The sequence below is a fragment of the Camelus bactrianus genome, chromosome 31, assembly GCF_048773025.1.
Source record: "Camelus bactrianus isolate YW-2024 breed Bactrian camel chromosome 31, ASM4877302v1, whole genome shotgun sequence".
Classification (NCBI taxonomy): Eukaryota; Metazoa; Chordata; class Mammalia; order Artiodactyla; family Camelidae; genus Camelus; species Camelus bactrianus.
The window spans coordinates 6,313,929-6,458,107 of NC_133569.1; positions in this window are offsets into that span (position 1 = coordinate 6,313,929).

Here is a 144,179-nt window from a genome sequence, read left to right on the forward strand (position 1 = left end):
CTGAGAAACCAGAGTAAAAGTTTCTCCTGCAACCCGTTCCCTTTGTGCTAGATGAACGAACGTCTCTCCACATGCTCAGTTCTGAGAGATAATTGTGTGTGAAAGCCGTCCTTCACCTAGCTTGTTGGGAACACAAAGTTTCTCTTCAGTTGCAAACTCCAATCCATACATATATATGGGGAGGAACAAGCTCCAACTCGGTTTTACAGTGAAAACTGCAGGAACTTCAAACCGGCACTAGGAAACAGACTGAGAAACCAGAGTAAAAGTTTCTCCTGCAACCCGTTCCCTTTGTGCTAGATGAACGAAGGTCTCTCCACATGCTCAGTTCTGAGAGATAAGTGTGTGTGAAAGCCGTCCTTCACCTAGCTTGTTGGGAACACAAAGTTTCTCTTCAGTTGCAAACTCCACTCCATACATATATATGGGGAGGTACTACCTCCAACTCGGATTTACAGTGAAAACTGCAGGAACTTCAAACCGGCACTAGGAAACAGACTGAGAATCCAGAGTAAAAGTTTCCCCTGCAACCCATTCCCTTTTTGCTAGATGAACGAACGTCTCTCCACATGCTCAGTTCTGAGAGATAAGTGTGTGTTAAAGCCGACCTTCACCTAGCTTGTTAGGAATACAAAGTTTCTCTTCAGTTGCAAACTCCACTCCATACCTATATATGCGGAGGTACTAGCTCCAACTCGGTTTTATAGTGAAAACTACAGGAACTTCAAACCGGCACTAGGAAACAGTCTGAGAAACCAGAGTAAAAGTTTCTCCTGCAACCTGTTCCCTTTGTGCTAGATGAACGAACGTCTCTCCACATGCTCATTTCTGAGAGATAAGTGTGAGTGAAAGCCGTCCTTCACCTAGCTTGTTGGGAATACAAAGTTTCTCTTCAGTTGCAAACTCCACTCCATACATATATATGCGGAGGTACCACCTCCAACTCGGATTTACAGTGAAAACTGCAGGAATTTCAAAACGGCACTAGGAAACAGACTGAGAAACCAGAGTAATAGTTTCTCCTGCAACCCGTTCCCTTTGTGCTAGATGAACGAACGTCTCTCCACATGCTCAGTTCTGAGGGATAAGTGTGTGTGAAAGCCGACCTTCACCTAGCTTGTTAGGAATACAAAGTTTCTCTTCAGTTGCAAACTCCACTCCATACATATATATGCGGAGGTACTAGCTCCAACTCGGTTTTATAGTGAAAACTACAGGAACTTCAAACCGGCACTAGGAAACAGACTGAGAAACCAGAGTAAAAGTTTCTCCTGCAACCCGTTCCCTTTGTGCTAGATGAACGAACGTCTCTCCACATGCTCAGTTCTGAGAGATAATTGTGTGTGAAAGCCGTCCTTCACCTAGCTTGTTGGGAACACAAAGTTTCTCTTCAGTTGCAAACTCCAATCCATACATATATATGGGGAGGAACAAGCTCCAACTCGGTTTTACAGTGAAAACTGCAGGAACTTCAAACCGGCACTAGGAAACAGACTGAGAAACCAGAGTAAAAGTTTCTCCTGCAACCCGTTCCCTTTGTGCTAGATGAACGAAGGTCTCTCCACATGCTCAGTTCTGAGAGATAAGTGTGTGTGAAAGCCGTCCTTCACCTAGCTTGTTGGGAACACAAAGTTTCTCTTCAGTTGCAAACCCCACTCCATACATATATATGGGGAGGTACTACCTCCAACTCGGATTTACAGTGAAAACTGCAGGAACTTCAAACCGGCACTAGGAAACAGACTGAGAATCCAGAGTAAAAGTTTCCCCTGCAACCCATTCCCTTTTTGCTAGATGAACGAACGTCTCTCCACATGCTCAGTTCTGAGAGATAAGTGTGTGTTAAAGCCGACCTTCACCTAGCTTGTTAGGAATACAAAGTTTCTCTTCAGTTGCAAACTCCACTCCATACCTATATATGCGGAGGTACTAGCTCCAACTCGGTTTTATAGTGAAAACTACAGGAACTTCAAACCGGCACTAGGAAACAGTCTGAGAAACCAGAGTAAAAGTTTCACCTGCAACACGTTCCCTTTGTGCTAGATGAACGAACGTCTCTCCACATGCTCAGTTCTGAGAGATAATTGTGTGTGAAAGCCGTCCTTCACCTAGCTTGTTGGGAACACAAAGTTTCTCTTCAGTTGCAAACTCCACTCCATACATATATAAGGGGAGTTGTTAGCTCCAACTCTGTTTTACACTGAAAACTGCAGGAACTTCAAACCGGCACTAGGAAACAGACTGAGAAATCAGAGTAAAGTTTCTCCTGCAACCCGTTCACTTTGTGCTAGATGAACGAACGTCTCTCCACATGCTCAGTTCTGAGAGATAAGTGTGTGTGAAAGCCGTCCTTCACCTAGCTTGTTGGGAACACAAAGTTTCTTTTCAGTTGCAAACCCCACTCCATACATATATATGGGGAGGTAGTACCTCCAACTCGGTTTAACTGTGAAAACTGCAGGAACTTCAAACCGTCACTAGGAAACAGACTGAGAATCCAGAGTAAAAGTTTCCCCTGCAATACTTTCCCTTTGTGCTAGATGAACGAACGTCTCTCCACATGCTCAGTTCTGAGAGATAAGTGTGTGTGAAAGCCGTCCTTCACCTAGCTTGTTGGGAACACAAAGTTTCTCTTCAGTTGCAAACTCCACTCCATACATATATAAGGGGAGTTGTTAGCTCCAACTCTGTTTTACACTGAAAACTGCAGGAACTTCAAACCGGCACTAGGAAACAGACTGAGAAACCAGAGTAAAAGGTTCTCCTGCAACCCGTTCCCTTTGTGCTAGATGAACGAACGTCTCTCCACATGCTCAGTTCTGAGAGATAAGTGTGTGTGAAAGCCGTCCTTCACCTAGCTTGTTGGGAACACAAAGTTTCTCTTCAGTTGCAAACTCCACTCCATACATATATATGGGGAGGAACTAGCTCCAACTCGGTTCTACAGTGAAAACTGCAGGAACTTCAAACCGGCACTAGGAAACAGACTGAGAAATCAGAGTAAAGTTTCTCCTGCAACCCGTTCACTTTGTGCTAGATGAACGAACGTCTCTCCACATGCTCAGTTCTGAGAGATAAGTGTGTGTGAAAGCCGTCCTTCACCTAGCTTGTTGGGAACACAAAGTTTCTCTTCAGTTGCAAACCCCACTCCATACATATATATGGGGAGGTAGTAACTCCAACTCGGTTTTACAGTGAAAACTGCAGGAACTTCAAACCGGCACTAGGAAACAGACTGAGAATCCAGAGTAAAAGTTTCCCCTGCAATCCTTTCCCTTTGTGCTAGATGAACGAACGTCTCTCCACATGCTCAATTCTGAGAGATAAGTGTGTGTGAAAGCCGACCTTCACCTAGCTTGTTAGGAATACAAAGTTTCTCTTCAGTTGCAAACTCCACTCCATACCTATATATGCGGAGGTACTAGCTCCAACTCGGTTTTATAGTGAAAACTACAGGAACTTCAAACCGGCACTAGGAAACAGTCTGAGAAACCAGAGTAAAAGTTTCTCCTGCAACCCGTTCCCTTTGTGCTAGATGAACGAACGTCTCTCCACATGCTCAGTTCTGAGAGATATGTGTGTGTGAAAGCCGACCTTCACCTAGCTTGTTAGGAATACAAAGTTTCTCTTCAGTTGCAAACTCCACTCCATACATATATATGCGGAGGTATTAGCTCCAACTCGGTTTTATAGTGAAAACTGCAGGAACTTCAAACCGGCACTAGGAAACAGACTGAGAATCCAGAGTAAAAGTTTGCCCTGCAACCCTTTCCTTTTGTGCTAGATGAACGAACGTCTCTCCACATGCTCAGTTCTGAGAGATAAGTGTGAGTTAAAGCCGACCTTCACCTAGCTTGTTAGGAATACAAAGTTTCTCTTCAGTTGCAAACTCCACTCCATACCTATATATGCGGAGGTACTAGCTCCAACTCGGTTTTATAGTGAAAACTACAGGAACTTCAAACCGGCACTAGGAAACAGTCTGAGAAACCAGAGTAAAAGTTTCTCCTGCAACCCGTTCCCTTTGTGCTAGATGAACGAACGTCTCTCCACATGCTCATTTCTGAGAGATAAGTGTGAGTGAAAGCCGTCCTTCACCTAGCTTGTTGGGAATACAAAGTTTCTCTTCAGTTGCAAACTCCACTCCATACATATATATGCGGAGGTACCACCTCCAACTCGGTTTTACAGTGAAAACTGCAGGAACTTCAAAACGGCACTAGGAAACAGACTGAGAAACCAGAGTAAAAGTTTCTCCTGCAACCCGTTCCCTTTGTGCTAGATGAACGAACTTCTCTCCACATGCTCAGTTCTGAGGGATAAATGTGTGTGAAAGCCGACCTTCACCTAGCTTGTTAGGAATACAAAGTTTCTCTTCAGTTGCAAACTCCACTCCATACATATATATGCGGAGGTACTAGCTCCAACTCGGTTTTATATTGAAAACTACAGGAACTTCAAACCGGCACTAGGAAACAGACTGAGAAACCAGAGTAAAAGTTTCTCCTGCAACCCGTTCCCTTTGTGCTAGATGAACGAACGTCTCTCCACATGCTCAGTTCTGAGAGATAATTTTGTGTGAAAGCCGTCCTTCACATAGCTTGTTGGGAACACAAAGTTTCTCTTCAGTTGCAAACTCCAATCCATATATATATATGGGGAGGAACAAGCTCCAACTCGGTTTTACAGTGAAAACTGCAGGAACTTCAAACCGGCACTAGGAAACAGACTGAGAAACCAGAGTAAAAGTTTCTCCTGCAACCCGTTCCCTTTGTGCTAGATGAACGAAGGTCTCTCCACATGCTCAGTTCTGAGAGATAAGTGTGTGTGAAAGCCGTCCTTCACCTAGCTTGTTGGGAACACAAAGTTTCTCTTCAGTTGCAAACCCCAATCCATACATATATATGGGGAGGTACTACCTCCAACTCGGATTTACAGTGAAAAATGCAGGAACTTCAAACCGGCACTAGGAAACAGACTGAGAATCCAGAGTAAAAGTTTCCCCTGCAACCCATTCCCTTTGTGCTAGATGAACGAACGTCTCTCCACATGCTCAGTTCTGAGAGATAAGTGTGTGTGAAAGCCGACCTTCACCTAGCTTGTTAGGAATACAAAGTTTCTCTTCAGTTGCAAACTCCACTCCATACCTATATATGCGGAGGTACTAGCTCCAACTCGGTTTTATAGTGAAAACTACAGGAACTTCAAACCGGCACTAGGAAACAGTCTGAGAAACCAGAGTAAAAGTTTCTCCTGCAACACGTTCCCTTTGTGCTAGATGAACGAACGTCTCTCCACATGCTCAGTTCTGAGAGATAATTGTGTGTGAAAGCCGTCCTTCACCTAGCTTGTTGGGAACACAAAGTTTCTCTTCAGTTGCAAACTCCACTCCATACATATATAAGGGGAGTTGTTAGCTCCAACTCTGTTTTACACTGAAAACTGCAGGAACTTCAAACCGGCACTAGGAAACAGACTGAGAAACCAGATTAAAAGGTTCTCCTGCAACCCGTTCCCTTTGTGCTAGATGAACGAACGTCTCTCCACATGCTCAGTTCTGAGAGATAAGTGTGTGTGAAAGCCGTCCTTCACCTAGCTTGTTGGGAACACAAAGTTTCTCTTCAGTTGCAAACTCCACTCCATACATATATATGGGGAGGAACTAGCTCCAAATCGGTTCTACAGTGAAAACTGCAGGAACTTCAAACCGGCACTAGGAAACAGACTGAGAAATCAGAGTAAAGTTTCCCCTGCAACCCGTTCCCTTTGTGCTAGATGAACGAACGTCTCTCCACATGCTCAGTTCTGAGAGATAAGTGTGTGTGAAAGCCGTCCTTCACCTAGCTTGTTGGGAAAACAAAGTTTCTCTTCAGTTGCAAACCCCACTCCATACATATATATGGGGAGGTAGTACCTCCAACTCGGTTTAACTGTGAAAACTGCAGGAACTTCTAACCGTCACTAGGAAACAGACTGAGAATCCAGAGTAAAAGTTTCCCCTGCAATCCTTTCCCTTTGTGCTAGATGAACGAACGTCTCTCCACATGCTCAGTTCTGAGAGATAAGTGTGTGTGAAAGCCGTCCTTCACCTAGCTTGTTGGGAACACAAAGTTTCTCTTCAGTTGCAAACTCCACTCCATACATATATAAGGGGAGTTGTTAGCTCCAACTCTGTTTTACACTGAAAACTGCAGGAACTTCAAACCGGCACTAGGAAACAGACTGAGAAACCAGAGTAAAAGTTTCTCCTGCAACCCGTTCCCTTTGTGCTAGATGAACGAACGTCTCTCCACATGCTCAGTTCTGAGAGATAAGTGTGTGTGAAAGCCGTCCTTCACCTAGCTTGTTGGGAACACAAAGTTTCTCTTCAGTTGCAAACTCCACTCCATACATATATATGGGGAGGAACTAGCTCCAACTCGGTTCTACAGTGAAAACTGCAGGAACTTCAAACCGGCACTAGGAAACAGACTGAGAAATCAGAGTAAAGTTTCCCCTGCAACCCGTTCCCTTTGTGCTAGATGAACGAACGTCTCTCCACATGCTCAGTTCTGAGAGATAAGTGTGTGTGAAAGCCGTCCTTCACCTAGCTTGTTGGGAAAACAAAGTTTCTCTTCAGTTGCAAACCCCACTCCATACATATATATGGGGAGGTAGTACCTCCAACTCGGTTTAACTGTGAAAACTGCAGGAACTTCTAACCGTCACTAGGAAACAGACTGAGAATCCAGAGTAAAAGTTTCCCCTGCAATCCTTTCCCTTTGTGCTAGATGAACGAACGACTCTCCACATGCTCAGTTCTGAGAGATAAGTGTGTGTGAAAGCCGTCCTTCACCTAGCTTGTTAGGAATACAAAGTTTCTCTTCAGTTGCAAACTCCACTCCATACCTATATATGCGGAGGTACTAGCTCCAACTCGGTTTTATAGTGAAAACTACAGGAACTTCAAACCGGCACTAGGAAACAGTCTGAGAACGCAGAGTAAAAGTTTCTCCTGCAACCCGTTCCCTTTGTGCTAGATGAACGAACGTCTCTCCACATGCTCAGTTCTGAGAGATAGTGTGTGTGAAAGCCGACCTTCACCTAGCTTGTTAGGAATACAAAGTTTCTCTTCAGTTGCAAACTCCACTCCATACATATATATGCGGAGGTACTAGCTCCAACTCGGTTTTATAGTGAAAACTACAGGAACTTCAAACCGGCACTAGGAAACAGACTGAGAAACCAGAGTAAAAGTTTCTCCTGCAACCCGTTCCCTTTGTGCTAGATGAACGAACGTCTCTCCACATGCTCAGTTCTGAGAGATAAGTGTGTGTGAAAGCCGTCCTTCACCTAGCTTGTTGGGAACACAAAGTTTCTCTTCAGTTGCAAACCCCACTCCATACATATATATGGGGAGGTACTACCTCCAACTCGGTTTTACAGTGAAAACTGCAGGAACTTCAAACCGGCACTAGGAAACAGACTGAGAAACCAGAGTAAAAGTTTCCCCTGCAACCCGTTCCCTTGGTGCTAGATAAACGAACGTCTCTCCACATGCTCAGTTCTGAGAGATAAGATTGTGTGAAAGCCGTCCTTCACCTAGCTTGTTAGGAATACAAAGTTTCTCTTCAGTTGCAAACTCCACTCCATACATATATATGCGGAGGTACTAGCTCCAACTCGGTTTTATAGTGAGAACTACAGGAACTTAAAACCGGCACTAGGAAACAGACTGAGAAACCAGAGTAAAAGTTTCTCCTGCAACCCGTTCCCTTTGTGCTAGATGAACGAACGTCTCTCCACATGCTCAGTTCTGAGAGATAAGTGTGTGTGAAAGCCGTCCTTCACCTAGCTTGTTGGGAACACAAAGTTTCTCTTCAGTTGCAAACTCCACTCCATACATATATATGGGGAGGAACTAGCTCCAACTCGGTTTTACAGTGAAAACTGCAGGAACTTCAAACCGGCACTAGGAAACAGACTGAGAAACCAGAGTAAAAGTTTCTCCTGCAACCCGTTCCCTTTGTGCTAGATGAACGAACGTCTCTCCACATGCTCAGTTCTGAGAGATAAGTGTGTGTGAAAGCCGTCCTTCACCTAGCTTGTTGGGAACACAAAGTTTCTCTTCAGTTGCAAACTCCACTCCATACATATTTATGGGGAGTTACTAGCTCCAACTCGGTTTTACAGTGAAAACTGCAGGAACTTCAAACCGGCACTAGGAAACAGACTGAGAAACCAGAGTAAAAGTTTCTCCTGCAACCCGTTCCCTTTGTGCTAGATGAACGAACGTCTCTCCACATGCTCAGTTCTGAGAGATAAGTGTGTGTGAAAGCCGTTCTTCACCTATCTTGTTAGAAATACAAAGTTTCTCTTCAGTTGCAAACTCCATTCCATACATATATATACGGAGGTACTAGCTCCAACTCGGTTTTATAGTGAAAACTGCAGGAACTTCAAACCGGCACTAGGAAACAGACTGAGAAACCAGAGTAAAAGTTTCTCCTGCAACCCGTTCCCTTTTTGCCAGATGAACGAACGTCTCTCCACATGCTCATTTCTGAGAGATAAGTGTGTGTGAAAGCCGTCCTTCACCTAGATTGTTGGGAACACGAAGTTTCTTTTCAGTTTCAAACAACACTCCATACAGATATATGGGGAGGTACTATCTCCAATTCGGTTTCACAGTGAAAACTGCAGGAACTTCAAACCGGCACTAGGAAACAGACTGAGAAACCAGAGTAAAAGTTTCCCCTGCAAACCTTTCCCTTTGTGCTAGATGAACGAACGTCTCTCCACATGCTCAGTTCTGAGAGATAAATGTGTGTGAAAGCCGACCTTCACCTAGCTTGTTAGGAATACAAAGTTTCTCTTCAGTTGCTAACTCCACTCCATACCTATATATGCGGAGGTACTAGCTCCAACTCGGTTTTATAGTGAAAACTGCAGGAACTTCAAACCGACACTAGGAAACAGACTGAGAATTCAGAGTAAAAGTTTCTCCTGCAACCCGTTCCCTTTGTGCTAGATGAACGAACGTCTCTCCACATGCTCAGTTCTGAGAGATAACTGTGTGTGAAAGCCGTCCTTCACCTAGCTTGTTGGGAACACAAAGTTTCTCTTCAGTTGCAAACTCCACTCTATACATCTATATGGGGAGGTACTAGCTCCAACTCGGTTTTACAGTGAAAACTGCAGGAACTTCAAACAGGCACTAGGAAACAGACTGAGAAACCAGAGTAAAAGTTTCTCCTGCAACCCGTTCCCTTTGTGCTAGTTGAACGAACGTCTCTCCACATGCTCAGTTCTGAGAGATAAGTGTGTGTGAAAGCCGTCCTTCACCTAGCTTGTTGGGAACACAAAGTTTCTCTTCAGTTGCAAACTCCACTCCATACATATATATGGGGAGGAACTAGCTCCAACTCGGTTCTACAGTGAAAACTGCAGGAACTTCAAACCGGCACTAGGAAACAGACTGAGAAACCAGAGTAAAAGTTTCTCCTGCAACCCGTTCCCTTTGTGCTAGATGAACGAACGTCTCTCCACATGCTAAGTTCTGAGAGACATGTGTGTGTGAAAGCCGTCCTTCAACTAGCTTGTTGGGAACACAAAGTTTCTCTTCAGTTGCAAACTCCACTCCATACATATTTATGGGGAGTTACTAGCTCCAACTCGGTTTTACAGTGAAAACTGCAGGAACTTCAAACCGGCACTAGGAAACAGACTGAGAAACCAGAGTAAAAGTTTCTCCTGCAACCCGTTCCCTTTGTGCTAGATGAACGAACGTCTCTCCACATGCTCAGTTCTGAGAGATAAGTGTGTGTGAAAGCCTTTCTTCACCTAGCTTGTTAGGAATACATAGTTTCTCTTCAGTTGCAAACTGTACTCCATACATATATATACGGAGGTACTAGCTCCAACTCGGTTGTATAGTGAAAACTGCAGGAACTTCAAACCGGCACTAGGAAACAGACTGAGAAACCAGAGTAAAAGTTTCTCCTGCAACCCGTTCCCTTTTTGCTAGATGAACGAACGTCTCTCCACATGCTCAGTTCTGAGAGATAAGTGTGTGTGAAAGCCGTCCTTCACCTAGCTTGTTGGGAACACAAAGTATCTCTTCAGTTGCAAACTCCACTCCATAAATATATATGGGGAGGAACTAGCTCCAACTCGGTTTTACAGTGAAAACTGCAGGAACTTCAAACCGGCACTAGGAAACAGACTGAGAAACCAGAGTAAAAGGTTCTCCTGCAACCCGTTCCTTTTGTGCTAGATGAACGAACGTCTCTCCACATGCTCAGTTCTGAGAGATAAGTGTGTGTGAAAGCCGTCCTTCACCTAGCTTGTTGGGAACACAAAGTTTCTCTTCAGTTGCAAACTCCACTCCATACATATATATGCGGAGGTACTAGCTCCAACTCGGTTTTACAGTGAAAACTGCAGGAACTTCAAACCGGCACTAGGAAACAGACTGAGAAACCAGAGTAACAGTTTCTCCTGCAACCCGTTCCCTTTGTGCTAGATGAACGAACGTCTCTCCACATGCTCAGTTCTGAGAGATAAGTGAGTGTGAAAGCCGTCCTTCACATAGCTTGTTAGGAATACAAAGTTTCTCTTCAGTTGCAAACTCCACTCCATACATATATATGCGGAGGTACTAGCTCCAACTCGGTTTTATAGTGAAAACTGCAGGAACTTCAAACCGGCACTAGGAAACAGACTGAGAAACCAGAGTAAAAGTTTCTCCTGCAACACGTTCCCTTTGTGCTAGATGAACGAAAGTCTCTCCACATGCTCAGTTCTGAGAGATAAGTGTGTGTGAAAGCCGTCCTTCACCTAGCTTGTAGGGAACACAAAGTTTCTCTTCAGTTGCAAACTCCACTCCATACACATATATGGGGAGGAACAAGCTCCAACTCGGTTTTACAGTGAAAACTGCAGGAACTTCAAACCGGCACTAGGAAACAGTCTGAGATACCAGAGTAAAAGTTTCTCCTGCAACCCGTTCCCTTTGTGCTAGATGAACGAACGTCTCTCCACATGCTCTGTTCTGAGAGATAAGTGTGTGTGAAAGCCGTCCTTCACCTAGCTTGTTGGGAACACAAAGTTTCTCTTCAGTTGCAAACTCCACTCGATATATATATATGGGGAGGTACTAGCTCCAAATCGGTTTTACAGTGAAAACTGCAGGAATTTCAAACCGGCACTAGGAAACAGACTGAGAAACCAGAGTAAAAGTTTCTCCTGCAAACCGTTCCGTTTGTTTTAGATGAACGAACGTCTCTCCATATGCTCAGTTCTGAGAGATAATTGTGTGTGAAAGCCGTCCTTCACATAGCTTGTTGGGAACACAAACTTTCTCTTCAGTGGCAAACTCCAATCCATACATATATATGGGGAGGTACTACCTCCAACTCGGTTTTACAGTGAAAACTGCAGGAACTTCAAACCGGCACTAGGAAACAGACTGAGAAACCAGAGAAAAAGTTTCCCCTGCAACCCGTTCCCTTTGTGCTAGATGAACGAACGTCTCTCCACATGCTCAGTTCTGAGAGATAAGTGTGTGTGAAAGCCTTCCTTCACCTAGCTTGTTGGGAACACAAAGTATCTCTTCAGTTGGAATCTCCACTCCATACATATATATGGGGAGGAACTAGCTCCAACTCGGTTTTACAGTGAAAACTGCAGGAACTTCAAACCGGCACTAGGAAACAGACTGAGAAACCAGAGTAAAAGTTTCTCCTGCAACCCGTTCCCTTTGTGCTAGATGAACGAACGTCTCTCCACAAGCTCAGTTCTGAGAGATAAGTGTGTGTGAATGCCGTTCTTCACCTAGCTTGTTAGGAATACAAAGTTTCTCTTCAGTTGCAAACTCAACTCCATACATATATATACGGAGGTAGTAGCTCCAACTCGGTTTTATAGTGAAAACTGCAGGAACTTCAAACCGGCACTAGGAAACAGACTGAGAAACCAGAGTAAAAGTTTCTCCTGCAACCCGTTCCCTTTGTGCTAGATGAACGAACGTCTCTCCACATGCTCAGTTCTGAGAGATAAGTGTGTGTGAAAGCCGTTCTTCATCTAGCTTGTTAGGAATACAAAGTTTCTCTTCAGTTGCAAACTCCACTCCATAAATATATATACGGATGTACAAGCTCCAACTCGGTTTTATAGTGAAAACTGCAGGAACTTCAAACCGGCACTAGGAAACAGACTGAGAAACCAGAGTAAAAGTTTCTCCTGCAACCCGTTCCCTTTGTGCTAGATGAACGAACGTCTCTCCACATGCTCATTTCTGAGAGATAAGTGTGTGTGAAAGCCGTCCTTCACCTAGCTTGTTGGGAACACAAAGTTTCTCTTTAGTTGCAAACTCCACTCCATACATATATATGGGGAGGAACTAGCTCCAACTCGGTTTTACAGTGAAAACTGCAGGAACTTCAAACCGGCACTAGGAAACAGACTGAGAAACCAGAGTAAAAGTTTCTCCTGCAACCCGTTCCCTTTGTGCTAGATGAACGAACGTCTCTCCACATGCTCAGTTCTGAGAGATAAGTGTGTGTGAAAGCCGTCCTTCAACAAGCTTGTTGGGAACACAAAGTTTCTCTTCAGTTGCAAACTCCACTCCATACATATATATGGGGAGGTACTAGCTCCAACTCGGTTTTACAGTGAAAACTGCAGGAACTTCAAACCGGCACTAGGAAACAGACTGAGAAACCAGAGTAAAAGTTTCTCCTGCAAACCGTTCCCTTTGTGCTAGATGAACGAACGTCTCTCCACATGCTCAGTTCTGAGAGATAAGTGTGTGTGAAAGCCGTCCTTCACCTAGCTTGTTAGGAATACAAAGTTTCTCTTCAGTTGCAAACTCCACTCCATACATATATATGCGGAGGTACTAGCTCCAACTCGGTTTTATAGTGAAAACTGCAGGAACTTCAAACCGGCACTAGGAAACAGACTGAGAAACCAGAGTAAAAGTTCCTCCTGCAACCCGTTCCCTTTGTGCTAGATGAACGAACGTCTCTCCACATGCTCAGTTCTGAGAGATAAGTGTGTGTGAAAGCCGTCCTTCACCTAGCTTGTTGGGAACACAAAGTTTCTCTTCAGTTGCAAACTCCACTTCATACACATATATGGGGAGGAACAAGCTCCAACTCGGTTTTACAGTGAAAACTGCAGGAACTTCAAACCGGCACTAGGAAACAGACTGAGAAACCAGAGTAAAAGTTTCTCCTGCAACCCGTTCCCTTTGTGCTAGATGAACGAACGTCTCTCCACATGCTCAATTCTGAGAGATAAGTGTGTGTGAAAGCCGTCCTTCAACTAGCTTGTTGGGAACACAAAGTTTCTCTTCAGTTGCAAACTCCACTCCATACATATATATGGGGAGGTACTAGCTCCAACTCGGTTTTACAGTGAAAACTGCAGGAACTTCAAACCGGCACTAGGAAACAGACTGAGAAACCAGAGTAAAAGTTTCTCCTGCAACCCGTTCCCTTTGTGCTAGATGAACGAACGTCTCTCCACATGCTCAATTCTGAGAGATATGTGGGTTTGAAAGCCGCCCTTCACCTAGCTTGTTGGGAACACAAAGTTTCTCTTCAGTTGCAAACTCCACTCGATACATATATATGGGGAGTTACTAGCTCCAACTCGGTTTTACACTGAAAACTGCAGGAACTTCAAACCGGCACTAGGAAACAGACTGAGAAACCAGAGTAAAAGTTTCTCCTGCAAACCGTTCCGTTTGTTTTAGATGAACGAACGTCTCTCCACATGCTCAGTTCTGAGAGATAATTGTGTGTGAAAGCCGTCCTTCACCTAGCTTGTTGGGAACACAAACTTTCTCTTCAGTTGCAAACTCCACTCCATACATATATATGGGGAGGTACTAGCTCCAACTCGGTTTTACAGTGAAAACTGCAGGAAAATCAAACCGACACTAGGAAACAGACTGAGAAACCAGAGTAAAAGTTTCTCCTGCAACCCGTTCCCTTTGTGCTAGATGAACGAACGTCACTCCACATGCTCAGTTCTGAGAGATAAGTGTGTGTGAAAGCCGTCCTTCACCTAGCTTGTTGGGAACACAAAGTTTCTCTTCAGTTGCAAACCCCAATCCATACATATATATGGGGAGGTACTACCTCCAACTCGGTTTTACAGTGAAAACTGCAGGAACTTCAAACCGGCACTAGGAAACAGACTGAGAAACCAGAGTAAAAGTTTCTCCTGCAACCCGTTCCCTTTGTGCTAGATGAACGAACGTCTCTCCACATGCTCAGTTCTGAGAGATAAGTGTGTGTGAAAGCCGACCTTCACCTAGCTTGTTTGGAATACAAACTTTCTCTTCAGTTGCAAACTCCACTCCATACATATATATGCGGAGGTACTAGCTCCAACTCGGTTTTATAGTGAAAACTACAGGAACTTCAAACCGGCACTAGGAAACAGACTGAGAAACCAGAGTAAAAGGTTCTCCTGCAACCCGTTCCCTTTGTGCTAGATGAACGAAGGTCTCTCCACATGCTCAGTTCTGAGAGATAAGTGTATTTGAAAGCCGTCCTTCAACTAGCTTGTTGGGAACACAAAGTTTCTCTTCAGTTGCAAACTCCACTCCATACATATATATGGGGAGGAACTAGCTCCAACTCTGTTCTACAGTGAAAACTGCAGGAACTTCAAACCGGCACTAGGAAACAGACTGAGAAACCAGAGTAAAAGTTTCTCCTGCAACCCGTTCCCTTTGTGCTAGATGAACGAACGACCCTCCACATGTTCAGTTCTGAGAGATAAATGTGTGTGAAAGCCGTTCTTCACCTAGCTTGTTAGGAATACATAGTTTCTCTTCAGTTGCAAACCCCACTCCATACATATTTATACGCAGGTACTAGCTCCAACTCGGTTGTATAGTGAAAACTGCAGGAACTTCAAACCGGCACTAGGAAACAGACTGAGAAACCAGAGTAAAAGTTTCTCCTGCAACCCGTTCCCATTGTGCTAGATGAACGAACGTCTCCCCACATGCTCAGTTCTGAGAGATAAGTGTGTGTGAAAGACGTCCTTCACATAGATTTTTAGGAATACAAAGTTTCTCTTCAGTTGCAAACTCCACTCCATACATATATATGCAGATGTACTAGCTCAAACTCGGTTTTATAGTGAAAACTGCAGGAACTTCAAACCGGCACTAGGAAACAGACTGAGAATCCAGAGTAAAAGTTTCTCCTGCAACCCGTTCCCTTTGTGCTAGATGAACGAACGTCTCTCCACATGCTCAGTTCTGAGAGATAAGTGTGTGTGAAAGCCGTCCTTCACCTAGCTTGTTGGGAACACAAAGTTTCTCTTCAGTTGCAAAATCCACTCGATACAAATATATGGGGAGTTACTAGCTCCAACTCGGTTTTACAGTGAAAACTGCAGGAACTTCAAACCGGCACTAGGAAACAGACTGAGAAACCAGAGTAAAAGTTTCTCCTGCAAACCGTTCCGTTTGTTTTAGATGAACGAACGTCTCTCCACATGCTCAGTTCTGAGAGATAATTGTGTGTGAAAGCCGTCCTTCACCTAGCTTGTTGGGAACACAAACTTTCTCTTCAGTTGCAAACTCCACTCCATACATATATATGGGGAGGTACTAGCTCCAACTCGGTTTTACAGTGAAAACTGCAGGAAAATCAAACCGACACTAGGAAACAGACTGAGAAACCAGAGTAAAAGTTTCTCCTGCAACCCGTTCCCTTTGTGCTAGATGAACGAACGTCACTCCACATGCTCAGTTCTGAGAGATAAGTGTGTGTGAAAGCCGTCCTTCACCTAGCTTGTTGGGAACACAAAGTTTCTCTTCAGTTGCAAACCCCAATCCATACATATATATGGGGAGGTACTACCTCCAACTCGGTTTTACAGTGAAAACTGCAGGAACTTCAAACCGGCACTAGGAAACAGACTGAGAAACCAGAGTAAAAGTTTCTCCTGCAACCCGTTCCCTTTGTGCTAGATGAACGAACGTCTCTCCACATGCTCAGTACTGAGAGATAAGTGTGTGTGAAAGCCGATCTTCACCTAGCTTGTTTGGAACACAAACTTTCTCTTCAGTTGCAAACTCCACTCCATACATATATATGCGGAGGTACTAGCTCCAACTCGGTTTTATAGTGAAAACTACAGGAACTTCAAACCGGCACTAGGAAACAGACTGAGAAACCAGAGTAAAAGGTTCTCCTGCAACCCGTTCCCTTTGTGCTAGATGAACGAACTTCTCTCCACATGCTCAGTTCTGAGAGATAAGTGTATTTGAAAGCCGTCCTTCAACTAGCTTGTTGGGAACACAAAGTTTCTCTTCAGTTGCAAACTCCACTCCATACATATATATGGGGAGGAACTAGCTCCAACTCGGTTCTACAGTGAAAACTGCAGGAACTTCAAACCGGCACTAGGAAACAGACTGAGAAACCAGAGTAAAAGTTTCTCCTGCAACCCGTTCCCTTTGTGCTAGATGAACGAACGACCCTCCACATGTTCAGTTCTGAGAGATAAATGTGTGTGAAAGCCGTTCTTCACCTAGCTTGTTAGGAATACATAGTTTCTCTTCAGTTGCAAACTCCACTCCATACATATTTATACGCAGGTACTAGCTCCAACTCGGTTGTATAGTGAAAACTGCAGGAACTTCAAACCGGCACTAGGAAACAGACTGAGAAACCAGAGTAAAAGTTTCTCCTGCAACCCGTTCCCATTGTGCTAGATGAACGAACGTCTCCCCACATGCTCAGTTCTGAGAGATAAGTGTGTGTGAAAGACGTCCTTCACATAGCTTTTTAGGAATACAAAGTTTCTCTTCAGTTGCAAACTCCACTCCATACATATATATGCAGATGTACTAGCTCAAACTCGGTTTTATAGTGAAAACTGCAGGAACTTCAAACCGGCACTAGGAAACAGACTGAGAAACCAGAGTAAAAGTTTCTCCTGCAACCCGTTCCCTTTGTGCTAGATGAACGAACGTCTCTCCACATGCTCAATTCTGAGAGATATGTGGGTTTGAAAGCCGCCCTTCACCTAGCTTGTTGGGAACACAAAGTTTCTCTTCAGTTGCAAACTGCACTCGATACATATATATGGGGAGTTACTAGCTCCAACTCGGTTTTACACTGAAAACTGCAGGAACTTCAAACCGGCACTAGGAAACAGACTGAGAAACCAGAGTAAAAGTTTCTCCTGCAAACCGTTCGGTTTGTTTTAGATGAACGAACGTCTCTCCACATGCTCAGTTCTGAGAGATAATTGTGTGTGAAAGCCGTCCTTCACCTAGCTTGTTGGGAACACAAACTTTCTCTTCAGTTGCAAACTCCACTCCATACATATATATGGGGAGGTACTAGCTCCAACTCGGTTTTACAGTGAAAACTGCAGGAAAATCAAACCGACACTAGGAAACAGACTGAGAAACCAGAGTAAAAGTTTCTCCTGCAACCCGTTCCCTTTGTGCTAGATGAACGAACGTCACTCCACATGCTCAGTTCTGAGAGATAAGTGTGTGTGAAAGCCGTCCTTCACCTAGCTTGTTGGGAACACAAAGTTTCTCTTCAGTTGCAAACCCCAATCCATACATATATATGGGGAGGTACTACCTCCAACTCGGTTTTACAGTGAAAACTGCAGGAACTTCAAACCGGCACTAGGAAACAGACTGAGAAACCAGAGTAAAAGTTTCTCCTGCAACCCGTTCCTTTGTGCTAGATGAACGAACGTCTCTCCACATGCTCAGTTCTGAGAGATAAGTGTGTGTGAAAGCCGACCTTCACCTAGCTTGTTTGGAATACAAACTTTCTCTTCAGTTGCAAACTCCACTCCATACATATATATGCGGAGGTACTAGCTCCAACTCGGTTTTATAGTGAAAACTACAGGAACTTCAAACCGGCACTAGGAAACAGACTGAGAAACCAGAGTAAAAGGTTCTCCTGCAACCCGTTCCCTTTGTGCTAGATGAACGAACTTCTCTCCACATGCTCAGTTCTGAGAGATAAGTGTATTTGAAAGCCGTCCTTCAACTAGCTTGTTGGGAACACAAACTTTCTCTTCAGTTGCAAACTCCACTCCATAAATATATATGGGGAGGAACTAGCTCCAACTCTGTTCTACAGTGAAAACTGCAGGAACTTCAAACCGGCACTAGGAAACAGACTGAGAAACCAGAGTAAAAGTTTCTCCTGCAACCCGTTCCCTTTGTGCTAGATGAACGAACGACCCTCCACATGTTCAGTTCTGAGAGATAAATGTGTGTGAAAGCCGTTCTTCACCTAGCTTGTTAGGAATACATAGTTTCTCTTCAGTTGCAAACCCCACTCCATACATATTTATACGCAGGTACTAGCTCCAACTCGGTTGTATAGTGAAAACTGCAGGAACTTCAAACCGGCACTAGGAAACAGACTGAGAAACCAGAGTAAAAGTTTCTCCTGCAACCCGTTCCCATTGTGCTAGATGAACGAACGTCTCCCCACATGCTCAGTTCTGAGAGATAAGTGTGTGTGAAAGACGTCCTTCACATAGCTTTTTAGGAATACAAAGTTTCTCTTCAGTTGCAAACTCCACTCCATACATATATATGCAGATGTACTAGCTCAAACTCGGTTTTATAGTGAAAACTGCAGGAACTTCAAACCGGCACTAGGAAACAGACTGAGAATCCAGAGTAAAAGTTTCTCCTGCAACCCGTTCCCTTTGTGCTAGATGAACGAACGTCTCTCCACATGCTCAGTTCTGAGAGATAAGTGTGTGTGAAAGCCGTCCTTCACCTAGCTTGTTGGGAACACAAAGTTTCTCTTCAGTTGCAAACTCCACTCGATACAAATATATGGGAAGTTACTAGCTCCAACTCGGTTTTACAGTGAAAACTGCAGGAACTTCAAACCGGCACTAGGAAACAGACTGAGAAACCAGAGTAAAAGTTTCTCCTGCAAACCGTTCCGTTTGTTTTAGATGAACGAACGTCTCTCCACATGCTCAGTTCTGAGAGATAATTGTGTGTGAAAGCCGTCCTTCACCTAGCTTGTTGGGAACACAAACTTTCTCTTCAGTTGCAAACTCCACTCCATACATATATATGGGGAGGTACTAGCTCCAACTCGGTTTTACAGTGAAAACTGCAGGAAAATCAAACCGACACTAGGAAACAGACTGAGAAACCAGAGTAAAAGTTTCTCCTGCAACCCGTTCCCTTTGTGCTAGATGAACGAACGTCACTCCACATGCTCAGTTCTGAGAGATAAGTGTGTGTGAAAGCCGTCCTTCACCTAGCTTGTTGGGAACACAAAGTTTCTCTTCAGTTGCAAACCCCAATCCATACATATATATGGGGAGGTACTACCTCCAACTCGGTTTTACAGTGAAAACTGCAGGAACTTCAAACCGGCACTAGGAAACAGACTGAGAAACCAGAGTAAAAGTTTCTCCTGCAACCCGTTCCCTTTGTGCTAGATGAACGAACGTCTCTCCACATGCTCAGTTCTGAGAGATAAGTGTGTGTGAAAGCCGACCTTCACCTAGCTTGTTTGGAACACAAACTTTCTCTTCAGTTGCAAACTCCACTCCATACATATATATGCGGAGGTACTAGCTCCAACTCGGTTTTATAGTGAAAACTACAGGAACTTCAAACCGGCACTAGGAAACAGACTGAGAAACCAGAGTAAAAGGTTCTCCTGCAACCCGTTCCCTTTGTGCTAGATGAACGAACTTCTCTCCACATGCTCAGTTCTGAGAGATAAGTGTATTTGAAAGCCGTCCTTCAACTAGCTTGTTGGGAACACAAAGTTTCTCTTCAGTTGCAAACTCCACTCCATACATATATATGGGGAGGAACTAGCTCCAACTCGGTTCTACAGTGAAAACTGCAGGAACTTCAAACCGGCACTAGGAAACAGACTGAGAAACCAGAGTAAAAGTTTCTCCTGCAACCCGTTCCCTTTGTGCTAGATGAACGAACGACCCTCCACATGTTCAGTTCTGAGAGATAAATGTGTGTGAAAGCCGTTCTTCACCTAGCTTGTTAGGAATACATAGTTTCTCTTCAGTTGCAAACTCCACTCCATACATATTTATACGCAGGTACTAGCTCCAACTCGGTTGTATAGTGAAAACTGCAGGAACTTCAAACCGGCACTAGGAAACAGACTGAGAAACCAGAGTAAAAGTTTCTCCTGCAACCCGTTCCCATTGTGCTAGATGAACGAACGTCTCCCCACATGCTCAGTTCTGAGAGATAAGTGTGTGTGAAAGACGTCCTTCACATAGCTTTTTAGGAATACAAAGTTTCTCTTCAGTTGCAAACTCCACTCCATACATATATATGCAGATGTACTAGCTCAAACTCGGTTTTATAGTGAAAACTGCAGGAACTTCAAACCGGCACTAGGAAACAGACTGAGAATCCAGAGTAAAAGTTTCTCCTGCAACCCGTTCCCTTTGTGCTAGATGAACGAACGTCTCTCCACATGCTCAGTTCTGAGAGATAAGTGTGTGTGAAAGCCGTCCTTCACCAGCTTGTTGGGAACACAAAGTTTCTCTTCAGTTGCAAACTCCACTCGATACATATATATGGGGAGTTACTAGCTCCAACTCGGTTTTACAGTGAAAACTGCAGGAACTTCAAACCGGCACTAGGAAACAGACTGAGAAACCAGAGTAAAAGTTTCTCCTGCAAACCGTTCCGTTTGTTTTAGATGAACGAACGTCTCTCCACATGCTCAGTTCTGAGAGATAATTGTGTGTGAAAGCCGTCCTTCACCTAGCTTGTTGGGAACACAAACTTTCTCTTCAGTTGCAAACACCACTCCATACATATATATGGGGAGGTACTAGCTCCAACTCGGTTTTACAGTGAAAACTGCAGGAAAATCAAACCGACACTAGGAAACAGACTGAGAAACCAGAGTAAAAGTTTCTCCTGCAACCCGTTCCCTTTGTGCTAGATGAACGAACGTCACTCCACATGCTCAGTTCTGAGAGATAAGTGTGTGTGAAAGCCGTCCTTCACCTAGCTTGTTGGGAACACAAAGTTTCTCTTCAGTTGCAAACCCCAATCCATACATATATATGGGGAGGTACTACCTCCAACTCGGTTTTACAGTGAAAACTGCAGGAACTTCAAACCGGCACTAGGAAACAGACTGAGAAACCAGAGTAAAAGTTTCTCCTGCAACCCGTTCCCTTTGTGCTAGATGAACGAACGTCTCTCCACATGCTCAGTTCTGAGAGATATGTGTGTGTGAAAGCCGACCTTCACCTAGCTTGTTTGGAACACAAACTTTCTCTTCAGTTGCAAACTCCACTCCATACATATATATGCGGAGGTACTAGCTCCAACTCGGTTTTATAGTGAAAACTACAGGAACTTCAAACCGGCACTAGGAAACAGACTGAGAAACCAGAGTAAAAGTTTCTCCTGCAACCCGTTCCCTTTGTGCTAGATGAACGAACGTCTCTCCACATGCTCAGTTCTGAGAGATAATTGTATTTGAAAGCCGTCCTTCAACTAGCTTTTTGGGAACACAAAGTTTCTCTTCAGTTGCAAACTCCACTCCATACATATATATGGGGAGGAACTAGCTCCAACTCGGTTCTACAGTGAAAACTGCAGGAACTTCAAACCGGCACTAGGAAACAGACTGAGAAACCAGAGTAAAAGTTTCTCCTGCAACCCGTTCACTTTGTGCTAGATGAACGAACGACCCTCCACATGTTCAGTTCTGAGAGATAAATGTGTGTGAAAGCCGTTCTTCACCTAGCTTGTTAGGAATACATAGTTTCTCTTCAGTTGCAAACTCCACTCCATACATATTTATACGCAGGTACTAGCTCCAACTCGGTTTTATAGTGAAAACTGCAGGAACTTCAAACCGGCACTAGGAAACAGACTGAGAAACCAGAGTAAAAGTTTTTCCTGCAACCAGTTCCCTTTGTGCTAGATGAACGAACGTCTCTCCACATGCTCAGTTCTGAGAGATAAGTGTGTGTGAAAGCCGTCCTTCAACTAGCTTGTTGGGAACACAAAGTTTCTCTACAGTTGCAAACTCCACTCCATAAATATATATGGGGAGGTACTAGCTCCAACTCGGTTTTACAGTGAAAACTGCAGGAACTTCAAACCGGCACTAGGAAACAGACTGAGAAACCAGAGTAAAAGTTTCTCCTGCAACCCGTTCCATTTGTGCTAGATGAACGAACGTCTCTCCACATGCTCAGTTCTGAGAGATAATTGTGTGTGAAAGCCGTCCTTCACCTAGCTTGTTGGGAACACAAACTTTCTCTTCAGTTGCAAACTCCACTCCATACATATATATGGGGAAGTACTAGCTCCAACTCGGTTTTACAGTGAAAACTGCAGGAACTTCAAACCGACACTAGGAAACAGACTGAGAAATCAGAGTAAAAGTTTCTCCTGCAACCCGTTCCCTTTGTGCTAGATGAACGAACGTCTCTCCAAATGCTCAGTTCTGAGAGATAAGTGTGTGTGAAAGCCGTCCTTCACCTAGCTTGTTGGGAACACAAAGTATCTCTTCAGTTGCAAACCCCACTCCATACATATATATGGGGAGGAACTAGCTCCAACTCGGTTTTACAGTGAAAACTGCAGGAACTTCAAACCGGCACTAGGAAACAGACTGAGAAACCAGAGTAAAAGGTTCTCCTGCAACCCGTTCCTTTTGTGCTAGATGAACGAACGTCTCTCCACATGCTCAGTTCTGAGAGATAAGTGTGTGTGAAAGCCGTCCTTCACCTAGCTTGTTGGGAACACAAAGTTTCTCTTCAGTTGCAAACTCCACTCCATACATATATATGGGGAGGTACTAGCTCCAAATCGGTTTTACAGTGTAAACTGCAGGAACTTCAAACCGGCACTAGGAAACAGACTGAGAAACCAGAGTAAAAGTTTCTCCTGCAACCCGTTCCTTTTGTGCTAGATGAACGAACGTCTTTCCACATGCTCAGAACTGAGGGATAAGTGTGTGTGAAAGCCGTCCTTCACCTAGCTTGTTAGGAATACAAAGTTTCTCTTCAGTTGCAAACTCCACTACATACATATGTATGCGGAGGTACTAGCTCCAACTCGGTTTTATAGTGAAAACTGCAGGAACTTCAAACCGGCACTAGGAAACAGACTGAGAAACCAGAGTAAAAGTTTCTCCTGCAACCCGTTCCCTTTGTGCTAGATGAACGAACGTCTCTCCACATGCTCAATTCTGAGAGATAAGTGTGTGTGAAAGCCGTCCTTCACCAACTTGTTGGGAACACAAAGTTTCTCTTCAGTTGCAAACTCCACTCCATACACATATATGGGGAGGAACAAGCTCCAACTCGGTTTTACAGTGAAAACTGCAGTAACTTCAAACCGGCACTAGGAAACAGACTGAGAAACCAGAGTAAAAGTTTCTCCTGCAACCCGTTCCCTTTGTGCTAGATGAAAGAACGTCTCTCCACATGCTCAGTTCTGAGAGATAAGTGTGTGTGAAAGCCGTCCTTTAACTAGCTTGTTGGGAACACATAGTTTCTCTTCAGTTGCAAACTCCAATCCATAAATATATATGGGGAGGTACTAGCTCGAACTCGGTTTTACAGTGAAAACTGCAGGAATTTCAAACCGGCACTAGGAAACAGACTGAGAAACAAGAGTAAAAGTTTCTCCTGCAACCCGTTCCCTTTGTGCTAGATGAACGAACGTCTCTCCACATGCTCAGTTCTGAGAGATAAGTGTGTGTGAAAGCCGTCCTTCACCTAGCTTGTTGGGAACACAAAGTTTCTCTTCAGTTGCAAACTCCACTCCATACATATATATGGGGAGGTACTAGCTCCAAATCGGTTTTACAGTGAAAACTGCAGGAACTTCTAACCGACACTAGGAAACAGACTGAGAAACCAGAGTTAAAGTTTCTCCTGCAACCCGTTCCCTTTGTGCTAGATGAACGAACGTCTCTCCACATGCTCAGTTCTGAGAGATAAATGTGTGTGAAAGCCGTCCTTCACCTAGCTTGTTGGGAACACAAAGTTCTCTTCAGTTGCAAACTCCAATCCATACATATATATGGGGAGGAACTAGCTCCAACTCGGTTTTACAGTGAAAACTGCAGGAACTTCAAACCGGCACTAGGAAACAGTCTGAGAAACCAGAGTAAAAGTTTCTCCTGCAACCCTTTCCCTTTGTGCTAGATGAACGAACGTCTCTCCACATGCTCTGTTCTGAGAGATAAGTGTGTGTGAAAGCCGTCATTCACCTAGCTTGTTGGGAACACAAACTTTCTCTTCAGTTGCAAACTCCACTCGATACATATATAGGGGGAGGTACTAGCTCCAACTCGGTTTTACAGTGAAAACTGCAGGAACTTCAAACCGGCACTAGGAAACAGACTGAGAAACCAGAGTAAAAGTTTCTCCTGCAAACCGTTCTGTTTGTTTTAGATGAACGAACGTCTCTCCATATGCTCAGTTCTGAGAGATAATTGTGTGTGAAAGCCGTCCTTCACCTAGCTTGTTGGGAACACAAACTTTCTCTTCAGTTGCAAATTCCACTCCATACATATATATGGGGAGGTACTAGCTCCAACACGGTTTTACAGTGAAAACTGCAGGAACTTCATACCGACACTAGGAAACAGACTGAGAAAACAGATTTATAGTTTCTCCTGCAACCCGTTCCCTTTGTGCTAGATGAACGAACGTCTCTCCACAGGCTCAGTTCTGAGAGATAAGTGTGTGTGAAAGCCGTCCTTCACCTAGCTTGTTGGGAACACAAAGTTTCTTTTCAGTTTCAAACAACAGTCCATACAGATATATGGGGAGCTACTAGCTCCAACTCGGTTTTACAGTGAAAACTGCAGGAACTTCAAACCGGCACTAGGAAACAGACTGCGAAACCAGAGTAAAAGTTTCTCCTGCAAACCGTTCCGTTTGTGCTAGATGAACGAACGTCTCTCCACATGCTCAGTTCTGATATATAAGTGTGTGTGAAAGCCGTCCTTCACCTAGCTTGTTGGGAACACAAACTTTCTCTTCAGTTGCAAATTCCACTCCATAAATATATATGGGGAGGTACTAGCTCCAACACGGTTTTACAGTGAAAACTGCAGGAACTTCATACCGACACTAGGAAACAGACTGAGAAAACAGATTTTTAGTTTCTCCTGCAACCCGTTCCCTTTGTGCTAGATGAACGAACGTCTCTCCACAGGCTCAGTTCTGAGAGATAAGTGTGTGTGAAAGCCGTCCTTCACCTAGCTTGTTGGGAACACAAAGTTTCTTTTCAGTTTCAAACAACAGTCCATAAGATATATGGGGAGGTACTAGCTCCAACTCGGTTTTACAGTGAAAACTGCAGGAACTTCAAACCGGCACTAGGAAACAGACTGCGAAACCAGAGTAAAAGTTTCTCCTGCAAACCGTTCCGTTTGTGCTAGATGAACGAACGTCTCTCCACATGCTCAGTTCTGATATATAAGTGTGTGTGAAAGCCGACCTTCACCTAGCTTGTTAGGAATACAAAGTTTCTCTTCAGTTGCAAACTCCAATCCATACCTATATATGCGGAGGTACTAGCTCCAACTCGGTTTTATAGTGAAAACTACAGGAACTTCAAACCGGCACTAGGAAACAGACTGAGAAACCAGAGTAAAAGTTTCTCCTGCAACCCGTTCCCTTTGTGCTAGATGAACGAACGTCTCTCCACATGCTCAGTTCTGAGAGATAAGTGTGTGTGAAAGCCGTCCTTCACCTAGCTTGTTGGGAACACAAAGTTTCTCTTCAGTTGCAAACTCCACTCCATACATATATATGGGGAGGAACTAGCACCAACTTGGTTCTACAGTGAAAACTGCAGGAACTTCAAACCGGCACTAGCAAACAGACTGAGAAACCAGAGTAAAAGTTTCTCCTGCAAACCGTTCCCGTTGTGCTAGATGAACGAACGTCTCTCCACATGCTCAGTTCTGAGAGATAAGTGTGTGTGAAAGCCGTCCTTCACCTAGCTTGTTGGGAACACAAAGTTTCTCTTCAGTTGCAAACCCCACTCCATACATATATATGGGGAGGTACTACCTCCAACTCGGTTTTACAGTGAAAACTGCAGGAACTTCAAACCGGCACTAGGAAACAGACTGAGAAACCATAGTAAAAGTTTCTCCTGCAACCCGTTCCCTTTGTGCTAGATGAACGAACGTCTCTCCACATGCTCAGTTCTGAGAGATAAGTGTGTGTGAAAGCCGTTCTTCACCTAGCTTGTTAGGAATACAAAGTTTCTCTTCAGTTGCAAACTCCACTCCATACATATATATACGGAGGTACTAGCTCCGACTCGGTTTTATAGTGAAAACTGCAGGAACTTCAAACCGGCACTAGGAAACAGACTGAGAAACCAGAGTAAAAGTTTCTCCTGCAACCCGTTCCCTTTGTGCTAGATGAATGAACTACATTCCACATGCTCAGTTCTGAGAGATAAGTGTGTGTGAAAGCCGTTCTTCACCTAGCTTTTTAGGAATACAAAGTTTCTCTTCAGTTGCAAACTCCACTCCATACATATATATACGGAGGTACTAGCTCCAACTCGGTTTTATAGTGAAAACTGCAGGAACTTCAAACCGGCACTAGGAAACAGACTGAGAAACCAGAGTAAAAGTTTCTCCTGCAACCCGTTCCCTTTGTGCTAGATGAACGAACGTCTCTCCACATGCTCAGTTCTGAGAGATAAGTGTGTGTGAAAGCCGTCCTTCACCTAGCTTGTTGGGAACACAAAGTTTCTCTTCAGTTGCAAACTCCACTCCATACATATATATGGGGAGGAAAAAGCTCTAACTCGGATTTACAGTGAAAACTGCAGGAACTTCAAACTGGCACTAGGAAACAGACTGCGAAACCAGAGTAAAAGTTTCTCCTGCAACCCGTTCCCTTTGTGCTAGATGAACGAACGTCTCTCCACATGCTCAGTTCTGAGAGATAACTGTGTGTGAAAGCGGTCCTTCACCTAGCTTGTTGGGAACACAAAGTTTCTCTTCAGTTGCAAACTCCACTCCATACATATATATGGGGAGGAACTAGCTCCAACTCGGTTTTACAGTGAAAACTGCAGGAACTTCAAACAGGCACTAGGAAACAGACTGAGAAACCAGAGTAAAAGTTTCTCCTGCAACCCTTTCCCTTTGTGATACATGAACGAACGTCTCTCCACATGCTCAGTTCTGAGAGATAATTGTGTGTGAAAGCCGTTCTTCACCTAGCTTGTTAGGAATACAAAGTTTCTCTTCAGTTGCAAACTCCACTCCATACATATATATGCGGAGGTACTAACTCCAACTCGGTTTTATAGTGAAAACTGCAGGAACTTCAAACCGGCACTAGGAAACAGACTGAGAAACCAGAGTAAAAGTTTCTCCTGCAAACCGTTCCTTTGTGCTAGATGAACAAACGTCTCTCCACATGCTCAGTTCTGAGAGATAAGTGTGTGTGAAAGCCGTCCTTCACCTAGCTTGTTTTGAACACAAAGTTTCTCTTCAGTTGCAAACTCCACTCCATACACATATATGGGGGGGAACAAGCTCCAACTCGGTTTTACAGTGAAAACTGCAGGAACTTCAAACCGGCACTAGGAAACAGACTGAGAAACCAGAGTAAAAGTTTCTCCTGCAACCCGTTCCCTTTGTGCTAGATGAACGAACGTCTCTCCACATGCTCAGTTCTGAGAGATAAGTGTGTGTGAAAGCCGTCCTTCACCTAGCTTGTTGGGAACACAAAGTTTCTCTTAAGTTGCAAACTCCACACCATACATATATATGCGGAGGTACTAGCTCCTACTCGGTTTTATAGTGAAAACTGCAGGAACTTCAAACCGGCACTAGGAAAGAGACTGAGAAACCAGAGTAAAAGTTTCTCCTGCAAACCGTTCCCTTTGTGCTAGATGAACGAACGTCTCTCCACATGCTCAGTTCTGAGAGATAAGTGTGTGTGAAAGCCGTCCTTCACCTAGCTTGTTGGGAACACAAAGTTTCTCTTCAGTTGCAAACTCCACTCCATACACATATATGGGGGGGAACAAGCTCCAACTCGGTTTTACAGTGAAAACTGCAGGAACTTCAAAACGGCACTAGGAAACAGACTGAGAAACCAGAGTAAAAGTTTCTCCTGCAACCCGTTCCCTTTGTGCTAGATGAACGAACGTCTCTCCACATGCTCAGTTCTGAGAGATAAGTGTGTGTGAAAGCCGTCCTTCAACTAGCTTGTTGGGAACACCAAGTTTCTCTTCAGTTGCAAACTCCACTCCATACATATATATGGGGAGGGACTAGCTCCAACTCGGTTTTACAGTGAAAACTGCAGGAACTTCAAACCGGCACTAGGAAACAGACTGAGAAACCAAAGTAAAAGTTTCTCCTGCAACCCGTTCCCTTTGTGCTAGATGAACGAACGTCTCTCCACATGCTCAGTTCTGAGAGATAAGTGTGTGTGAAAGCCGTCCTTCACCTAGCTTGTTGGGAACACAAAGTTTCTCTTCAGTTGCAATCTCCACTCCATACATATATATGGGGAGGTACTAGCTCCAACTCTGTTTTACAGTGAAAACTGCAGGAACTTCAAACCGGCACTAGGAAACAGACTGAGAAACCAGAGTAAAAGTTTCTCCTGCAAACCGTTCCGTTTGTTTTAGATGAACGAACGTCTCTCCACATGCTCAGTTCTGAGAGATAATTGTGTGTGAAAGCCGTCCTTCACCTAGCTTGTTGGGAACACAAACTTTCTCTTCAGTTGCAAACTCCACTCCATACATATATATGGGGAGGTACTAGCTCCAACTCGGTTTTACAGTGAAAACTGCAGGAAAATAAAACCGACACTAGGAAACAGACTGAGAAACCAGAGTTAAAGTTTCTCCTGCAACCCGTTCCCTTTGTGCTAGATGAACGAACGTCTCTCCACATGCTCAGTTCTGAGAGATAAGTGTGTGTGAAAGCCGTCCTTCACCTAGCTTGTTGGGAACACAAAGTTTCTCTTCAGTTGCAAACCCCACTCCATAAATATATATGGGGAGGTACTACTTCCAACTCGGTTTTACAGTGAAAACTGCAGGAACTTCAAACCGGCACTAGGAAACAGACTGAGAAACCAGAGTAAAGTTTCTCCTGCAACCCGTTCCCTTTGTGCTAGATGAACGAACGTCTCTCCACATGCTCAGTTCTGAGAGATAAGTGTGTGTGAAAGCCGACCTTCACCTAGCTTGTTTGGAACACAAAATTTCTCTTCAGTTGCAAACTCCACTCCATACATATATATGCGGAGGTACTAGCTCCAAATCGGTTTTATAGTGAAAACTACAGGAACTTCAACCCGGCACTAGGAAACAGACTGAGAAACCAGAGTAAAAGGTTCTCCTGCAACCCGTTCCCTTTGTGCTAGATGAACGAACGTCTCTCCACATGCTCAGTTCTGAGAGATAATTGTGTGTGAAAGCCGTCCTTCAACTAGCTTGTTGGGAACACAAAGTTTCTCTTCAGTTGCAATCTCCACTCCATACATATATATGGGGAGGAACTAGCTCCAACTCGTTTCTACAGTGAAAACTGCAGGAACTTCAAACCGGCACTAGGAAACAGACTGAGAAACCAGAGTAAAAGTTTCTCCTGCAACCCGTTCCCTTTGTGCTAGATGAACGAACGTCTCTCCACATCCTCAGTTCTGAGAGATATGTGTGTGTGAAAGCCGTCCTTCACCTAGCTTGTTGGGAACACAAAGTTTCTCTTCAGTTGCAAACTCCACTCCATACATATATATGGGGAGGTACTAGCTCCAACTCGGTTTTACAGTGAAAACTGCAGGAACTTCAAACCGGCACTAGGAAACAGACTGAGAAACCAGAGTAAAAGTTTCTCCTGCAACCCGTTCCCTTTGTGCTAGATGGACGAACGTCTCTCCTCATGCTCAGTTCTGAGAGATAAGTGTGTGTGAAAGCCGTCCTTCAACTAGCTTGTTGGGAACACAAAGTTTCTCTTCAGTTGCAATCTCCACTCCATACATATATATGGGGAGGAACTAGCTCCAACTCGTTTCTACAGTGAAAACTGCAGGAACTTCAAACCGGCACTAGGAAACAGACTGAGAAACCAGAGTAAAAGTTTCTCCTGCAACCCGTTCCCTTTGTGCTAGATGAACGAACGTCTCTCCACATCCTCAGTTCTGAGAGATATGTGTGTGTGAAAGCCGTCCTTCACCTAGCTTGTTGGGAACACAAAGTTTCTCTTCAGTTGCAAACTCCAATCCATACATATATATGGGGAGGTACTAGCTCCAACTCGGTTTTACAGTGAAAACTGCAGGAACTTCAAACCGGCACTAGGAAACAGACTGAGAAACCAAAGTAAAAGTTTCTCCTGCAACCCGTTCCCTTTGTGCTAGATGGACGAACGTCTCTCCTCATGCTCAGTTCTGAGAGATAAGTGTGTGTGAAAGCCGTCCTTCAACTAGCTTGTTGGGAACACAAAGTTTCTCTTCAGTTGCAATCTCCACTCCATACATATATATGGGGAGGAACTAGCTCCAACTCGTTTCTACAGTGAAAACTGCAGGAACTTCAAACCGGCACTAGGAAACAGACTGAGAAACCAGAGTAAAAGTTTCTCCTGCAACCCGTTCCCTTTGTGCTAGATGAACGAACGTCTCTCCACATCCTCAGTTCTGAGAGATATGTGTGTGTGAAAGCCGTCCTTCACCTAGCTTGTTGGGAACACAAAGTTTCTCTTCAGTTGCAAACTCCACTCCATACATATATATGGGGAGGTACTAGCTCCAACTCGGTTTTACAGTGAAAACTGCAGGAACTTCAAACCGGCACTAGGAAACAGACTGAGAAACCAGAGTAAAAGTTTCTCCTGCAACCCGTTCCCTTTGTGCTAGATGGACGAACGTCTCTCCTCATGCTCAGTTCTGAGAGATAAGTGTGTGTGAAAGCCGTCCTTCAACTAGCTTGTTGGGAACACAAAGTTTCTCTTCAGTTGCAATCTCCACTCCATACATTTATATGGGGAGGAACTAGCTCCAACTCGGTTCTACAGTGAAAACTGCAGGAACTTCAAACGGGCACTAGGAAACAGACTGAGAAACCAGAGTAAAAGTTTCTCCTGCAACCCGTTCCCTTTGTGCTAGATGAACGAACGTCTCTCCTCATGCTCAGTTCTGAGAGATAAGTGTGTGTGAAAGCCGTCCTTCACCTAGCTTGTTGGGAACACAAAGTTTCTCTTCAGTTGCAAACCCCACTCCATAAATATATATGGGGAGGTACTACCTCCAACTCGGTTTTACAGTGAAAACTGCAGGAACTTCAAACCGGCACTAGGAAACAGACTGAGAAACCAGAGTAAAGTTTCTCCTGCAACCCGTTCCCTTTGTGCTAGATGAACGAACGTCTCTCCACATGCTCAGTTCTGAGAGATAAGTGTGTGTGAAAGCCGACCTTCACCTAGCTTGTTTGGAACACAAAATTTCTCTTCAGTTGCAAACTCCACTCCATACATATATATGCGGAGGTACTAGCTCCAAATCGGTTTTATAGTGAAAATTACAGGAACTTCAAACCGGCACTAGGAAACAGACTGAGAAACCAGAGTAAAAGGTTCTCCTGCAACCCGTTCCCTTTGTGCTAGATGAACGAACGTCTCTCCACATGCTCAGTTCTGAGAGATAATTGTGTGTGAAAGCCGTCCTTCAACTAGCTTGTTGGGAACACAAAGTTTCTCTTCAGTTGCAATCTCCACTCCATACATATATATGGGGAGGAACTAGCTCCAACTCGTTTCTACAGTGAAAACTGCAGGAACTTCAAACCGGCACTAGGAAACAGACTGAGAAACCAGAGTAAAAGTTTCTCCTGCAACCCGTTCCCTTTGTGCTAGATGAACGAACGTCTCTCCACATCCTCAGTTCTGAGAGATATGTGTGTGTGAAAGCCGTCCTTCACCTAGCTTGTTGGGAACACAAAGTTTCTCTTCAGTTGCAAACTCCACTCCATACATATATATGGGGAGGTACTAGCTCCAACTCGGTTTTACAGTGAAAACTGCAGGAACTTCAAACCGGCACTAGGAAACAGACTGAGAAACCAGAGTAAAAGTTTCTCCTGCAACCCGTTCCCTTTGTGCTAGATGGACGAACGTCTCTCCTCATGCTCAGTTCTGAGAGATAAGTGTGTGTGAAAGCCGTCCTTCAACTAGCTTGTTGGGAACACAAAGTTTCTCTTCAGTTGCAATCTCCACTCCATACATTTATATGGGGAGGAACTAGCTCCAACTCGGTTCTACAGTGAAAACTGCAGGAACTTCAAACGGGCACTAGGAAACAGACTGAGAAACCAGAGTAATAGTTTCTCCTGCAACCCGTTCCCTTTGTGCTAGTTGAACGAACGTCTCTCCTCATGCTCAGTTCTGAGAGATAAGTGTGTGTGAAAGCCGTCCTTCACCTAGCTTGTTAGGAATACAAAGTTTCTCTTCAGTTGCAAACTCCACTCGATACATATATATGGGGAGGTACTAGCTCCAACTCGGTTTTACAGTGAAAACTGCAGGAACTTCAAACCGGCACTAGGAAACAGACTGAGAAACCAGAGTAAAAGTTTCTCCTGCAACCCGTTCCCTTTGTGCTAGATGAACGAACATCTCTCCACATGCTCAGTTCTGAGAGATAAGTGTGTGTGAAAGCCGTCCTTCACCTAGCTTGTTAGGAATACAAAGTTTCTCTTCAGTTGCAAACTCCACTCCATACATATATATGCGGGGGTACTAGCTCCAACTCGGTTTTATAGTGAAAACTGCAGGAAATTCAAACCGGCACTAGGAAACAGACTAAGAAACCAGAGTAAAAGTTTCTCCTGCAACCCGTTCCCTTTGTGCTAGATGAACGAACGTCTCTCCACATGCTCAGTTCTGAGAGATAAGTGTGTGTGAAAGCCGTCCTTCACCTAGCTTGTTGGGAACACAAAGATTGTCTGCAGTTGCAAACTTCACTCCATACACATATATGGGGAGGAACAAGCTACAACTCGGTTTTACAGTGAAAACTGCAGGAACTTCAAACCGGCACTAGGAAACAGACTGAGAAACCAGAGTAAAAGTTTCCCCTGCAACCCGTTCCCTTTGTGCTAGATGAACGAACGTCTCTCCACTTGCTCATTTCTGAGAGATAAGTGTGTGTGAAAGCCGTCCTTCACCTTGCTTGTTGGGAACACAAAGTTTCTCTTCAGTTGCAAACTCCACTCCATAAATATATATGGGGAGGTACTAGCTCCAACTCGGTTTTACAGTGAAAACTGCAGGAACTTCAAACCGGCACTAGGAAACAGACTGAGAAACCAGAGTAAAAGTTTCTCCTGCAACCCGTTCCCCTTGTGCTAGATGAACGAACGTCTCTCCACATGCTCAGTTCTGAGAGATAATTGTGTGTGAAAGCCGTCCTTCACCTAGCTTGTTGGGAACACAAACTTTCTCTTCTGTTGCAAACACCACTCCATACATATATATGGGGAGGTACTAGCTCCAACTCGGTTTTACAGTGAAAACTGCAGGAACTTCAAACCGGCACTAGGAAACAGACTGAGAACCCGGAGTAAAAGTTTCTCCTGCAACCCGTTCCCTTTGTGCTAGATAAACGAACGTCTCTCCACATGCTCAGTTCTGAGAGATAAGTGTGTGTGAAAGCCGACCTTCACCTAGCTTGTTAGGAATACAAAGATTCTCTTCAGTAGCAAACTCCACTCCATTCATATACATGCGGAGGTACTAGCTCCAACTCGGTTTTATAGTGAAAACTACAGGAACTTCAAATCGGCACTAGGAAACAGACTGAGAAACCAGAGTAAAAGGTTCTCCTGCAACCCGTTCCCTTTGTGCTAGATGAACGAACGTCTCTCCACATGCTCAGTTCTGAGAGATAAGTGTTTGTGAAAGCCGTCCTTCACATAGCTTGTTGGGAACACAAAGTTTCTCTTCAGTTGCAAACTCCACTCCATACATATATATGGGGAGGAACTAGCTCCAACTCGGTTCTACAGTGAAAACAGCAGGAACTTCAAACCGGCACTAGTAAACAGACTGAGAAACCAGAGTAAAAGTTTCTCCTGCAACCCGTTCCCTTTGTGCTAGATGAACGAACGTCTCTCCACATGCTCAGTTCTGAGAGATAAGTGTGTGTGAAAGCCGTCCTTCACCTAGCTTGTAGGGAACACAAAGTTTCTCTTCAGTTGCAAACTCCACTCCTTACATATTTATGGGGAGGTACTAGCACCAACTCGGTTTTACAGTGAAAACTGCAGGAACTTCAAACCGACACATGGAAACAGACTGAGAGACCAGAGTAAAAGGTTCTACTGCAACCCGTTCCCTTTGTGCTAGATGAACGAACGACCCTCCACATGCTCAGTTCTGAGAGATAAGTGTGTTTGAAAGCCGTTCTTCACTTATCTTGTTAGGAATACAAAGTTTCTCTTCAGTTGCAAACTCCACTCCATACATATATATACGGAGGTACTAGCTCCAACTCGGTTTTATAGTGAAAACTGCAGGAACTTCAAACCGGCACTAGGAAACAGACTGAGAAACCAGAGTAATAGTTTCTCCTGCAACCCGTTCCCTTTGTGCTAGATGAACGAACGTCTCTCCACATGCTCAGTTCTGAGAGATAAGTGTTTGTGAAAGCCGTACTTCACCTAGCTTGTTGGGAACACAAAGTTTCTCTTCAGTTGCAATCTCCACTCCATACATTTATATGGGGAGGAACTAGCTCCAACTCGGTTCTACAGTGAAAACTGCAGGAACTTCAAACGGGCACTAGGAAACAGACTGAGAAACCAGAGTAATATTTTCTCCTGCAACCCGTTCCCTTTGTGCTAGTTGAACGAACGTCTCTCCTCATGCTCAGTTCTGAGAGATAAGTGTGTGTGAAAGCCGTCCTTCACCTAGCTTGTTAGGAATACAAAGTTTCTCTTCAGTTGCAAACTCCACTCGATACATATATATGGGGAGGTACTAGCTCCAACTCGGTTTTACAGTGAAAACTGCAGGAACTTCAAACCGGCACTAGGAAACAGACTGAGAAACCAGAGTAAAAGTTTCTCCTGCAACCCGTTCCCTTTGTGCTAGATGAACGAACATCTCTCCACATGCTCAGTTCTGAGAGATAAGTGTGTGTGAAAGCCGTCCTTCACCTAGCTTGTTAGGAATACAAAGTTTCTCTTCAGTTGCAAACTCCACTCCATACATATATATGCGGGGGTACTAGCTCCAACTCGGTTTTATAGTGAAAACTGCAGGAAATTCAAACCGGCACTAGGAAACAGACTAAGAAACCAGAGTAAAAGTTTCTCCTGCAACCCGTTCCCTTTGTGCTAGATGAACGAACGTCTCTCCACATGCTCAGTTCTGAGAGATAAGTGTGTGTGAAAGCCGTCCTTCACCTAGCTTGTTGGGAACACAAAGATTGTCTGCAGTTGCAAACTTCACTCCATACACATATATGGGGAGGAACAAGCTACAACTCGGTTTTACAGTGAAAACTGCAGGAACTTCAAACCGGCACTAGGAAACAGACTGAGAAACCAGAGTAAAAGTTTCCCCTGCAACCCGTTCCCTTTGTGCTAGATGAACGAACGTCTCTCCACTTGCTCATTTCTGAGAGATAAGTGTGTGTGAAAGCCGTCCTTCACCTAGCTTGTTGGGAACACAAAGTTTCTCTTCAGTTGCAAACTCCACTCCATAAATATATATGGGGAGGTACTAGCTCCAACTCGGTTTTACAGTGAAAACTGCAGGAACTTCAAACCGGCACTAGGAAACAGACTGAGAAACCAGAGTAAAAGTTTCTCCTGCAACCCGTTCCCCTTGTGCTAGATGAACGAACGTCTCTCCACATGCTCAGTTCTGAGAGATAATTGTGTGTGAAAGCCGTCCTTCACCTAGCTTGTTGGGAACACAAACTTTCTCTTCTGTTGCAAACACCACTCCATACATATATATGGGGAGGTACTAGCTCCAACTCGGTTTTACAGTGAAAACTGCAGGAACTTCAAACCGGCACTAGGAAACAGACTGAGAACCCGGAGTAAAAGTTTCTCCTGCAACCCGTTCCCTTTGTGCTAGATAAACGAACGTCTCTCCACATGCTCAGTTCTGAGAGATAAGTGTGTGTGAAAGCCGACCTTCACCTAGCTTGTTAGGAATACAAAGATTCTCTTCAGTAGCAAACTCCACTCCATTCATATACATGCGGAGGTACTAGCTCCAACTCGGTTTTATAGTGAAAACTACAGGAACTTCAAATCGGCACTAGGAAACAGACTGAGAAACCAGAGTAAAAGGTTCTCCTGCAACCCGTTCCCTTTGTGCTAGATGAACGAACGTCTCTCCACATGCTCAGTTCTGAGAGATAAGTGTGTGTGAAAGCCGTCCTTCACATAGCTTGTTGGGAACACAAAGTTTCTCTTCAGTTGCAAACTCCACTCCATACATATATATGGGGAGGAACTAGCTCCAACTCGGTTCTACAGTGAAAACAGCAGGAACTTCAAACCGGCACTAGTAAACAGACTGAGAAACCAGAGTAAAAGTTTCTCCTGCAACCCGTTCCCTTTGTGCTAGATGAACGAACGTCTCTCCACATGCTCAGTTCTGAGAGATAAGTGTGTGTGAAAGCCGTCCTTCACCTAGCTTGTAGGGAACACAAAGTTTCTCTTCAGTTGCAAACTCCACTCCTTACATATTTATGGGGAGGTACTAGCACCAACTCGGTTTTACAGTGAAAACTGCAGGAACTTCAAACCGACACATGGAAACAGACTGAGAGACCAGAGTAAAAGGTTCTACTGCAACCCGTTCCCTTTGTGCTAGATGAACGAACGACCCTCCACATGCTCAGTTCTGAGAGATAAGTGTGTTTGAAAGCCGTTCTTCACTTATCTTGTTAGGAATACAAAGTTTCTCTTCTGTTGCAAACTCCACTCCATACATATATATACGGAGGTACTAGCTCCAACTCGGTTTTATAGTGAAAACTGCAGGAACTTCAAACCGGCACTAGGAAACAGACTGAGAAACCAGAGTAATAGTTTCTCCTGCAACCCGTTCCCTTTGTGCTAGATGAACGAACGTCTCTCCACATGCTCAGTTCTGAGAGATAAGTGTTTGTGAAAGCCGTACTTCACCTAGCTTGTTGGGAACACTAAGTATCTCTTCAGTTGCAAACTCCACTCCATACATATATATGGGGAGGAACTAGCTCCAAATCGGTTTTACAGTGAAAACTGCAGGAACATCAAACCGGCACTAGGAAACAGACTGAGAAACCAGAGTAAAAGTTTCTCCTGCAACCCGTTCCTTTTGTGCTAGATGAACGAACGTCTCTCCACATGCTCAGTTCTGAGAGATAAGTGTGTGTGAAAGCAGTCCTTCACCTAGCTTGTTGGGAACACAAAGTTTCTCTTCAGTTGCAAACTCCACTCCATACACATATATGGGGAGGAACAAGCTCCAACTCGGTTTTACAGTGAAAACTGAAGGAACTTCAAACCGGCACTAGGAAAAAGACTGAGAAACCAGAGTAAAAGTTTCTCCTGCAACCCTATCCCTTTGTGCTAGATGAACGAACGTCTCTCCACATGTTCAGTTCTGAGAGATAATTGTGTGTGAAAGCCGTCCTTCAACTAGCTTGTTGGGAACACAAAGTTTCTCTTCAGTTGCAAACTCCACTCCATACATATATATGGGGAGGTAGAAGCACCAACTCGGTTTTACAGTGAAAAGTGCAGGAACTTCAAACCGACACTAGGAAACAGACATAGAAACCAGAGTTAAAGTTTCTCCTGCTACCCGTTCCCTTTGTGCTAGATGAACGAACGTCTCTCTACATGCTCAGTTCTGAGAGATAAATGTGTGTGAAAGCCGTCCTTCACCTTGCTTGTTGGGAACACAAAGTTTCTGTTCATTTCCAAACTCCACTCGATACATACATATGGGGAGGTACTAGCTCCAACTCGGTTTTACAGTGAAAACTGCAGGAAATTCAAACCGGCACTAGGAAACAGACTGAGAAACCAGAGTAAAAGTTTCTCCTGCAAACCGTTCCGTTTGTGCTAGATGAACAAACGTCTCTCCACATGCTCAGTTCTGAGGGATAATTGTGTGTGAAAGCCGTCCTTCACCTAGCTTGTTGGGAAAACAAACTTTCTCTTCAGTTGCAAACTCCAATCCATACATATACATGGGGAGGTACTAGCTCCAACTCGGTTTTACAGTGAAAACTGCAGGAACTTCAAACCGGCACTAGGAAACAGACTGAGAAACCAGAGTAAAAGTTTCTCCTGCAACCCGTTCCCTTTGTGCTAGATGAACGAACGTCTCTCCACATGCTCAGTTCTGAGAGATAAGTGTGTGTGAAAGCCGTCCTTCACCTAGCTTGTTAGGAATACAAAGTTTCTCTTCTGTTTCAAACTCCACTCCATACATATATATGCGGAGGTACTAGCTCCAACTCGGTTTTATAGTGAAAACTACAGGATCTTCATACAGCAACTAGGAAACAGACTGAGAAACCAGAGTAAAAGTTTCTCCTGCAACCCTTTCCCTTTGTGCTAGATGAACGAACGTCTCTCCACATGCTCAGTTCTGAGAGATAAGTGTGTGTGAAAGCCGTCCTTCACCTAGCTTGTTGGGAACACAAAGTTTCTCTTCAGATGCAAACTCCACTCCATACATATTTATGGGGAGGAACTAGCTCCAACTCGGTTCTACAGTGAAAACTGCAGGAACTTCAAACCGGCACTAGGAAACAGACTGAGAAACCAGAGTAAAAGTTTCTCCTGCAACCCGTTCCCTTTGTGCTAGATGAACGAACGTCTCTCCACATGCTCAGTTCTGAGAGATAAGTGTGTATGAAAGCCGTCCTTCACCTAGCTTGTTGGGAACACAAAGATTCTATTCAGTTGCAAACTCCACTCCATACATATTTATGGGGAGGTATTAGCTCCAACTCGGTTTTACAGTGAAAACTGCAGGAACTTCAAACCGGCACTAGGAAACAGACTGAGAAACCAGAGTAAAAGTTTCTCCTACAACCCGTTCCCTTTGTGCTAGATGAACGAAAGACTCTCCATATGCTCAGTTCTGAGAGATAAGTGTGTGTTAAAGCCGTTCTTCACCTAGCTTGTTAGGAATACAAAGTTTCTCTTCAGTTGCAAACTCCACTCCATACATATATATACGGAGGTACTAGGTCCAACTCGGTTTTATAGTGAAAACTGCAGGAACTTCAAACCGGCACTAGGAAACAGACTGAGAAACCAGAGTAAAAGTTTCTCCTGCAACCCGTTCCCTTTGTGCTAGATGAACGAACGTCTCTCCACATGCTCAGTTCTGAGAGATAAGTGTGTGTGAAAGCCGTCTTTCACCTAGCTTGTTGGGAACACAAAGTATCTCTTCAGTTGCAAACTCCACTCCATACATATATATGGGGAGGAACTAGCTCCAACTCGGTTCTACAGTGAAAACTGCAGGAACTTCAAACCGGCACTAGGAAACAGACTGAGAAACCAGAGTAAAAGTTTGTCCTGCAACCCGTTCCTTTTGTGCTAGATGAACGAACGTCTCTCCACATGCTCAGTTCTGAGGTACAAGTGTGTGTGAAAGCCGTCCTTCACCTAGCTTGTTGGGAACACAAAGTTTCTCTTCAGTTGCAAACTTCACTTCATACATATATATGGGGTGGAACTACCTCCAACAAGGTTTTACAGTGAAAACTGCAGGAACTTCAAACCGGCACTAGGAAACAGTCTGAGAAACCAGAGTAAAAGTTTCTCCTGCAACCCGTTCCCTTTGTGCTAGATGAACGAACGTCTCTCCACATGCTCAGTTCTGAGAGATAAGTGTGTGTGAAAGCCGTCCTTCACCTAGCTTGTTGGGAACACAAAGTTTCTCTTCAGTTGCAAACTCCACTCCATACATATTTATGGGGAGTTACTAGCTCCAACTCGGTTTTACAGTGAAAACTGCAGGAACTTCAAACAGGCACAGGGAAACTGACTGAGAATCCAGAGTAAAAGTTTCACCTGCAACACGTTCACTTTGTGCTAGATGAACGAACGTCTCTCCACATGCTCAGTTCTGAGAGATAATTGTGTGTGAAAGCCGTCCTTCACCTAGCTTGTTGGGAACACAAACTTTCTCTTCAGTTGCAAACTCCACTCCATACATATATATCGGGAGGTACTAGCTCCAACTCGAATTTACAGTGAAAACTGCAGGAACTTCAAACCGACACTAGGAAACAGACTGAGAATCCAGAGTTAAAGTTTCTCCTGCAAACCGTTCCCTTTTTGCTAGATGAACGAACGTCTCTCCACATGCTCAGTTCTGAGAGATAATTGTGTGTGAAAGCCGTCCTTCACCTAGCTTGTTGGGAACACAAAGTTCTCTTCAGTTGCAAACTCCACTCCATACATATATATGGGGAGGAACTAGCTCCAACTCGGTTTTACAGTGAAAACTGCAGGAACTTCAAACCGGCACTAGGAAACAGACTGAGAAACCAGAGTAAAAGTTTCTCCTGCAACCCGATCCCTTTGTGCTAGATGAACGAACGTCTCTCCACATGCTCAGTTCTGAGACATATGTGTGTGTGAAAGCCGTCCTTCCCCTATCTTTTTGGGAACACAAACTTTCTCTTCAATTGCAAACTCCACTCCATACATATATATGGGGAGGTACTAGCTCCAACTCGGTTTTACAGTGAAAACTGCAGGAACTTCAAACCGACACTAGGAAACAGACTGAGAAACCAGAGTTAAAGTTTCTCCTGCAACCCGTTCCCTTTGTGCTAGATGAACGAACATCTATCCACATGCTCAGTTCTGAGAGATAAGTGTGTGTGAAAGCCGTCCTTCACCTAGCTTTTTGGGAACACAAAGTTTCTCCTCAGTTGCAATCTCCAATCGATACATATATATGGGGAGGTACTAGCTCCAACTCGGTTTTACAGTGAAAACTGAAGGAACTTCAAACCGGCACTAGGAAACAGACTGAGAAACCAGAGTAAAAGTTTCTCCTGCAAACCGTTCGGTTTGTGCTAGATGAACGAACGTCTCTCCACATGCTCAGTTCTGAGAGATAATTGTGTGTGAAAGCCGTCCTTCAACTAGCTTGTTGGGAACACAAACTTTCTCTTCAGTTGCAAACTCCACTCCATACATATATATGGGGAGGTACTAGCTCCAACTCGGTTTTACAGTGAAAACTGCAGGAACTTCAAACCGGCACTAGGAAACAGACTGAGAAACCAGAGTAAAAGTTTCTCCTGCATCCCGTTCCCTTTGTGCTAGATGAACGAACGTCTCTCCACATGCTCAGTTCTGAGAGATAAGTGTGTGTTAAAGCCGAACTTCTCCTAGCTTGTTAGGAATACAAAGATTCTCTTCAGTTGCAAACTCCAATCCATACATATATATGCGGAGGTTCTAGCTCCAACTCGGTTTTATAGTGAAAACTACAGGAACTTCAAACCGGCACTAGGAAACAGACTAAGAAACCAGAGTAAAAGGTTCTCCTGCAACCCGTTCCCTTTGTGCTAGATGAATGAACGTCTCTCCACATGCTCAGTTCTGAGAGAAAAGTGTGTGTGAAAGCCGTCCTTCACCTAGCTTGTTGGGAACACAAAGTTTCTCTTCAGTTGCAAACTCCACTCCATACATATATATGGGGAGGAACAAGCTCCAACTCGGTTCTACAGTGAAAACTGCAGGAACTTCAAACCGGCACTAGGAAACAGACTGAGAAACCAGAGTAAAGTTTCTCATGCAACCCGTACCCTTTGTGATAGATGAACGAACTTCTCTCCACATGCTCATTTCTGAGAGATAAGTGTGTGTGAAAGCCGACCTTCACCTAGCTTGTTGGGAACACACAGTTTCTCCACAGTTGCAAACTCCACTCCATACATATATATGCGGAGGTACAAGCTCCAACTCGGTTTTACAGTGAAAATTGCAGGAACTTCAAACCGGCACTAGGAAAAAGACTGAGAAACCAGAGTAAAAGTTTCTCCTGCAACCCGTTCCCTTTGTGCTAGATGAACGAACGTCTCTCCACATGCTCAGTTCTGAGAGATAAGTGTGTGTGAAAGCCGTCCTTCACCTAGCTTGTTGGGAACACAAACTTTCTCTTCAGTTGCAAACTCCACTCCATACATATATATCGGGAGGTACTAGCTCCAACTCGAATTTACAGTGAAAACTGCAGGAACTTCAAACCGACACTAGGAAACAGACTGAGAATCCAGAGTTAAAGTTTCTCCTGCAAACCGTTCCCTTTTTGCTAGATGAACGAACGTCTCTCCACATGCTCAGTTCTGAGAGATAATTGTGTGTGAAAGCCGTCCTTCACCTAGCTTGTTGGGAACACAAAGTTCTCTTCAGTTGCAAACTCCACTCCATACATATATATGGGGAGGTACTAGCTCCAACTCGGTTTTACAGTGAAAACTGCAGGAACTTCAAACCGACACTAGGAAACAGACTGAGAAACCAGAGTTAAAGTTTCTCCTGCAACCCGTTCCCTTTGTGCTAGATGAACGAACATCTATCCACATGCTCAGTTCTGAGAGATAAGTGTGTGTGAAAGCCGTCCTTCACCTAGCTTTTTGGGAACACAAAGTTTCTCCTCAGTTGCAATCTCCAATCGATACATATATATGGGGAGGTACTAGCTCCAACTCGGTTTTACAGTGAAAACTGAAGGAACTTCAAACCGGCACTAGGAAACAGACTGAGAAACCAGAGTAAAAGTTTCTCCTGCAAACCGTTCGGTTTGTGCTAGATGAACGAACGTCTCTCCACATGCTCAGTTCTGAGAGATAATTGTGTGTGAAAGCCGTCCTTCAACTAGCTTGTTGGGAACACAAACTTTCTCTTCAGTTGCAAACTCCAGTCCATACATATATATGGGGAGGTACTAGCTCCAACTCGGTTTTACAGTGAAAACTGCAGGAACTTCAAACCGGCACTAGGAAACAGACTGAGAAACCAGAGTAAAAGTTTCTCCTGCATCCCGTTCCCTTTGTGCTAGATGAACGAACGTCTCCCCACATGCTCAGTTCTGAGAGATAAGTGTGTGTGAAAGCCGAACTTCTCCTAGCTTGTTAGGAATACAAAGATTCTCTTCAGTTGCAAACTCCAATCCATACATATATATGCGGAGGTTCTAGCTCCAACTCGGTTTTATAGTGAAAACTACAGGAACTTCAAACCGGCACTAGGAAACAGACTAAGAAACCAGAGTAAAAGTTTCTCCTGCAACCCGTTCCCTTTGTGCTAGATGAATGAACGTCTCTCCACATGCTCAGTTCTGAGAGAAAAGTGTGTGTGAAAGCCGTCCTTCACCTAGCTTGTTGGGAACACAAAGTTTCTCTTCAGTTGCAAACTCCACTCCATACATATATATGGGGAGGAACAAGCTCCAACTCGGTTCTACAGTGAAAACGGCAGGAACTTCAAACCGGCACTAGGAAACAGACTGAGAAACCAGAGTAAAGTTTCTCATGCAACCCGTACCCTTTGTGATAGATGAACGAACTTCTCTCCACATGCTCATTTCTGAGAGATAAGTGTGTGTGAAAGCCGACCTTCACCTAGCTTGTTGGGAACACACAGTTTCTCCACAGTTGCAAACTCCACTCCATACATATATATGCGGAGGTACAAGCTCCAACTCGGTTTTACAGTGAAAATTGCAGGAACTTCAAACCGGCACTAGGAAAAAGACTGAGAAACCAGAGTAAAAATTTCTCCTGCAACCCGTTCCCTTTGTGCTAGATGAACGAACGTCTCTCCACATGCTCAGTTCTGAGAGATAAGTGTGTGTGAAAGCCGTCCTTCACCTAGCTTGTTGGGAACACAAACTTTCTCTTCAGTTGCAAACTCCACTCCATACATATATATCGGGAGGTACTAGCTCCAACTCGAATTTACAGTGAAAACTGCAGGAACTTCAAACCGACACTAGGAAACAGACTGAGAATCCAGAGTTAAAGTTTCTCCTGCAAACCGTTCCCTTTTTGCTAGATGAACGAACGTCTCTCCACATGCTCAGTTCTGAGAGATAATTGTGTGTGAAAGCCGTCCTTCACCTAGCTTGTTGGGAACACAAAGTTCTCTTCAGTTGCAAACTCCACTCCATACATATATATGGGGAGGAACTAGCTCCAACTCGGTTTTACAGTGAAAACTGCAGGAACTTCAAACCGGCACTAGGAAACAGACTGAGAAACCAGAGTAAAAGTTTCTCCTGCAACCCGATCCCTTTGTGCTAGATGAACGAACGTCTCTCCACATGCTCAGTTCTGAGAGATATGTGTGTGTGAAAGCCGTCTTTCCCCTATCTTTTTGGGAACACAAACTTTCTCTTCAATTGCAAACTCCACTCCATACATATATATGGGGAGGTACTAGCTCCAACTCGGTTTTACAGTGAAAACTGCAGGAACTTCAAACCGACACTAGGAAACAGACTGAGAAACCAGAGTTAAAGTTTCTCCTGCAACCCGTTCCCTTTGTGCTAGATGAACGAACATCTATCCACATGCTCAGTTCTGAGAGATAAGTGTGTGTGAAAGCCGTCCTTCACCTAGCTTTTTGGGAACACAAAGTTTCTCCTCAGTTGCAATCTCCAATCGATACATATATATGGGGAGGTACTAGCTCCAACTCGGTTTTACAGTGAAAACTGAAGGAACTTCAAACCGACACTAGGAAACAGACTGAGAAACCAGAGTAAATGTTTCTCCTGCAAACCGTTCGGTTTGTGCTAGATGAACGAACGTCTCTCCACATGCTCAGTTCTGAGAGATAATTGTGTGTGAAAGCCGTCCTTCAACTAGCTTGTTGGGAACACAAACTTTCTCTTCAGTTGCAAACTCCACTCCATACATATATATGGGGAGGTACTAGCTCCAACTCGGTTTTACAGTGAAAACTGCAGGAACTTCAAACCGACCCTAGGAAACAGACATAGAAACCAGAGTTAAAGTTTTTCCTGCAACCCGTTCCCTTGTGCTAGATGAACGAACGTCTCTCAACATGCTCAGTTCTAAGAGATAAGTGTGTGTGAAAGCCGTACTTCACCTAGCTTGTTGGGAACACAAAGTTTCTCTTCAGTTGCAAACTCCACTCCATACATATATATGGGGAGGTACTACCTCCAACTCGTTTTTACTGTGAAAACTGCAGGAACTTCAAACCGGCACTAGGAAACAGACTGAGAAACCAGAGTAAAAGTTTCTCCTGCATCCCGTTCCCTTTGTGCTAGATGAACGAACGTCTCTCCACATGCTCAGTTCTGAGAGATAAGTGTGTGTGAAAGCCGAACTTCTCCTAGCTTGTTAGGAATACAAAGATTCTCTACAGTTGCAAACTCCAATCCATACATATATATGCGGAGGTACTAGCTCCAACTCGGTTTTATAGGGAAAACTACAGGAACTTCAAACCGGCACTAGGAAACAGACTAAGAAACCAGAGTAAAAGGTTCTCCTGCAACCCGTTCCCTTTGTGCTAGATGAATGAACGTCTCTCCACATGCTCAGTTCTGAGAGAAAAGTGTGTGTGAAAGCCGTCCTTCACCTAGCTTGTTGGGAACACAAAGTTTCTCTTCAGTTGCAAACTCCACTCCATACATATATATGGGGAGGAACAAGCTCCAACTCGGTTCTACAGTGAAAACTGCAGGAACTTCAAACCGGCACTAGGAAACAGACTGAGAAACCAGAGTAAAGTTTCTCATGCAACCCGTACACTTTGTGATAGATGAACGAACTTCTCTCCACATGCTCATTTCTGAGAGATAAGTGTGTGTGAAAGCCGACCTTCACCTAGCTTGTTGGGAACACACAGTTTCTCCACAGTTGCAAACTCCACTCGTTACATATATATGGGGAGGTATTAGCTCCAACTCGGTTTTACAGTGAAAACTGCAGGAACTTCAAACCGGCACTAGGAAACAGACTGAGAAACCAGAGTAAAAGTTTCTCCTGCAACCCGTTCCTTTGTGCTAGATGAACGAACGACTCTCCACATGCTCAGTTCTGAGAGATAAGTGTGTGTGAAAGCCGTCCTTCACCTAGCTTGTTAGGAATACAAAGTTTCTCTTCAGTTGCAAACTCCACTCCATACATATATATGCGGAGGTACAAGCTCCAACTCGGTTTTACAGTGAAAATTGCAGGAACTTCAAACCGGCACTAGGAAAAAGACTGAGAAACCAGAGTAAAAGTTTCTCCTGCAACCCGTTCCCTTTGTGCTAGATGAACGAACGTCTCTCCACATGCTCAGTTCTGAGAGATAAGTGTGTGTGAAAGCCATCCTTCACCTAGCTTGTTGGGAACACAAAGTTTCTCTTCAGTTGCAAACTCCACTCGATACATATATATGGGGTGGTACTAGCTCCAACTCGGTTTTACAGTGAAAACTGCAGGAACTTCAAACCGGCACTAGGAAACAGACTGAGAAACCAGAGTAAAAGTTCTCCTGCAAACCGTTCCGTTTGTGCTAGATGAACGAACGTCTCTCCACATGCTCAGTTCTGAGAGATAATTGTGTGTGAAAGCCGTCCTTCACCTAGCTTGTTGGGAACACAAAGTTTCTCTTCAGTTGCAAACTCCACTCCATACATATATATGGGGAGGTACTAGCTCCAACTCGGTTTTACAGTGAAAACTGCAGGAACTTCAAACCGACACTAGGAAACAGAATGAGAAACCAGAGTAAAAGTTTCACCTGCAAACCGTTCCCTTTGTGCTAGATGAAAGAACGTCTCTCCACATGCTCAGTTCTGAGAGATAAGTGTGTGTGAAAGCCGTCCTTCACCTAGCTTGTTGGGAACACAAAGTTTCTCTTCCGTTGCAAACTCCAATCCATACATATATATGCGGAGGTACTAGCTCCAACTCGGTTCTACAGTGAAAACTGCAGGAACTTCAAACCGGCACTAGGAAACAGACTGAGAAACCAGAGTAAAAGTTTCTCCTGCAACCCATTCCCTTTGTGCTAGATGAACGAACGTCTCTCCACATGCTCAGTTCTGAGAGATATGTGTGTGTGAAAGCCGTCCTTCACCTTGCTTGTTGGGAACACAAAGTTTCTCTTCAGTTGCAAACTCCACTCCATACATATTTATGGGGAGTTACTAGCTCCAACTCTGTTTTACAGTGAAAACTGCAGGAACTTCAAACCGGCAGTAGGAAACAGACCGAGAAACCAGAGTAAAAATTTCTCCTGCAACCCATTCCCTTTGTGCTAGATGAACGAACGACTCTCCACATGCTCAGTTCTGAGAGATAAGTGTGTGTGAAAGCCGTCCTTCACCTAGCTTGTTAGGAATACAAAGTTTCTCTTCAGTTGCAAACCCCACTCCATACATATATATACGGAGGTACTAGCTCCAACTCGGTTTTATAGAGAAAACTGCAGGAACTTCAAACCGGCACTAGGAAACAGACTGAGAAACCAGAGTAAAAGTTTCTCCTGCAAACCGTTCCCTTTGTGCTACATGAACGAACGTCTCTCCACATGCTCAGTTCTGAGTGATAAGTGTGTGTGAAAGCCGTCCTTCACCTAGCTTGTTGGGAACACAAAGTATCTCCTCAGTTGCAAACTCCACTCCATACATATATAAGGGGAGGAACTAGCTCCAACTCGGTTTTACAGTGAAAACTGCAGGAACTTCAAACCGGCACTAGGAAACAGACTGAGAAACCAGAGTAAAAGGTTCTCCTGCAACCGTTCCTTTTGTGCTAGATGAACGAACGTCTCTCCACATGCTCAGTTCTGAGAGATAAGTGTGTGTGAAAGCCGTCCTTCACCTAGCTTGTTGGGAACACAAAGTTTCTCTTCAGTTGCAAAATCCACTCGATACATATATATGGGGAGGTACTAGCTCCAACTCGGTTTTACAGTGAAAACTGCAGGAACTTCAAACCGGCACTAGGAAACAGACTGAGAAACCAGAGTAAAAGTTTCTCCTGCAAACCGTTCCGTTTGTGCTAGATGAACGAACGTCTCTCCACATGCTCAGTTCTGAGAGATAATTGTGTGTGAAAGCCGTCCTTCACCTAGCTTGTTGGGAACACAAAGTTTCTCTTCAGTTGCAAACTCCACTCGATACATATATATGGGGAGGTTCTAGCTCCAACTCGGTTTTATAGTGAAAACTGCAGGAACTTCAAACCGGCACTAGGAAACAGACTGAGAAACCAGAGTAAAGTTTCTCCTGCAAACCGTTCCGTTTGTGCTAGATGAACGAACGTCTCTAAACATGCTCAGTTCTGAGAGATAATTGTGTGTGAAAGCCGTCCTTCAACTAGCTTGTTGGGAACACAAACTTTCTCTTCAGTTGCAAACTCCACTCCATACATATATATGGGAGGTACTAGCTCCAACTTGTTTTACAGTGAAAACTGCAGGAACTTCAAACCGACCCTAGGAAACAGACATAGAAACCAGAGTTAAAGTTTCTCCTGCAACCCGTTCCCTTTGTGCTAGATGAACGAACGTCTCTCCACATGCTCAGTTCTAAGGGATAAGTGTGTGTGAATGCCGTCCTTCACCTAGCTTGTTGGGATCACAAAGTTTCTCTTCAGTTGCAAACTCCACTCCATACATATATATGGGGAGGTACTACCTCCAACTCGGTTTTACTGTGATAACTGCAGGAACTTCAAACCGGCACTAGGAAACAGACTGGAAACCAGAGTAAAAGTTTCTCCTGCATCCCGTTCCCTTTGTGCTAGATGAACGAACGTCTCTCCACATGCTCAGTTCTGAGAGATAAGTGTGTGTGAAAGCCGACCTTCACCTAGCTTGTTAGGAATACAAATTTTCTCTTCAGTTGCAAACTCCACTCCATATATATATATGCGGAGGTACTAGCTCCAACTCGGTTTTATAGTGAAAACTACAGGAACTTCAAACCGGCACTAGGAAACAGACTAAGAAACCAGAGTAAAAGGTTTTCCTGCAACCCGTTCCCTTTGTGCTAGATGAACGAACGTCTCTCCACATGCTCAGTTCTGAGAGATAAGTGTGTGTGAAAGCCGTCCTTCACCAACTTGTTGGGAACACAAAGTTTCTCTTCAGTTGCAAATTCCACTCCATACATATATAAGGGGAGGAACTAGCTCCAACTCGGTTTTACAGTGAAAACTGCAGGAACTTCAAACCAGCACTAGGAAACAGACTGAGAAACCAGAGTAAAAGGTTCTCCTGCAACCCGTTTCTTTTGTGCTAGATGAACGAAAGTCTCTCCACATGCTCAGTTCTGAGAGATAAGTGTGTTTGAAAGCCGTCCTTCACCTAGCTTGTTGGGAACACAAAGTTTCTCTTCAGTTGCAAAATCCACTCGATACATATATATGGGGAGGTACTAGCTCCAACTCGGTTTTACAGTGAAAACTGCAGGAACTTCAAACCGGCACTAGGAAACAGACTGAGAAAGCAGAGAAAAAGTTTCTCCTGCAAACCGTTCCGTTTGTGCTAGATGAACGAACGTCTCTCCACATGCTCAGTTCTGAGAGATAAGTGTGTGTGAAAGCCGTCCTTCACCTAGGTTGTTGGGAACACAAAGTTTCTCTTCAGTTGCAAACTCCACTCCATACATATATATGGGGAGGTACTAGCTCCAACTCGGTTTTATAGTGAAAACTGCAGGAACTTCAAACCAGCACTAGGAAACAGACTGAGAAACCAGAGTAAAGTTTCTCCTGCATCCCGTTCCCTTTGTGCTAGATGAACGAACGTCTCTCCACATGCTCAGTTCTGAGAGATAAGTGTGTGTGAAAGCCGTCCTTCAACTAGCTTGTAGGGAACACAAACTTTCTCTTCAGTTGCAAACTCCACTCCATACATATATATGGGGAGGTACTAGCTCCAACTCGGTTTTACAATGAAAACTGCAGGAACTTCAAACCGACCCTAGGAAACAGACATAGAAACCAGAGTTAAAGTTTCTCCTGCAACCCGTTCCCTTTGTGCTAGATGAACGAACGTCTCTCAACATGCTCAGTTCTAAGAGATAAGTGTGTGTGAAAGCCGTTCTTCACCTAGGTTGTTGGGAACACAAAGTTTCTCTTCAGTTGCAAACTCCACTCCATACATATATATGGGGAGGTACAACCTCCAACTCGTTTTTACTGTGAAAACTGCAGGAACTTCAAACCGGCTCTAGGAAACAGACTGAGAAACCAGAGTAAAAGTTTCTCCTGCATCCCGTTCCCTTTGTGCTAGATGAACGAACGTCTCTCCACATGCTCAGTTCTGAGAGATAAGTGTGTGTGAAAGCCGAACTTCTCCTAGCTTGTTAGGAATAAAAAGATTCTCTTCAGTTGCCAACTCCAATCCATACATATATATGCGGAGGTACTAGCTCCAACTCGGTTTTATAGTGAAAACTACAGGAACTTCAAACCGGCACTAGGAAACAGACTAAGAAACCAGAGTAAAAGGTTCTCCTGCAACCCGTTCCCTTTGTGCTAGATGAATGAACGTCTCTCCACATGCTCAGTTCTGAGAGAAAAGTGTGTTTGAAAGCCGTCCTTCACCTAGCTTGTTGGGAACACAAAGTTTCTCTTCAGTTGCAAACTCCACTCCATACATATATATGGGGAGGAACAAGCTCCAACTCGGTTCTACAGTGAAAACTGCAGGAACTTCAAACCGGCACTAGGAAACAGACTGAGAAACCAGAGTAAAGTTTCTCATGCAACCCGTACCCTTTGTGATAGATGAACGAACTTCTCTCCACATGCTCATTTCTGAGAGATAAGTGTGTGTGAAAGCCGACCTTCACCTAGCTTGTTGGGAACACACAGTTTCTCCACAGTTGCAAACTCCACTCCATACATATATATGCGGAGGTACAAGCTCCAACTCGGTTTTACAGTGAAAATTGCAGGAACTTCAAACCGGCACTAGGAAAAAGACTGAGAAACCAGAGTAAAAGTTTCTCCTGCAACCAGTTCCCTTTGTGCTAGATGAACGAACGTCTCTCCACATGCTCAGTTCTGAGAGATAAGTGTGTGTGAAAGCCGTCCTTCACCTAGCTTGTTGGGAACACAAACTTTCTCTTCAGTTGCAAACTCCACTCCATAAATATATATCGGGAGGCACTAGCTCCAACTCGAATTTACAGTGAAAACTGCAGGAACTTCAAACCGACACTAGGAAACAGACTGAGAATCCAGAGTTAAAGTTTCTCCTGCAAACCGTTCCCTTTTTGCTAGATGAACGAACGTCTCTCCACATGCTCAGTTCTGAGAGATAATTGTGTGTGAAAGCCGTCCTTCACCTAGCTTGTTGGGAACACAAAGTTCTCTTCAGTTGCAAACTCCACTCCATACATATATATGGGGAGGAACTAGCTCCAACTCGGTTTTACAGTGAAAACTGCAGGAACTTCAAACCGGCACTAGGAAACAGACTGAGAAACCAGAGTAAAAGTTTCTCCTGCAACCCGATCCCTTTGTGCTAGATGAACGAACGTCTCTCCACATGCTCAGTTCTGAGAGATATGTGTGTGTGAAAGCCGTCCTTCCCCTATCTTTTTGGGAACACAAACTTTCTCTTCAATTGCAAACTCCACTCCATACATATATATGGGGAGGTACTAGCTCCAACTCGGTTTTACAGTGAAAACTGCAGGAACTTCAAACCGACACTAGGAAACAGACTGAGAAACCAGAGTTAAAGTTTCTCCTGCAACCCGTTCCCTTTGTGCTAGATGAACGAACATCTATCCACATGCTCAGTTCTGAGAGATAAGTGTGTGTGAAAGCCGTCCTTCACCTAGCTTTTTGGGAACACAAAGTTTCTCTTCAGTTGCAATCTCCAATCGATACATATATATGGGGAGGTACTAGCTCCAACTCGGTTTTACAGTGAAAACTGAAGGAACTTCAAACCGACACTAGGAAACAGACTGAGAAACCAGAGTAAAAGTTTCTCCTGCAAACCGTTCGGTTTGTGCTAGATGAACGAACGTCTCTCCACATGCTCAGTTCTGAGAGATAATTGTGTGTGAAAGCCGTCCTTCAACTAGCTTGTTGGGAACACAAAGTTTCTCTTCAGTTGCAAACTCCACTCCATACATATATATGGGGAGGTACTAGCTCCAACTCGGTTTTACAGTGAAAACTGCAGGAACTTCAAACCGACCCTAGGAAACAGACATAGAAACCAGAGTTAAAGTTTCTCCTGCAACCCGTTCCCTTTGTGCTAGATGAACGAACGTCTCTCAACATGCTCAGTTCTAAGAGATAAGTGTGTGTGAAAGCCGTCCTTCACCTAGCTTGTTGGGAACACAAAGTTTCTCTTCAGTTGCAAACTCCACTCCATACATATATATGGGGAGGTACTACCTCCAACTCGTTTTTACTGTGAAAACTGCAGGAACTTCAAACCGGCTCTAGGAAACAGACTGAGAAACCAGAGTAAAAGTTTCTCCTGCATCCCGTTCCCTTTGTGCTAGATGAATGAACGTCTCTCCACATGCTCAGTTCTGAGAGAAAAGTGTGTGTGAAAGCCGTCCTTCACCTAGCTTGTTGGGAACACAAAGTTTCTCTTCAGTTGCAAACTCCACTCCATACATATATATGGGGAGGAACAAGCTCCAACTCGGTTCTACAGTGAAAACTGCAGGAACTTCAAACCGGCACTAGGAAACAGACTGAGAAACCAGAGTAAAGTTTCTCATGCAACCCGTACCCTTTGTGATAGATGAACGAACTTCTCTCCACATGCTCATTTCTGAGAGATAAATGTGTGTGAAAGCCGACCTTCACCTAGCTTGTTGGGAACACACAGTTTCTCCACAGTTGCAAACTCCACTCCATACATATATATGCGGAGGTACAAGCTCCAACTCGGTTTTACAGTGAAAATTGCAGGAACTTCAAACCGGCACTAGGAAAAAGACTGAGAAACCAGAGTAAAAGTTTCTCCTGCAACCCGTTCCCTTTGTGCTAGATGAACGAACGTCTCTCCACATGCTCAGTTCTGAGAGATAAGTGTGTGTGAAAGCCGTCCTTCACCTAGCTTGTTGGGAACACAAACTTTCTCTTCAGTTGCAAACTCCACTCCATACATATATATCGGGAGGTACTAGCTCCAACTCGAATTTACAGTGAAAACTGCAGGAACTTCAAACCGACACTAGGAAACAGACTGAGAATCCAGAGTTAAAGTTTCTCCTGCAAACCGTTCCCTTTTTGCTAGATGAACGAACGTCTCTCCACATGCTCAGTTCTGAGAGATAATTGTGTGTGAAAGCCGTCCTTCACCTAGCTTGTTGGGAACACAAAGTTCTCTTCAGTTGCAAACTCCACTCCATACATATATATGGGGAGGAACTAGCTCCAACTCGGTTTTACAGTGAAAACTGCAGGAACTTCAAACCGGCACTAGGAAACAGACTGAGAAACCAGAGTAAAAGTTTCTCCTGCAACCCGATCCATTTGTGCTAGATGAACGAACGTCTCTCCACATGCTCAGTTCTGAGAGATATGTGTGTGTGAAAGCCGTCCTTCCCCTATCTTTTTGGGAACACAAACTTTCTCTTCAATTGCAAACTCCACTCCATACATATATATGGGGAGGTACTAGCTCCAACTCGGTTTTACAGTGAAAACTGCAGGAACTTCAAACCGACACTAGGAAACAGACTGAGAAACCAGAGTTAAAGTTTCTCCTGCAACCCGTTCCCTTTGTGCTAGATGAACGAACATCTATCCACATGCTCAGTTCTGAGAGATAAGTGTGTGTGAAAGCCGTCCTTCACCTAGCTTTTTGGGAACACAAAGTTTCTCCTCAGTTGCAATCTCCAATCGATACATATATATGGGGAGGTACTAGCTCCAACTCGGTTTTACAGTGAAAACTGAAGGAACTTCAAACCGGCACTAGGAAACAGACTGAGAAACCAGAGTAAAAGTTTCTCCTGCAAACCGTTCGGTTTGTGCTAGATGAACGAACGTCTCTCCACATGCTCAGTTCTGAGAGATAATTGTGTGTGAAAGCCGTCCTTCAACTAGCTTGTTGGGAACACAAACTTTCTCTTCAGTTGCAAACTCCACTCCATACATATATATGGGGAGGTACTAGCTCCAACTCGGTTTTACAGTGAAAACTGCAGGAACTACAAACCGACCCTAGGAAACAGACATAGAAACCAGAGTTAAAGTTTCTCCTGCAACCCGTTCCCTTTGTGCTAGATGAACGAACGTCTCTCAACATGCTCAGTTCTAAGAGATAAGTGTGTGTGAAAGCCGTCCTTCACCTAGCTTGTTGGGAACACAAAGTTTCTCTTCAGTTGCAAACTCCACTCCATACATATATATGGGGAGGTACTACCTCCAACTCGTTTTTACTGTGAAAACTGCAGGAACTTCAAACCGGCACTAGGAAACAGACTGAGAAACCAGAGTAAAAGTTTCTCCTGCATCCCGTTCCCTTTGTGCTAGATGAACGAACGTCTCTCCACATGCTCAGTTCTGAGAGATAAGTGTGTGTGAAAGCCGAACTTCTCCTAGCTTGTTAGGAATACAAAGATTCTCTACAGTTGCAAACTCCAATCCATACATATATATGCGGAGGTACTAGCTCCAACTCGGATTTATAGTGAAAACTACAGGAACTTCAAACCGGCACTAGGAAACAGACTAAGAAACCAGAGTAAAAGGTTCTACTGCAACCCGTTCCCTTTGTGCTAGATGAATGAACGTCTCTCCACATGCTCAGTTCTGAGAGAAAAGTGTGTGTGAAAGCCGTCCTTCACCTAGCTTGTTGGGAACACAAAGTTTCTCTTCAGTTGCAAACTCCACTCCATACATATATATGGGGAGGAACAAGCTCCAACTCGGTTCTACAGTGAAAACTGCAGGAACTTCAAACCGGCACTAGGAAACAGACTGAGAAACCAGAGTAAAGTTTCTCATGCAACCCGTACCCTTTGTGATAGATGAACGAACTTCTCTCCACATGCTCATTTCTGAGAGATAAGTGTGTGTGAAAGCCGACCTTCACCTAGCTTGTTGGGAACACCCAGTTTCTCCACAGTTGCAAACTCCACTCGATACATATATATGGGGAGGTACTAGCTCCAACTCGGTTTTACAGTGAAAACTGCAGGAACTTCAAACCGGCACTAGGAAACAGACTGAGAAACCAGAGTAAAAGTTTCTCCTGCAACCCGTTCCTTTGTGCTAGATGAACGAACGACTCTCCACATGCTCAGTTCTGAGAGATAAGTGTGTGTGAAAGCCGTCCTTCACCTAGCTTGTTAGGAATACACAGTTTCTCTTCAGTTGCAAACTCCACTCCATACATATATATGCGGAGGTACAAGCTCCAACTCGGCTTTACAGTGAAAATTGCAGGAACTTCAAACCGGCACTAGGAAAAAGACTGAGAAACCAGAGTAAAAGTTTCTCCTGCAACCCGTTCCCTTTGTGCTAGATGAACGAACGTCTCTCCACATGCTCAGTTCTGAGAGATAAGTGTGTGTGAAAGCCGTCCTTCACCTAGCTTGTTGGGAACACAAAGTTTCTCTTCAGTTGCAAACTCCACTCCATACATATTTATGGGGAGGTACTATGTCCAACTCGGTTTTACAGTGAAAACTGCAGGAACTTCAAACCGACACTAGGAAACAGAATGAGAAACCAGAGTAAAAGTTTCTCCTGCAACCCGTTCCTTTGTGCTAGATGAACGAACGACTCTCCACATGCTCAGTTCTGAGAGATAAGTGTGTGTGAAAGCCGTCCTTCACCTAGCTTGTTAGGAATACAAAGTTTCTCTTCAGTTGCAAACTCCACTCCATACATATATATGCGGAGGTACAAGCTCCAACTCGGTTTTACAGTGAAAATTGCAGGAACTTCAAACCGGCACTAGGAAAAAGACTGAGAAACCAGAGTAAAAGTTTCTCCTGCAACCCGTTCCCTTTGTGCTAGATGAACGAACGTCTCTCCACATGCTCAGTTCTGAGAGATAAGTGTGTGTGAAAGCCGTCCTTCACCTAGCTTGTTGGGAACACAAAGTTTCTCTTCAGTTGCAAATTCCACTCGATACATATATATGGGGTGGTACTAGCTCCAACTCGGTTTTACAGTGAAAACTGCAGGAACTTCAAACCGGCACTAGGAAACAGACTGAGAAACCAGAGTAAAAGTTCTCCTGCAAACCGTTCCGTTTGTGCTAGATTAACGAACGTCTCTCCACATGCTCAGTTCTGAGAGATAATTGTGTGTGAAAGCCGTCCTTCACCTAGCTTGTTGGGAACACAAAGTTTCTCTTCAGTTGCAAACTCCACTCCATACATATTTATGGGGAGGTACTAGCTCCAACTCGGTTTTACAGTGAAAACTGCAGGAACTTCAAACCGACACTAGGAAACAGAATGAGAAACCAGAGTAAAAGTTTCACCTGCAACCCGTTCCCTTTGTGCTAGATGAACGAACGTCTCTCCACATGCTCAGTTCTGAGAGATAAGTGTGTGTGAAAGCCGTCCTTCACCTAGCTTGTTGGGAACACAAAGTTTCTCTTCAGTTGCAAACTCCAATCCATACATATATATGCGGAGGTACTAGCTCCAACTCGGTTCTACAGTGAAAACTGCAGGAACTTCAAACCGGCACTAGGAAACAGACTGAGAAACCAGAGTAAAAGTTTCTCCTGCAACCCATTCCCTTTGTGCTAGATGAACGAACGTCTCTCCACATGCTCAGTTCTGAGAGATATGTGTGTGTGAAAGCCGTCCTTCACCTTGCTTGTTGGGAACACAAAGTTTCTCTTCAGTTGCAAACTCCACTCCATACATATTTATGGGGAGTTACTAGCTCCAACTCTGTTTTACAGTGAAAACTGCAGGAACTTCAAACCGGCAGTAGGAAACAGACCGAGAAACCAGAGTAAAAATTTCTCCTGCAACCCGTTCCCTTTGTGCTAGATGAACGAACGACTCTCCACATGCTCAGTTCTGAGAGATAAGTGTGTGTGAAAGCCGTCCTTCACCTAGCTTGTTAGGAATACAAAGTTTCTCTTCAGTTGCAAACCCCACTCCATACATATATATACGGAGGTACTAGCTCCAACTCGGTTTTATAGAGAAAACTGCAGGAACTTCAAACCGGCACTAGGAAACAGACTGAGAAACCAGAGTAAAAGTTTCTCCTGCAAACCGTTCCCTTTGTGCTACATGAACGAACGTCTCTCCACATGCTCAGTTCTGAGAGATAAGTGTGTGTGAAAGCCGTCCTTCACCTAGCTTGTTGGGAACACAAAGTATCTCTTCAGTTGCAAACTCCACTCCATACATATATAAGGGGAGGAACTAGCTCCAACTCGGTTTTACAGTGAAAACTGCAGGAACTTCAAACCGGCACTAGGAAACAGACTGAGAAACCAGAGTAAAAGGTTCTCCTGCAACCGTTCCTTTTGTGCTAGATGAACGAACGTCTCTCCACATGCTCAGTTCTGAGAGATAAGTGTGTGTGAAAGCCGTCCTTCACCTAGCTTGTTGGGAACACAAAGTTTCTCTTCAGTTGCAAAATCCACTCGATACATATATATGGGGAGGTACTAGCTCCAACTCGGTTTTACAGTGAAAACTGCAGGAACTTCAAACCGGCACTAGGAAACAGACTGAGAAACCAGAGTAAAAGTTTCTCCTGCAAACCGTTCCGTTTGTGCTAGATGAACGAACGTCTCTCCACATGCTCAGTTCTGAGAGATAATTGTGTGTGAAAGCCGTCCTTCACCTAGCTTGTTGGGAACACAAAGTTTCTCTTCAGTTGCAAACTCCACTCGATACATATATATGGGGAGGTACTAGCTCCAACTCGGTTTTATAGTGAAAACTGCAGGAACTTCAAACCGGCACTAGGAAACAGACTGAGAAACCAGAGTAAAGTTTCTCCTGCAAACCGTTCCGTTTGTGCTAGATGAACGAATGTCTCTAAACATGCTCAGTTCTGAGAGATAATTGTGTGTGAAAGCCGTCCTTCAACTAGCTTGTTGGGAACACAAACTTTCTCTTCAGTTGCAAACTCCACTCCATACATATATATGGGAGGTACTAGCTCCAACTCGGTTTTACAGTGAAAACTGCAGGAACTTCAAACCGACCCTAGGAAACAGACATAGAAACCAGAGTTAAAGTTTCTCCTGCAACCCGTTCCCTTTGTGCTAGATGAACGAACTTCTCTCCACATGCTCAGTTCTAAGAGATAAGTGTGTGTGAATGCCGTCCTTCACCTAGCTTGTTGGGATCACAAAGTTTCTCTTCAGTTGCAAACTCCACTCCATACATATATATGGGGAGGTACTACCTCCAACTCGGTTTTACAGTGAAAACTGCAGGAACTTCAAACCGGCACTAGGAAACAGACCGGAAACCAGAGTAAAAGTTTCTCCTGCATCCCGTTCCCTTTGTGCTAGATGAACGAACGTCTCTCCACATGCTCAGTTCTGAGAGATAAGTGTGTGTGAAAGCCGACCTTCACCTAGTTTGTTAGGAATACAAAGTTTCTCTTCAGTTGCAAACTCCACTCCATATATATATATGCGGAGGTACTAGCTCCAACTCGGTTTTATAGTGAAAACTACAGGAACTTCAAACCGGCACTAGGAAACAGACTAAGAAACCAGAGTAAAAGGTTTTCCTGCAACCCGTTCCCTTTGTGCTAGATGAACGAACGACTCTCCACATGCTCAGTTCTGAGAGATAAGTGTGTGTGAAAGCCGTCCTTCACCAACTTGTTGGGAACACAATGTTTCTCTTCAGTTTCAAATTCCACTCCATACATATATAAGGGGAGGAACTAGCTCCAACTCGGTTTTACAGTGAAAACTGCAGGAACTTCAAACCAGCACTAGGAAACAGACTGAGAAACCAGAGTAAAAGGTTCTCCTGCAACCCGTTCCTTTTGTGCTATATGAACGAAAGTCTCTCCACATGCTCAGTTCTGAGAGATAAGTGTGTTTGAAAGCCGTCCTTCACCTAGCTTGTTGGGAACACAAAGTTTCTCTTCAGTTGCAAAATCCACTCGATACATATATATGGGGAGGTACTAGCTCCAACTCGGTTTTACAGTGAAAACTGCAGGAACTTCAAACCGGCACTAGGAAACAGACTGAGAAAGCAGAGAAAAAGTTTCTCCTGCAAACCGTTCCGTTTGTGCTAGATGAACGAACGTCTCTCCACATGCTCAGTTCTGAGAGATAAGTGTGTGTGAAAGCCGTCCTTCACCTAGCTTGTTGGGAACACAAAGTTTCTCTTCAGTTGCAAACTCCACTCGATACATATATATGGGGAGGTACTAGCTCCAACTCGGTTTTATAGTGAAAACTGCAGGAACTTCAAACCGGCACTAGGAAACAGACTGAGAAACCAGAGTAAAGTTTCTCCTGCAAACCGTTCCGTTTGTGCTAGATGAACGAACGTCTCTAAACATGCTCAGTTCTGAGAGATAATTGTGTGTGAAAGCCGTCCTTCAACTAGCTTGTTGGGAACACAAACTTTCTCTTCAGTTGCAAACTCCACTCCATACATATATATGGGAGGTACTAGCTCCAACTCGGTTTTACAGTGAAAACTGCAGGAACTTCAAACCGACCCTAGGAAACAGACATAGAAACCAGAGTTAAAGTTTCTCCTGCAACCCGTTCCCTTTGTGCTAGATGAACGAACGTCTCTCCACATGCTCAGTTCTAAGAGATAAGTGTGTGTGAATGCCGTCTTTCACCTAGCTTGTTGGGATCACAAAGTTTCTCTTCAGTTGCAAACTCCACTCCATACATATATATGGGGAGGTACTACCTCCAACTCGGTTTTACAGTGAAAACTGCAGGAACTTCAAACCGGCACTAGGAAACAGACTGGAAACCAGAGTAAAAGTTTCTCCTGCATCCCGTTCCCTTTGTGCTAGATGAACGAACGTCTCTCCACATGCTCAGTTCTGAGAGATAAGTGTGTGTGAAAGCCGACCTTCACCTAGCTTGTTAGGAATACAAAGTTTCTCTTCAGTTGCAAACTCCATTCCATATATATATATGCGGAGGTACTAGCTCCAACTCGGTTTTATAGTGAAAACTACAGGAACTTCAAACCGGCACTAGGAAACAGACTAAGAAACCAGAGTAAAAGGTTTTCCTGCAACCCGTTCCCTTTGTGCTAGATGAACGAACGTCTCTCCACATGCTCAGTTCTGAGAGATAAGTGTGTGTGAAAGCCGTCCTTCACCAACTTGTTGGGAACACAAAGTTTCTCTTCAGTTGCAAATTCCACTCCATACATATATAAGGGGAGGAACTAGCTCCAACTCGGTTTTACAGTGAAAACTGCAGGAACTTCAAACCAGCACTAGGAAACAGACTGAGAAAAAAGAGTAAAAGGTTCTCCTGCAACCCGTTCCTTTTGTGCTAGATGAACGAAAGTCTCTCCACATGCTCAGTTCTGAGAGATAAGTGTGTTTGAAAGCCGTCCTTCACCTAGCTTGTTGGGAACACAAAGTTTCTCTTCAGTTGCAAAATCCACTCGATACATATATATGGGGAGGTACTAGCTCCAACTCGGTTTTACAGTGAAAACTGCAGGAACTTCAAACCGGCACTAGGAAACAGACTGAGAAAGCAGAGAAAAAGTTTCTCCTGCAAACCGTTCCGTTTGTGCTAGATGAACGAACGTCTCTCCACATGCTCAGTTCTGAGAGATAAGTGTGTGTGAAAGCCGTCCTTCACCTAGGTTGTTGGGAACACAAAGTTTCTCTTCAGTTGCAAACTCCACTCCATACATATATATGGGGAGGTACTAGCTCCAAATCGGTTTTATAGTGAAAACTGCAGGAACTTCAAACCAGCACTAGGAAACAGACTGAGAAACCAGAGTAAAGTTTCTCCTGCAAACCGTTCCGTTTGTGCTAGATGAACGAACGTCTCTCCACATGCTCAGTTCTGAGAGATAATTGTGTGTGAAAGCCGTCCTTCAACTAGCTTGTAGGGAACACAAACTTTGTCTTCAGTTGCAAACTCCACTCCATAAATATATATGGGGAGGTACTAGCTCCAACTCGGTTTTACAGTGAAAACTGCAGGAACTTCAAACCGACCCTAGGAAACAGACTTAGAAACCAGAGTTAAAGTTTCTCCTGCAACCCGTTCCCTTTGTGCTAGATGAACGAACGTCTCTCCACATGCTCAGTTCTAAGAGATAAGTGTGTGTGAATGCCGTCCTTCACCTAGCTTGTTGGCATCACAAAGTTTCTCTTCAGTTGCAAACTCCACTCCATAAATATATATGGGGAGGTACTACCTCCAACTCGGTTTTACAGTGAAAACTGCAGGAACTTCAAACCGGCACTAGGAAACAGACTGGAAACCAGAGTAAAAGTTTCCCTGCATCCCGTTCCCTTTGTGCTAGATGAACGAACGTCTCTCCACATGCTCAGTTATGAGAGATAAGTGTGTGTGAAAGCCGACCTTCACCTAGCTTGTTAGGAATACAAAGTTTCTCTTCAGTTGCAAACTCCACTCCATACATATATATGCGGAGGTACTAGCTCCAACTCGGTTTTATAGTGAAAATTACAGGAACTTCAAACCGGCACTAGGAAACAGACTAAGAAACCAGAGTAAAAGGTTCTCCTGCAACCCGTTCCCTTTGTGCTAGATGAACGAACGTCTCTCCACATGCTCAGTTCTGAGAGATAAGTGTGTGTGAAAGCCGTCCTTCACCTAGCTTGTTGGGAACACAAAGTTTCTCTTCAGTTGCAAACTCCACTCCATACATATGTATGGGGAGGAACAAGCTCCAACTCGGTTCTACAGTGAAAACTGCAGGAACATCAAACCGGCACTAGGAAACAGACTGAGAAACCAGAGTAAAGTTTCTCATGCAACCCGTTCCCTTTGCGCTAGATGAACGAACGTCTCTCCACATGCTCAGTTCTGAGAGATAATTGTGTGTGAAAGCCTTCCTTCACCTAGCTTGTAGGGAACACAAAGTTTCTCTTCAGTTGCAAACTCCACTAAATACATATTTATGGGGAGGTACTAGCTCCAACTCGGTTTTACACTGAAAACTGCAGGAACTTCAAACCGGCGCTAGGAAACAGACTGAGAAACCAGAGTAAAAGTTTCTCCTGCAACCCGTTCCCTTTGTGCTAGATGAACGAACGTCTCTCCACATGCTCAGTTCTGAGATATAAGTGTGTGTGAAAGCCGTCCTTCACCTAGCTTGTTGGGAACACAAAGTTTCTCTTCAGTTGCAAACTCCACTCCATACATATATAAGGGGAGGAACTAGCTCCAACTCGGTTTTACAGTGAAAACTGCAGGAACTTCAAACCGGCACTAGGAAACAGACTGAGAAACCTGAGTTAAAGATTCTCCTGCAACCCGTTCCTTTTGTGCTAGATGAACGAACGTCTCTCCACATGCTCAGTTCTGAGAGATAAGTGTGTGTGAAAGCCGTCCTTCACCTAGCTTGTTGGGAACACAAAGTTTCTCTTCAGTTGCAAAATCCACTCGATACATATATATGGGGAGGTACTAGCTCCAACTCGGTTTTACAGTGAAAACTGCAGGAACTTCACACCGGCACTAGGAAACAGACTGAGAAAGCAGAGTAAAAGTTTCTCCTGCAAACCGTTCCGTTTGTGCTAGATGAACGAACGTCTCTCCACATGCTCAGTTCTGAGAGATAAGTGTGTGTGAAAGCCGTCCTTCACCTAGCTTGTTGGGAACACAAAGTTTCTCTTCAGTTGCAAACTCCACTCGATACATATATATGGGGAGGTACAAGCTCCAACTCGGTTTTATAGTGAAAACTGCAGGAACTTCAAACCGACACTAGGAAACAGACTGAGAAACCAGAGTAAAGTTTCTCCTGCAAACCATTCCGTTTGTGCTAGATGAACGAACGTCTCTCCACATGCTCAGTTCTGAGAGATAATTGTGTGTGAAAGCCGTCCTTCAACTAGCTTGTTGGGAACACAAACTATCTCTTCAGTTGCAAACACCACTCCATACATATATATGGGGAGGTACTAGCTCCAACTCGGTTTTACAGTGAAAACTGCAGGAATTTCAAACCTACCCTAGGAAACAGACTTAGAAACCAGAGTTAAAGTTTCTCCTGCAACCCGTTCCCTTTGTGCTAGATGAACGAACGTCTCTCCACATGCTCAGTTCTCAGAGATAAGTGTGTGTGAATGCCGTCCTTCACTTAGCTTGTTGGGATCACAAAGTTTCTCTTCAGTTGCAAACTCCACTCCATACATATATATGGGGAGGTACTACCTCCAACTCGGTTTTACAGTGAAAACTGCAGGAACTTCAAACCGGCACTAGGAAACAGACTGGAAACCAGAGTAATGTTTCCCCTGCATCCCGTTCCCTTTGTGCTAGATGAACGGACGTCTCTCCACATGCTCAGTTCTGAGAGATAAGTGTGTGTGAAAGCCGACCTTCACCTAGCTTGTTAGGAATACAAAGTTTCTCTTCAGTTGCAAACTCCACTCCATACATATATATGCGGAGGTACTAGCTCCAACTCGGTTTTATAGTGAAAATTACAGGAACTTCAAAACGGCACTAGGAAACAGACTAAGAAACCAGAGTAAAAGTTTCTCCTGCAACCCGTTCCCTTGTGCTAGATGAACGAACGTCTCTCCACATGCTCAGTTCTGAGAGATAAGTGTGTGTGAAAGCCGTCCTTCACCTAGCTTGTTGGGAACACAAAGTTTCTCTTCAGTTGCAAACTCCACTCCATACATATATATGGGGAGGAACAAGCTCCAACTCGGTTCTACAGTGAAAACTGCAGGAACTTCAAACCGGCACTAGGAAACAGACTGAGAAACCAGAGTAAAAGTTTCTCCTGCAAACAGTTCCGTTTGTGCTAGATGAACGAACGTCTCTCCACATGCTCAGTTCTGAGAGATAATTGTGTGTGAATGCCGTCCTTCACCTAGCTTGTTGGGAACACAAAGTTTCTCTTCAGTTGCAAAATCCACTCGATACATATATATGGGGAGGTACTAGCTCCAACTCGGTTTTACAGTGAAAACTGCAGGAACTTCACACCGGCACTAGGAAACAGACTGAGAAAGCAGAGTAAAAGTTTCTCCTGCAAACCGTTCCGTTTGTGCTAGATGAACGAACGTCTCTCCACATGCTCAGATCTGAGAGATAATTGTGTGTGAAAACCGTCCTTCAACTAGCTTGTTGGGAACTCAAACTTTCTCTTCAGTTGCAAACTCCATTCCATACATATATATGGGGAGGTACTAGCTCCAACTCGGTTTTACAGTGAAAACTGCAGGAACTTCAAACCGACCCTAGGAAACAGACTTAGAATCTAGAGTTAAAGTTTCTCCTGCAACCCGTTCCATTTGTGCTAGATGAACGAACGTCTCTCCACATGCTCAGTTCTAAGAGATAAGTGTGTGTGAATGCCGTCCTTCACTTAGCTTGTTGGGATCACAAAGTTTCTCTTCAGTTGCAAACTCCACTCCATACATATATATGGGGAGGTACTACCTCCAACTCGGTTTTAAAGTGAAAACTGCAGGAACTTCAGACCGGCACTAGGAAACAGACTGGAAACCAGAGTAAAGTTTCTCCTGCATCCCGTTCCCTTTGTGCTAGATGAACGAACGTCTCTCCACATGCTCAGTTCTGAGAGATAAGTGTGTGTGAAAGCCGTCCTTCACCTAGCTTGTTGGGAACACAAAGTTTCTCTTCAGTTGCAAACTCCACTCGATACATATATATGGGGAGGTACAAGCTCCAACTCGGTTTTATAGTGAAAACTGCAGGAACTTCAAACCGACACTAGGAAACAGACTGAGAAACCAGAGTAAAGTTTCTCCTGCAAACCGTTCCGTTTGTGCTAGATGAACGAACGTCTCTCCACATGCTCAGTTCTGAGAGATAATTGTGTGTGAAAGCCGTCCTTCAACTAGCTTGTTGGGAACACAAACTATCTCTTTAGTTGCAAACACCACTCCATACATATATATGGGGAGGTACTAGCTCCAACTCGGTTTTACAGTGAAAACTGCAGGAATTTCAAACCTACCCTAGGAAACAGACTTAGAAACCAGAGTTAAAGCTTCTCCTGCAACCCGTTCCCTTTGTGCTAGATGAACGAACGTCTCTCCACATGCTCAGTTCTCAGAGATAAGTGTGTGTGAATGCCGTCCTTCACTTAGCTTGTTGGGATCACAAAGTTTCTCTTCAGTTGCAAACTCCACTCGATACATATATATGGGGAGGTACTACCTCCAACTCGGTTTTACAGTGAAAACTGCAGGAACTTCAAACCGGCACTAGGAAACAGACTGGAAACCAGAGTAATGTTTCCCCTGCATCCCGTTCCCTTTGTGCTAGATGAACGGACGTCTCTCCACATGCTCAGTTCAGAGAGATAAGTGTGTGTGAAAGCCGACCTTCACCTAGCTTGTTAGGAATACAAAGTTTCTCTTCAGTTGCAAACTCCACTCCATACATATATATGCGGAGGTACTAGCTCCAACTCGGTTTTATAGTGAAAATTACAGGAACTTCAAACCGGCACTAGGAAACAGACTAAGAAACCAGAGTAAAAGTTTCTCCTGCAACCCGTTCCCTTGTGCTAGATGAACGAACGTCTCTCCACATGCTCAGTTCTGAGAGATAAGTGTGTGTGAAAGCCGTCCTTCACCTAGCTTGTTGGGAACACAAAGTTTCTCTTCAGTTGCAAACTCCACTCCATACATATATATGGGGAGGAACAAGCTCCAACTCGGTTCTACAGTGAAAACTGCAGGAACTTCAAACCGGCACTAGGAAACAGACTGAGAAACCAGAGTAAAAGTTTCTCCTGCAAACAGTTCCGTTTGTGCTAGATGAACGAACGTCTCTCCACATGCTCAGTTCTGAGAGATAATTGTGTGTGAATGCCGTCCTTCACCTAGCTTGTTGGGAACACAAAGTTTCTCTTCAGTTGCAAAATCCACTCGATACATATATATGGGGAGGTACTAGCTCCAACTCGGTTTTACAGTGAAAACTGCAGGAACTTCACACCGGCACTAGGAAACAGACTGAGAAAGCAGAGTAAAAGTTTCTCCTGCAAACCGTTCCGTTTGTGCTAGATGAACGAACGTCTCTCCACATGCTCAGATCTGAGAGATAATTGTGTGTGAAAACCGTCCTTCAACTAGCTTGTTGGGAACACAAACTTTCTCTTCAGTTGCAAACTCCATTCCATACATATATATGGGGAGGTACTAGCTCCAACTCGGTTTTACAGTGAAAACTGCAGGAACTTCAAACCGACCCTAGGAAACAGACTTAGAATCTAGAGTTAAAGTTTCTCCTGCAACCCGTTCCATTTGTGCTAGATGAACGAACGTCTCTCCACATGCTCAGTTCTAAGAGATAAGTGTGTGTGAATGCCGTCCTTCACTTAGCTTGTTGGGATCACAAAGTTTCTCTTCAGTTGCAAACTCCACTCCATACATATATATGGGGAGGTACTACCTCCAACTCGGTTTTAAAGTGAAAACTGCAGGAACTTCAGACCGGCACTAGGAAACAGACTGGAAACCAGAGTATAGTTTCTCCTGCATCCCGTTCCCTTTGTGCTAGATGAACGAACGTCTCTCCACATGCTCAGTTCTGAGAGATAAGTGTGTGTGAAAGCCGACCTTCACCTAGCTTGTTAGGAATACAAAGTTTCTCTTCAGTTGCAAACTCCACTCCATACATATATATGCGGAGGTACTAGCTCCAACTCGGTTTTATAGTGAAAATTACAGGAACTTCAAACCGGCACTAGGAAACAGACTAAGAAACCAGAGTAAAAGTTTCTCCTGCAACCCGTTCCCTTGTGCTAGATGAACGAACGTCTCTCCACATGCTCAGTTCTGAGAGATAAGTGTGTGTGAAAGCCGTCCTTCACCTAGCTTGTTGGGAACACAAAGTTTCTCTTCAGTTGCAAACTCCACTCCATACATATATATGGGGAGGAACAAGCTCCAACTCGGTTTTAAGTGAAAACTGCAGGAACTTCAGACCGGCACTAGGAAACAGACTGGAAACCAGAGTAAAGTTTCTCCTGCATCCCGTTCCCTTTGTGCTAGATGAACGAACGTCTCTCCACATGCTCAGTTCTGAGAGATAAGTGTGTGTGAAAGCCGACCTTCACCTAGCTTGTTAGGAATACAAAGTTTCTCTTCAGTTGCAAACTCCACTCCATACATATATATGCGGAGGTACTAGCTCCAACTCGGTTTTATAGTGAAAATTACAGGAACTTCAAACCGGCACTAGGAAACAGACTAAGAAACCAGAGTAAAAGTTTCTCCTGCAACCCGTTCCCTTGTGCTAGATGAACGAACGTCTCTCCACATGCTCAGTTCTGAGAGATAAGTGTGTGTGAAAGCCGTCCTTCACCTAGCTTGTTGGGAACACAAAGTTTCTCTTCAGTTGCAAACTCCACTCCATACATATATATGGGGAGGAACAAGCTCCAACTCGGTTCTACAGTGAAAACTGCAGGAACTTCAAACCGGCACTAGGAAACAGACTGAGAAACCAGAGTAAAAGTTTCTCCTGCAAACAGTTCCGTTTGTGCTAGATGAACGAACGTCTCTCCACATGCTCAGTTCTGAGAGATAATTGTGTGTGAATGCCGTCCTTCACCTAGCTTGTTGGGAACACAAAGTTTCTCTTCAGTTGCAAAATCCACTCGATACATATATATGGGGAGGTACTAGCTCCAACTCGGTTTTACAGTGAAAACTGCAGGAACTTCACACCGGCACTAGGAAACAGACTGAGAAAGCAGAGTAAAAGTTTCTCCTGCAAACCGTTCCGTTTGTGCTAGATGAACGAACGTCTCTCCACATGCTCAGATCTGAGAGATAATTGTGTGTGAAAACCGTCCTTCAACTAGCTTGTTGGGAACACAAACTTTCTCTTCAGTTGCAAACTCCATTCCATACATATATATGGGGAGGTACTAGCTCCAACTCGGTTTTACAGTGAAAACTGCAGGAACTTCAAACCGACCCTAGGAAACAGACTTAGAATCTAGAGTTAAAGTTTCTCCTGCAACCCGTTCCATTTGTGCTAGATGAACGAACGTCTCTCCACATGCTCAGTTCTAAGAGATAAGTGTGTGTGAATGCCGTCCTTCACTTAGCTTGTTGGGATCACAAATTTTCTCTTCAGTTGCAAACTCCACTCCATACATATATATGGGGAGGTACTACCTCCAACTCGGTTTTAAAGTGAAAACTGCAGGAACTTCAAACCGGCACTAGGAAACAGACTGGAAACCAGAGTAAAGTTTCTCCTGCATCCCGTTCCCTTTGTGCTAGATGAACGAACGTCTCTCCACATGCTCAGTTCTGAGAGATAAGTGTGTGTGAAAGCCGACCTTCACCTAGCTTGTTAGGAATACAAACTTTCTCTTCAGTTGCAAACTCCACTCCATACATATGTATGCGGAGGTACTAGCTCCAACTCGGTTTTATAGAGAAAATTACAGGAACTTCAAACCGGCACTAGGAAACAGACTAAGAAACCAGAGTAAAAGGTTCTCCTGCAACCCGTTCCCTTTGTGCTAGATGAACGAACGTCTCTCCACATGCTCAGTTCTGAGAGATAAGTGTGTGTGAAAGCCGTCCTTCACCTAGCTTGTTGGGAACACAAAGTTTCTCTTCAGTTGCAAACTCCACTCCATACATATATATGGGGAGGAACAAGCTCCAACTCGGTTCTACAGTGAAAACTGCAGGAACTACAAACCGGCACTAGGAAACAGACTGAGAAACCAGAGTAAAGTTTCTCATGCAACCCGTTCCCTTTGTGCTAGATGAACGAACGACTCTCCACATGCACAGGTCTGAGAGATAGGTGTGTGTGAAAGCCGTTCTTCACCTAGCTTGTTAGGAATACAAAGTTTCTCTTCAGTTGCAAACTCCACTCCATACATATATATACGGAGGTACTAGCTCCAACTCGGTTTTACAGTGAAAACTGCAGGAACTTCAAACCGGCACTAGGAAACAGACTGAGAAACCAGAGTAATAGTTTGTCCTGCAAACCGTTCCGTTTGTGCTAGATGAACGAACGTCTCTCCACATGCTCAGTTCTGAGAGATAATTGTGTGTGAAAGCCGTCTTTCACCTAGCTTGTTGGGAACACAAAATATCTCTTCAGTTGCAAACTCCACTCCATACATATATAATGGGAGGAGCTAGCTCCAACTCGGTTTTACAGTGAAAACTGCAGGAACTTCAAACCGGCACTAGGAAACAGACTGAGAAACCAGAGTAAAAGGTTCTCCTGCAACCCGTTCATTTTTTGCTAGATGAACGAACGTCTCTCCACATGCTCAGTTCTGAGAGATAAGTGTGTGTGAAAGCCGTCCTTCACCTAGCTTGTTGGGAACACAAAGTTTCTCTTCAGTTGCAAACTCCACTCTATACATATATATGGGGAGGTACTAGCTCCAACTTGGTTTTACAGTGAAAACTGCAGGAACATCAAACCGGCACTAGGAAACAGACTGACAAACCAGAGTAAAAGTTTCTCCTGCAAACCGTTCCGTTTGTGCTAGATGAACGAACGTCTCTCCACATGCTCAGTTCTGAGAGATAATTGTGTGTAAATGCCGACCTTCACATAGCTTGTTAGGAATACAAAGTTTCTCTTCAGTTGCAAACTCCACTCCATACATATATATGCGGAGGTACTAGCTCCAACTCGGTTTTATAGTGAAAACTACAGGAACTTCAAACCGGCACTAGGAAACAGACTGAGAAACCAGAGGAATAGGTTCTCCTGCAACCCGTTCCCTTTGTGCTAGATGAACGAACGTCTCTCCACATGCTCAGTTCTGAGAGATAAGTGTGTGTGAAAGCCGTCCTTCACCTAGCTTGTTGGTAACACAAAGTTTCTCTTCAGTTGCAAACTCCACTCCATACATATATATGGGGAGGAACTAGCTCCAACTCTATTCTACAGTGAAAACTGCAGGAACTTCAAACCGGCACTAGGAAACAGACTGAGAAACCAGAGAAAAAGTTTCTCCTGCAACCCTATCCCTTTGTGCTAGATGAACGAACGTCTCTCCACATGCTCAGTTCTGAGAGATAATTGTGTGTGAAAGCCGTCCTTCACCTAGCTTGTTAGGAATACAAAGTTTCTCTTCAGTTGCAAACTCCACTCCATACATATATATGCGGAGGTACTAGCTCCAACTAGGTTTTACAGTGAAAACTGCAGGAACTTCAAACCGGCACTAGGAAACAGACTGACAAACCAGAGTAAAAGTTTCTCCTGCAAACCGTTCCGTTTGTGCTAGATGAACGAACGTCTCTCCACATGCTCAGTTCTGAGAGATAATTGTGTGTAAATGCCGACCTTCACATAGCTTGTTAGGAATACAAAGTTTCTCTTCAGTTGCAAACTCCACTCCATACATATATATGCGGAGGTACTAGCTCCAACTCGGTTTTATAGTGAAAACTACAGGAACTTCAAACCGGCACTAGGAAACAGACTGAGAAACCAGAGGAATAGGTTCTCCTGCAACCCGTTCCCTTTGTGCTAGATGAACGAACGTCTCTCCACATGCTCAGTTCTGAGAGATAAGTGTGTGTGAAAGCCGTCCTTCACCTAGCTTGTTGGTAACACAAAGTTTCTCTTCAGTTGCAAACTCCACTCCATACATATATATGGGGAGGAACTAGCTCCAACTCTATTCTACAGTGAAAACTGCAGGAACTTCAAACCGGCACTAGGAAACAGACTGAGAAACCAGAGAAAAAGTTTCTCCTGCAACCCTATCCCTTTGTGCTAGATGAACGAACGTCTCTCCACATGCTCAGTTCTGAGAGATAATTGTGTGTGAAAGCCGTCCTTCACCTAGCTTGTTAGGAATACAAAGTTTCTCTTCAGTTGGAAACTCCACTCCATACATATATATGCGGAGGTACTAGCTCCAACTAGGTTTTACAGTGAAAACTGCAGGAACTTCATACCGGCACTAGGAAACAGACTGAGAAACCAGAGTAAAAGTTTCTCCTGCAACCCGTTCCCTTTGTGCTAGATGAACGAACGTCTCTCCACATGCTCAGTTCTGAGAGATAAGTGTGTGTGAAAGCCGTCCTTCACCTAGCTTGTTGGGAACACAAAGTTTCTCTTCAGTTGCAAACTCCACTCGATACATATATATGGGGAGGTACTAGCTCCAACTCTGTTTTACAGTGAAAACTGCAGGAACTTCAAACCGGCACTAGGAAACAGACTGAGAAACCAGAGTAAAAGTTTCTCCTGCAAACAGTTCCGTTTGTGCTAGATGAACGAACGTCTCTCCACATGCTCAGTTCTGAGAGATAATTGTGTGTGAAAGCCGTCCTTCACCTAACTTGTTGGGAACACAAAGTTTCTCTTCAGTTGCAAACTCCACTCCATACATATTTATGGGGAGGTACTAGCTCCAACTCGTTTTTAAAGTGAAAACTGCAGGAACTTCAAACCGACACTAGGAAACAGAATGAGAAACCAGAGTAAAAGTTTCTCCTGCAACCCGTTCACTTTGTGCTAGATGAACGAACGTCTCTCCACATGCTCAGTTCTGAGAGATTAGTGTGTGTGAAATCCGTCCTTCAACTAGCTTGTAGGGAACACAAAGTTTCTCTTCAGTTGCAAACTCCACTCCATACATATATATGGGGAGGAACTAGCTCCAACTCGGTTCTACAGTTAAAACTGCAGGAACTTCAAACCGGCACTAGGAAACAGACTGAGAAACCAGAGTAAAAGTTTCTCCTGCAACCCGTTCCCTTTGTGCTAGATGAACGAACGACACTCCACATGCTCAGTTCTGAGAGATAAGTGTGTGTGAAAGCCGTCCTTCACCTAGCTTGTTAGGAATACAAAGTTTCTCTTCAGTTGCAAACCCCACTCCATACATATATATACGGAGGTACTAGCTCCAACTCGGTTTTATAGTGAAAACTGCAGGAACTACAAACCGGCACTAGGAAACAGACTGAGAATCCAGAGTAAAAGTTTCTCCTGCAAACCGTTCCCTTTTTGCTAGATGAACGAACGTCTCTCCACATGCTCAGTTCTGAGAGATAAGTGTGTGTGAAAGCCGTCCTTCACCTAGCTTGTTGGGAACACAAAGTATCTCTTCAGTTGCAAACTCCACTCCATACATATATATGGGGAGGAACTAGCTCCAAATTGGTTTTACACTGAAAACTGCAGGAACTTCAAACCGGCACTAGGAAACAGACTGAGAAACCAGAGTAAAAGATTCTCCTGCAAACCTTTCCTTTTGTGCTAGATGAACGAACGTCTCTCCACATGCTCAGTTCTGAGAGATAAGTGTGTGTGAAAGCCGTCCTTCACCTAGCTTGTTGGGAAAACAAAGTTTCTCTTCAGTTGCAAAATCCACTCGATACATATATATGGGGAGGTACTAGCTCCAACTCGGTTTTACAGTGAAAACTGCAGGAACTTCAAACCGGCAGTAGGAAACAGACTGAGAAAGCAGAGTAAAACTTTCTCCTGCAAACCGTTCCGTTTGTGCTAGATGAACGAACGTCTCTCCACATGCTCAGTTCTGAGAGATACTTGTGTGTGAAAGCCGTCCTTCAACTAGCTTGTTGGTAACACAAAGTTTCTCTACAGTTGCAAACTCCACTCCATACATATATATGCGAAGGTACTAGCTCCAACTCGGTTTTATAGTGAAAACTGCAGGAACTTCAATCCGGCACTAGGAAACAGACTGAGATACCAGAGAAAAAGTTTCCCCTGCAAACCGTTCCCTTTGTGCTAGATGAACGAACGTCTCTCCACATGCTCAGTTCTGAGAGATAAGTGTGTGTGAAAGCCGTCCTTCACCTAGCTTGTTGGGAACACAAAGTTTCTCTTCAGTTGCAAACTCCACTCCATACATATATATGGGGAGGGACTAGCTCCAACTCGGTTTTACAGTGAAAACTGCAGGAACTTCAAACCGGCACTAGGAAACAGACTGAGAAACCAGAGTAAAACTTTCTCCTGCAACCCGTTCCCTTTGTGCTAGATGAACGAACGTCTCTCCACATGCTCAGTTCTGAGATATAAGTGTGTGTGAAAGCCGACCTTCACCTAGCTTGTTAGGAATACAAAGTTTCTCTTCAGCTGCAAACTCCACTCCATACATATATATGCGGGGGTACTAGCTCCAACTCGGTTTTACAGTGAAAACTGCAGGAACTTCATACCGGCAATAGGAAACAGACTGAGAAACCAGAGTAAAAGTTTCTCCTGCAACCCGTTCCCTTTGTGCTAGATGAACGAACGTCTCTCCACATGCTCAGTTCTGAGAGATAAGTGTGTGTGAAAGCCGTCCTTCACCTAGCTTGTTGAAAACACAAAGTTTCTCTTCAGTTGCAAACTCCACTCGATACATATATATGGGGAGGTACTAGCTCCAACTCGGTTTTACAGTGAAAACTGCAGGAATTTCAAACCGGAACTAGGAAACAGACTGAGAATGCAGAGTAAATGTTGCTCCTGCAAACCGTTCCGTTTGTGCTAGATGAACGAACGTCTCTCCACATGCTCAGTTCTGAGAGATAATTGTGTGTGAAAGCCGTCCTTCACCTAGCTTGTTGGGAACACAAAGTTTCTCTTCAGTTGCAAACTCCACTCCATACATATTTATTGGGAGGTACTAGCTCCAACTCGGTTTTACAGTGAAAACTGCAGGAACTTCAAACCGACACTAGGAAACAGAATGAGAAACCAGAGTAAAAGTTTCTCCTGCAACCCGTTCCCTTTTTGCTAGATGTACGAACGTCTCTCCACATGCTCAGTTCTGAGAGATAAGTGTGTTTGAAAGCCGTCCTTCACCGAGCTTGTTGGGAACACAAAGTTTCTCTTCAGTTGCAAACTCCACTCCATACATATATATGGGGAGGAACTAGCTCCAACTCGGTTCTACAGTGAAAACTGCAGGAACTTCAAACCGGCACTAGGAAACAGACTGAGAAACCAGAGTAAAAGTTTCTCCTGCAACCCGTTCCCTTTGTGCTAGATGAACGAACGTCTCTCCACATGCTCAGTTCTGAGAGATATGTGTGTGTGAAAGCAGTCCTTCACCTTGCTTGTTGGGAACACAAAGTTTCTCTTCAGTTGCAAACTCCACTCCATACATATATATGGGGAGGTACTAGCTCCAACTCGGTTTTACAGTGAAAACTGCAGGAACTTCAAACCAGCACTAGGAAACAGACTGAGAAAGCAGAGTAAAAGTTTCTCCTGCAAACCGTTCCGTTTGTGCTAGATGAACGAACGTCTCTCCACATGCTCAGTTCTGAGAGATAATTGTGTGTGAAAGCCGTCCTTCACCTAGCTTGTTGGGAACACATACTTTCTCTTCAGTTGCAAACCCCACTCCATACATATATATGCGGAGGTATTAGCTCCAACTCGGTTTTATAGTGAAAACTGCAGGAACGTCAACCCGGCACTAGGAAACAGACTGAGATACCAGAGTAAAAGTTTCCCCTGCAACCCGTTCCCTTTGTGCTAGATGAACGAACGTCTCTCCACATGCTCAGTTCTGAGAGATAAGTGTGTGTGAAAGCCGTCCTTCACCTAGCTTGTTGGGAACACAAACTTTCTCTTCACTTGCAAACTCCACTCCATACATATATATGGGGAGGTACTACCTCCAACTCGGTTTTACAGTGAAAACTGAAGGAACTTCAAACTGGCACTAGGAAACAGACTGAGAAACCAGAGTAAAAGTTTCTCCTGCATCCCGTTCCCTTTTTGCTAGATGAACGAGCGTCTCTCCACATGCTCATTTCTGAGAGATAAGTGTGTGTGAAAGCCGACCTTCACCTAGCTTGTTAGGAATACAAAGTTTCTCTTCAGCTGCAAACTCCACTCCATACATATATATGCGGAGGTACTAGCTCCAACTCGGTTTTACAGTGAAAACTGCAGGAACTTAAAAACCGGCACTAGGAAACAGACTGAGAAACCAGAGAAAAAGTTTCTCCTGCAACCCGTTCCCTTTGTGCTAGATGAACGAACGTCTCTCCACATGCTCAGTTATGAGAGATAAGTGTGTGTGAAAGCCGTCCTTCACCTAGCTTGTTGGGAACACAAAGATTCTCTTCAGTTGCAAACTCCACTCCATACATATATATGGGGATGTACTAGCTCCAACGCTGTTTTACAGTGAAAACTGCAGGAACATCAAAACGACACTAGGAAACAGACTGAGAAACCAGGGTAAAAGTTTCTAATGCAACACGTTCCCATTGTGCTAGATGAACGAACGTCTCTCCACATGCTCAGTTCTGAGAGATAAGTGTGTGTGAAAGCCGTCCTTCACCTAGTTTGTTGGGAACACAAAGTTTCTCTTCAGTTGCAAACTCCACTCCATACACACATATGGGGAGGAACAAGCTCCAACTCGGTTTTACAGTGAAAACTGCAGGAACTTCAAACCGGCACTAGGAAACAGACTGAGAAACCAGAGTAAAAGTTTCTCCTGCAACCCGTTCCCTTTGTGCTAGATGAACGAACGACTCTCCACATGCTCAGTTCTGAGAGATAAGTGTGTGTGAAAGCCGTCCTTCAACTAGCTTGTTGGGAACACAAATTTTCTCTTCAGTTGCAAACTCCAATCCATAAATATATATGGGGAGGTACAAGCTCCAACTCGGTTTTACAGTGAAAACTGCAGGAACTTCAAACCGGCACTAGGAAACAGACTGAGAAACCAGAGTAAAAGTTTCTCCTGCAACCCGTTCCCTTTGTGCTAGATGAACGAACGTCTCTCCACATGCTCAGTTCTGAGAGATAAGTGTGTGTGAAAGCCGACCTTCACCTAGCTTGTTAGGAATACAAAGTTTCTCTTCAGCTGCAAACTCCACTCCATACATATATATGGGGAGGAACTAGCTCCAACTCGGTTTTACAGTGAAAACTGCAGGAACTTCAAACCGGCACTAGGAAACAGACTGAGAAACCAGAGTAAAAGTTTCTCCTGCAAACCGTTCCCTTTGTGCTAGATGAACGAACGTCTCTCCACATGCTCAGTTCTGAGAGATAAGTGTGTGTGAAAGCCGTCCTTCACCTAGCTTGTTGGGAACACAAAGTTTCTCTTCAGTTACAAACTCCACTCGATACATATATATGGGGAGGTACTAGCTCCAACTCGGTTTTACAGTGAAAACTGCAGGAACTTCAAACCGGCACTAGGAAACAGACTGAGAAAACAGAGTAAAAGTTTCTCCTGCAACCCGTTCCCTTTGTGCTAGATGAACGAACGTCTCTCCACATGCTCAGTTCTGAGAGATAAGTGTGTGTGAAAGCCGTCCTTCAACTAGCTTGTTGGGAACACAAAGTTTCTCTTCAGTTGCAAACTCCACTCCATACATATATATGGGGAGGAACTAGCTCCAACTCGGTTCTACAGTGAAAACTGCAGGAACTTCAAACCGGCACTAGGAAACAGACTGAGAAACCAGAGTAAAAGTTTCTCCTGCAACCCGTTCCCTTTGTGCTAGATGAACGAACGTCTCTCCACATGCTCAGTTCTGAGAGATATGTGTGTGTGAAAGCCGTCCTTAACCTTGCTTGTTGGGAACACAAAGTTTCTCTTCAGTTGCAAACTCCACTCCATACATATTTATGGGGTGGTACTAGCTCCAAATCTGTTTTACAGTGAAAACTGCAGGAACTTCAAACCAGCAGTAGGAAACATTCCGAGAAACCAGAGTAAAAGTTTCTCCTGCAACCCGTTCCCTTTTTGCTAGATGAACGAACGACTCTCCACATACTCAGTTCTGAGAGATAATTGTGTGTGAAAACCGACTTTCACCTAGCTTGTTAGGAATACAAAGTTTCTCTTCAGTTGCAAACTCCACTCCATACATATATATGGGGAGGTACTACCTCCAACTCGGTTTTACAGTGAAAACTGCAGGAACTTCAAACCGGCACTAGGAAACAGACTGAGAAACCAGAGTAAAAGTTTCTCCTGCATCCCGTTCCCTTTTTGCTAGATGAACGAACGTCTCTCCACATGCTCAGTTCTGAGAGATAAGTGTGTGTGAAAGCCGAACTTCACCTAGCTTGTTAGGAATACAAAGTTCTCTTCAGCTGCAAACTCCACTCCATACATATATATGCGGAGGTACTAGCTCCAACTCGGTTTTACAGTGAAAACTGCAGGAACTTCAAACCGGCACTAGGAAACAGACTGAGAAACCAGAGTAAAAGTTTCTCCTGCAACCCGTTCCCTTTGTGCTAGATGAACGAACGTCTCTCCACATGCTCAGTTCTGAGAGATAAGTGTGTGTGAAAGCCGTCCTTCACCTAGCTTGTTGGGAACACAAAGTTTCTCTTCAGTTGCAAACTCCACTCCATACATATATATGGGGAGGTACTAGCTCCAACGCTGTTTTACAGTGAAAACTGCAGGAACATCAAAACGACACTAGGAAACAGACTGAGAAACCAGGGTAAAAGTTTCTAATGCAACTCGTTCCCATTGTGCTAGATGAACGAACGTCTCTCCACATGCTCAGTTCTGAGAGATAAGTGTGTGTGAAAGCCGTCCTTCACCTAGCTTGTTGGGAACACAAAGTTTCTCTTCAGTTGCAAACTCCAATCCATAAATATATATGGGGAGGTACTAGCTCCAACTCGGTTTTACAGTGAAAACTGCAGGAACTTCAAACCGGCACTAGGAAACAGACTGAGAAACCAGAGTAAAAGTTTCTCCTGCAACCCGTTCCCTTTGTGCTAGATGAACGAACGTCTCTCCACATGCTCAGTTCTGAGGGATAAGTGTGTGTGAAAGCCGTCCTTCACCTAGCTTGTTGGGAACACAAAGTTTCTCTTCAGTTGCAAACTCCACTCCATACATATATATGGGGAGGTACTAGCTCCAACTCAGTTTTACAGTGAAAACTGCAGGAACTTCAAACCGGCACTAGGAAACAGACTGAGAAACCAGAGTAAAAGTTTCTCCTGCAAACCGTTCCGTTCGTGCTAGATGAAAGAACGTCTCTCCACATGCTCAGTTCTGAGAGATAAGTGTGTGTGAAAGCCGTCCTTCACCTAGATTGTTGGGAAAACAAAGTTTCTCTTCAGTTGCAAACTCCACTCCATACATATATATGGGGAGGTACTAGCTCCAACTCGGTTTTATAGTGAAAACTGCAGGAACTTCAAACCGGCACTAGGAAACAGACTGAGATACCAGAGTAAAAGTTTCACCTGCAACCCGTTCCCTGTGTGCTAGATAAACGAACGTCTCTCCACATGCTCAGTTCTGAGAGATAAGTGTGTGTGAAAGCCGTCCTTCACCTAGCTTGTTGGGAACACAAAGTTTCTCTTCAGTTGCAAACTCCACTCCATACATATATATGGGGAGGTACTACCTCCAAATCGGTTTTAAAGTGAAAACTGCAGGAACTTCAAACCGGCACTAGGAAACAGACTGAGAAACCAGAGTAAAATTTCTCCTGCAACCCGTTCCCTTTTTGCTAGATGAACGAACGTCTCTCCACATGCTCAGTTCTGAGAGATAAGTGTGTGAAAGCCGACCTTCACCTATCTTGTTAGGAATACAAAGTTTCTCTTCAGCTGCAAACTCCACTCCATACATATATATGCGGAGGTACTAGCTCCAACTCGGTTTTACAGTGAAAACTGCAGGAAATTCAAACCGGCACTAGGAAACAGACTGAGAAACCAGAGTAAAAGTTTCTCCTGCAAACCGTTCCCTTTGTGCTAGATGAACGAACGTCTCTCCACATGCTCAGTTCTGAGAGATAAGTGTGTGTGAAAGCCGTCCTTCACCTAGCTTGTTGGGAACACAAAGTTTCTCTTCAGTTGCAAACTCCACTCGATACATATATATGGGGAGGTACAAGCTCCAACTCGGTTTTACAGTGAAAACTGCAGGAACTTCAAACCGGCACTAGGAAAAAGACTGAGAAACCAGAGTAAAAGTTTCTCCTGCAAAAAGTTCCGTTTGTGCTAGATGAACGAACGTCTCTCCACATGCTCAGTTCTGAGAGATAATTGTGTGTGAAAGCCGTCCTTCACCTAGCTTGTTGGGAACACATAGTTTCTCTTCAGTTGCAAACTCCACTCCATACATATTTATGGGGAGGTACTAGCTCCAACTCGGTTTTACAGTGAAAACTGCAGGAACTTCAAACCGGCAGTAGGAAACAGACCGAGAATCCAGAGTAAAAGTTTCTCCTGCAACCCGTTCCCTTTGTGCTAGATGAACGAACGACTCTCCACATACTCAGTTCTGAGAGATATGTGTGTGTGAAAGCCGTCCTTCACCTAGCTTGTTAGGAATACAAAGTTTCTCTTCAGTTGCAAACTCCACCCCATACATATTTATGGGTAGGTACTAGCTCCAACTCGGTTTTACAATGAAAACTGCAGGAACTTCAAACCGACACTAGGAAACAGAATGAGAAACCAGAGTAAAAGTTTCTCCTGCAACCCGTTCCCTTTGTGCTAGATGAACGAACGTCTCTCCACATGCTCAGTTCTGAGAGATAAGTGAGTGTGAAAGCCGTACTTCACCTAGCTTGTTGGGAACACAAAGTTTCTCTTCAGTTGCAAACTCCACTCCATACATATATATGGGGAGGAACTAGCTCCAACTCGGTTCTACAGTGAAAACTGCAGGAACTTCAAACCGGCACTAGGAAACAGAATGAGAAACCAGAGTAAAAGTTTCTCCTGCAACCCGTTCCCTTTGTGCTAGATGAACGAACGTCTCTCCACATGCTCAGTTCTGAGAGATAAGTGAGTGTGAAAGCCGTCCTTCACCTAGCTTGTTGGGAACACAAAGTTTCTCTTCAGTTGCAAACTCCACTCCATACATATATATGGGGAGGAACTAGCTCCAACTCGGTTCTACAGTGAAAACTGCAGGAACTTCAAACCGGCACTAGGAAACAGACTGAGAAACCAGAGTAAAAGTTTCTCCTGCAAACCGTTCCCTTTGTGCTAGATGAACGAACGTCTCTCCACATGCTCAGTTCTGAGAGATAAGTGTGTGTGAAAGCCGTCCTTCACCTTGCTTGTTGGGAACACAAAGTTTCTCTTCAGTTGCAAACTCCACTCCATACATATTTATGGGGAGGTACTAGCTCCAAATCTGTTTTACAGTGAAAACTGCAGGAACTTCAAACCGGCAGTAGGAAACAGACCGAGAAACCAGAGTAAAAGTTTCTCCTGCAACCCGTTCCCTTTGTGCTAGATGAACGAACGACTCTCCACATACTCAGTTCTGAGAGATAATTGTGTGTGAAAGCCGTCCTTCACCTAGCTTGTTAGGAATACAAAGTTTCTCTTCAGTTGCTAACCCCACTCCATTCATATATATACGGAGGTACTAGCTCCAACTCGGTTTTATAGTGAAAACTGCAGGAACTTCAAACCGGCACTAGGAAACAGACTGAGAAACCAGAGTAAAAGTTTCTCCTGCAAACCGTTCCCTTTGTGCTAGATGAACGAACGTCTCTCCACATGCTCAGTTCTGAGAGATAAGTGTGTGTGAAAGCCGTCCTTCACCTTGCTTGTTGGGAACACAAAGTTTCTCTTCAGTTGCAAACTCCACTCCATACATATTTATGGGGAGGTACTAGCTCCAAATCTGTTTTACAGTGAAAACTGCAGGAACTTCAAACCGGCAGTAGGAAACAGACCGAGAAACCAGAGTAAAAGTTTCTCCTGCAACCCGTTCCCTTTGTGCTAGATGAACGAACGACTCTCCACATACTCAGTTCTGAGAGATATGTGTGTGTGAAAGCCGTCCTTCACCTAGCTTGTTAGGAATACAAAGTTTCTCTTCAGTTGCAAACTCCACCCCATACATATTTATGGGGAGGTACTAGCTCCAACTCGGTTTTACAATGAAAACTGCAGGAACTTCAAACCGACACTAGGAAACAGAATGAGAAACCAGAGTAAAAGTTTCTCCTGCAACCCGTTCCCTTTGTGCTAGATGAACGAACGTCTCTCCACATGCTCAGTTCTGAGAGATAAGTGAGTGTGAAAGCCGTCCTTCACCTAGCTTGTTGGGAACACAAAGTTTCTCTTCAGTTGCAAACTCCACTCCATACATATATATGGGGAGGAACTATCTCCAACTCGGTTCTACAGTGAAAACTGCAGGAACTTCAAACCGGCACTAGGAAACAGACTGAGAAACCAGAGTAAAAGTTTCTCCTGCAACCCTTTCCCTTTTTGCTAGATGAACGAACGTCTCTCCACATGCTCAGTTCTGAGAGATATGTGTGTGTGAAAGCCGTCCTTCACCTTGCTTGTTGGGAACACATAGTTTCTCTTCAGTTGCAAACTCCACTCCATACATATTTATGGGGAGGTACTAGCTCCAACTCGGTTTTACAGTGAAAACTGCAGGAACTTCAAACCGGCAGTAGGAAACAGACCGAGAATCCAGAGTAAAAGTTTCTCCTGCAACCCGTTCCCTTTGTGCTAGATGAACGAACGACTCTCCACATACTCAGTTCTGAGAGATATGTGTGTGTGAAAGCCGTCCTTCACCTAGCTTGTTAGGAATACAAAGTTTCTCTTCAGTTGCAAACTCCACCCCATACATATTTATGGGGAGGTACTAGCTCCAACTCGGTTTTACAATGAAAACTGCAGGAACTTCAAACCGACTCTAGGAAACAGAATGAGAAACCAGAGTAAAAGTTTCTCCTGCAACCCGTTCCCTTTGTGCTAGATGAACGAACGTCTCTCCACATGCTCATTTCTGAGAGATAAGTGAGTGTGAAAGCCGTCCTTCACCTAGCTTGTTGGGAACACAAACTTTCTCTTCAGTTGCAAACTCCACTCCATACATATATATGGGGAGGAACTAGCTCCAACTCGGTTCTACAGTGAAAACTGCAGGAACTTCAAACCGGCACTAGGAAACAGAATGAGAAACCAGAGTAAAAGTTTCTCCTGCAACCCGTTCCCTTTGTGCTAGATGAACGAACGTCTCTCCACATGCTCAGTTCTGAGAGATAAGTGAGTGTGAAAGCCGTCCTTCACCTAGCTTGTTGGGAACACAAAGTTTCTCTTCAGTTGCAAACTCCACTCCATACATATATATGGGGAGGAACTAGCTCCAACTCGGTTCTACAGTGAAAACTGCAGGAACTTCAAACCGGCACTAGGAAACAGACTGAGAAACCAGAGTAAAAGTTTCTCCTGCAACCCGTTCCCTTTGTGCTAGATGAACGAACGTCTCTCCACATGCTCAGTTCTGAGAGATATGTGTGTGTGAAAGCCGTCCTTCACCTTGCTTGTTGGGAACACAAAGTTTCTCTTCAGTTGCAAACTCCACTCCATACATATTTATGGGGAGGTACTAGCTCCAAATCTGTTTTACAGTGAAAACTGCAGGAACTTCAAACCGGCAGTAGGAAACAGACCGTGAAACCAGAGTAAAAGTTTCTCCTGCAACCCTTTCCCTTTGTGCTAGATGAACGAACGACTCTCCACATACTCAGGTCTGAGAGATAATTGTGTGTGAAAGCCGTCCTTCACCTAGCTTGTTAGGAATACAAAGTTTCTCTTCAGTTGCTAACCCCACTCCATTCATATATATACGGAGGTACTAGCTCCAACTCGGTTTTATAGTGAAAACTGCAGGAACTTCAAACCGGCACTAGGAAACAGACTGAGAAACCAGAGTAAAAGTTTCTCCTGCAAACCGTTCCCTTTGTGCTAGATGAACGAACGTCTCTCCACATGCTCAGTTCTGAGAGATAAGTGTGTGTGAAAGCCGTCCTTCACCTAGCTTGTTGGGAACACAAAGTTTCTCTTCAGTTGAAAACTCCACTCCATACATATTTATGGGGAGGTACTAGCTCCAACTCGGTTTTACAGTGAAAACTGCAGGAACTTCAAACCGACACTAGGAAACAGAATGAGAAACCAGAGTAAAAGTTTCTCCTGCAAACCGTTCCCTTTGTGCTAGATGAACGAACGTCTCTCCACATGCTCAGTTCTGAGAGATAAGTGTGTGTGAAAGCCGTCCTTCAACTAGCTTGTTGGGAACACAAAGTTTCTCTTCAGTTGCAAACCCCACTCCATACATATATATGGGGAGGAACTATCTCCAACTCGGTTCTACAGTGAAAACTGCAGGAACTTCAAACCGGCACTAGGAAACAGACTGAGAAACCAGAGTAAAAGTTTCCCTTGCAACCCTTTCCCTTTGTGCTAGATGAACGAACGTCTCTCCACATGCTCAGTTCTGAGAGATATGTGTGTGTGAAAGCCGTCCTTCACCTTGCTTGTTGGGAACACAAAGTTTCTCTTCAGTTGCAAACTCCACTCCATACATATTTATGGGGAGGTACTAGCTCCAAATCTGTTTTACAGTGAAAACTGCAGGAACTTCAAACCGGCAGTAGGAAACAGAACGAGAAACCAGAGTAAAAGTTTCTCCTGCAACCCGTTCCCTTTGTGCTAGATGAACGAACGACTCTCCACATACTCAGTTCTGAGAGATAATTGTGTGTGAAAGCCGTCCTTCACCTAGCTTGTTAGGAATACAAAGTTCCTCTTCAGTTGCAAACTCCACCCCATACATATTTATGGGGAGGTACTAGCTCCAACTCGGTTTTACAATGAAAACTGCAGGAACTTCAAACCGACACTAGGAAACAGAATGAGAAACCAGAGTAAAAGTTTCTCCTGCAACCCGTTCCCTTTGTGCTAGATGAACGAACGTCTCTCCACATGCTCAGTTCTGAGAGATAAGTGAGTGTGAAAGCCGTCCTTCACCTAGCTTGTTGGGAACACAAAGTTTCTCTTCAGTTGCTAACTCCACTCCATACATATATATGGGGAGGAACTAGCTCCAACTCGGTTCTACAGTGAAAACTGCAGGAACTTCAAACCGGCACTAGGAAACAGACTGAGAAACCAGAGTAAAAGTTTCTCCTGCAACCCGTTCCCTTTGTGCTAGATGAACGAACGTCTCTCCACATGCTCAGTTCTGAGAGATATGTGTGTGTGAAAGCCGTCCTTCACCTTGCTTGTTGGGAACAAAAAGTTTCTCTTCAGTTGCAAACTCCACTCCATACATATTTATGGGGAGGTACTAGCTCCAAATCTGTTTTACAGTGAAAACTGCAGGAACTTCAAACCGGCAGTAGGAAACAGACCGAGAAACCAGAGTAAAAGTTTCTCCTGCAACCCGTTCCCTTTGTGCTAGATGAACGAACGACTCTCCACATACTCAGTTCTGAGAGATAATTGTGTGTGAAAGCCGTCCTTCACCTAGCTTGTTAGGAATACAAAGTTTCTCTTCAGTTGCTAACCCCACTCCATTCATATATATACGGAGGTACTAGCTCCAACTCGGTTTTATAGTGAAAACTGCAGGAACTTCAAACCGGCACTAGGAAACAGACTGAGAAACCAGAGTAAAAGTTCCTCCTGCAAACCGTTCCCTTTGTGCTAGATGAACGAACGTCTCTCCACATGCTCAGTTCTGAGAGATAAGTGTGTGTGAAAGCCGTCCTTCACCTAGCTTGTTGGGAACACAAAGTATCTCTTCAGTTGCAAACTCCACTCCATACATATATATGGGGAGGAACTAGCTCCAACTCGGTTTTACAGTGAAAACTGCAGGAACTTCAAACCGGCACTAGGAAACAGACTGAGAAACCAGAATAAAAGGTTCTCCTGCAACCCGTTCCTTTTGTGCTAGATGAACGAACGTCTCTCCACATGCTCAGTTCTGAGAGATAAGTGTGTGTGAAAGCCGTACTTCACCTAGCTTGTTGGGAACACAAAGCTTCTCTTCAGTTGCAAACTCCACTCGATACATATATATGGGGAGGTACTAGCTCCAACTCGGTTTTACAGTGAAAACTGCAGGAACTTCAAACCGGCAATAGGAAACAGACTGAGAAAGCAGAGTAAAAGGTTCTCCTGCAAAAAGTTCCGTTTGTGCTAGATGAACGAACGTCTCTCCACATGCTCAGTTCTGAGAGATAATTGTGTGTGAAAGCCGTCCTTCACCTAGCTTGTTGGGAACACAAACTTTCTCTTCAGTTGTAAACTCCACTCCATACATATATATGCGGAGGTACTAGCTCCAACTCGGTTTTATAGTGAAAACTTCAGGAACTTCAAACCGGCACTAAGAAACAGACTGAGATACCAGAGTAAAAGTTTCCCCTGAAACCCGTTCCCTTTGTGCTAGATGAACGAACGTCTCTCCACATGCTCAGTTCTGAGAGATAAGTGTGTGTGAAAGCCGACCTTCACCTAGCTTGTTAGGAATACAAAGTTTCTCTTCAGCTGCAAACTCCACTCCATACATATATATGCGGAGGTACTAGCTCCAAATCGGTTTTATAGTGAAAACTACAGGAACTTCAAACCGGCACTAGGAAACAGACTGAGAAACCAGAGTAAAAGGTTCTCCTGCAACCCGTTCCCTTTGTGCTAGATGAACGAACGTCTCTCCACTTGCTCAGTTCTGAGAGATAAGTGTGTGTGAAAGCCGTCCTTCACCTAGCTTGTTGGGAACACAAAGTTTCTCTTCAGTTGCAAAATCCACTCCATACATATATATGGGGAGGAACTATCTCCAACTCGGTTCTACAGTGAAAACTGCAGGAACTTCAAACCGGCACTAGGAAACAGACTGAGAAACCAGAGTAAAAGTTTCTCCTGCATCCCGTTCCCTTTGTGCTAGATGAACGAACGTCTCTCCACATGCTCAGTTCTGAGATCTAAGTGTGTGTGAAAGCCGTCCTTCACCTAGCTTGTTGGGAACACAAAGTTTCTCTTCAGTTGCAAACTCCACTCCATACATATGTATGGGGAGGTACTAGCTCCAACTCGGTTTTACAGTGAAAACTGCAGGAACTTCAAACCGGCACTAGGAAACAGACTGAGAAACCAGAGTAAAAGTTTCTCCTGCAACCCGTTCCCTTTGTGCTAGATGAACGAACGACTCTCCACATGCTCAGTTCTGAGAGATAAGTGTGTGTGAAAGCCGACCTTCACCTAGCTTGTTAGGAATACAAAGTTTCTCTTCAGCTGCAAACTCCACTCCATACATATATATGCGGAGGTACTAGCTCCAACTCGGTTTTATAGTGAAAACTACAGGAACTTCAAACCGGCACTAGGTAACAGACTGAGAAACCAGAGTAAAAGTTTCTCCTGCAACCCGTTCCCTTTGTGCTAGATGAACGAACGACTCTCCACATGCTCAGTTCTGAGAGATAAGTGTGTGTGAAAGCCGACCTTCACCTAGCTTGTTAGGAATACAAAGTTTCTCTTCAGCTGCAAACTCCACTCCATACATATATATGCGGAGGTACTAGCTCCAACTCGGTTTTATAGTGAAAACTACAGGAACTTCAAACCGGCACTAGGAAACAGACTGAGAAACCAGAGTAAAAGTTTCTCCTGCATCCCGTTCCCTTTGTGCTAGATGAACGAACGTCTCTCCACATGCTCAGTTCTGAGATCTAAGTGTGTGTGAAAGCCGTCCTTCACCTAGCTTGTTGGGAACACAAAGTTTCTCTTCAGTTGCAAACTCCACTCCATACATATGTATGGGGAGGTACTAGCTCCAACTCGGTTTTACAGTGAAAACTGCAGGAACTTCAAACCGGCACTAGGAAACAGACTGAGAAACCAGAGTAAAAGTTTCTCCTGCAACCCGTTCCCTTTGTGCTAGATGAACGAACGACTCTCCACATGCTCAGTTCTGAGAGATAAGTGTGTGTGAAAGCCGTTCTTCACCTAGCTTGTTAGGAATACAAAGTTTCTCTTCAGTTGCAAACACCACTCCATACATATATATACGGAGGTACTAGCTCCAACTCGGTTTTATAGTGAAAACTGCAGGAACTTCAAACCGGCTCTAGGAAACAGACTGAGAAACCAGAGTAAAAGTTTCTCCTGCAACCCGTTCCCTTTGTGCTAGATGAACGAACGTCTCTCCACATGCTCAGTTCTGAGAGATAAGTGTGTGTGAAAGCCGTCCTTCATCTAGCTTGTTGGGAACACAAAGTTTCTCTTCAGTTGCAAACTCCAATCCATAAATATATATGGGGAGGTACTAGCTCCAACTCGGTTTTACAGTGAAAACTGCAGGAACTTCAAATCGGCACTAGGAAACAGACTGAGAAAGCAGAGAAAAAGTGTCTCCTGCAACCCGTTCCCTTTGTGCTAGATGAACGAACGTCTCTGCACATGCTCAGTTCTGAGAGATAAGTGTGTGTGAAAGCCGTCCTTCACCTAGCTTGTTGGGAACACAAAGTTCTCTTCAGTTGCAAACTCCACTCCATACATATATATGGGGAGGAACTAGCTCCAACTCGGTTTTACAGTGAAAACTGCAGGAACTTCAAACCGGCACTAGGAAACAGACTGAGAAACCAGAGTAAAAGTTTCTCCTGCAACCCGTTCCCTTTGTGCTAGATGAACGAACGTCTCTCCACATGCTCAGTTCTGAGAGATAAGTGTGTGTGAAAGCCGTCCTTCACCTAGCTTGTTGGGAACCCAAAGTTTCTCTTCAGTTGCAAACTCCACTCTATACATATATATGGGGAGGTACTAGCTCCAACTCGGTTTTACAGTGAAAACTGCAGGAACTTCAAACCGGCAGTAGGAAACAGACTGAGAAACCAGAGTAAAAGTTTCTCCTGCAAACAGTTCCGTTTGGGCTAGATGAACGAACGTCTCTCCACATGCTCAGTTCTGAGAGATAATTGTGTGTGAAAGCCGCCCTTCACCTAGCTTGTTGGGAACACAAACTTTCTCTTCAGTTGCAAACCTCACTCCATACATATATATGGTGAGGTACTAGCTCCAACTCGGTTTTACAGTGAAAACTGCAGGAACTTCAAACCGACACTAGGAAACAGACTGAGAAACCAGAGTTAAAGTTTTCCCTGCAAACCGTTCCCTTTGTGCTAGATGAACGAACGTCTCTCCACATGCTCAGTTCTGAGAGATAAGTGTGTGTGAAAGCCGTCCTTCACCTAGCTTGTTGGGAACACAAAGTTTCTCTTCAGTTGCAAACTCCACTCCATACATATATATGGTGAGGTACTAGCTCCAACTCGGTTTTACAGTGAAAACTGCAGGAACTTCAAACCGACACTAGGAAACAGACTGAGAAACCAGAGTTAAAGTTTTCCCTGCAAACCGTTCCCTTTGTGCTAGATGAACGAACGTCTCTCCACATGCTCAGTTCTGAGAGATAAGTGTGTGTGAAAGCCGTCCTTCATCTAGCTTGTTGGGAACACAAAGTTTCTCTTCAGTAGCAAACTCCACTCCATACATATATATGGGGAGGTACTACCTCCAACTCGGTTTTACAGTGAAAACTGCAGGAACTTCAAACCGGCACTAGGAAACAGAATGAGAAACCAGAGTAAAAATTTCCCCTGCAACCCGTTCCCTTTGTGCTAGATGAACGAACGTCTCTCCACATGCTCAGTTCTGAGAGATAAGTGTGTGTGAAAGCCGACCTTCACCTAGCTTGTTAGGAATACAAAATTTCTCTTCAGTTGCAAACTCCACTCCATACATATATATGGGAAGGAACTAGCTCCAACTCGGTTTTATAGTGAAAACTGCAGGAACTTCAAACCGGCACTAGGAAACAGACTGAGAAACCAGAGTAAAAGTTTCTCCTGCAAACCGTTCCCTTTGTGCTAGATGAACGAACGTCTCTTCACATGCTCAGTTCTGAGAGATAATTGTGTGTGAAAGCCGTCCTTCACCTAGCTTGTTGGGAACACAAACTTTCTCTTCAGTTGCAAACTCTACTCCATACATATATATGGGGAGGTACTAGCTCCAACTCGGTTTTACAGTGAAAACTGCAGGAACTTCAAACCGACACTAGGAAATAGACTGAGAAACCAGAGTTAAAGTGTTTCCTGCAACCCGTTCCCTTTGTGCTAGATGAACGAACGTCTCTCCACATGCTCAGTTCTGAGAGATAAGTGTGTGTGAAAGCCGTCCTTCACCTAGCTTGTTGGGAACACAAAGTTTCTCTTCAGTTGCAAACTCCACTCCATACATATATATGGGGAGGTACTAGCTCCAACTCGATTTTACAGTGAAAACTGCAGGAACTTCAAACCGGCACTAGGAAACAGACTGAGAAACCAGAGTAAAAGTTTCTCCTGCAACCCTTTCCCTTTGTGCTAGATGAACGAACTTCTCTCCACATGCTCAGTTCTGAGAGATAAGTGTGTTTGAAAGCCGTCCTTCACCTAGCTTGTTAGGAATACAAAGTTTCTCTTCAGTTGCAAACTCCACTCCATACATATATATGCGGAGGTACTAGCTCCAACTCGGTTTTATAGTGAAAACTGCAGGAACTTCAAACCGGCACTAGGAAACAGACTGAGAATTCAGAGTAAAAGTTTCTCCTGCAACCCGTTCCCTTTGTGCTAGATGAACGAACGTCTCTCCACATGCTCGGTTCTGAGAGATAAGTGTGTGTGAAAGCCGTCCTTCACCTAGCTTGTTGGGAACACAAAGTTTCTCTTCAGTTGCAAACTCCACTCCATACACATATATGGGGAGGAACAAGCTCCAACTCGGTTTTACAGTGAAAACTGCAGAAACTTCAAACCGGCACTAGGAAACAGACTGAGAAACCAGAGTAAAAGTGTCTCCTGCAAACCGTTCCCTTTGTGCTAGATGAACGAACGTCTCTCCACATGCTCAGTTCTGAGAGATAAGTGTGTGTGAAAGCCGTCCTTCACGTAGCTTGTTGGGAACACAAAGTTCTCTTCAGTTGCAAACTCCATTCCATACATATATATGGGGAGGAACTAGCTCCAACTCGGTTTTACAGTGAAAAGTGTAGGAACTTCAAACCGGCACTAGGAAACAGTCTGAGAAACCAGAGTAAAGTTTTTCCTGCAACCCGTTCCCTTTGTGCTAGATGAACGAACGTCTCTCCACATGCTCCGTTCTGAGAGATAAGTGTGTGTGAAAGCCGTCCTTCACCTAGCTTGTTGGGAACACAAACTTTCTCTTCAGTTGCAAACTCCACTCCATACATATATATGGGGAGGTACAAGCTCCAACGCGGTTTTACAGTGAAAACTGCAGGAACTTCAAAACGACACTAGGAAACAGACTGAGAAACCAGGGTAAAAGTTTGTCCTGCAAATCGTTCCCTTTGTGCTAGATGAACGAACGTCTCTCCACATGCTCCGTTGTGAGAGATAAGTGTGTGTGAAAGCCGTCCTTCACCTAGCTTGTTGGGAACACAAACTTTCTCTTCAGTTGCAAACTCCACTCCATACATATATATGGGGAGGTACTAGCTCCAACTCTGTTTTACAGTGAAAACTGCAGGAACATCAAAACGACACTAGGAAACAGACTGAGAAACCAGCGTAAAAGTTTCTAATGCAACTCGTTCCCTTTGTGCTAGATGAACGAACGTCTCTCCACATGCTCAGTTATGAGAGATAAGTGTGTGTGAAAGCCGTCCTTCACCTAGCTTGTTGGGAACACAAACTTTCTCTTCAGTTGCAAACTCTACTCCATACATATATATGGGGAGGTACTAGCTCCAACTCGGTTTTACAGTGAAAACTGCAGGAACTTCAAACCGACACTAGGAAACAGACTGAGAAACCAGAGATAAAGTGTTTCCTGCAACCTGTTCCCTTTGTGCAAGATGAACGAACGTCTCTCCACATGCTCAGTTCTGAGAGATAAGTGTGTGTGAAAGCCGTCCTTCACCTAGCTTGTTGGGAACACAAAGTTTCTCTTCAGTTGCAAACTCCACTCCATACATATATATGGGGAGGTACTAGCTCCAACTCGGTTTTACAGTGAAAACTGCAGGAACATCAAACCGGCACTAGGAAACAGACTGAGAAACCAGAGTAAAAGTTTCTCCTGCAACCCTTTCCCTTTGTGCTAGATGAACGAACTTCTCTCCACATGCTCAGTTCTGAGAGATAAGTGTGTTTGAAAGCCGTCCTTCACCTAGCTTGTTAGGAATACAAAGTTTCTCTTCAGTTGCAAACTCCACTCCATACATATATATGCGGACGTACTAGCTCCAACTCGGTTTTATAGTGAAAACTGCAGGAACTTCAAACCGGCACTAGGAAACAGACTGAGAAACCAGAGTAAAAGTTTCTCCTGCAACACGTTCCCTTTGTGCTAGATGAACGAACGTCTCTCCACATGCTCAGTTCTGAGAGATAAGTGTGTGTGAAAGCCGTACTTCACCTAGCTTGTTGGGAACACAAAGTTTCTCTTCAGTTGCAAACTCCACTCCATACACATATATGGGGAGGAACAAGCTCCAACTCGGTTTTACAGTGAAAACTGCAGGAACTTCAAACTGGCACTAGGAAACAGTCTGAGAAACCAGAGTAAAGTTTTTCCTGCAACCCGTTCCCTTTGTGCTAGATGAACGAACGTCTCTCCACAAGCTCCGTTCTGAGAGATAAGTGTGTGTGAAAGCCGACCTTCACCTAGCTTGTTGGGAACACAAACTTTCTCTTCAGTTGAAAACTCCACTCCATACATATATATGGGGAGGTACAAGCTCCAACGCGGTTTTACAGTGAAAACTGCAGGAACTTCAAAACGACACTAGGAAACAGACTGAGAAACCAGGGTAAAAGTTTGTCCTGCAACTCGTTCCCTTTGTGCTAGATGAAAGAACGTCTCTCCACATGCTCCGTTGTGAGAGATAAGTGTGTGTGAAAGCCGTCCTTCACCTAGCTTGTTGGGAACACAAAGATTCTCTTCAGTTGCAAACTCCACTCCATACACATATATGGGGAGGAACAAGCTCCAACTCGGTTTTACAGTGAAAACTGCAGGAACTTCAAACCGGCACTAGAAAACAGACTGAGAAACCAGAGTAAAAGTTTCTCCTGCAACCCGTTCCCTTTGTGCTAGATGAACGAACGTCTCCCCACATGCTCAGTTCTGAGAGATAATTGTGTGTGAAAGCCGTCCTTCACCTAGCTTGTTGGGAACACAAAGTTTCTCTTCAGTTGCAAACTCCAATCCATAAATATATATGGGGAGGTACTAGCTCCATCTCGGTTTTACAGTGAAAACTGCAGGAACTTCAAACCGGCACTAGGAAACAGACTGAGAAACCAGAGTAAAAGTTTCTTCTGCAACCCGTTCCATTTGTGCTAGATGAACGAACGTCTCTCCACATGCTCAGTTCTGAGAGATAAATGTGAGTGAAAGCCGTCCTTCAACTAGCTTGTTGGGAACACAAAGTTCTCTTCAGTTGCAAACTCCACTCCATACATATATATGGGGAGGAACTAGCTCCAACTCGGTTTTAAAGTGAAAACTGCAGGAACTTCAAACCGGCACTAGGAAACAGTCTGAGAAACCAGAGTAAAAGTTTCTACTGCAACCAGTTCCCTTTGTGCTAGATGAACGAACGTCTCTCCACATGCTCAGTTCTGAGAGATAAGTGTGTGTGAAAGCCTTCCTTCACCTAGCTTGTTGGGAACACAAAGTTTCTCCTCAGTTGCAAACTCCACTCGATACATATATATGGGGAGGTACTAGCTCCAACTCGGTTTTACAGTGAAAACTGCAGGAACTTCAAACCGGCACTAGGAAACAGACTGAGAAACCAGAGTGAAAGTTTCTCCTGCAACCAGTTCCCTTTGTGCTAGATGAACGAACGTCTCTCCACATGCTCAGTTCTGAGAGGTAAGTGTGTGTGAAAGCCGAACTTCACCTAGCTTGTTAGGAATACAAAGTTTCTCTTCAGTTGCAAACTCCACTCCATACATATATATGGGGAGGGACTAGCTCCAACTCGGTTTTACAGTGAAAACTGCAGGAACTTCAAACCGGCACTAGGAAACAGACTGAGAAACCAGAGTAACAGTTTCTCCTGCAAATCGTTCCGTTTGTGCTAGATGAAAGAACGTCCCTTCACATGCTCAGTTCTCAGAGATAATTGTGTGTGAAAGCCGTCCTTCACCTAGCTTGTTGTGAACACAAACTTTCTCTTCAGTTGCAAACTCTACTCCATACCTATATAAGGGGAGGTACTAGCTCCAACTCGGTTTTACAGTGAAAACTGCAGGAACTTCAAACCGGCACTAGGAAACAGACAGAGAAACCAGAGTTAAAGTGTTCCCTGCAAACCGTTCCCTTTGTGCTAGATGAACGAACGTCTCTCCACATGCTCAGTTCTGAGAGATAAGTGTGTGTGAAAGCCGTCCTTCACCTAGCTTGTTAGGAATACAAAGTTTCTCTTCAGTTGCAAACTCCACTCCATATATATATATGGGGAGGTACTAGCTCCAATTCGGTTTTACATTGAAAACTGCAGGAACTTGAAACCGGCACTAGGAAACAGACTGAGAAACCAGAGTAAAAGTTTCTCCTGCAACCCTTTCCCTTTGTGCTAGATGAACGAAGTTCTCTCCACATGCTCAGTTCTGAGAGATAAGTGTGTGTGAAAGCCGTCCTTCACCTATCTTGTTAGGAATACAAAGTTTCTCTTCAGTTGCAAACTCCACTCCATACATATATATGCGGAGGTACTAGCTCCAACTCGGTTTTATAGTGAAAACTGCAGGAACTTCAAACCGGCACTAGGAAACAGACTGAGAAACCAGAGTAAAAGATTCTCCTGCAACCCGTTCCCTTTGTGCTAGATGAACGAACGTTTCTCCACATGCTCAGTTCTGAGAGATAAGTGTGTGTGAAAGCCCTCCTTCACCTAGCTTGTTGGGAACACAAAGTTTCTCTTCAGTTGCAATCTCCACTCCATACACATATATGGGGAGGAACAAGCTCCAACTCGGTTTTACAGTGAAAACTGCAGGAACTTCAAACCGGCACTAGGAAACAGACTGAGAAACCAGAGTAAAAGTGTCTCCTGCAAACCGTTCCCTTTGTGCTAGATGAACGAACGTCTCTCCACATGCTCAGTTCTGAGAGATAAATGTGTGTGAAAGCCGTCCTTCACGTAGCTTGTTGGGAACACAAAGTTCTCTTCAGTTGCAAACTCCACTCCATACATATATATGGGGAGGAACTAGCTCCAACACGGTTTTACAGTGAAAAATGTAGGAACTTCAAACCGGCACTAGGAAACAGTCTGAGAAACCAGAGTAAAGTTTCTCCTGCAACCCGTTCCTTTGTGCTAGATGAACGAACGTCTCTCAACATGCTCCGTTCTGAGAGATAAGTGTGTGTGAAAGCCGTCCTTCACCTAGCTTGTTGGGAACACAAAGTTTCTCTTCAGTTGCAAACTCCACTCGATACATATATATGGGGAGGTACTAGCTCCAACTCGGTTTTACAGTGAAAACTGCAGGAACTTCAAACCGGCACTAGGAAACAGACTGAGAAACCAGAGTAAAAGTTTCTCCAGCAAACCGTTCCGTTTGGGCTAGATGAACGAACGTCTCTCCACATGCTCATTTCTGAGAGATAAGTGGGTGTGAAAGCCGTCCTTCACCTAGCTTGTTGGGAACACAAAGTTTCTCTTCAGTTGCAAACTCCACTCCATACATATATATGGGGAGGTACTACCTCCAACTCGGTTTTAAAGTGAAAACTGCAGGAACTTCAAACCGGCACTAGGAAACAGACTGAGAAACCAGAGTAAAAGTTTCCCCTGCAACCCGTTCCCTTTGTGCTAGATGAATGAACGTCTCTCCACATGCTCAGTTCTGAGAGATAAGTGTGAGTGAAAGCCGTCCTTCACCTAGCTTGTTGGGAACACAAATTTTCTCTTCAGTTGCAAACTCCACTCGATACATATATATGGGAATGTACTACCTCCAACACGGTTTTAAAGTGAAAACAGCAGGAACTTCAAACCGGCACTAGGAAACAGACTGAGAAACCAGAGTAAAAGTTTCTCCTGCAACCCGTTCCCTTTGTGCTAGATGAACGAACGTCTCTCCACATGCTCAGTTCTGAGAGATAAGTGTGTGTGAAAGCCGTCCTTCACCTAGCTTGTTGGGAACACAAAGTTTCTCTTCAGGTGCAAACTCCACTCCATACACATATATGGGGAGGAACAAGCTCCAACTCGGTTTTACAGTGAAAACTGCAGGAACTTCATACCGGCACTAGGAAACAGACTGAGAAACCAGAGTAAAAGTTTCTCCTGCAACCCGTTCCCTTTTTGCTAGATGAACGAACGTCTCTCCACATGCTCAGTTCTGAGAGATAAGTGTGTGTGAAAGCCGTCCTTCACCTTGCTTGTTGGGAACACAAAGTTTCTCTTCAGTTGCAAACTCCACTCCATAAATATATATGGGGAGGTACTAGCTCCAACTCGGTTTTACAGTGAAAACTGCAGGAACTTCAAACCGGCACTAGGAAACAGACTGAGAAACCAGAGTAAAAGTTTCTCCTGCAAACCGTTCCATTTGTGCTAGATGAACGAACGTATCTCCACATGCTCAGCTCTGAGAGATAAATGTGTGTGAAAGCCGTCCTTCACCTAGCTTGTTGGGAACACAAAGTTCTCTTCAGTTGCAAACTCCACTCCATACATATATATGGGGAGGAACTACCTCCAACTCGGTTTTACAGTGAAAACTGCAGGAACTTCAAACCGGCACTAGCAAACAGTCTGAGAAACCAGAGTAAAAGTTTCTCTTGCAACCCATTCCCTTTGTGCTAGATGAACGAAAGTCTCTCCACATGCTCAGTTCTGAGAGATAAGTGTGTGTGAAAGCCGTCCTTCACATAGCTTGTTGGGAACACAAAGTTTCTCTTCAGTTGCAAACTCCACTCCATACATATATATGCGGAGGTACTAGCTCCAACTCGGTTTTACAGTGAAAACTACAGGAACTTCAAACCGGCACTAGGAAACAGACAGAAACCAGAGTAAAAGGTTCTCCTGCAACCCGTTCCCTTTGTGCTAGATGAACGAACGTCTCTCCACATGCTCAGTTCTGAGAGATAAGTGTGTGTGAAAGCCGTCCTTCACCTAGCTTCTTGGGAACACAAAGTTCTCTTCAGTTGTAAACTCCACTCCATACATATATATGGGGAGGAACTAGCTCCAACTCGGTTTTACAGTGAAAAATGCAGGAACTTCAAACCGGCACTAGCAAAAAGTCTGAGAAACCAGAGTAAAAGTTTCTCCTGCAAACCGTTCCCTTTGTGCTAGATGAACGAACGTCTCTCCACATGCTCAGTTCTGAGAGATAAGTGTGTGTGAAAGCCGTCCTTCACCAAGCTTGTTAGGAATACAAAGTTTCTCTTCAGTTGCAAACTCCACTCGATACATATATATGGGGAGGTACTAGCTCCAACTCGGTTTTACAGTGAAAACTGCATGAACTTCAAACCGGCACTAGGAAACAGACTGAGAAACCAGAGTAAAAGTTTCTCATGCAAACCGTTCCGTTTGTGCTAGATGAACGAACGTCTCTACACATGCTCAGTTCTGAGAGATAATTGTGTGTGAAAGCCGTCCTTCACCTAGCTTGTTGGGAACACAAACTTTCTCTTCAGTTGCAAACTCCACTCCATACATATATATGGGGAGGAACTAGCTCCAACTCGGTTTTACAGTGAAAACTGCAGGAACTTCAAACCGACACTAGGAAACAGACATAGAAACCAGAGTTAAAGTTTCTCCTGCAACCCGTTCCCTTTGTGCTAGATGAACGAACGTCTCTCCACATGCTCAGTTCTGAGAGATAAGTGTGTGTGAAAGCCGAACTTCACCTAGCTTTTTAGGAATACAAAGTTTCTCTTCAGTTGCAAACTCCACTCCATACATATATATGCGGAGGTACTAGCTCCAACTCGGTTTTATAGTGAAAACTACAGGAACTTCAAACCGGCACTAGGAAACAGACAGAAACCAGAGTAAAAGGTTCTCCTGCAACCCGTTCCCTTTGTGCTAGATGAACGAATGTCTCTCCGCATGCTCAGTTCTGAGAAATAAGTGTGTGTGAAAGCCGTCCTTCACATAGCTTGTTGGGAACACAAAGTTTCTCTTCAGTTGCAATCACCAATCCATACACATATATGGGGAGTAACAAGCTCCAACACGGTTTTACAGTGAAAACTGCAGGAACTTCTAACCGGCACTAGGAAACAGACTGAGAAACCAGAGTAAAAGTTTCTCCTGCAAACCGTACCCTTTGTGCTATATGAACGAACGTCTCTCCACATGCTCAGTTCTGAGAGATAAGTTTGTGTGAAAGCCGTCCTTCACCTAGCTTGTTGGGAACACAAAGTTTCTCTTCAGTTGCAAACTCCACTCCATAAATATATATGGGGAGGTACTAGCTCAAACTCGGTTTTACAGTGAAAACTGCAGGAACTTCAAACCGGCACTAGGAAACAGACTGAGAAACCAGAGTAAAGTTTCTCCTGCAACCCGTTCCATTTGTGCTAGATGAACGAACGTCTCCCTCATGCTCAGTTCTGAGAGATAAGTGTGTGTGAAAGCCGTCCTTCACCTAGCTTGTTGGGAACACAAAGTTTCTCTTCAGTTGCAAACTCCACTCCATACATATATATGGGGAGGTACTACCTCCAACTCGGTTTTACAGTGAAAACTGCAGGAACTTCAAACCGGCACTAGGAAACACACTGAGAAAACAGAGTAAAAATTCTCCTGCAACCCGTTCCCTTTGTGCTAGATGAACGAACGTCTATCCACATGCTCCGATCTGAGAGATAAGTGTGTGTGAAAGCCGTCCTTCACCTAGCTTGTTGTTAACACAAAGTTTCTCTTTGGTTGCAAACTCCACTCGATACATATATATGGGGAGGTACTAGCTCCAACACGGTTTTACAGTGAAAACTGCAGGAACTTCAAACCGGCACTAGGAAACAGACTGAGAAACCAGAGTAATAGTTTCTCCAGCAAACCGTTCCGTTTGGGCTAGATGAATGAACGTCTCTCCACATGCTCATTTCTGAGAGATAAGTGTGTGTGAAAGCCGTCCTTCACCTAGCTTGTTGGGAACACAAAGTTTCTCTTCAGTTGCAAACTCCACTCGATACATATATATGGGGAGGTACTACCTCCAACTCTGTTTTAAAGTGAAAACTGCAGGAACTTCAAACCGGCACTAGGAATCAGACTGAGAAAACAGAGTAAAAGTTTCTCCTGCAACCCGTTCCCTTTGTGCTAGATGAACGAACGTCTCTCCACATGCTCAGTTCTGAGAGATAAGTGTGTGTAAAAGCCGTCCTTCACCTAGCTTGTTGGGAAAACAAAGTTTCTCTTCAGTTGCAAACTCCACTCCATACATATATATGGGGAGGTACTACCTCCAACTCGGTTTTAAAGTGATAACAGCAGGAACTTCAAACCGGCACTAGGAAACAGACTGAGAAACCAGAGTAAAAGTTTCTCCTGCAACCAGTTCCCTTTGTGCTAGATGAACGAACGTCTCTCCACATGCTCAGTTCTGAGAGATAAGTGTGTTTGAAAGCCGACCTTCACCTAGCTTGTTAGGAATACAAAGTTTCTCTTCAGTTGCAAACTCCACTCCATACATATATATGCGGAGGTACAAGCTCCAACTCGGTTTTATAGTGAAAACTACAGGAACTTCAAACCGGCACTAGGAAACAGACTGAGAAACCAGAGTAAAAGGTTCTCCTGCAACCCGTTCCCTTTGTGCTAGATGAACGAACGTCTCTCCACAAGCTCAGTTCTGAGAGATAAGTGTGTGTGAAAGCCGTCCTTCACCTATCTTGTTAGGAATACAAAGTTTCTCTTCAGTTGCAAACTCCACTCCATACATATATATGGGGAGGTACTAGCTCCAACTCGGGTTTACAGTGAAAACTGCAGGAACTTCAAACCGACACTAGGAAACAGACATAGAAACCAGAGTTAAAGTTTCTCCTGCAACCCGTTCCATTTGTGCTAGATGAACGAACGTCTCTCCACATGCTCAGTTCTGAGAGATAAGTGTGTGTGAAAGCCGAACTTCACCTAGCTTTTTAGGAATACAAAGTTTCTCTTCAGTTGCAAACTCCACTCCATACATATATATGCGGAGGTACAGGCTCCAACTCGGTTTTATAGTGAAAACTACAGGAACTTCAAACCGGCACTAGGAAACAGACAGAAACCAGAGTAAAAGTTTCTCCTGCAACCGGTTCCCTTTGTGCTAGATGAACGAACGTCTCTCCACATGCTCAGTTCTGAGAGATAAGTGTGTGTGAAAGCCGTCCTTCACCTAGCTTGTTGGGAACACAAAGTTCTCTTCAGTTGCAAACTCCACTCCATAAATATATATGGGGAGGAACTACCTCCAACTCGGTTTTACAGTGAAAACTGCAGGAACTTCAAACCGGCACTAGGAAACAGTCTGAGAAACCAGAGTAAAAGTTTTTCCTGCAACCCGTTCCCTTTGTGCTAGATGAACGAAAGTCTCTCCACATGCTCAGTTCTCAGAGATAAGTGTGTGTGAAAGCCGTCCTTCACCTAGCTTGTTGGGAACACAAAGTTTCTCTTCAGTTGCAAACTCCACTCGATACATATATATGGGGAGGTAATAGCTCCAACTCGGTTTTACAGTGAAAACTGCAGGAACTTCAAACCGGCACTAGGAAACAGACTGAGAAACCAGAGTAAATGTTTCTCATGCAAACCGTTCCGTTTGTGCTAGATGAACGAACGTCTCTCCACATGCTCAGTTCTGAGAGATAATTGTGTGTGAAAGCCGTCCTTCACCTAGCTTGTTGGGAACACAAACTTTCTCTTTAGTTGCAAACTCCACTCCATACATATATATGGGGAGGTACTAGCTCCAACTCGGTTTTACAGTGAAAACTGCAGGAACTTCAAACCGACACTAGGAAACAGACATATAAACCAGAGTTAAAGTTTCTCCTGCAACCCGTTCCCTTTGTGCTAGATGAACGAACGTCTCTCCACTTGCTCAGTTCTGAGAGATAAGTGTGTGTGAAAGCCGAACTTCACCTAGCTTTTTAGGAATAGAAAGTTTCTCTTCAGTTGCAAACTACACTCCATACATATATATGCGGAGGTACTAGCTCCAACTCGGTTTTATAGTGAAAACTACAGGAAATTCAAACAGGCACTAGGAAACAGACAGAAACCAGAGTAGAAGGTTTTCCTGCAACACGTTCCCTTTGTGCTAGATGAACGAACGTCTCTCCACATGCTCAGGTCTGAGAGATAAGTGTGTGTGAAAGCCGTCCTTCACCTAGCTTGTTGGGAACACAAAGTTTCTCTTCAGTTGCAAACACCAATCCATACACATATATGGGGAGGAACTACCTCCAACTCGGTTTTACAGTGAAAACTGCAGGAACTTCTAACCGGCACTAGGAAACAGACTAAGAAACCAGAGTAAAAGTTTCTCCTGCAAACCGTACCCTTTGTGCTAGATGAACGAACGTCTCTCCACATGCTCAGTTCTGAGAGATAAGTGTGTGTGAAAGCCGTCCTTCACCTAGCTTGTTGGGAACACAAAGTTTCTCTTCAGTTGCAAACTCCACTCCGTAAATATGTATGGGTAGGTACTAGCTCCAAGTCGGTTTTACAGTGAAAACTGCAGGAACTTCAAACCGGCACTAGGAAACAGACTGAGAAACCAGAGTAAAGTTTCTCCTGCAACATGTTCCATTTGTGCTAGATGAACGAACGTCTGTCCACATGCTCAGTTCTGAGAGATATTTGTGTGTGAAAGCCGACTTCACCTAGCTTGTTGAGAACACAAACTTTCTCTTCTGTTGCAAACCCCACTCCATACATATATATGGGGAGGTACTAGCTCCAACTCGGTTTTACAGTGAAAACTGCAGGAACTTCAAACCGACACTAGGAAACAGACTGAGAAACCAGAGATAAAGTTTCTCCTGCAACCCGTTCCGTTTTTGCTAGATGAACGAACGTCTCTCCTCATGCTCACTTCTGAGAGATAAGTGTGTGTGAAAGCCGTCCTTCACCTAGCTTGTTGGGAACACAAAGTTTCTCTTCAGTTGCAAACTCCACTCCATACATATATATGGGGAGGTACTACCTCCAACTCGGTTTTACAGTGAAAACTGCAGGAACTTCAAACCGGCACTAGGAAACACACTGAGAAACCAGAGTAAAAGTTTCTCCTGCAACCCGTTCCCTTTGTGCTAGATGAACGAACGTCTCTCCACATGCTCAGTTCTGAGAGATAATTGGGTGTGAAAGCCGACCTTCACTAAGCTTGTTAGGAATACAAAGTTTCTCTTTAGTTGCAAACCCCACTCCATACATATATATGCGGTGGTACTAGCTCCAACTCGGTTTTATAGTGAAAACTGCAGGAACTTCAAACCGGCACTAGGAAACAGACTGAGAAACCAGAGTAAAAGTTTCTCCTGCAACCCGTTCCCTTTGTGCTAGATGAACGAACGTCTCTCCACATGCTCAGTTCTGAGAGATAAGTGTGTGTGAAAGCCGTACTTCACCTAGCTTGTTGGGAACACAAAGTATCTCTTCAGTTGCAAACTCCACTCCATACATATATATGGGGAGGAACTAGCTCCAACTCGGTTCTACAGTGAAAACTGCAGGAACTTCAAACCGGCACTAGGAAACAGACTGAGAAACCAGAGTAAAAGTTTCTCCTGCAAACCGTTCCCTTTGTGCTAGATGAACGAACGTCTCTCCACATGCTCAGTTCTGAGAGATAAGTGTGTGTGAAAGCCGTCCTTCACCTAGCTTGTTGGGAACACAAAGTTACTCTTCAGTTGCAAACTCCACTCCATACATATATATGGGGAGGTACAAGCTCCAACTCGGTTTTACAGTGAAAACTGCAGGAACTTCAAACCGGCACTAGGAAACAGACTGAGAAACCAGAGTAAAAGTTTCTCCTGCAACACGTTCCCTTTGTGCTAGATGAACGAACGACTCTCCACATGCTCAGTTCTGAGAGATAAGTGGGTGTGAAAGCCGTTCTTCACCTAGCTTGTTAGGAATACAAAGTTTCTCTTCAGTTGCAAACTCCACTCCATACTTATATATACGGAGGTACTAGCTCCAACTAGGTTTTATAGTGAAAACTGCAGGAACTTCAAACCGGCACTAGGAAACAGACTGAGAAACCAGAGTAAAAGGTTCTCCTGCAACCCGTTCCCTTTGTGCTAGATGAACGAACGTTTCTCCACATGCTCAGTTTTGAGAGATAAGTGTGTGTGAAAGCCGTCCTTCACCTAGCTTGTTGGGAACACAAAGTATCTCTTCAGTTGCAAATTCCACTCCATAAATATATATGGGGAGGAACTAGCTCCAACTCGGTTTTACAGTGAAAACTGCAGGAACTTCAAACCGGCACTAGGAAACAGACTGAAAAACCAGAGTAAAAGGTTCTCCTGCAACCCGTTCCTTTTGTGCTAGATGAACGAACGTCTCTCCACATGCTCAGTTCTGAGAGATAAGTGTGTGTGAAAGCCGTCCTTCACCTAGCTTGTTGGGAACACAAAGTTTCTCTTCAGTTGCAAACTCCACTCAATACATATATATGCGGAGGTACTAGCTCCAACTCGGTTTTACAGTGAAAACTGCAGGAACTTCAAACCGGCACTAGGAAACATACTGAGAAACCAAAGTAAAAGTTTCTCCTGCAACCTGTTCCCTTTGTGCTAGATGAATGAACGTCTCTCCACATGCTCTGTTCTGAGAGATAAGTGTGTGTGAAAGCCGTCCTTCACCTAGCTTGTTGGGAACACAAAGTATCTCTTCAGTTGCAAACTCCACTCCATACATATATATGGGGAGGAACTAGCTCCAACTCGGTTCTACAGTGAAAACTGCAGGAACTTCAAACCGGCACTAGGAAACAGACTGAGAAACCAGAGTAAAAGTTTCTCCTGCAACCCGTTCCCTTTGTGCTAGATGAACGAACGTCTCTCCACATGCTCAGTTCTGAGAGATAAGTGTGTGTGAAAGCCGTCCTTCACCTAGCTTTTTGGGAACACAAAGTTTCTCTTCAGTTGCAAACTCCACTCGATACATATATATGGGCAGGTACTAACTCCAACTCGGTTTTACAGTGAAAACTGCAGGAACTTCAAACCGGCACTAGGAAACAGACTGAGAAACCAGAGTAAAAGTTTCTCCTGCAACCCGTTCCCTTTGTGCTAGATGAACGAACGTCTCTCCACATGCTCAGTTCTGAGAGATAATTGTGTGTGAAAGCTGACCTTCACCTAGCTTGTTAGGAATACAAAGTTTCTCTTCAGTTGCAAACTCCACTCCATACATATATATGCGGATGTACTAGCTCCAACTCGGTTTTATAGTGAAAACTACAGGAACTTCAAACCGGCACTAGGAAACAGACTGAGAAACCAAAGTAAAAGGTTCCCCTGCAACCCGTTCCCTTTGTGCTAGATGAACGAACGTCTCTCCACATGCTCAGTTCTGAGAGATAAGTGTGTGTGAAAGCCGTCCTTCAACTAGCTTGTTGGGAACACAAAGTACCTCTTCAGATGCAAACCCCACTCCATACATATATATGGGGAGGAAATAGCTCCAACTCGGTTCTACAGTGAAAACTGCAGGAACTTCAAACCGGCACTAGGAAACAGACTGAGAAACCAGAGTAAAAGTTTCTTCTGCAACCCGTTCCCTTTGTGCTAGATGAACGAACGTCTCTCTACATGCTCAGTTCTGAGAGATAAGTGTGTGTGAAAGCCGTCCTTCACCTAGCTTGTTGGGAAAACAAACTTTCTCTTCAGTTGCCAACTCCACTCCATACATATTTATGGGAAGGTACTAGCTCCAACTCGGTTTTACAGTGAAAACTGCAGGAACTTCAAACCGGCACTAGGAAACAGACTGAGAAACCAGAGTAAAAGTTTCTACTGCAACCCGTTCCCTTCGTGCTAGATGAAAGAACGACTCTCCACATGCTCAGTTCTGAGAGATAAGTGGGTGTGAAAGCCGTCCTTCACCTAGCTTGTTGGGAACACAAAGTTTCTCTTCAGTTGCAAACACCACTCCATACATATATATACGAAGGTACTAGCTCCAACACGGTTTTATAGTGAAAACTGCAGGAACTTCAATCCGGCACTAGGAAACAGACTGAGAAACCAAAGTAAAAGGTTCTCCTGCAACCCGTTCCCTTTGTGCTAGATGAACGAACGTCTCTCCACATGCTCAGTTCTGAGAGATAAGTGTGTGTGAAAGCCGTCCTTCACCTAGCTTGTTGGGAACACAAAGTATCTCTTCAGTTGCAAACTCCACTCCATACATATATATGGGGAGGAACTAGCTCCAACTCGGTTTTACAGTGAAAACTGCAGGAACTTCAAACCGGCACTAGGAAACAGACTGAGAAACCAGAGTAAAAGGTTCTCCTGCAGCCCGTTCCTTATGAGCTAGATGAACGAACGTCTCTCCACCTGCTCAGTTCTGAGAGATAATTGTGTGTGAAAGCCGTCCTTCACCTAGCTTGTTGGGAACACAAAGTTTCTCTTCAGTTGCAAACTCCACTCCATACATATATATGCGGAGGTACTAGCTCCAACTCGGTTTTACAGTGAAAACTGCAGGAACTTCAAACCGGCACTAGGAAACAGACTGAGAAACCAGAGTAAAAGTTTCCCCTGCAACCCGTTCCCTTTGTGCTAGATGAACGAACGTCTCTCCAAATGCTCAGTTCTGAGAGATAAGTTTGTGTGAAAGCCGTCCTTCATCTAGCTTGTTGGGAACACAAAGTTTCTCTTCAGTTGCAAACCCCTCTTGATACATATATATGGGGAAGTACTAGCTCCAACTCGGTTTTACAGTGAAAACTGCAGGAACTTCAAACCGGCACTAGGAAACAGACTGAGAAACCAGAGTAAAAGTTTCTCCTGCAACCCGTTCCTTTGTGCTAGATGAACGAACGACTCTCCACATGCTCAGTTCTGAGAGATAAGTGTGTGTGAAAGCCGTCCTTCACCTAGCTTGTTAGGAATACAAAGTTTCTCTTCAGTTGCAAACTCCACTCGACACATATATATGTGGAGGTACTAGCTCCAACTCGGTTTTATAGTGAAAAGTGCAGAAACTTCAAACCGGCACTAGGAAACAGACTGAGAAACCAGAGTAAAAGTTTCTCCTGCAACCCGTTCCTTTGTGCTAGATGAACGAACGACTCTCCACATGCTCAGTTCTGAGAGATAAGTGTGTGTGAAAGCCGTCCTTCACCTAGCTTGTTGGGAACACAAAGTATCTCTCCAGTTGCAACCTCCAATCCATACATATATATGGGGAGGAACTAACTCCAACTCGGTTTTACAGTGAAAACTGCAGGAACTTCAAACCGGCATTAGGAAACAGACTGAGAAACCAGAGTAAATGTTTCTCCTGCAACCCGTTCCCTTTGTGCTAGATGAACGAACCTCTCTCCACATGCTCAGTTCTGAGAGATAATTGTGTGTCAAAGCCGTCCTTCACCTAGCTTGTTGGGAACACAAACTTTCTCTTCAGTTGCAAACTCCACTCCATACATATATATGGGGATGTAGTAGCTCCAACTCGGTTTTACAGTGAAAACTGCAGGAACTTCAAAATGACACTAGGAAACAGACTGAGAAACCAGAGTTAAAGTTTCTCCAGGAACCCGTTACCTTTGTGCTAGATGAACGAACGTCTCTCCACATGCTCAGTTCTGAGAGATAAGTGTGTGTGAAAGCCGTCCTTCACCTAGCTTGTTAGGAATACAAAGTTTCTCTTCAGTTGCAAACTCCACTCCATACATATATATGCGTAGGTACTAGCTCCAACTCGGTTTTACAGTGAAAACTGCAGGAACTTCAAACCGGCACTAGGAAACAGACTGAGAAACCAGAGTAAAAGTTTCTCCTGCAACCCGTTCCCTATGTGCTAGATGAACGAACGTCTCTCCACATGCTCAGTTCTGAGAGATAAATGTGTGTGAAAGCCGTCCTTCACCTAGCTTTTTGGGAACACAAAGTTTCTCTTCAGTTGCAAACTCCACTCGATACATATATATGGGGAGGAACAAGCTCCAACTCGGTTTTACAGTGAAAACTGCAGGAACTTCAACCCGGCACTAGGAAACAGACTGAGAAACCAGAGTAAAAGTTTCTCCTGCAACCCGTTCCTTTTGTGCTAGATGAACGAACGTCTCTCCACTTGCTCAGTTCTGAGAGATATTTGTGTGTGAAAGCCGTCCTTCAACTAGCTTGTTGGGAACACAAAGTTTCTCTTTAGTTGCAAACTCCACTCCATAAATATATATGGGGAGGTACTAGCTCCAACTCGGTTTTACAGTGTAAACTGCAGGAACTTCAAACCGGCACTAGGAAACAGACTGAGAAACCAGAGTAAAAGTTTCTCCTGCAACCCGTTCCTTTTGTGCTAGATGAACGAACGTCTCTCCACATGCTAAGTTCTGAGAGATAAGTGTGTTTGAAAGCCGTCCTTCACCTAGCTTGTTGGGAACACAAAGTTTCTCTTCAGTTGCAAACTCCACTCCATACATATTTATGGGGAGGTACTAGCTCCAACTCGGTTTTACAGTGAAAACTGCAGGAACTTCAAACCGGCACTAGGAAACAGACTGAGAAACCAGAGTAAAAGTTTCTCCTGCAACCCGTTCCCTTTGTGCTAGATGAACGAACGACTCTCCACATGCTCAGTTCTGAGAGATAAGTGGATGTGAAAGCCGTTCTTCACCTAGCTTGTTAGGAATACAAAGTTTCTCTCCAGTTGCAAACTCCACTCCATACATATATATACGGAGGTTCTAGCTCCAACTCGGTTTTATAGTGAAAACTGCAGGAACTTCAAACCGGCACTAGGAAACAGACTGAGAAACCAGAGTAATAGGTTCTCCTGCAACCCGTTCCCTTTGTGCTAGATGAACGAACGTCTCTCCACATGCTCAGTTCTGAGAGATAAGTGTGTGTGATTGCCGTCCTTCACCTAGCTTGTTGGGAACACAAAGTATCTCTTCAGTTGCAAACTCCACTCCATACATATATATTGGGAGGAACTAGCTCCAACACCGTTTTACAGTGAAAACTGCAGGAACTTCAAACCGGCACTAGGAAACAGACTGAGAAACCAGAGTAAAAGTTTCTCCTGCAACCCGTTCCCTTTGTGCTAGATGAACGAACGTCTCTCCACAAGCTCAGTTCTGAGAGATAAGTGTGTGTGAAAGCCGTCCTTCACCTAGCTTGTTGGGAAAACAAACTTTCTCTTCAGTTGCAAACTCCACTCCATACATATTTATGGGGAGGTACTAGCTCCAACTCGGTTTTACAGTGAAAACTTCAGGAACTTCAAACCGGCACTAGGAAACAGACTGAGAAACCACAGTAACAGTTTCTCCTGCAACCCGTTCCCTTTGTGCTAGATGAAAGAACGACTCTCCACATGCTCAGTTCTGAGAGATAAGTGGGTGTGAAAGCCGTTCTTCACCTAGCTTGTTGGGAACACAAAGTTTCTCTTCAGTTGAAAACACCACTCCATACATATATATACGGAGGTACTAGCTCCAACTCGGTTTTATATTGAAAACTGCAGGAACTTCATACCGGCACTAGGAAACAGACTGAGAAACCAGAGTAAATGTTTCTCCTGCAACCCGTTCCCTTTGTGCTAGATGAACGAACCTCTCTCCACATGCTCAGTTCTGAGAGATAATTGTGTGTGAAAGCCGTCCTTCACCTAGCTTGTTTTGAACACAAACTTTCTCTTCAGTTGCAAACTCCACTCCATACATATATATGGGGAGGTAGTAGCTCCAACTCGGTTTTACAGTGAAAACTGCAGGAAGTTCAAACCGACACTAGGAAACAGACTGAGAAACCACAGTTAAAGTTTCTCCAGGAACCCGTTACCTTTGTGCTAGATGAACGAACGTCTCTCCACATGCTCAGTTCTGAGAGATAAGTGTGTGTGAAAGCCGTCCTTCACCTAGCTTGTTGGGAACACAAAGTTTCTCTTCAGTTGCAAACTCCACTCCATACATATATATGCGTAGGTAGTAGCTCCAACTCGGTTTTACAGTGAAAACTGCAGGAACTTCAAACCGGCACTAGGAAACAGACTGAGAAACCAGAGTAAAAGTTTATCCTGCAACCCCTTCCCTTTGTGCTAGATGAACGAACGTCTCTCCACATGCTCAGTTCTGAGAGATAAATGTGTGTGAAAGCCGTCCTTCACCTAGCTTGTTGGGAACACAAAGTTTCTCTTCATTTGCAAACTCCACTCGATACATATATATGGGGAGGAACAAGCTCCAACTCGGTTTTACAGTGAAAACTGCAGGAACTTCAACCCGGCACTAGGAAACAGACTGAGAAACCAGAGTAAAAGTTTCTCCTGCAACCCGTTCCCTTTGTGCTAGATGAACGAACGTCTCTCCACATGCTCAGTTCTGAGAGATATTTGTGTGTGAAAGCCGTCCTTCAACTAGCTTGTTGGGAACACAAAGTTTCTCTTTAGTTGCAAACTCCACTCCATAAATATATATGGGGAGGTACTAGCTCCAACTCGGTTTTACAGTGTAAACTGCAGGAACTTCAAACCGGCACTAGGAAACAGACTGAGAAACCAGAGTAAAAGTTTCTCCTGCAACCCGTTCCCTTTGTGCTAGATGAACGAACGTCTCTCCACATGCTCAGTTCTGAGAGATAAGTGTGTGTGAAAGCGGTCCTTCACCTAGCTTGTTGGGAAAACAAACTTTCTCTTCAGTTGCAAACTCCAATCCATACATATTTATGGGGCGGTACTAGCTCCAACTCGGTTTTACAGTGAAAACTGCAGGAACTTCAAACCGGCACTAGGAAACAGACTGAGAAACCAGAGTAAAAGTTTCTCCTGCAACCCATTCCCTTTGTGCTAGATGAACGAACGACTCTCCACATGCTCAGTTCTGAGAGATAAGTGGGTGTGAAAGCCGTTCTTCACCTAGCTTGTTAGGAATACAAAGTTTCTCTTCAGTTGCAAACTCCACCCCATACATATATATACGGAGGGACTAGCTCCAACTCGGTTTTATAATGAAAACTGCAGGAACTTCAAACCGGCACTAGGAAACAGACTGAGAAACCAGAGTAAAAGTTTCTCCTGCAACCCGTTCCCTTTGTGCTAGATGAACGAACGTCTCTCCACATGCTCAGTTCTGAGAGATAAGTGTGTGTGAAAGCCGTCCTTCACCTAGCTTGTTGGGAACACAAAGTATCTCTTCAGTTGCAAACTCCACTCCATACATATATATGGGGAGGAACTAGCTCCAACTCCGTTTTACAGTGAAAACTGCAGGAACTTCAAACCGGCACTAGGAAACAGACTGAGAAACCAGAGTAAAAGTTTCTCCTGCAACCCGTTCCCTTTGTGCTAGATGAACGAACGTCTCTCCACATGCTCAGTTCTGAGAGATAAGTGTGTGTGAAAGCCGTCCTTCACCTAGCTTGTTGGGAACACAAAATTTCTCTTCAGTTGCAAACCCCACTCGATACATATATATGGGGAGGTAATAGCTCCAACTCGGTTTTACAGTGAAAACTGCAGGAACTTCAAACCGGCACTAGGAAACAGACTGAGAAACCAGAGTAAAAGTTTCTCCTGCAACCCGTTCCGTTTGTGCTAGATGAACGAACGTCTCTCCACATGCTCAGTTCTGAGAGATAAGTGTGTGTGAAAGCAGTCCTTCACCTAGCTTGTTGGGAACACAAAGTTTCTCTTCAGTTGCAAACCCCACTCGATACATATATATGGGGAGGTACTAGCTCCAACTCGGTTTTACAGTGAAAACTGCAGGAACTTCAAACCGGCACTAGGAAACAGACTGAGAAACCAGAGTAAAAGTTTCTCCTGCAACCCGTTCCTTTGTGCTAGATGAACGAACGACTCTCCACATGCTCAGTTCTGAGAGATAAGTGTGTGTGAAAGCCGTCCTTCTCCTAGCTTGTTAGGAATACAAAGTTTCTCTTCAGTTGCAAACTCCAATCCACACATATATATGTGGAGGTACTAGCTCCAACTCGGTTTTATAGTGAAAACTGCAGGAACTTCAAACCGGCACTAGGAAACAGACTGAGAAACCAGAGTAAATGTTTCCCCTGCAACCCGTTCCCTTTGTGCTAGATGAACGAACGTCTCTCCACATGCTCAGTTCTGAGAGATAATTGTGTGTGAAAGCCGTCCTTCACCTAGCTTGTTGGGAACACAAACTTTCTCTTCAGTTGCAAACTCCACTCCATACATATATAATGGGAGGTAGTAGCTCCAACTCGGTTTTACAGTGAAAACTGCAGGAAGTTCAAACCGACACTAGGAAACAGACTGAGAAACCAGAGTTAAAGTTTCTCCTGGAACCCGTTACTTTTGTGCTAGATGAACGAACGTCTCTCCACATGCTCAGTTCTGAGAGATAAATGTGTGTGAAAGCCGTCCTTCACCTAGCTTGTTGGGAACACAAAGTTTCTCTTCAGTTGCAAACTCCACTCTATACATATATCTGTGGAGGAACAAGCTCCAACTCGGTTTTACAGTGAAAACTGCAGGAACTTCAACCCGGCACTAGGAAACAGACTGAGAAACCAGAGTAAAAGTTTCTCCTGCAACCCGTTCCCTTTGTGCTAGATGAACGAACGTCTCTCCACATGCTCAGTTCTGAGAGATATGTGTGTGTGAAAGCCGTCCTTCAACTAGCTTGTTGGGAACACAAAGTTTCTCTTTAGTTGCAAACTCCACTCCATAAATATATATGGGGAGGTACTAGCTCCAACTCGGTTTTACAGTGTAAACTGCAGGAACTTCAAACCGGCACTAGGAAACAGACTGAGAAACCAGAGTAAAAGTTTCTCCTGCAACCCGTTCCCTTTGTGCTAGATGAACGAACGTCTCTCCACATGCTCAGTTCTGAGAGATAATTGTGTGTGAAAGCCGTCCTTCACCTAGCTTGTTGGGAACACAAACTTTCTCTTCTGTTGCAAACTCCACTCCATACATATATATGCGGAGGTAGTAGCTCCAACTCGGTTTTACAGTGAAAACTGCAGGAAGTTCAAACCGACACTAGGAAACAGACTGAGAAACCAGAGTTAAAGTTTCTCCTAGAACCCGTTACCTTAGTGCTAGATGAACGAACGTCTCTCCACATGCTCAGTTCTGAGAGATAAGTGTGTGTTTAAGCCGTCCTTCACCTAGCTTGTTAGGAATACAAAGTTTCTCTTCAGTTGCAAACTCCACTCCATACATATATATGCGGAGGTACTAGCTCCAACTCGGTTTTACAGTGAAAACTGCAGGAACTTCAAACCGGCACTAGGAAACAGACTGAGAAACCAGAGTAAAAGTTTCTCCTGCAACCCGTTCCCTTTGTGCTAGATGAACGAACGTCTCTCCACATGCTCAGTTCTGAGAGATTAATGTGTGTGAAAGCCGTCCTTCACCTAGCTTGTTGGGAACACAAAGTTTCTCTTCAGTTGCAAACTCCACTCTATACATATATCTGTGGAGGAACAAGCTCCAACTCGGTTTTACAGTGAAAACTGCAGGAACTTCAACCCGGCACTAGGAAACAGACTGAGAAACCAGAGTAAAAGTTTCTCCTGCAACCCGTTCCCTTTGTGCTAGATGAACGAACGTCTCTCCACATGCTCAGTTCTGAGAGATATGTGTGTGTGAAAGCCGTCCTTCAACTAGCTTGTTGGGAACACAAAGTTTCTCTTTAGTTGCAAACTCCACTCCATAAATATATATGGGGAGGTACTAGCTCCAACTCGGTTTTACAGTGTAAACTGCAGGAACTTCAAACCGGCACTAGGAAACAGACTGAGAAACCAGAGTAAAAGTTTCTCCTGCAACCCGTTCCCTTTGTGCTAGATGAACGAACGTCTCTCCACATGCTCAGTTCTGAGAGATAATTGTGTGTGAAAGCCGTCCTTCACCTAGCTTGTTGGGAACACAAACTTTCTCTTCTGTTGCAAACTCCACTCCATACATATATATGCGGAGGTACTAGCTCCAACTCGGTTTTACAGTGAAAAGTGCATGAACTTCATACCGGCACTAGGAAACAGACAGATAAACCAGATTTAAAGTCTCTCCTGCAACCCGTTCCCTTTGTGCTAGATGAACGAACGTCTCTCCACATGCTCAGTTCTGAGAGATAAATGTGTGTGAAAGCCGTCCTTCACCTAGCTTGTTGGGAACACAAAGTTCTCTTCAGTTGCAAACTCCCCTCCATACATATATATGGGGAGGAACTAGCTCCAACTCGATTTTACAGTGAAAACTGCAGGAAATTCAAACCGGCACTAGGAAACAGTCTGAGAAACCAGAGTAAAAATTTCTTCTGCAACCCGTTCCCTTTGTGCTAGTTGAACGAACGACTCTCCACATGCTCAGTTCTGAGAGATATGTGTGTGTGAAAGCCGTCCTTCACCTAGCTTGTTAGGAATACAAAGTTTCTCTTCAGTTGCAAACTCCACTCCACACATATATATGTGGAGTTACTAGCTCCAACTCGGTTTTATAGTGAAAAATGCAGGAACTTCAAACCGGCACTAGGAAACAGACTGAGAAACCAGAGTAAAAGTTTCTCCTGCAACCCGTTCCCTTTGTGCCAGATGAACGAACGTCTCTCCACATGCTCAGTTCTGAGAGATAAGTGTGTGTGAAAGTCGTCCTTCACATAGCTTGTTGGGAACACAAAGTATCTCTTCAGTTGCAACCTCCACTCCATACATATATATGGGGAGGAACTAGCTCCAACTCGGTTTTACAGTGAAAACTGCAGGAACTTCAAAACGGCATAAGGAAACAGACTGAGAAACCAGAGTAAAAGGTTCTCCTGCAACCCGTTCCCTTTGTGCTAGATGAACGAACGTCTCTCCACATGCTCAGTTCTGAGAGATAAGTGTGTGTGAAAGCCGTCCTTCACCTAGCTTGTTGGGAACACAAAGTTTCTCTTCAGTTGCAAACTCCACTCGATACATATATATGGGGAGGTACTAGCTCCAACTCGGTTTTACAGTGAGAACTGCAGGAACTTCAAACTGGCACTAGGAAACAGACTGAGAAACCAGAGTAAAAGTTTCTCCTGCAACCCGTTCCCTTTGTGCTAGATGAACGAACGTCTCTCCACATGCTCAGTTCTGAGAGATAAATGTGTGTGAAAGCTGTCATTCAGCTAGCTTGTTGGGAACACAAAGTTTCTCTTCAGTTGCAAACTCCACTCGATACATATATATGGGGAGGAACAAGCTCCAACTCGGTTTTACAGTGAAAACTGCAGGAACTTCAACACGGCACTAGGAAACAGACTGAGAAACCAGAGTAAAATTCCTCCTGCAACCCGTTCCTTTTGTGCTAGATGAACGAACGTCTCTCCACATGCTCAGTTCTGAGGGATAATTGTGTGTGAAAGCCGTCCTTCACGTAGCTTGTTGGGATCACAAACTTTCTCTTCAGTTGCAAACTCCACTCCATACATATATATGGGGAGGTAGTAGCTCCAACTCGGTTTTACAGTGAAAACTGCAGGAAGTTCAAACCGACACTAGGAAACAGACATAGAAACCAGAGTTAAAGTTTCTCCTGGAACCCGTTACCTTTGTGCTAGATGAACGAACGTCTCTCCACATGCTAAGTTCTGAGAGATAAGTGTGTGTGAAAGCCGTCCTTCACCTAGCTTGTTAGGAATACAAAGTTTCTCTTCAGTTGCAAACTCCATTCCATACATATATATGCGGAGGTACTAGCTCCAACTCGGTTTTACAGTGAAAACTGCAGGAACTTCAAACCGGCACTAGGAAACAGACTGAGAAACCAGAGTAAAAGTTTCTCCTGCAACCCGTTCCCTTTGTGCCAGATGAACGAACGTCTCTCCACATGCTCAGTTCTGAGAGATATGTGTGTGTGAAAGCCGTCCTTCACCTAGCTTGTTGGGAAAACAAACTTTCTATTAAGTTGTAAACTCCACTCCATACATATTTATGGGGAGGTACTAGCTCCAACTCGGTTTTACAGTGAAAACTGCAGGAACTTCAAACCGGCACTAGGAAACAGACTGAGAAACCAGAGTAAAAGTTTCTCCTGCAACCCGTTCCCTTTGTGCTAGATGAACGAACGACTCTCCACATGCTCAGTTCTGAGAGATAAGTGGGTGTGAAAGCCGTTCTTCACCTAGCTTGTTAGGAATACAAAGTTTCTCTTCAGTTGCAAACTCCACTCGATACATATATATACGGAGGTACTAGCTCCAACTCGGTTTTACAGTGAAAACTGCAGGAACTTCAAACCGGCACTAGGAAACAGACAGAGAAACCAGAGTAAAAGTTTCTCCTGCAACCCGTTCCCGTTGTGCTAGATGAATGAACGTCTCTCCTCATGCTCAGTTCTGAGAGATAAGTGTGTGTGAAAGCCGTACTTCACCTAGCTTGTTGGGAACACAAAGTATCTCTTCAGTTGCAAACTCCACTCCATACATATATATGGGGAGGAACTAGCTCCAACTCGGTTTTACAGTGAAAACTGCAGGAACTTCAAACCGGCACTAGGAAACAGACTGAGAAACCAGAGTAAAAGTTTCACCTGCAAACCGTTCCCTTTGTGCTAGATGAACAAACGTCTCTCCACATGCTCAGTTCTGAGAGATAAGTGTGTGTGAAAGCCGTCCTTCACCTAGCTTGTTGGGAACACAAAGTTTCTCTTCAGTTGCAAACCCCATTCGATACATATATATGGGGAGGTACTAGCTCCAACTCGGTTTTACAGTGAAAACTGCAGGAAATTCAAACCGGCACTAGGAAACAGACTGAGAAACCAGAGTAAAAGTTTCTTCTGCAATCCGATCCTTTGTGCTAGATGAACGAACGACACTCCACATGCTCAGTTCTGAGAGATAAGTGTGTGTGAAAGCCGTCCTTCACCTAGCTTGTTAGGAATACAAAGTTTCTCTTCAGTTGCAAACTCCACTCCATACATATATATGCGGAGGTACTAGCTCCAACTCGGTTTTACAGTGAAAACTGCAGGAACTTCAAACCGGCACTAGGAAACAGACTGAGAAACCAGAGTAAAAGTTTCTCCTGCAACCCGTTCCCTTTGTGCTAGATGAACGAACGTCTCTCCACATGCTCAGTTCTGAAGGATAAATGTGTGTGAAAGCCGTTCTTCACCTAGCTTGTTGGGAACACAAAGTTTCTCTTCAGTTGCAAACTCCACTCGATACATATATATGGGGAGGAACAAGCTCCAACTCGGTTTTACAGTGAAAACTGCAGGAACTTCAACCCGGCACTAGGAAACAGACTGAGAAACCAGAGTAAAAGTTTCTCCTGCAATCCGTTCCCTTTGTGCTAGATGAACGAACGTCTCTCCACATGCTCAGTTCTGAGAGATATGTGTGTGTGAAAGCCGTCCTTTAACTAGCTTGTTGGGAACACAAAGTTTCTCTTTAGTTGCAAACTCCACTCCATAAATATATATGGGGAGGTACTAGCTCCAACTCGGTTTTACAGTGTAAACTGCAGGAAATTCAAACCGGCACTAGGAAACAGACTGAGGAGCCAGAGTAAAAGTTTCTCCTGCAACCCGTTCCATTTGTGCTAGATGAACGAACATCTCTCCACATGCTCAGTTCTGAGAGATAATTGTGTGTGAAAGCCGTCCTTCACCTAGCTTGTTGGGAACACAAACTTTCTCTTCTGTTGCAAACTCCACTCCATATATATATATGCGGAGGTACTAGCTCCAACTCGGTTTTACAGTGAAAACTGCAGGAACTTCAAACCGACACTAGGAAACAGACTGAGAAACCAGAGTTAAAGTTTCTCCTGCAACCCGTTCCCTTTGTGCTAGATGAACGAACGTCTCTCCACATGCTCAGTTCTGAGAGATAAATGTGTGTGAAAGCCGTCCTTCACCTAGCTTGTTGGGAACACAAAGTTCTCTTCAGTTGCAAACTCCACTCCATACATATATATGGGGAGGAACTAGCTCCAACTCGATTTTACAGTGAAATCTGCAGGTACTTCAAACCGGCACTAGGAAACAGTCTGAGAAACCAGAGTAAAAATTTCTTCTGCAACCCGTTCCCATTGTGCTAGATGAACGAACGTCTCTCCACATGCTCAGTTCTGAGAGATAAGTGTGTGTGAAAGCCCTCCTTCACCCAGCTTGTTGGGAACACAAAGTTTCTCTTCAGTTGCAAACTCCACTCGATACATATATATGGGTAAGTAATAGCTCCAACTCGATTTTACATTGAAACCTGCAGGAACTTCAAACCGGCACTAGGAAACAGACTGAGAAACCAGAGTAAAAATTTCTCCTGCAAACCGTTCCGTTTGTGCTAGATGAACGAACGTCTCTCCACATGCTCAGTTCTGAGAGATAATTGTGTATGAAAGCCGTCCTTCACCTAGCTTGTTGGGAACACAAACTTTCTCTTCAGTTGCAAACTCCACTCCATACATATATATGGGGAGGTACTAGCTCCAACTCGGTTTTACAGTGAAAATTGCAGGAACTTCAAACCGACACTAGGAAACAGACTGAGAAACCAGAGTTAAAGTTTCTCCTGCAACCCGTTCCCTTTTTGCTAGATGAACGAACGTCTCTCCACATGCTCAGTTCTCAGAGATAAGTGTGTGTGAAAGCCGTCCTTCACCTAGCTTGTTGGGAACACAAAGTTTCTCTTCAGTTGCAAACTCCACTCCATACATATATATGGGGAGGTATTTCCTCCAACTCGATTTTACATTGAAAACTGCAGGAACTTCAAACTGGCACTAGGAAACAGACTGAGAAACCAGAGTAAAAGTTTCTCCTGCAACCCGTTCCCTTTGTGCTAGATGAACGAACGTCTCACCACATGCTCAGTTCTGAGAGATAAGTGTGTGTGAAAGCCGACCTTCACCTAGCTTGTTCGAAATACAAAGTTTCTCTTCAGTTGCAAACTCCACTCCATACATATATATGCGGAGGTACTAGCTCCAACTCGGTTTTATAGTGAAAACTACAGGAACTTCAAACCGGCACTAGGAAACAGACTGAGAAACCAGAGTAAAAGGTTCTCCTGCAACCCGTTCCCTTTGTGCTAGATGAACGAACATCTCTCCACATGCTCAGTTCTGAGAGATAATTGTGTGTGAATGCCGTCCTTCACCTAGCTTGTTGGGAACACAAAGTTTCTCTTCAGTTGCAAACACCACTCCATACATATTTATGGGGAAGTACTAGCTCCAACTCGGTTTTACAGTGAAAACTGCAGGAACTTCAAACCGGCACTAGGAAACAGTCTGAGAAAACAGAGTAAAAGTTTCTCCTGCAACCCTTTCCGTTTGTGCTAGATGAACGAACGTCTCTCCACATGCTCAGTTCTGAGAGATAAGTGTGTGTGAAAGCCGTCCTTCACCTTGCTTGTTGGGAACACAAAGTTTCTCTTAAGTTGCAAACACCACTCCATACATATTTATGGGGAAGTACTAGCTCCAACTCGGTTTTACAGTGAAAACTGCAGGAACTTCAAACCGGCACTAGGAAACAGTCTGAGAAAACAGAGTAAAAGTTTCTCCTGCAACCCTTTCAGTTTGTGCTAGATGAACGAACGTCTCTCCACATGCTCAGTTCTGAGAGATAAGTGTGTGTGAAAGCCGTCCTTCACCTTGCTTGTTGGGAACACAAAGTTTCTCTTCAGTTGCAAACTCCACTCGATACATATATATGGGGAAGAACAAGCTCCAACTCGGTTTTACAGTGAAAACTGCAGGAACTTCAAACCGGCACTAGGAAACAGACTGAGAAACCAGAATAAAAGTTTCCCCTGCAACCCGTTCCCTTTGTGCTAGATGAACGAACGTCTCTCCACATGCTCAGTTCTGAGAGATAAGTGTGTGTGAAAGCCGTCCTTCAACTAGCTTGTTGGGAACACAAAGTTTCTCTTCAGTTGCAAACTCCACTCTATACATATATATGGGGAGGTAATAGCTCCAACTCGGTTTTACAGTGAAAATTGCAGGAACTTCAAACCGGCACTAGGAAACAGACTGAGAAACCAGAGTAAAAGTTTCTCCTGCAAACCGTTCCGTTTGTGCTAGATGAACTAACGTCTCTCCACATGCTCAGTTCTGAGAGATAATTGTGTATGAAAACCGTCCTTCACCTAGCTTGTTGGGAACACAAACTTTCTCTTCAGTTGCAAACTCCACTCCATACATATATATGGGGAGGTACTAGCTCCAACTCGGTTTTATAGTGAAAACTGCAGGAACTTCAAACCGACACTAGGAAACAGTCTGAGAAACCAGAGTTAAAGTTTCCCCTGCAAACCGTTCCCTTTGTGCTAGATGAACGAACGTCTCTCCACATGCTCAGTTCTCAGAGATAAGTGTGTGTGAAAGCCGTCCTTCAACTAGCTTGTTGGCAACACAAAGTTTCTCTTCAGTTGCAAACTCCACTCCATAAATATATATATGCGGAAGTACTAGCTCCAACTCGGTTTTACAGTGAAAACTGCAGGAACTTCCAACCGGCACTAGGAAACAGACTGAGAAACCAGAGTAAAAGTTTCTCCAGCAACCCGTTCCCTTTGTGCTAGATGAACGAACGTCTCTCCACATGCTCAGTTCTGAGAGATAAGTGTGTGTGAAAGCCGTCCTTCACCTTGCTTGTTGGGAACACAAAGTTTCTCTTCAGTTGCAAACACCACTCCATACATATTTATGGGGAAGTACTAGCTCCAACTCGGTTTTACAGTGAAAACTGCAGGAACTTCAAACCGGCACTAGGAAACAGTCTGAGAAAACAGAGTAAAAGTTTCTCCTGCAACCTTTTCAGTTTGTGCTAGATGAACGAACGTCTCTCCACATGCTCAGTTCTGAGAGATAAGTGTGTGTGAAAGCCGTCCTTCACCTTGCTTGTTGGGAACACAAAGTTTCTCTTCAGTTGCAAACTCCACTCGATACATATATATGGGGAAGAACAAGCTCCAACTCGGTTTTACAGTGAAAACTGCAGGAACTTCAAACCGGCACTAGGAAACAGACTGAGAAACCAGAATAAAAGTTTCCCCTGCAACCCGTTCCCTTTGTGCTAGATGAACGAACGTCTCTCCACATGCTCAGTTCTGAGAGATAAGTGTGTGTGAAAGCCGTCCTTCAACTAGCTTGTTGGGAACACAAAGTTTCTCTTCAGTTGCAAACTCCACTGTATACATATATATGGGGAGGTAATAGCTCCAACTCGGTTTTACAGTGAAAATTGCAGGAACTTCAAACCGGCACTAGGAAACAGACTGAGAAACCAGAGTAAAAGTTTCTCCTGCAAACCGTTCCGTTTGTGCTAGATGAACTAACGTCTCTCCACATGCTCAGTTCTGAGAGATAATTGTGTATGAAAACCGTACTTCACCTAGCTTGTTGGGAACACAAACTTTCTCTTCAGTTGCAAACTCCACTCCATACATATATATGGGGAGGTACTAGCTCCAACTCGGTTTTACAGTGAAAACTGCAGGAACTTCAAACCGACACTAGGAAACAGTCTGAGAAACCAGAGTTAAAGTTTCCCCTGCAAACCGTTCCCTTTGTGCTAGATGAACGAACGTCTCTCCACATGCTCAGTTCTCAGAGATAAGTGTGTGTGAAAGCCGTCCTTCAACTAGCTTGTTGGGAACACAAAGTTTCTCTTCAGTTGCAAACTCCACTCCATAAATATATATATGCGGAAGTACTAGCTCCAACTCGGTTTTACAGTGAAAACTGCAGGAACTTCAAACCGGCACTAGGAAACAGACTGAGAAACCAGAGTAAAAGTTTCTCCAGCAACCCGTTCCCTTTGTGCTAGATGAACGAACGTCTCTCCACATGCTCAGTTCTGAGAGATAAGTGTGTGTGAAAGCCGTCCTTCACCTTGCTTGTTGGGAACACAAAGTTTCTCTTCAGTTGCAAACACCACTCCATACATATTTATGGGGAAGTACTAGCTCCAACTCGGTTTTACAGTGAAAACTGCAGGAACTTCAAACCGGCACTAGGAAACAGTCTGAGAAAACAGAGTAAAAGTTTCTCCTGCAACCTTTTCAGTTTGTGCTAGATGAACGAACGTCTCTCCACATGCTCAGTTCTGAGAGATAAGTGTGTGTGAAAGCCGTCCTTCACCTTGCTTGTTGGGAACACAAAGTTTCTCTTCAGTTGCAAACTCCACTCGATACATATATATGGGGAAGAACAAGCTCCAACTCGGTTTTACAGTGAAAACTGCAGGAACTTCAAACCGGCACTAGGAAACAGACTGAGAAACCAGAATAAAAGTTTCCCCTGCAACCCGTTCCCTTTGTGCTAGATGAACGAACGTCTCTCCACATGCTCAGTTCTGAGAGATAAGTGTGTGTGAAAGCCGTCCTTCAACTAGCTTGTTGGGAACACAAAGTTTCTCTTCAGTTGCAAACTCCACTGTATACATATATATGGGGAGGTAATAGCTCCAACTCGGTTTTACAGTGAAAATTGCAGGAACTTCAAACCGGCACTAGGAAACAGACTGAGAAACCAGAGTAAAAGTTTCTCCTGCAAACCGTTCCGTTTGTGCTAGATGAACTAACGTCTCTCCACATGCTCAGTTCTGAGAGATAATTGTGTATGAAAACCGTACTTCACCTAGCTTGTTGGGAACACAAACTTTCTCTTCAGTTGCAAACTCCACTCCATACATATATATGGGGAGGTACTAGCTCCAACTCGGTTTTACAGTGAAAACTGCAGGAACTTCAAACCGACACTAGGAAACAGTCTGAGAAACCAGAGTTAAAGTTTCCCCTGCAAACCGTTCCCTTTGTGCTAGATGAACGAACGTCTCTCCACATGCTCAGTTCTCAGAGGTAAGTGTGTGTGAAAGCCGTCCTTCAACTAGCTTGTTGGGAACACAAAGTTTCTCTTCAGTTGCAAACTCCACTCCATAAATATATATATGCGGAAGTACTAGCTCCAACTCGGTTTTACAGTGAAAACTGCAGGAACTTCAAACCGGCACTAGGAAACAGACTGAGAAACCAGAGTAAAAGTTTCTCCAGCAACCCGTTCCCTTTGTGCTAGATGAACGAACGTCTCTCCACATGCTCAGTTCTGAGAGATAAGTGTGTGTGAAAGCAGACCTTCACCAAGCTTGTTAGGAATACAAAGTTTCTCTTCATTTGCAAACTCCACTCCATACATATATATGCGGAGGTACTAGCTCCAACTCGGTTTTATAGTGAAAACTACAGGAACTTCAAACCGGCACTAGGAAACAGACTGAGAAACCAGAGTAAAAGGTTCTCCTGCAACCGGTTCCCTTTGTGCTAGATGAACGAACGTCTCTCCACATGCTCAGTTCTGAGAGATAAGTGTGTGTGAAAGCCGTCCTTCACCTAGCTTGTTGGGAATACAAAGTTTCTCTTCAGTTGCAAACTCCACTCCATACATATATATGCGGAGGTACTAGCTCCAACTCGGTTTTATAGTGAAAACTGCAGGAACTTCAAACCGGCACTAGGAAACAGACTGAGAAACCAGAGTAAAAGTTTCTCCTGCAAACCGTTCCCTTTGTGCTAGATGAACGAACGTCTCTCCACATGCTCAGTTCTGAGAGATAAGTGTGTGTGAAAACCGTCCTTCAACTAGCTTGTTGGGAACACAAAGTTTCTCTTCAGTTGCAAACTCCACTCCATAAATATATATGGGGAGGTACTAGCTCCAACTCGGTTTTACAGTGAAAACTGCAGGAACTTCAAACCGGCACTAGGAAACAGACTGAGAAACCAGAGTAAAAGTTTCTCCTGCAACCCGTTCCCTTTGTGCTAGATGAACGAACGTCTCTCCACATGCTCAGTTCTGAGAGATAATTGTGTGTGAAAGCCGTCCTTCACCTAGCTTGTTGGGAACACAAACTTTCTCTTCAGTTGCAAACTCCACTCCATACATATATATGGGGAGGTACTAGCTCCAACTCGGTTTTACAGTGAAAACTGCAGGAACTTCAAACCGACACTAGGAAACATACTGAGAAACCAGAGTTAAAGTTTCTCCTGCAACCCGTTCCCTTTGTGCTAGATGAACGAACGTCTCTCCACATGCTCAGTTCTGAGAGATAAATGTGTGTGAAAGCCGTCCTTCACCTAGATTGTTGGGAACACAAAGTTCTCTTCAGTTGCAAACTCCACTCCATACATATATATGGGGAGGAACTAGCTCCAACTCGGTTTTGCAGTGAAAACTGCAGGAACTTCAAACCGGCACTAGGAAACAGTCTGAGAAACCAGAGTAAAAGTTTCTCCTGCAAACCGTTCCTTTGTGCTAGATGAACGAACGTCTCTCCACATGCTCAGTTCTGAGAGATAAGTGTGTGTGAAAGCCGTCCTTCACCTAGCTTGTTGGGAACACAAAGTTTCTCTTCAGTTGCAAACTCCACTCGAAACATATATATTGGGAGGTACTAGCTCCAACTCGGTTTTACAGTGAAAACTGCAGTAACTTCAAACCGGCACTAGGAAACAGACTGAGAAACCAGAGTAAAAGTTTCTCCTGCAAACCGTTCCATTTTTGCTAGATGAACGAACGTCTCTCCACATGCTCAGTTCTGAGAGATAATTGTGTATGTAAGCCGTCCTTCACCTAGCTTGTTGGGAACACAAACTTTCTCTTCAGTTTCAAACTCCACTCCATACATATATATGGGGAGGTACTAGCTCCAACTCGGTTTTACAGTGAAAACTGCAGGAACTTCAAACCGACACTAGGAAACAGACTGAGAAACCAGAGTTAATGTTTCTCCTGCAACCCGTTCCCTTTGTGCTAGATGAACGAACGTCTCTCCACATGCTCAGTTCTGAGAGATAAGTGTGTGTGAAAGCCGTCCTTCACCTAGCTTGTTGGGAACACAAAGTTTCTCTTCAGTTGCAAACTCCACTAGATACATATATATGGGGAGGAACAAGCTTCAACTCGGTTTTACAGTGAAAACTGCTGGAAATTCAAAACCGGCACTAGGAAACAGACTGTGAAACTAGAGTAAAAGTTTCTCATGCAACCCGTTCCTTTTGTGCTAGATGAACGAACGTCTCTCCACATGCTCAGTTCTGAGAGATAAATGTGTGTGAAGCCGTCCTTCATCTAGCTTGTTGGGAACACAAAGTTCTCTTCAGTTGCAAACTCCCCTCCATACATATATATGGGGAGGAACTAGCTCCAACTCGGTTTTACAGTGAAAACTGCAGGAACTTCAAACCGGCACTAGGAAACAGTCTGAGAAACCAGAGTAAAAGTTTCTCCTGCAACCCGTTCCCTTTGTGCTAGATGAACGAACGTCTCTCCACATGCTCAGTTCTGAGAGATAAGTGTGTGTGAAAGCCGTCCTTCACCTAGCTTGTTGGGAACACAAAGTTTCTCTTCAGTTGCAAACTCCACTCGATACATATATATGGGGAAGTAGTAGCTCCAACTCGGTTTTACAGTGAAAACTACAGGAACTTCAAACCGGCACTAGGAAACAGACTGAGAAACCAGAGTAAAAGGTTCTACTGCAACCCGTTCCCTTTGTGCTAGATGAAAGAACGTCTCTCCACATGCTCAGTTCTGAGAGATAATTGTGTGTGAAAGCCGTCCTTCACCTAGCTTGTTAGGAATACGAAGTTTCTCTTCAGTTGCAAATTCCACCCCATACATATATATGCGGAGGTAGTAGCTCCAACTCGGTTTTATAGTGAAAACTGCAGGAACTTCAAACCGGCACTAGGAAACAGACTGAGAAACCAGAGTAAAAGTTTCTCGTGCAACCCGTTCCCTTTGTGCTAGATGAACGAACGTCTCTCCACATGCTCAGTTCTGAGAGATAAATGTGTGTGAAAGCCGTCCTTCAGATAGCTTGTTGGGAACACAAAGTTCTCTTCAGTTGCAAACTCCACTCCATACATATATATGGGGAGGGACAAGCTCCAACTCGGTTTTACAGTGAAAACTGCAGGAACTTCAAACCGGCACTAGGAAACAGTCTGAGAAACCGGAGTAATAGTTTCTCCTGCAAACCGTTCCCTTTGTGCTAGTTGAACGAACGTCTCTCCACATGCTCAGTTCTGAGAGATAAGTGTGTGTGAAAGCCGTCCTTCACCTAGCTTGTTGGGAACACAAAGTTTCTCTTCAGTTGCAAACTCCACTCGATACATATATATGGGGAGGTACTAGCTCCAACTCGGTTTTACAGTGAAAACTGCAGGAACTTCAAACCGGCACTAGGAAACAGACTGAGAAACCAGAGTAAAAGTTTCTCCTGCAAACCGTTCCGTTTGTGCTAGATGAACGAACGTCTCTCCACATGCTCAGTTCTTAGAGATAATTGTGTATGAAAGCCGCCCTTCACCTAGCTTGTTGGGAACACAAAGTTTCTCTTCAGTTGCAAACTCCACTCCATACATATATATGGGGAGGTACAACCTCCAACTCGGTTTTACAGTGAAAACTGCAGGAACTTCAAACCGGCACTAGGAAACAGACTGAGAAACCAGAGTAAAAGTTTCTCCTGAAACCCGTTCCCTTTGTGCTAGCTGAACGAACGTCTCTCCACATGCTCAGTTCTGAGAGATAAGTGAGTGTGAAAGCCGACCTTCACCTAGCTTGTTAGGAATACAAAGTTTCTCTTCAGTTGCAAACTCCACTCCATACATATATATGCGGAGGTACTAGCTCCAACTCGGTTTTACAGTGAAAACTGCAGGAACTTCAAACCGGCACTAGGAAACAGACTGTGAAACCAGAGTAAAAGTTTCTCCTGCAACCCGTTCCCTTTGTGCCAGATGAACGAACGTCTCTCCACATGCTCAGTTCTGAGAGATATGTGTGTGTGAAAGCCGTCCTTCACCTAGCTTGTTGGGAAAACAAACTTTCTATTAAGTTGTAAACTCCACTCCATACATATTTATGGGGAGGTACTAGCTCCAACTCGATTTACAGTGAAAACTGCAGGAACTTCAAACCGGCACTAGGAAACAGACTGAGAAACCAGAGTAAAAGTTTCTCCTGCAACCCGTTCCCTTTGTGCTAGATGAACGAACGACTCTCCACATGCTCAGTTCTGAGAGATAAGTGGGTGTGAAAGCCGTTCTTCACCTAGCTTGTTAGGAATACAAAGTTTCTCTTCAGTTGCAAACTCCACTCGATACATATATATACGGAGGTACTAGCTCCAACTCGGTTTTACAGTGAAAACTGCAGGAACTTCAAACCGGCACTAGGAAACAGACAGAGAAACCGGAGTAAAAGTTTCTCCTGCAACCCGTTCCCGTTGTGCTAGATGAATGAACGTCTCTCCTCATGCTCAGTTCTGAGAGATAAGTGTGTGTGAAAGCCGTACTTCACCTAGCTTGTTGGGAACACAAAGTATCTCTTCAGTTGCAAACTCCACTCCATACATATATATGGGGAGGAACTAGCTCCAACTCGGTTTTACAGTGAAAACTGCAGGAACTTCAAACCGGCACTAGGAAACAGACTGAGAAACCAGAGTAATAGTTTCACCTGCAAACCGTTCCCTTTGTGCTAGATGAACAAACGTCTCTCCACATGCTCAGTTCTGAGAGATAAGTGTGTGTGAAAGCCGTCCTTCACCTAGCTTGTTGGGAACCAAAGTTTCTCTTCAGTTGCAAACCCCATTCGATACATATATATGGGGAGGTACTAGCTCCAACTCGGTTTTACAGTGAAAACTGCAGGAACTTCAAACCGGCACTAGGAAACAGACTGAGAAACCAGAGTAAAAGTTTCTTCTGCAATCCGATCCTTTGTGCTAGATGAACGAACGACACTCCACATGCTCAGTTCTGAGAGATAAGTGTGTGTGAAAGCCGTCCTTCACCTAGCTTGTTAGGAATACAAAGTTTCTCTTCAGTTGCAAACTCCACTCCATACATATATATGCGGAGGTACTAGCTCCAACTCGGTTTTACAGTGAAAAATGCAGGAACTTCAAACCGGCACTAGGAAACAGACTGAGAAACCAGAGTAAAAGTTTCTCCTGCAACCCGTTCCCTTTGTGCTAGATGAACGAACGTCTCTCCACATGCTCAGTTCTGAAGGATAAATGTGTGTGAAAGCCGTTCTTCACCTAGCTTGTTGGGAACACAAAGTTTCTCTTCAGTTGCAAACTCCACTCGATACATATATATGGGGAGGAACAAGCTCCAACTCGGTTTTACAGTGAAAACTGCAGGAACTTCAACCCGGCACTAGGAAACAGACTGAGAAACCAGAGTAAAAGTTTCTCCTGCAATCCGTTCCCTTTGTGCTAGATGAACGAACGTCTCTCCACATGCTCAGTTCTGAGAGATATGTGTGTGTGAAAGCCGTCCTTTAACTAGCTTGTTGGGAACACAAAGTTTCTCTTTAGTTGCAAACTCCACTCCATAAATATATATGGGGAGGTACTAGCTCCAAATCGGTTTTACAGTGTAAACTGCAGGAACTTCAAACCGGCACTAGGAAACAGACTGAGAAACCAGAGTAAAAGTTTCTCCTGCAACCCGTTCCATTTGTGCTAGATGAACGAACATCTCTCCACATGCTCAGTTCTGAGAGATAATTGTGTGTGAAAGCCGTCCTTCACCTAGCTTGTTGAAACACAAACTTTCTCTTCTGTTGCAAACTCCACTCCATATATATATATGCGGAGGTACTAGCTCCAACTCGGTTTTACAGTGAAAACTGCAGGAACTTCAAACCGACACTAGGAAACAGACTGAGAAACCAGAGTTAAAGTTTCTCCTGCAACCCGTTCCCTTTGTGCTAGATGAACGAACGTCTCTCCACATGCTCAGTTCTGAGAGATAAATGTGTGTGAAAGCCGTCCTTCACCTAGCTTGTTGGGAACACAAAGTTTCTCTTCAGTTGCAAACTCCACTCCATACATATATATGGGGAGGAACTAGCTCCAACTCGATTTTACAGTGAAAACTGCAGGTACTTCAAACCGGCACTAGGAAACAGTCTGAGAAACCAGAGTAAAAATTTCTTCTGCAACCCGTTCCCATTGTGCTAGATGAACGAACGTCTCTCCACATGCTCAGTTCTGAGAGATAAGTGTGTGTGAAAGCCCTCCTTCACCCAGCTTGTTGGGAACACAAAGTTTCTCTTCAGTTGCAAACTCCACTCGATACATATATATGGGTAAGTAATAGCTCCAACTCGATTTTACATTGAAACCTGCAGGAACTTCAAACCGGCACTAGGAAACAGACTGAGAAACCAGAGTAAAAATTTCTCCTGCAAACCGTTCCGTTTGTGCTAGATGAACGAACGTCTCTCCACATGCTCAGTTCTGAGAGATAATTGTGTATGAAAGCCGTCCTTCACCTAGCTTGTTGGGAACACAAACTTTCTCTTCAGTTGCAAACTCCACTCCATACATATATATGGGGAGGTACTAGCTCCAACTCGGTTTTACAGTGAAAATTGCAGGAACTTCAAACCGACACTAGGAAACAGACTGAGAAACCAGAGTTAAAGTTTCTCCTGCAACCCGTTCCCTTTTTGCTAGATGAACGAACGTCTCTCCACATGCTCAGTTCTCAGAGATAAGTGTGTGTGAAAGCCGTCCTTCACCTAGCTTGTTGGGAACACAAAGTTTCTCTTCAGTTGCAAACTCCACTCCATACATATATATGGGGAGGTACTAGCTTCAACTCGATTTTACATTGAAAACTGCAGGAACTTCAAACTGGCACTAGGAAACAGACTGAGAAACCAGAGTAAAAGTTTCTCCTGCAACCCGTTCCCTTTGTGCTAGATGAACGAACGTCTCACCACATGCTCAGTTCTGAGAGATAAGTGTGTGTGAAAGCCGACCTTCACCTAGCTTGTTCGAAATACAAAGTTTCTCTTCAGTTGCAAACTCCACTCCATACATATATATGCGGAGGTACTAGCTCCAACTCGGTTTTATAGTGAAAACTACAGGAACTTCAAACCGGCACTAGGAAACAGACTGAGAAACCAGAGTAAAAGGTTCTCCTGCAACCCGTTCCCTTTGTGCTAGATGAACGAACATCTCTCCACATGCTCAGTTCTGAGAGATAATTGTGTGTGAATGCCGTCCTTCACCTAGCTTGTTGGGAACACAAAGTTTCTCTTCAGTTGCAAACACCACTCCATACATATTTATGGGGAAGTACTAGCTCCAACTCGGTTTTACAGTGAAAACTGCAGGAACTTCAAACCGGCACTAGGAAACAGTCTGAGAAAACAGAGTAAAAGTTTCTCCTGCAACCCTTTCCGTTTGTGCTAGATGAACGAACGTCTCTCCACATGCTCAGTTCTGAGAGATAAGTGTGTGTGAAAGCCGTCCTTCACCTTGCTTGTTGGGAACACAAAGTTTCTCTTAAGTTGCAAACACCACTCCATACATATTTATGGGGAAGTACTAGCTCCAACTCGGTTTTACAGTGAAAACTGCAGGAACTTCAAACCGGCACTAGGAAACAGTCTGAGAAAACAGAGTAAAAGTTTCTCCTGCAACCCTTTCAGTTTGTGCTAGATGAACGAACGTCTCTCCACATGCTCAGTTCTGAGAGATAAGTGTGTGTGAAAGCCGTCCTTCACCTTGCTTGTTGGGAACACAAAGTTTCTCTTCAGTTGCAAACTCCACTCGATACATATATATGGGGAAGAACAAGCTCCAACTCGGTTTTACAGTGAAAACTGCAGGAACTTCAAACCGGCACTAGGAAACAGACTGAGAAACCAGAATAAAAGTTTCCCCTGCAACCCGTTCCCTTTGTGCTAGATGAACGAACGTCTCTCCACATGCTCAGTTCTGAGAGATAAGTGTGTGTGAAAGCCGTCCTTCAACTAGCTTGTTGGGAACACAAAGTTTCCCTTCAGTTGCAAACTCCACTCTATACATATATATGGGGAGGTAATAGCTCCAACTCGGTTTTACAGTGAAAATTGCAGGAACTTCAAACCGGCACTAGGAAACAGACTGAGAAACCAGAGTAAAAGTTTCTCCTGCAAACCGTTCCGTTTGTGCTAGATGAACTAACGTCTCTCCACATGCTCAGTTCTGAGAGATAATTGTGTATGAAAACCGTCCTTCACCTAGCTTGTTGGGAACACAAACTTTCTCTTCAGTTGCAAACTCCACTCCATACATATATATGGGGAGGTACTAGCTCCAACTCGGTTTTATAGTGAAAACTGCAGGAACTTCAAACCGGCACTAGGAAACAGTCTGAGAAACCAGAGTTAAAGTTTCCCCTGCAAACCGTTCCCTTTGTGCTAGATGAACGAACGTCTCTCCACATGCTCAGTTCTCAGAGATAAGTGTGTGTGAAAGCCGTCCTTCAACTAGCTTGTTGGGAACACAAAGTTTCTCTTCAGTTGCAAACTCCACTCCATAAATATATATATGCGGAAGTACTAGCTCCAACTCGGTTTTACAGTGAAAACTGCAGGAACTTCCAACCGGCACTAGGAAACAGACTGAGAAACCAGAGTAAAAGTTTCTCCAGCAACCCGTTCCCTTTGTGCTAGATGAACGAACGTCTCTCCACATGCTCAGTTCTGAGAGATAAGTGTGTGTGAAAGCCGTCCTTCACCTTGCTTGTTGGGAACACAAAGATTCTCTTCAGTTGCAAACACCACTCCATACATATTTATGGGGAAGTACTAGCTCCAACTCGGTTTTACATTGAAAACTGCAGGAACTTCAAACCGGCACTAGGAAACATTCTGAGAAAACAGAGTAAAAGTTTCTCCTGCAACCTTTTCAGTTTGTGCTAGATGAACGAACGTCTCTCCACATGCTCAGTTCTGAGAGATAAGTGTGTGTGAAAGCCGTCCTTCACCTTGCTTGTTGGGAACACAAAGTTTCTCTTCAGTTGCAAACTCCACTCGATACATATATATGGGGAAGAACAAGCTCCAACTCGGTTTTACAGTGAAAACTGCAGGAACTTCAAACCGGCACTAGGAAACAGACTGAGAAACCAGAATAAAAGTTTCCCCTGCAACCCGTTCCCTTTGTGCTAGATGAACGAACGTCTCTCCACATGCTCAGTTCTGAGAGATAAGTGTGTGTGAAAGCCGTCCTTCAACTAGCTTGTTGGGAACACAAAGTTTCTCTTCAGTTGCAAACTCCACTGTATACATATATATGGGGAGGTAATAGCTCCAACTCGGTTTTACAGTGAAAATTGCAGGAACTTCAAACCGGCACTAGGAAACAGACTGAGAAACCAGAGTAAAAGTTTCTCCTGCAAACCGTTCCGTTTGTGCTAGATGAACTAACGTCTCTCCACATGCTCAGTTCTGAGAGATAATTGTGTATGAAAACCGTACTTCACCTAGCTTGTTGGGAACACAAACTTTCTCTTCAGTTGCAAACTCCACTCCATACATATATATGGGGAGGTACTAGCTCCAACTCGGTTTTACAGTGAAAACTGCAGGAACTTCAAACCGACACTAGGAAACAGTCTGAGAAACCAGAGTTAAAGTTTCCCCTGCAAACCGTTCCCTTTGTGCTAGATGAACGAACGTCTCTCCACATGCTCAGTTCTCAGAGATAAGTGTGTGTGAAAGCCGTCCTTCAACTAGCTTGTTGGGAACACAAAGTTTCTCTTCAGTTGCAAACTCCACTCCATAAATATATATATGCGGAAGTACTAGCTCCAACTCGGTTTTACAGTGAAAACTGCAGGAACTTCAAACCGGCACTAGGAAACAGACTGAGAAACCAGAGTAAAAGTTTCTCCAGCAACCCGTTCCCTTTGTGCTAGATGAACGAACGTCTCTCCACATGCTCAGTTCTGAGAGATAAGTGTGTGTGAAAGCAGACCTTCACCAAGCTTGTTAGGAATACAAAGTTTCTCTTCATTTGCAAACTCCACTCCATACATATATATGCGGAGGTACTAGCTCCAACTCGGTTTTATAGTGAAAACTACAGGAACTTCAAACCGGCACTAGGAAACAGACTGAGAAACCAGAGTAAAAGGTTCTCCTGCAACCGGTTCCCTTTGTGCTAGATGAACGAACGTCTCTCCAAATGCTCAGTTCTGAGAGATAAGTGTGTGTGAAAGCCGTCCTTCACCTAGCTTGTTGGGAATACAAAGTTTCTCTTCAGTTGCAAACTCCACTCCATACATATATATGCGGAGGTACTAGCTCCAACTCGGTTTTATAGTGAAAACTGCAGGAACTTCAAACCGGCACTAGGAAACAGACTGAGAAACCAGAGTAAAAGTTTCTCCTGCAAACCGTTCCCTTTGTGCTAGATGAACGAACGTCTCTCCACATGCTCAGTTCTGAGAGATAAGTGTGTGTGAAAACCGTCCTTCAACTAGCTTGTTGGGAACACAAAGTTTCTCTTCAGTTGCAAACTCCATCCATAAATATATATGGGGAGGTACTAGCTCCAACTCGGTTTTACAGTGAAAACTGCAGGAACTTCAAACCGGCACTAGGAAACAGACTGAGAAACCAGAGTAAAAGTTTCTCCTGCAACCCGTTCCCTTTGTGCTAGATGAACGAACGTCTCTCCACATGCTCAGTTCTGAGAGATAATTGTGTGTGAAAGCCGTCCTTCACCTAGCTTGTTGGGAACACAAACTTTCTCTTCAGTTGCAAACTCCACTCCATACATATATATGGGGAGGTACTAGCTCCAACTCGGTTTTACAGTGAAAACTGCAGGAACTTCAAACCGACACTAGGAAACAGACTGAGAAACCAGAGTTAAAGTTTCTCCTGCAACCCGTTCCCTTTGTGCTAGATGAACGAACGTCTCTCCACATGCTCAGTTCTGAGAGATAAATGTGTGTGAAAACCGTCCTTCACCTAGATTGTTGGGAACACAAAGTTCTCTTCAGTTGCAAACTCCACTCCATACATATATATGGGGAGGAACTAGCTCCAACTCGGTTTTGCAGTGAAAACTGCAGGAACTTCAAACCGGCACTAGGAAACAGTCTGAGAAACCAGAGTAAAAGTTTCTCCTGCAAACCGTTCCTTTGTGCTAGATGAACGAACGTCTCTCCACATGCTCAGTTCTGAGAGATAAGTGTGTGTGAAAGCCGTCCTTCACCTAGCTTGTTGGGAACACAAAGTTTCTCTTCAGTTGCAAACTCCACTCGAAACATATATATTGGGAGGTACTAGCTCCAACTCGGTTTTACAGTGAAAACTGCAGTAACTTCAAACCGGCACTAGGAAACAGACTGAGAAACCAGAGTAAAAGTTTCTCCTGCAAACCGTTCCATTTTTGCTAGATGAACGAACGTCTCTCCACATGCTCAGTTCTGAGAGATAATTGTGTATGTAAGCCGTCCTTCACCTAGCTTGTTGGGAACACAAACTTTCTCTTCAGTTTCAAACTCCACTCCATACATATATATGGGGAGGTACTAGCTCCAACTCGGTTTTACAGTGAAAACTGCAGGAACTTCAAACCGACACTAGGAAACAGACTGAGAAACCAGAGTTAATGTTTCTCCTGCAACCCGTTCCCTTTGTGCTAGATGAACGAACGTCTCTCCACATGCTCAGTTCTGAGAGATAAGTGTGTGTGAAAGCCGTCCTTCACCTAGCTTGTTGGGAACACAAAGTTTCTCTTCAGTTGCAAACTCCACTCGATACATATATATGGGGAGGAACAAGCTTCAACTCGGTTTTACAGTGAAAACTGCTGGAAATTCAAAACCGGCACTAGGAAACAGACTGTGAAACTAGAGTAAAAGTTTCTCATGCAACCCGTTCCTTTTGTGCTAGATGAACGAACGTCTCTCCACATGCTCAGTTCTGAGAGATAAGTGTGTGTGAAAGCCGTACTTCAACTAGCTTGTTGGGAACACAAAGTTTCTCTTTAGTTGCAAACTCCACTCCATAAATATATATGGGGAGGTACTAGCTCCAACTTGGTTTTACAGTGTAAACTGCAGGAACTTCAAACCGGCACTAGGAAACAGACTGAGAAACCAGAGTAAAAGTTTCTCCTGCAACCCGTTCCCTTTGTGCTAGATGAACGAACGTCTCTCCACATGCTCAGTTCTGAGAGATAATTGTGTGTGAAAGCCGTCTTTCACCTAGCTTTTTGGGAACACAAACTTTCTCTTCTGTTGCAAACTCCACTCCATACATATATATGCGGAGGTACTAGCTCCAACTCGGTTTTACAGTGAAAACTGCAGAAACTTCAAACCGGCACTAGGAAACAGACTGAGAAACCAGAGTTAAATTTTCTCCTGCAACCCGTTCCCTTTGTGCTAGATGAACGAACGTCTCTCCACATGCTCAGTTCTGAGAGATAAATGTGTGTGAAGCCGTCCTTCATCTAGCTTGTTGGGAACACAAAGTTCTCTTCAGTTGCAAACTCCACTCCATACATATATATGGGGAGGAACTAGCTCCAACTCGGTTTTACAGTGAAAACTGCAGGAACTTCAAACCGGCACTAGGAAACAGTCTGAGAAACCAGAGTAAAAGTTTCTCCTGCAACCCGTTCCCTTTGTGCTAGATGAACGAACGTCTCTCCACATGCTCAGTTCTGAGAGATAAGTGTGTGTGAAAGCCGTCCTTCACCTAGCTTGTTGGGAACACAAAGTTTCTCTTCAGTTGCAAACTCCACTCGATACATATATATGGGGAAGTACTAGCTCCAACTCGGTTTTACAGTGAAAACTACAGGAACTTCAAACCGGCACTAGGAAACAGACTGAGAAACCAGAGTAAAAGGTTCTACTGCAACCCGTTCCCTTTGTGCTAGATGAAAGAACGTCTCTCCACATGCTCAGTTCTGAGAGATAATTGTGTGTGAAAGCCGTCCTTCACCTAGCTTGTTAGGAATACGAAGTTTCTCTTCAGTTGCAAATTCCACTCCATACATATATATGCGGAGGTAGTAGCTCCAACTCGGTTTTATAGTGAAAACTGCAGGAACTTCAAACCGGCACTAGGAAACAGACTGAGAAACCAGAGTAAAAGTTTCTCGTGCAACCCGTTCCCTTTGTGCTAGATGAACGAACGTCTCTCCACATGCTCAGTTCTGAGAGATAAATGTGTGTGAAAGCCGTCCTTCAGATAGCTTGTTGGGAACACAAAGTTCTCTTCAGTTGCAAACTCCACTCCATACATATATATGGGGAGGGACAAGCTCCAACTCGGGTTTACAGTGAAAACTGCAGGAACTTCAAACCGGCACTAGGAAACAGTCTGAGAAACCGGAGTAATAGTTTCTCCTGCAAACCGTTCCCTTTGTGCTAGTTGAACGAACGTCTCTCCACATGCTCAGTTCTGAGAGATAAGTGTGTGTGAAAGCCGTCCTTCACCTAGCTTGTTGGGAACACAAAGTTTCTCTTCAGTTGCAAACTCCACTCGATACATATATATGGGGAGGTACTAGCTCCAACTCGGTTTTACAGTGAAAACTGCAGGAACTTCAAACCGGCACTAGGAAACAGACTGAGAAACCAGAGTAAAAGTTTCTCCTGCAAACCGTTCCGTTTGTGCTAGATGAACGAACGTCTCTCCACATGCTCAGTTCTTAGAGATAATTGTGTATGAAAGCCGTCCTTCACCTAGCTTGTTGGGAACACAAAGTTTCTCTTCAGTTGCAAACTCCACTCCATACATATATATGGGGAGGTACAACCTCCAACTCGGTTTTACAGTGAAAACTGCAGGAACTTCAAACCGGCACTAGGAAACAGACTGAGAAACCAGAGTAAAAGTTTCTCCTGAAACCCGTTCCCTTTGTGCTAGCTGAACGAACGTCTCTCCACATGCTCAGTTCTGAGAGATAAGTGAGTGTGAAAGCCGACCTTCACCTAGCTTGTTAGGAATACAAAGTTTCTCTTCAGTTGCAAACTCCACTCCATACATATATATGCGGAGGTACTAGCTCCAACTCTGTTTTATAGTGAAAACTGCAGGAACTTCAAACCGGCACTAGGAAACAGTCTGAGAAACCAGAGTAAAAGGTTCTCCTGCAACCCGTTCCCTTTGTGCTAGATGAACGAACTTCTCTCCACATGCTCAGTTCTGAGAGATAAGTGTGTGTGAAAGCCGTCCTTCACCTAGCTTGTTAGGAATACAAAGTTTCTCTTCAGTTGCAAACTCCACTCCATACATATATATGCGGAGGTACTAGCTCCAACTCGGTTTTACAGTGAAAACTGCAGGAACTTCAAACCGGCACTAGGAAACAGACTGAGAAACCAGAGTAAAAGTTTCTCCTGCAACCCGTTCCCTTTGTGCTAGATGAACGAACGTCTCTCCACATGCTCAGTTCTGAGATATAAGTGTGTGTGAAAGCCGTCTTTCAACTAGCTTGTTGGGAACACAAAGTTTCTCTTCAGTTGCAAACTCCACTCCATAAATATATATGGGGAGGTACTAGCTCCAAATCGGTTTTACAGTGAAAACTGCAGGAACTTCAAACCGGCACTAGGAAACAGTCTGAGAAACCAGAGTAAAAGGTTCTACTGCAACCCGTTCCCTTTGTGCTAGATGAACGAACTTCTCTCCACATGCTCAGATCTGAGAGATAAGTGTGTGTGAAAGCCGTCCTTCACCTAGCTTGTTAGGAATACAAAGTTTCTCTTCAGTTGCAAACTCCACTCCATACATATATATGCGGAGGTACTAGCTCCAACTCGGTTTTACAGTGAAAACTGCAGGAACTTCAAACCGGCACTAGGAAACAGACTGAGAAACCAGAGTAAAAGTTTCTCCTGCAACCCGTTCCCTTTGTGCTAGATGAACGAACGTCTCTCCACATGCTCAGTTCTGAGATAAGTGTGTGTGAAAGCCGTCCTTCAACTAGCTTGTTGGGAACACAAAGTTTCTCTTCAGTTGCAAACACCACTCCATAAATATATATGGGGAGGTACTAGCTCCAACTCGGTTTTACAGTGAAAACTGCAGGAACTTCAAACCGGCACTAGGAAACAGACTGAGAAACCAGAGTAAAAGTTTCTCCTGCAACCCGTTCCCTTTGTGCTAGATGAACGAACGTCTCTCCACATGCTCAGTTCTGAGAGATAATTGTGTGTGAAAGCCGTCCTTCACCTAACTTGTTGGGAACACAAACTTTCTCTTCAGTTGCAAACTCCACTCCATACATATATATGGGGAGGTACTAGCTCCAACTCGGTTTTACAGTGAAAACTGCAGGAACTTCAAACCGACACTAGAAAACAGACTGAGAAACCAGAGTTAAAGTTTCTCCTGCAACCCGTTCCCTTTGTGCTAGATGAACGAACGTCTCTCCACATGCTCAGTTCTGAGAGATAAATGTTTGTGAAATCCGTCCTTCACCTAGCTTGTTGGGAACACAAAGTTCTCTTCAGTTACAAACTCCACTCCATACATATATATGGGGAGGAACTAGCTCCAACTCGGTTTTACATTGAAAACTGCAAGAACTTCAAACCGGCACTAGGAAACAGTCTGAGAAACCAGAGTAAAAGCTTCTCCTGCAACCCGTTCCCTTTGTGCTAGATGAACGAACGTCTCTCCACATGCTCAGTTCTGAGAGATAAGTGTGTGTGAAAGCCGTCCTTCAACTAGCTTGTTAGGAATACAAAGTTTCTCTTCAGTTGCAAACTCCACTCCATACATATATATGTGGAGGTACTAGCTCCAACTCGGTTTTATAGTGAAAACTGCAGGAACTTCAAACCGGCACTAGGAAACAGACTGAGAAACCAGAGTAAAAGGTTCTCCTGCAACCCGTTCCCTTTGTGCTAGATGAACGAACGTCTCTCCACATGCTCAGTTCTGAGAGATAAGTGTGTGTGAAAGCCGTCCTTCACCTAGTTTGTTGGGAACACAAACTTTCTCTTCAGTTGCAAACTCCACTCCATACATATATATTGGGAGGAACTAGCTCCAACTCGGTTTTACATTGAAAACTGCAAGAACTTCAAACCGGCACTAGGAAACTGTCTGAGAAACCAGAGTAAAAGTTTCTCCTGCAACCCGTTCCCTTTGTGCTAGATGAACGAACGTCTCTCCACATGCTCAGTTCTGAGAGATAAGTGTGTGTGAAAGCCGTCCTTCACCTAGCTTGTTGGGAACACAAACTTTCTCTTCAGTTGCAAACTCCACTCCATACAAATATATGGGGAGGTACTAGCTCCAACTCGGTTTTACAGTGAAAACTGCAGGAACATCAAACCAGCACTAGGAAACAGACTGGGAAACCAGAGTAAAAGTTTCTCCTGCAAACCGTTCCCTTTGTGCTAGATGAACGAACGTCTCTCCACATGCTCTTTTCTGAGAGAAAATTGTGTGTGAAAGCCGTCCTTCACCTAGCTTTTGGGAACACAAATTTTCTCTTCAGTTGCAAACTCCACTCCATACATATATATGGGGAGGTACTAGCTCCAACTCGGTTTTACAGTGAAAACAGCAGGAACTTCAAACCGACACTAGGAAATAGACTGAGAAACCAGAGTTAAAGTTTCTCCTGCAACCCGTACTCTTTGTGCTAGATGAACGAACGTCTCTCCACATGCTCAGTTCTGAGAGATAAGTGTGTGTGAAAGCCGTCCTTCACCTAGCTTGTTAGGAATACAAAGTTTCTCTTCAGTTGCAAACTCCACTCCATACATATATATGGGGAGGTACTAGCTCCAACTCGGTTTTATAGTGAAAACTGCAGGAACTTCAAACCGGCACTAGGAAACAGACTGAGAAACCAGGGTAAAAGTTTCTCCTACAACACGTTCCCTTTGTGCTAGATGAACGAACGTCTCTCCACATGCTCAGTTCTGAGAGATAATTGTGTGTGAAAGCCGTCCTTCACCTAGCTTGTTGGGAACACAAAGTTTCTCTTCAGTTGCAAACTCCCCTCCATACATATATATGGGGAGGAACTAGCTCCAACTCGGTTTTACAGTGAAAACTGCAGGAACTTCAATCCGGCACTAGGAAACAGACTGAGAAACCAGAGTAAAATTTTCTCCTGCAACCCGTTCCCTTTGTGCTAGATATACGAACGTCTCTCCACATGCTCAGTTCTGAGAGATATGTGTGTGTGAAAGCCGTCCTTCACCTAGCTTGTTGGGAACACAAAGTTTCTCTTCAGTTGCAAACTCCAGTCGATACATATATATGGGGAGGTACAAACTCCAACTCGGTTTTACAGTGAAAACTGCAGGAACTTCAAACCGGCACTAGGAATCAGACTGAGAAACCAGAGTAAAATTTTCTCCTGCAACCCGTTCCCTTTGTGCTAGATGAACGAACGTCTCTCCACATGCTCAGTTCTGAGAGATATTTGTGTGTGAAAGCCATCCTTCACCTAGCTTGTTGGGAACACAAACTTTCTCTTCAGTTGCAAACTCCATACCATACATATATATGGGGAGGTACTAGCTCCAATTCGGTTTTACAGTGAAAACTGAAGGAACTTCAAACCGACACTAGGAAACAGACTGAGAATCAAGAGTTAAAGTTTCTCCTGCAACCCGTTCCCTTTGTGCTAGATGAACGAACGTCTCTCCACATGCTCAGTTCTGAGGGATAAGTGTGTGTGAAAGCCGTCCTTCACCTAGTTTGTTGGGAACACAAAGTTCTCTTCAGTTGCAAACTCCACTCCATACATATATATGGGGAGGAACTAGCTCCAACTCGGTTTTACAGTGAAAACTGCAGGAACTTCAAACCGGCACTAGGAAACAGACTGAGAAACCAGAGTAAAAGGTTCTCATGCAACCCGTTCCCATTGTGCTAGATGAAGGAACGTCTCTCCACATGCTCAGTTCTGAGAGATAATTGTGTGTGAAAGCCTTCCTTCCCCTAGCTTGTTGGGAACACAAACTTTCTCTTCAGTTGCAAACTCCACTCCATACATATATATGGGGAGTTACTAGCTCCAACTCGGTTTTACAGTGAAAACTGCAGGAACTTCAAACCGACACTAGGAAACAGACTGAGAAACCAGAGTTAAAGTTTCTCCTGCAACTCGTTCCCTTTGTGCTAGATGAACGAACGTCTATCCACATGCTCAGTTCTGAGAGATAAGTGTGTGTGAAAGCCGTCCTTCACCTAGCTTTTTGGGAACACAAAGTTTCTCCTCAGTTGCAATCTCCACTCGATACATATATATGGGGAGGTACTAGCTCCAACTCGGTTTTACAGTGAAAACTGCAGGAAATTCAAACCGGCACTAGGAAACAGACTGAGAAACCAGAGTAAAAGGTTCTCCTGCAACCCGTTCCCTTTGTGCTAGATGAACGAACGTCTCTCCACATGCTCAGTTCTGAGAGATAAGTGTGTGTGAAAGCCGTCCTTCACCTAGTTTGTTGGGAACACAAACTTTCTCTTCAGTTGCAAACTCCACTCCATACATATATATTGGGAGGAACTAGCTCCAACTCGGTTTTACATTGAAAACTGCAAGAACTTCAAACCGGCACTAGGAAACAGTCTGAGAAACCAGAGTAAAAGTTTCTCCTGCAACCCGTTCCCTTTGTGCTAGATGAACGAACGTCTCTCCACATGCTCAGTTCTGAGAGATAAGTGTGTGTGAAAGCCGTCCTTCACCTAGCTTGTTGGGAACACAAACTTTCTCTTCAGTTGCAAACTCCACTCCATACAAATATATGGGGAGGTACTAGCTCCAACTCGGTTTTACAGTGAAAACTGCAGGAACATCAAACCGGCACTAGGAAACAGACTGGGAAACCAGAGTAAAAGTTTCTCCTGCAAACCGTTCCCTTTGTGCTAGATGAACGAACGTCTCTCCACATGCTCTTTTCTGAGAGAAAATTGTGTGTGAAAGCCGTCCTTCACCTAGCTTTTGGGAACATAAATTTTCTCTTCAGTTGCAAACTCCACTCCATACATATATATGGGGAGGTACTAGCTCCAACTCGGTTTTACAGTGAAAACAGCAGGAACGTCAAACCGACACTAGGAAATAGACTGAGAAACCAGAGTTAAAGTTTCTCCTGCAACCCGTACTCTTTGTGCTAGATGAACGAACGTCTCTCCACATGCTCAGTTCTGAGAGATAAGTGTGTGTGAAAGCCGTCCTTCACCTAGCTTGTTAGGAATACAAAGTTTCTCTTCAGTTGCAAACTCCACTCCATACATATATATGGGGAGGTACTAGCTCCAACTCGGTTTTATAGTGAAAACTGCAGGAACTTCAAACCGGCACTAGGAAACAGACTGAGAAACCAGGGTAAAAGTTTCTCCTACAACAAGTTCCCTTTGTGCTAGATGAACGAACGTCTCTCCACATGCTCAGTTCTGAGAGATAATTGTGTGTGAAAGCCGTCCTTCACCTAGCTTGCTGGGAACACAAAGTTTCTCTTCAGTTGCAAACTCCCCTCCATACATATATATGGGGAGGAACTAGCTCCAACTCGGTTTTACAGTGAAAACTGCAGGAACTTCAATCCGGCACTAGGAAACAGACTGAGAAACCAGAGTAAAACTTTCTCCTGCAACCCGTTCCCTTTGTGCTAGATATACGAACGTCTCTCCACATGCTCAGTTCTGAGAGATATGTGTGTGTGAAAGCCGTCCTTCACCTAGCTTGTTGGGAACACAAAGTTTCTCTTCAGTTGCAAACTCCAGTCGATACATATATATGGGGAGGTACAAACTCCAACTCGGTTTTACAGTGAAAACTGCAGGAACTTCAAACCGGCACTAGGAATCAGACTGAGAAACCAGAGTAAAATTTTCTCCTGCAACCCGTTCCCTTTGTGCTAGATGAACGAACGTCTCTCCACATGCTCAGTTCTGAGAGATATTTGTGTGTGAAAGCCATCCTTCACCTAGCTTGTTGGGAACACAAACTTTCTCTTCAGTTGCAAACTCCATACCATACATATATATGGGGAGGTACTAGCTCCAATTCGGTTTTACAGTGAAAACTGAAGGAACTTCAAACCGACACTAGGAAACAGACTGAGAATCAAGAGTTAAAGTTTCTCCTGCAACCCGTTCCCTTTGTGCTAGATGAACGAACGTCTCTCCACATGCTCAGTTCTGAGGGATAAGTGTGTGTGAAAGCCGTCCTTCACCTAGCTTGTTGGGAACACAAAGTTCTCTTCAGTTGCAAACTCCACTCCATACATATATATGGGGAGGAACTAGCTCCAACTCGGTTTTACAGTGAAAACTGCAGGAACTTCAAACCGGCACTAGGAAACAGACTGAGAAACCAGAGTAAAAGGTTCTCATGCAACCCGTTCCCTTTGTGCTAGATGAAGGAACGTCTCTCCACATGCTCAGTTCTGAGAGATAATTGTGTGTGAAAGCCTTCCTTCCCCTAGCTTGTTGGGAACACAAACTTTCTCTTCAGTTGCAAACTCCACTCCATACATATATATGGGGAGTTACTAGCTCCAACTCGGTTTTACAGTGAAAACTGCAGGAACTTCAAACCGACACTAGGAAACAGACTGAGAAACCAGAGATAAAGTTTCTCCTGCAACTCGTTCCCTTTGTGCTAGATGAACGAACGTCTATCCACATGCTCAGTTCTGAGAGATAAGTGTGTGTGAAAGCCGTCCTTCACCTAGCTTTTTGGGAACACAAAGTTTCTCCTCAGTTGCAAACTCCACTCGATACATATATATGGGGAGGTACTAGCTCCAACTCGGTTTTACAGTGAAAACTGCAGGAAATTCAAACCGGCACTAGGAAACAGACTGAGAAACCAGAGTAAAAGTTTCTCCTGCAACCCGTTCCTTTGTGCTAGATGAACGAAAGACTCTCCACATGCTCAGTTCTGAGAGATAAGTGTGTGTGAAAGCCGTCCTTCACCTAGCTTGTTGGGAACACAAAGTTTCTCTTCAGTTGCAAACCCCACTCCATACATATATATGGGGATGTACTAGCTCCAACTCGGTTTTACAGTGAAAACTGCAGGAACTTCAAACCGGCACTAGGAAACAGACTGAGAAACCAGAGTAAAAGTTTCTCCTGCAACCCGTTCCCTTTGTGCTAGATGAACGAACGTCTCTCCACATGCTCAGTTCTGAGAGATAAGTGTGTGTGAAAGTCGTCCTTCACCTAGCTTGTTGGGAAGACAAAGTTTCTCTTCAGTTGCAAACTCCACTCCATACATATATATGGGGAGGTACTAGCTCCAACTCGGTTTTACAGTGAAACTGCAGGAACTTCAAACCGGCACTAGGAAACAGACTGAGAAACCAGAGTAAAAGGTTCTCCTGCAACCCGTTCCATTTGTGCTAGATGAACGAACGTCTCTCCACATTCTCAGTTCTGAGAGATAATTGTGTGTGAAAGCCGTCCTTCACCTAGCTTGTTGGGAACACAAAGATACTCTTCAGTTGCAAACTCCACTCGATACATATATATGGGGAGGTACAAGCTCCAACTCGGTATTACAGTGAGAACTGCAGGAACTTCAAACCGGCACTAGGAAACAGACTGAGATACCAGAGTAAATGTTTCTCCTGCAACCCGTTCCCTTTGTGCTAGATGAACGAACGTCTCTCCACATGCTCAGTTCTGAGAGATAAGTGTGTGTGAAAGCCGTCCTTCACCTAGCTTGTTGGGAACACAAACTTTCTCTTCAGGTGCAAACTCCACTCCATACATATATATGGGGAGGTAGAAGCTCCAACTCTGTTTTACAGTGAAAACTGCAGGAACTTCAAACCGGCACTAGGAAACAGACTGAGAAACCAGAGTAAAAGTTTCTCCTGCAACCCGTTCACTTTGTGCTAGATGAACGAACGTCTCTCCACATGCTCAGTTCTGAGAGATAATTGTGTGTGAAAGCCGTCCTTCACCTAACTTGTTGGGAACACAAACTTTCTCTTCTGTTGCAAACTCCTCTCCATACATATATATGCGGAGGTACTAGCCCCAACTCGGTTTTACAGTGAAAACTGCAGGAACTTCAAACCGGGACTAGGAAACAGTCTGAGAAACCAGAGTAAAAGTTTCTCCTGCAACCCGTTCCCTTTTTGCTAGATGAACGAACGTCTATCCACATGCTCAGTTCTGAGAGATAAGTGTGTGTGAAAGCCGTCCTTCACCTAGCTTGTTGGGAACACAAAGTTTCTCTTCAGTTGCAAACTCCACTCGATACATATATATGGGGAGGTACTAGCTCAAACTCGGTTTTACAGTGAAAACTGCAGGAACTTCAAACCGGCACTAGGAAACAGACTGAGAAACCAGAGTAAAAGATTCTCCTGCAAACCGTTCCGTTTGTGCTAGATGAACGAACGTCTCTCCACATGCTCAGTTCTGAGAGATAATTGTGTATTAAAGCCGTCCTTCACCTAGCTTGTTGGGAACACAAACTTTCTCTTCAGTTGCAAACTCCACTCCATACATATATATGGGGTGGTACTAGCTCCAACTCGGTTTTACAGTGAAAACTGCAGGAACTTCAAACCGACACTAGGTAACAGACTGAGAAACCAGAGTAAAAGTTTCTCCTGCAACCCGTTCCCTTTGTGCTAGATGAACGAACGTCTCTCCACATGCTCAGTTCTGAGAGATAAGTGTGTGTGAAAACCTACCTTCACCTAGCTTGTTAGGAATACAAAGTTTCTCTTCAGTTGCAAACTTCAATCCATACATATATATGCGGAGGTACTAGCTCCAACTCGGTTTTATAGTGAAAACTACAGGAACTTCAAACCGGCACTAGGAAACAGACTGAGAAACCAGAGTAAAAGGTTCTCCTGCAACCGTTCTGTTTGTGCTAGATGAACGAACGTCTCTCCACCTGCTCAGATCTGAGAGATAAGTGTGTGTGAAAGCCGTACTTCACCTAGCTTGTTGGGAACACAAACTTTCTCTTCAGTTGCAAACTCCACTCCATACATATATATGGGGAGGTACTAGCTCCAACTCGGTTTTACAGTGAAAACTGCAGGAACTTCAAACCGACACTAGGAAATAGACTGAGAAACCAGAGTTAATGTTTCTCCTGCAACCCGTTCCCTTTGTGCTAGATGAACGAACGTCTCTCCACATGCTCAGTTCTGAGAGATATGTGTGTGTGAAAGCCGTCCTTCACCTAGCTTGT